At 48.2% G+C, this 113,521-nt stretch overlaps 7 protein-coding genes across 15 annotated transcripts; all 7 read left to right on the top strand.

The window, feature by feature from the left end:
* The first annotated feature begins 70 nt into the window (after positions 1-70).
* LOC124478676 (guanine nucleotide exchange factor DBS-like) lies at positions 71-9,633 on the top strand. Of its 4 annotated transcripts, XM_047037030.1 has the most exons (12): positions 71-321; positions 839-1,062; positions 1,633-1,725; positions 2,933-3,011; positions 3,107-3,161; positions 3,292-3,389; positions 6,179-6,265; positions 6,863-6,964; positions 7,346-7,455; positions 7,738-7,853; positions 8,378-8,451; positions 9,398-9,633. In XM_047037030.1, the coding sequence occupies exons 2-12, from the start codon at positions 949-951 to the stop codon at positions 9,487-9,489; spliced, it is 1,020 nt and encodes a 339-aa protein (XP_046892986.1). In that variant the 5' UTR covers positions 71-321; positions 839-948; the 3' UTR covers positions 9,490-9,633. The 4 variants fall into 4 exon arrangements, with proteins under 4 accessions (XP_046892986.1, XP_046892987.1, XP_046892988.1 ...); XM_047037031.1 differs by lacking the exon at positions 6,863-6,964 and having other exon boundaries at positions 78-321; XM_047037032.1 differs by lacking the exon at positions 8,378-8,451 and having other exon boundaries at positions 82-321; positions 9,398-9,485.
* A 2,370-nt stretch (positions 9,634-12,003) lies between these two features.
* Positions 12,004-24,366, top strand: ect2 (epithelial cell transforming 2). 4 transcript variants are annotated; one of them, XM_047037141.1, is made up of 26 exons: positions 12,004-12,365; positions 12,744-12,897; positions 13,081-13,160; positions 13,724-13,822; positions 14,940-15,122; positions 15,254-15,343; positions 15,594-15,701; positions 15,807-15,880; positions 16,069-16,199; positions 16,306-16,421; positions 16,565-16,627; positions 16,860-17,082; positions 18,061-18,185; positions 18,258-18,377; positions 18,562-18,630; positions 19,020-19,130; positions 19,268-19,364; positions 19,499-19,580; positions 19,817-19,895; positions 20,125-20,244; positions 20,447-20,585; positions 20,766-20,920; positions 21,496-21,603; positions 21,698-21,838; positions 22,209-22,600; positions 23,226-23,312. In XM_047037141.1, exons 2-25 carry the CDS (start codon positions 12,777-12,779, stop codon positions 22,548-22,550), a joined length of 2,976 nt encoding a protein of 991 aa, XP_046893097.1. In that variant the 5' UTR covers positions 12,004-12,365; positions 12,744-12,776; the 3' UTR covers positions 22,551-22,600; positions 23,226-23,312. The 4 variants fall into 4 exon arrangements, with proteins under 4 accessions (XP_046893097.1, XP_046893099.1, XP_046893098.1 ...); XM_047037143.1 differs by lacking the exon at positions 22,209-22,600 and having other exon boundaries at positions 23,226-24,366; XM_047037142.1 differs by lacking the exon at positions 13,724-13,822.
* Positions 24,367-28,776: 4,410 nt separating this feature from the next.
* slc5a5 (solute carrier family 5 member 5) lies at positions 28,777-38,185 on the top strand. Its single transcript, XM_047037226.1, has 16 exons — positions 28,777-28,877; positions 29,330-29,763; positions 29,935-30,000; positions 30,135-30,186; positions 30,278-30,345; positions 32,610-32,764; positions 33,496-33,636; positions 34,257-34,386; positions 34,559-34,647; positions 34,754-34,866; positions 35,134-35,204; positions 35,422-35,508; positions 35,815-36,026; positions 36,279-36,376; positions 36,598-36,683; positions 36,949-38,185. Exons 2-16 carry the CDS (start codon positions 29,389-29,391, stop codon positions 37,054-37,056), a joined length of 1,851 nt encoding a protein of 616 aa, XP_046893182.1. The 5' UTR covers positions 28,777-28,877; positions 29,330-29,388; the 3' UTR covers positions 37,057-38,185.
* A 619-nt stretch (positions 38,186-38,804) lies between these two features.
* ccdc124 (coiled-coil domain containing 124) lies at positions 38,805-42,148 on the top strand. Its single transcript, XM_047037154.1, has 5 exons — positions 38,805-38,905; positions 39,255-39,432; positions 39,601-39,796; positions 40,050-40,155; positions 40,564-42,148. The coding sequence occupies exons 2-5, from the start codon at positions 39,274-39,276 to the stop codon at positions 40,763-40,765; spliced, it is 663 nt and encodes a 220-aa protein (XP_046893110.1). The 5' UTR covers positions 38,805-38,905; positions 39,255-39,273; the 3' UTR covers positions 40,766-42,148.
* Positions 42,149-42,234: 86 nt separating this feature from the next.
* LOC124478740 (small conductance calcium-activated potassium channel protein 3-like) lies at positions 42,235-49,666 on the top strand. Its single transcript, XM_047037151.1, has 10 exons — positions 42,235-43,404; positions 44,104-45,448; positions 45,642-46,046; positions 46,171-46,266; positions 47,163-47,581; positions 47,809-47,950; positions 48,379-48,489; positions 48,580-48,707; positions 48,815-48,884; positions 49,032-49,666. Exons 2-10 carry the CDS (start codon positions 44,234-44,236, stop codon positions 49,329-49,331), a joined length of 2,886 nt encoding a protein of 961 aa, XP_046893107.1. The 5' UTR covers positions 42,235-43,404; positions 44,104-44,233; the 3' UTR covers positions 49,332-49,666.
* A 771-nt stretch (positions 49,667-50,437) lies between these two features.
* Positions 50,438-60,117, top strand: uhrf1 (ubiquitin-like with PHD and ring finger domains 1). 2 transcript variants are annotated; one of them, XM_047037152.1, is made up of 17 exons: positions 50,438-50,617; positions 51,565-51,727; positions 52,480-52,743; positions 52,932-53,086; positions 53,878-54,093; positions 54,373-54,488; positions 54,680-54,866; positions 55,116-55,239; positions 55,330-55,437; positions 55,775-55,879; positions 55,990-56,096; positions 56,218-56,380; positions 56,796-56,933; positions 57,160-57,286; positions 57,475-57,626; positions 57,769-57,867; positions 58,033-60,116. In XM_047037152.1, the coding sequence occupies exons 2-17, from the start codon at positions 51,575-51,577 to the stop codon at positions 58,177-58,179; spliced, it is 2,361 nt and encodes a 786-aa protein (XP_046893108.1). In that variant the 5' UTR covers positions 50,438-50,617; positions 51,565-51,574; the 3' UTR covers positions 58,180-60,116. The 2 variants fall into 2 exon arrangements, with proteins under 2 accessions (XP_046893108.1, XP_046893109.1); XM_047037153.1 differs by lacking the exon at positions 50,438-50,617 and having other exon boundaries at positions 51,566-51,727; positions 58,033-60,117.
* A 386-nt stretch (positions 60,118-60,503) lies between these two features.
* kdm4b (lysine (K)-specific demethylase 4B) lies at positions 60,504-99,140 on the top strand. 2 transcript variants are annotated; one of them, XM_047037149.1, is made up of 22 exons: positions 60,504-60,637; positions 61,840-62,249; positions 62,501-62,676; positions 63,176-63,290; positions 64,965-65,158; positions 73,285-73,334; positions 75,916-76,019; positions 78,246-78,383; positions 83,792-83,988; positions 86,307-86,539; positions 87,067-87,230; positions 87,769-87,886; positions 88,536-88,696; positions 88,933-89,131; positions 91,427-91,503; positions 91,616-91,671; positions 92,075-92,183; positions 94,430-94,618; positions 94,966-95,127; positions 95,475-95,594; positions 96,976-97,068; positions 97,363-99,140. In XM_047037149.1, exons 2-22 carry the CDS (start codon positions 61,854-61,856, stop codon positions 97,825-97,827), a joined length of 3,516 nt encoding a protein of 1,171 aa, XP_046893105.1. In that variant the 5' UTR covers positions 60,504-60,637; positions 61,840-61,853; the 3' UTR covers positions 97,828-99,140. The 2 variants fall into 2 exon arrangements, with proteins under 2 accessions (XP_046893105.1, XP_046893106.1); XM_047037150.1 differs by lacking the exon at positions 60,504-60,637 and adding an exon at positions 60,654-61,291.
* Positions 99,141-113,521: the final 14,381 nt, after the last annotated feature.

Raw genomic sequence — 113,521 nt, 5'->3', positions numbered from 1 at the left:
TAAAATGCCTCTTACATCTCCGGAATATGCCATGACCCCACCTCCATCCAAAAAGGATAACAATTAAAAAAATAATATATAGATACTGTATATATGTATAAATACACAATAGTTACACTCAATACAAAATACATCCATCTGGAACTGCTGGGAAATGTAGTCTCTTAACATGAGCAACTGCCTCCATCCTTACAGGAGATGTTGAAGTGCAGCAAGAGCGGCGAGGGAACGGCGGAGTTGGATGAGGCCTTGTCCACCATGTTGGACATCATCAAGTCGGTCAACGACTCCATGCACCAGATCGCCATCACAGGCTTTGAGGTCAGTCCATGGGTCAGGGGTCAGGGGTTAGAGGTCGGGGGAGAATCGCTTGGCTCGTGATCTGACTGTCGACATCTGCAGGGGAGATCTGAGAAGAGTGCTGGAAGAGAGAGGAGAGAGAGGAGAGAGAGGAGATAGAGGAGAGAGAGGAGAGAGAGGAGAGAGAGGAGAGAGAGGAGAGCGAAAAAAGGAGGGGGTGGGGGGGACTGGAGAGAGAGAAAGAAAGAAAGAAAGAAAGAGAGAGACTGACAGAGGTAGAGAGAAAGTGGAATTGCGTGGGTTGATCTGCAAGGGATAGAAACAATGACATGTTGCCAGACAGGAAAGCTGTATGCGTGAGTCAGACGACCAAATGCAAACCAGGGGGAGCAGGGGGGAGGAAGAGACACAGACGTGTGTGTCTCTTCGTCCCACACACACACACACACACGCGCGGACGCCTCGTTGACGGACGCACATTTTGCCTACATTTCCACACCTCATTTCCTAACCCCCCCCCCCCCCCCCCCCCTCTCAGGGGAACCTGAGCGAGCTGGGCAAGCTGCTGATGCAGGGCTCGTTCAACGTGTGGACGGACCACAAGCGGGGGGCCACAGCAAGGTGAAGGACCTGGCGCGCTTCAAGCCCATGCAGAGGCACCTGTTCCTGTACAACAAGATGCTGCTGTTCTGCAAGAGGAGGGAGGAGACCGCCGACAGCCACGACAAGACCCCCTCCTACGGCTTCAAGCACTCCCTCAAGGTGCGTGTGTGGGGCGGGGCGGGGGGGCGGGGGGCGGGGGGGATGGACCCTTGGAATTCCCACCTCATCTGTCCCCCTAGCTGGCAGGAAGGAAAAGGTTTATGATGATAGGGCACACTTTCCTCACGGGGGGATATGGGGGTGGGGGAGGGGGATGTTTGTTTTCCAGAGGAACCGGTGATGAATTTTTTCCTTCCGCGACCGGGCCACTGCACATTCATAACGCAAGACCAAAGACAGGGGGGACAAAGAGAGAGGGTCAACCTTTTGCATCCGAAGAGTCGAAAGAGAGCGCGGAGGGGGGGGGGGGGGGGGGGGGTAAGGTAATGACTCATTTTGACAGAGACAGACAATTGGAGCGCCAAAAACACACGTGGCACAATGGCCTTGACATCACGGTTTAACCTGAACCTTGAAGATAAGGTTTTTCCGCTTCCCACGGACACAGCCCAGAGAGCCTTCTTCGGAGCTGGCTAGCCGTCTACGAGGGGAAACCCCCCTCCTGTAGGTAGAGATGGTCCCTCAGACCGGGAGAGGGACACCGGCTCCATTGTCCTCTTATGTCCCCAGATGAGCGCCGTGGGAATCACCGAGAACGTCAAAGGAGACATCAAGAAGTTTGAGGTGTGGTACAACGGCCGAGAGGAGGTCTACATCATCCAGGTACGCGTCGCTGCGTCGGTTCAGTTCCCTTCCATTCGATACCATCCAATCCTGTTCGGACACAACTACTGCTCACCAGAAATGAGAGGCTAGTGGTATCGGATTCAAACGAAGGGGTCGTTATCCGTCAGGCGTCCACAGAGCTCATTAATGACCCATTCAGGTGTGTTGGAAGGGGACAGGGAGACACACGTTGTTAACATTCGGGGCTTAGCCCAAACCCAACATCACATCTGAAGTATGTTGAATTTTACCTCAGCTTACCGAAACATAGATAAAAAAATTATTTGCATTCATTTGAGTGCAAAATACAGTTTTTGGAGCTTTTTGTAATGGCAACATTACGTTAGACTTATTGCTAGCGTGACTGTAGGTGCCAAATCCGATTATATCATAAATCAACAGGCAATTTCATACGTTTCTTTACAAGCTAGAATCGTATCTTTACTCTTCTTTTGGAAAAATCGAAAAGTACCCAGTAGTTTTTGCCTACGTTCTGCCATTTCTCCTCCAGTGTCTTTCCTCTGTCACTGACTCGTTTCACTCATCGCGGACCACCAGACCCCCACCACCTCAGACAGAGTTAGTGAGAGCCAGAGATAGTTCACTGACATGCAAGAGACACTACATTTACTTGGACAGACTGTTACAGCATGTTACGAAAACTCACACATCACACACGTGACACACGGCCCTGGAAGAGGGAAACATCTCAAACATGCAGGGCAGGGGGGTCCTTAAGGACCAGGATTGAAAAGGGCAGATGCCTATTCTTCATTTCCCACACTGTGTGTGTATGTGTCAGAACTAAACATGGAGAAGCAGCATTCAGTTTTGCTGCTTCACATATCCGGAACAAGGTCCCTGAAAGCCGCAGGTCTGCTGAGACCCTCAGCTCCTTTAAATCCAGATTGAAGACTTTACCGTTTGCTGTTGCTTTTAATTGTACCAGATTCAAGGATATACATTTCAGCATCTCACTCCTGCATTTTTATTTTTTTTAACTGCACTGCAACTTTTATTTTATTTCTTGCTTTTGATTATTTTCAATGTTTTATTGAATGTTCTTAATTGTTTTAAGATCGTGTTTTCTTTGGCATTCTGTTTTGATGCTTTTAATGGTTTTATGTGAAGCACTTTGAATAGCCTTGTTGTTGAAATGTGCTACACAAATAAACGTGCCTTGCCTATGTGTGTGTCCATCCAGGCTCCCTCTATGGATGTGAAGAACATGTGGGTGTCTGAGATCCGGAAAGTTCTAACAGGCCAGCTAGAGGCATGCAGAGGTATAGTACAATCCTACTCTATTCACACACACACACACACACACACACATACACACTAATCCGTTTTCAAACAGCTCTCTGTCATCTTTCCCCAGAAGCGAGCCAGCTTCACCAAAAGATTTCAGAGAACATCTACCACGCCCCCATGAGGTAAAGCCAGGAGCTGCAACTTTTCCACTTTCTAGTCAATACATACGTCTCATCGATTCTGTGAATGCACCGCCGTTTCATTGGCTGAGACCAAAGACCTGAGACTAAAGATGAACTCCCCCCCAATCAGGAACATGCGTAAAATGGCCCTGAGGCAATCCGATTCGTCCAGCCCCGAAACGGGCTTCAGGAAGAGCAACCCCAGCCCCAACATGAGACAGAAACGAGGTGAGAGTTCATGACCTTGCCAGAGGTCAGGCCCTTGACCTGGCGGAACATGGGTCCCAGATAAACCAAACTTGTGTCTGTTCGCTGAGGGACTTAAAGCTGGTGGCATCGTAGCTGATCAGTTCTGTGTAGGGATGCACTGAATCCAGGATTCGGTTTCGGATTCGGCCGAATATTGGGCTTTTTGATGGGGTTCGGTTTCGGCCGAACCGTATAATTTTTTTCCACCGAACCCAAACCCTACGCTTGCACTACGCGCGCTACGCTAGTCGACATAATGACGCGGCCGTTGATTACAGGAAGGTGTTTACGTAGGTGGACCGTTCAATGCAGTAGGCTGAGAGAAAGTGAAAATGCAACTCGTGAGCAGAAAAAGTGTTGTTTGGCAGTACTTTCAGTCGAAAGAAGGCGATTCAAGTCGAGCTACATGTTCAATTTACAACGCCGATTTGTCTCGTGGTGGCAAGGACCCTAAACAATACACAACAGCATATCCACTGTTAAAACATTTGAGTATGAAACATCCGAAAGAAATTCAAGAAATCTAAAAGGCCAATATTTTGGATATTGGTTGGATCTTGAGATAGGCATATGGTAGTTGTCAAAATAGTTGTTCCTTGTTCCCTCCGGCATAGTGTTGCTATGGCCTCTTCTTTTTTTTACAGTAAAAAAAATAACAATACACTGCTGTGGACGTTGTTTACCTCATTAATGTGTTTACTGTGTTAATGGACTGAGAGTGGGAGTAGGATTCGGTATTCGGTTTCGGATTTGGCCGAATCTTAACCAGTGGATTTGGTGCATCCCTAGTGCTGTGTGGTGACAGCAGTATGGCACGGCGGCCATGACACCACAGTCTGGCTGGACTGGTCAGGAGTGGGTTTCATCTGAGACAGGATTCATGACAGGGTTGGTCTGTCCCTGAGATGGAGTGTGTGTGTGTGTGTGTGTGTGCCATGTTGTCGGAGGAGTCCACATTTGTATTGGAGTGTGTGTGTGTGTGTGCCACAAAAAGGTGAAAGGTCAGATTTCACAAAGCAGAAAGCGATGTGTGTCCGAGACACCAGACCTCCAAAATACCCCCCCCTCCCCCCACCTTGGCTGCATTCATCATCCGCAAGACTCCTCGACCACCTCCTCTTCTTCGTCTACATTCCTCACCTCTCCTCATCCTCCTGATCTTTGCCTTGCTCCCCTCCTCCCCCTCCTCCTCCCTCTTCTCCTCCCTCTACTCCTCTTATTTTGCTCACTTCCCCCCCCCCCCTGTCCTCCTGCTCTTCCCACACCTCCTCCTCCTTTACTGACCTGCTCTCCCTCCTTGTCCTCCATCTCCTCCTCCTCCCTTGCCTCCTCCCTTTTCACTGGCCTCGTCCCTCTCGGGCGTCCTCCTCCTTTACTGACCTGCTCTCCCTCCCTCTCCCTCCCAGCCGACGCCTCAGCCCCTCAGTCCACCGCTAACGCTAGGAAACGCTTCACCTTGCAAGGCCTCTCCAACCGGAGGTCCCTCCCCTCAGGTAACGTCACGACGGCGCCGCGGCCCTCATCCCCACCGGCACGGATGTCATCCCTCTCCCATGGCGACGTCATCCTCGCCCCGTGTCGTCCCAGTCAGCCAAAGCTGCGGATGTTCCTCACTCCGCCCCTGCCCCTGTCATCCTACACCCCCATCATCCCTACAACCTGTCATCCACCCCCCGTGATCCTGCTCCCTCCATCATCCACCCCCCTGTCATCCTGCCCCTTCCCCTACTTCCCGTCGGTGGCCATTCGTCCGTCCCACGCTGCCGGCTGACAAACCAGCCCCACCATGTCCCTCCCCCCAGCCACCCCACCGTCCGCCTGCCTGCCTGTCTGTCTCTCTTTCTCTCGCTCTCTCTGACCCCTGACCCCCTCCCTGCTCCCTATGCTTCTCACCTCAGAGCCTGTGATTAAAGAGACGGAAGTGCCTCGCCGCTTCTCTCTAGCCTCCTCTATCACCTCCTCTTCTGCAGCCAGACGCACCAAAGGTACCCGAGTCACCCACTCGCTTCTGCTCTACGCCTCTGCGCATTTCCTACGCTCTCTCTCTCTCTCTCTCTCTCTCTCTCTTTCTCTCTCTCTCTCTCTCTCTGTCCCCCTCTTCCTGTCTAATCTCTCTCTTATTCTCTCCATCTGACTCTTACTCTGTCTCTCTTTCTTCCTCTCTCTGGATATCTCTGGCCCTTATTCCTCCGCTTGTCTCTCCCCGAGACACACTTACGCACGCACGCACACACTCTCTCACGTACCCAAAAAGCAAATACATCCACTCTCGCTTTATCTACTGTTAGCTATTCATCCCTCCACGTCAACACAACCACCATAAGTGGTCAATGCCAAGCAAAAAGAGAGAGGGATGCCGTGGTAGAGAGAGACTGAGAGACAGGGAGAGCGAGTTAAAGAGAGCCCGAGAGAGCCCGAGAGTGAAGTCTTCAGTAGGTGACTGATCTCTTCCTGTTCTGACAGGAAATACCTGGGTCCATAAGACCCACCCTGAAATCTCCACCCACCCTTCATTCAAACATTCTTGACGTGGCAGAGAACCATCGGAGGCCGTCCAAAAAACCACCGAAAACGGAAAAGCGACAACTTCGCCCCGTGTGCGGGGCGGAGTGCCTCGTCACCACCCCCCGCAAGCACATCACCCAAACCGCCTCCACCTTCTTCTGACTCCCACACCTCCACAGCCAAGGTTCTGTGGTCCTCTCCTAACCCTTCCCCCTCCTTCTGTTCCTCCCCTGCTCTCCTCCCGCTGAACCCCCTCGCGGCAGGTCCGCTCACGGCAGGTCCGCTCACGGCTAGTGTCAAAACCAAGAGGCACGAGATCAAGAGCGATCCCACGCCGTTTGGTTACGAAGGTACGACCCGAATCCTCTCCTCCAGCCCCCACGGATGGCTCTTAGCATGCGAGGCCTGAACGGGGCGGGGCTACTGTGATGTGTTTTTCCGGGAGGTATTTCGAGTCTTGCTGCGTGGGTGGGTGGGTGGGTGGGTGGGTGGGAATGTGATTTTTTTGTTGCGTGTGTAATTGGATGACTATACATGTGGCATGCATGTGCGCTTGCTCGCGTGTCTTCGTGGATCGACTCGTTTGTTCAGAGAGTGCGCACGTTCGTCTCGTGTGTGTGTCGCTTGTTTTGACTGGCCGTCACGCATGCTAGGTGTGTGTAAATAGAAAATCCGTCCGAGCATGGGGATTTCCGGGGACTTGCTTTGTCTGGTGCGCACATGAATTTGTCTTTGTTGAATGGTATTGATTGTCTGATGCCATGGTCACTGTGGATTAAGTTGTTTTTGATGATGATGATGATGATGAAGGCTCGTCTGTCTAGATGACCAGCATGACATGGAGGTGTTGTGTTGCTGTCGTGTTGTGAGAGTACGTTGTGTCTTGTCCGGTTTTGGGGGTCTCTGAGGAACAACAGAGTGATTGTAAAGAGCTGGTTTTCTCCCAGATACGCTGCGCGGTGCGCTCCCGGTGGCCGGGAAGGGTAAAGGCAGCACAGTCGCTGCCCCTACGGTACCCAGGTCCACGTCCCAGCCAGTTAACCAGAAAGGTGTGAAGGGTGTCTGTTTATTTTGTTTGTTTCGTTTCCGTGAAAACCTTTTTTCTTTTAAAGCTTGATTGCGTGGGTCATTGATTTGGTGGTTATTTTACTTCAGTGTTTTGAGTTTGGGGTATTTGTCATGTTTGATATCTGTTGGGATATCAGTGATTTGTGGGTTTTGTGTTATTTACTGTAGGTACTTGCTTTTTGTGCTGCAAAAGTATTCAACAAAATGTTGAGAATTTCCCTTGAATTGAAAAAGGTCATCCCTGTTCTTGAGGTCATTATTTCTCTCTTCTGCCACAAAATCTTTTTGTCGACCTGAAGGAGGCATCGTACAGGATGTGAGCGTGTGGAACTGAAAGCTGACACCCTGGCTTGTGGTTACAGGTTGGACACAGCGTCGGCTGCCGTCCATGGACACGGAAGACTTTGAGACCATCCCATCGAGCGCAGAAGAACTCTCCAACTCCTCCGACGGAGAGGAGGACAATAAGAATGTATGTCGGCTGATCAAATTCCTTTCTTTTCCATCACGCCGCCAACGTTGTTGTTAGTCCATCACAAAGGGGAAGGAATACTCCCAGATGAATCATGTACAGCTGCAGTCAGCAAGCCTGTCCAGTACTGCCCTGTTTTACACTCAAAGATGAATTACATTCATCATCTTTTTTCTTTTGTTTCTTTGTCTCTCTCCCTCCCTCTCTCTCTCCCTCTCTCTCTCTCTCTCTATCTCTCTGTGCATCTGTCTATGCCTCTCTCTTTCCCTCCTTTTGCTACAGGGCGACAGTAATCGTTTTCGAGTCCAGCTGACGTACGAGTCCAGGACGACCCAAGACCTGTCTCTGGAGTCTGGAGACCTGGTTCAGTTCCTGGAGGAGGCGGAGAACGGCCACTGGTGAGACAGGAAGTAGACCTTCCTCACGGCTGGGCACAATGGTCGTGAGGGATCCATGAGGGTACCATGTCACGCAAGCAGGTCCCACTCAGATACGGCACCCGACAGAGACGAGCTGCTCGTGAAGAATGCTTCAAATAATGATCCCCTCATTCATTCCTCCTCAGAAACCATCTTGTATCATCTGGCTCTAACCTCTCACAAAAACTCCTTTCTCTTAAGAGGACCCTTTTGCAGTACTGCTCCAGAACTTCAGTTTGTGTGTGTTTCTGAGTGTGTGTGTGTGTGTGCGGGGGGGGGATCTTCATGTGTGTTTGTGTGCATGTGTCTGTACGCGTGTATGTATCTATCCACCCGTCTGAGAAGTTGCCCTCACCACCTACAAAGGGGTCTCTAGTATGTCCCTAGTCAAAGCAACGTAAAACACATTCGCATTCAGATACAAGAGCCTTTTAAGACAATCACACACACACACACACGCACACAGTCGCTCCCCTAAAGTCCGTTCTTCTCTCATGTTCTAGGCTAGTCAAGAACCTTATAACAGAGAAGACAGGGCTGGTTCCACCCAGCATTCTGCAGGCAGCAGCAGATGGAGGTCATTTGTTCTGTCCCACTGGTATTCTCCCAGACTAACCCCCTCCCACTACAGAACCCCCACCCACCAGACCAGGCCGAAAAGCACTCTCTCACACCCTGGCCTCACCGCAGCTTCACCTGGGCCCAGCGGGCTGGGTGGGGTGCTTGGGGAGGGTGATGGAATGAAGGGAGGGATGGGTGGTTGGAGGGAGGGAGGGAGGAAGGGTGGGGTGGTGGATGGGTTTAGGGTTAGGGTGTCAGGGGAGTAAGGAGCGGAGCATGAGGTCATCCAGCGCATGCTTGCCGTTTCCTCGCCTCCCTCTCCTCCCTCCCTCACTCGTCTTTCTGGAGCCTGAGGAGAGCTGGCTGGTCCGTTCTCCTGGAACTCTGTCCTCCTCCAAACAAGTGGTCGGATCTTGTTCCGTTGGTTTGCGTTTTCTCTCTGTCTCTCTCTCTTTCCCACTCTTTCTGTCTGCATATCTCTCTTTCTCTTCCTCTCTCTCTCTTCTTCACTACTTCCACTTTGAATAAGAATCCCATCTTGCCTTCGTGGAGGACAGAGTTTCATGCTTGAGCCGTTTGGCAGATTCCTCTCAGAAGCTTACCTCACGTGCCCCAACATAAAAAAAAACGTGTTTTTAAGTTCTCCCTTTTCGTCATTCACGGTTTGCAGTCCTCACAAGGTCAAACGGAGGCACTCCGCTCCGATATTGATCTCGATCAATATTTGGTTTCACCTTTGTAAACACTCCTATAAAAAATGCATCGTGTGGTTTCCGGTGTTTTTCTATGGCTGCCTAGACAAGCCTCCCTCCCTCTCTAAACACACTGACCCGTTTGATCCCTGTTCTGCCTGTCCCCTTCCCGCCTGTTGCTTGGCATTACAGTGCTGCTCAATACAAAGCTGTTGAGTAGGCTGTGTATCCTTGTCTAATTGTCTTCTCCCTCCTCTCTTCCTCTCTCAGATATCTTCAGTGACCTGTGCACGGCGGCGCTTTCTGACTCAGATGATAATGACGCCAGCACGTGGGGAGACGTGTCCCAGGACAGCAGATAGACATGGCCGTCAGTTGTAGCTTTTCGACCAACTCTCTGGAACATGCCGGAACAACCCTGATAAGGAATGGCATCCGAATGCTTCCGAGCCAGTGTTGCACAATAAACTACATGTCTCAGAGGTGGGGGGGGGGGGGGGGGGGGGGGGGGAAACTACAAAACAGTCCTAGAAAACTCCCACAAAAAAACTACCGCCATGTGTCGGTAGTGACCTGTTGGGCAGAGATGACTACGAAAATGCAATTTCTGAGTTGGGGGGGGGGGAGAAAAGTGTGCTCAGAGAACTACAAATCCCACGTCTTAGTAGTGAAGTAGTTGGTGCCCTCTGTTGCTGCTATGCTACCCTGAAACAAAGAGAAAACACCATGCGGTTCCCGTTACCCTGCTTCAGCTGCTGTTGTCAGGTTGAAACTGACATAACTGCAACCATTCCCTGCCAAAATCAACGTTGTTTTCATCCTGAAGTGTTCTGTTCCTCCCGGCCTCTTGGATGTTGACCTGCTGCCTCTCTCTCCTCTGCCTTCAGAGAGACCATGCAGTGCCTTCGCCTCACATTGTTATTCACATCAACTGCTTCATCTGGGCGTGGGAGCATGGAGAGAAGGGGCGGGGGTGGGCGGGGGTGGGCGGGGGGGGGGGCTACGTTCATGCAACGTTAAATAGCAATGTTAAAGAAACCCGTCCGGGAAACAAACCTAATTGAAATGAGTGAGTTAAGCACACTTTCTGTCTCTTGCTATGTATTTCTATCCAACAATGTGCGAATGTTAGACATGCCCGACATACACACCCACACACCCACACAGACACACACACAGACACACACACCTTCACTCCGAAGAGGTGGCGAAGGACATGGCAGGATGAGAAAGAACCGCCGTGGAAACCGGATCTTCCAACGTGAACTTTTTCATCTCATCCAGAGAACTGTGCTGTATCCATGACACTGACACTTGAATGGAGACAAGCCTGATTGTATGGAAACACCCGTTAAGTTTTTACAAACTCTTTGTCCTGCTGACCGCATCCCTTCAGGTGTTTTATAAAGAACTAAGGGATTCCCGTCGTCGTTGATAGGAATCAAACTTATTCTACGGGCAACAATATTTTAACGAAGATCTTGTGCTCCTTAGATGTATTTGCATTTTTGTCTAATGTAAAATATTGCGTTGTTCAATATCGTTGCATCTGTTTCTAACTACCATGGACAGGCATATCCCTTTTTCAAGTCAGTGTAAAAGGAACTTTCTTCTCTTTGTACTGTGCCTGTGTCTTCAGTGCACTACGATTATTTTGACTCTTTACCCTGGTTGGTTATACTTAATAAGTGGTGGGTTTACATGCAATATCTCCTTATGGTTCCTGAATTATAAGCCTTGAACATATACTGTATGTTTTATTCATCCACTACCTTATATCTTATCAAAGATATTTAATTGAAAAAATATATATATATTCACATATATTTCACTTGTACTGTAAATCCTTCTGTCATTTCCATTGTTACTTTCCCAATATGTAAATGCAATGTTATTATATTTGACTCTATACTGTAAATAAGAGTTAACCATGCCTGTCAGTCTATCACTTTTCTAAATGAATATCAGTGTTTTCAGTCCTCTGATTGACATGTACAGTATGAATAAGATATGGTATGAGAACATACCTATGTTTGTGAATAGGGATACAGGCCTTGCACAATACAGGCCTTGAATTGATAGTGCAAATATGCTTATTTATTAACATTAAAGTTGCAAAGAAAGAGGTTCACTTCACAATCTTGTTGCATCTCATGCAGTCTCTCCAGAAAAAACTATCACCAAACCGTGTAAATGAAGAAATACAAACCTGTAAATGCTCAGAATCATGCTACTGAAGTCATGTATGTATATTATTATTATAATACTTTATGTACATTTTTACATTTAGATATTATCAAATACATGCATCTTGAAAATCCTGGAGTAAGTCTGATCGTGTCTTTTGTTAGTCACTATATTTATTTCAGGTGTGGCAGTATGAACTCATTCGTCAGATTTTTTCTGGAAAGCTCATTCTCTTTGGGGAAAGAATTTGCCCAATCATTTCTCCATGCATTTTTTAACTAAACAAAACATAGAAAATGCATATAAAATTAAAATAAAAAACACAACAAAAGACGACATGAAATCAGAGTAGTCTGATTTTTGTCAAAGCCTCCTTTGTCTAAAACTCACAACAAGGATTCACTAAGAATTTGGCAAAGAGACTTGCATCCACCCTTCGTTATCAGAGGCAGAAATTGCCACCGATCTTTGATCGGTTTGCTTCAATCAATGTCTCGCCTCCGAAATTCTGGGAAATGAAACTTAACTGATTCTGGATCGGTAGACTATGGCAACTCCTTCAAAGAGCATTGTGGTTTGAATCAATGAGCCAATCAGCGTACTCAAAGCTCAACTTCCGGGGGATTCCCCCTGCTTGCGGCCAATGAGCGCTCGGCTGCGTTGTTTGCACCGCTTTTTGAATTCAGATTGAGTCGAAGGTTGTCTACGGGAGTACAGATCGCTGCAATGGATCCAACAGCTGTCAAACGATTAAATTAACTAGATTAGAGACATCCAACCATATGTTGCGAATATTTAAGTATTTATTAAACCTTGATAGTAGAAGTAGGTTGGAACAGTTTGATTGTTGGCTATAGTGGAAAAATCTGGATTTTGTTAAACTGATCGATCAAAACTGCGGATCGCGTTTGAGTTGCAAGTTGACTAGCTGGCCATCTTGAGTTTGCTGAACTGGTCGACCAGCTAGTTTACCTGCGAGGTGATAGCTTGTTAGCCTGCTATTCAGCCTCCAACTGCTAGCTTGAGTTCTTCATTCAAACGTTTGGCATTGGTAAGTTCTACGACATTTGACCTTATACGTTAGTGTAGTTGTTTTCAACGTAAAGCTATCTTATGTTAGCCAGAACTTGCTAACAACATGGACTGTTAGCCACCACTACCCACCTTGCCAGCAAAGCTATAGTACAGTCAGTGGTTGGTAGAGGTTGGTTAGTTGTACGTTTGTCACTTTTTAGGTCGTTTGATTATGGACATATCACACTCAAAAAGGCCTAACTGATCTTGCTGCCTTATATCCAAAACACCAATCCAAATCAATACCTTCTTTCTCTGAATTGGTTTACATTCCTCTGAAGGTCAGTTGACTCCTCTGACCATTTTTGAAAAACATTTGCATGTCAGATTCCATTTGTGTAACCTTTCTGGACAGGACTGTGCAGCCGGTGTGGCCTGTCAGGGCATCATGGCTGACAGCAGTATCATTACCTTGGGCACTGCTCGCAGTTTGCTGGTGGACGTGTCTGTCTGCGACTCCAGGATGGTCGACCACACGTTCCTGGACGTGGCTTGTGATGACATGGAAGGTTGGTTTGGAGTCTGGACGAGTGCACAGGGACACACACAGAGACACATTCATGTCCAAACACACACACGCGCACTGTCTCTTACGTGAACGCTTTGTTTGATCCATTTTTGTCTAGCTGCTGAGAATCTCTTTGTCACTCCAAGTCTGTGCTTCTCTCTCTCCTGTGTGACCTCTCCCATAGACATGCTGCCGCGAGTGGAGACCCGTGTGGTGCTGGTGGGAGATGCAGGCCAAAATGAAGCGCTTGTCAAAGCACTCCAGGTACTGCAGTCTGTACAAAGACCGTGTTGGCTGTTTGACTCCTAGTGGGGGCAGTCGATGACTTTACATTTCTGTCTGTTGAGATCTCCTGCTGACCAGTAGGTCAACAAGAATGGCAGTTGGTCAGTAATGGCAATTGACGCCCGGTGTCCTCATTGAGTCATGGATGGTTGACTGTGAGTTGGCACCGTGTGTGTCTAGACCAAGTCACGATTTCACAGTCAGCTTGACTTGTGGGCGCGCAGATGCGCCCGTTGACGGGCGTCTGCCTTCATCCCTCTCTATATCCTGCTTTACCTCTTTGTTTCATTCTCTCTCTCTCTCTCTCTCTCTCTCTCTCTCTCTCTCTCTCTCTCTCTCTCTCTCTGTCTCTCTTTCTTTCTGTTTCACTTTCTCTCTCTCTCTCTCTCTCTCTCTCTCTCTCTCTCACACTCGCTCCGTCTCTCACTCTCTCTGTCTCTCTATCTAGCTGTGTAAATCCTGTGTTTCCACAGTCAGAGCAGTTCTGTCTGTGCCACAGCTAGCCGCCAGGCTAACGTTCACCCAACGGCTTCATCCCACAGGCCATCTCAGTGATGGAGGTTCCTGTGGTTAAGCTAAAGGGCGGAGAACCAGGCCTCAATGCCGGAGAGAAGCTCATGATTAAGTCTATAATCAATATGGTACAGTATATATGTGCACATTCGCCTGTCTGCGTCCGGAGATCGGGGAGTGTCGCATGCATGGCTTCTATCGTTCCACACGGGCGTTGTTTACGCTGCATGGCCAATCATAAGAGGGGATGCACTGGATTTGGTGGGTGATTTTTTTTCAAATTGCAGTTCATCTCTGGTTAATTCATTGTCTTGGTTTCTCCGTATTAACACTTGGGTGGGTTTCCCAGACAGATTTGTAGACGTCGAGCTTTGATTTTGATATATTTTTCCCTCCTGAAGTGTGCGTTTCTTAGTGACATTCAGCCTTAAGTATGCGTGAGTGGAACATTGTTTACTTTTAATTGAAATGAATTGGTTTGGCGAGAATGGTAGACTAAACTTAAAAGAGGGAAAGAATGGAGCGAGTTGTTCATTTCTGTCAAACATGTAGCGAGTAGACCAGAGACGACCGGATGCATTGATTTTTAGGTCTGGGAAACTACCTTTTGGGTGTCTTTAACTCCAAATGTCACATCTAACAATATGGCATACGTATCTAATCATACTCTCACGTTGTGGGTGTGTTTCCAGTAGGGCTTGGCCTTTGTCACGTGGTTGGGTCAGGGAGGTGTCGCCTGTTTCGATTCACAGGTGGCGCCTGCGGTGTGACCCGTCAAACTGTTACGCTGGAGTGTCTTCCTCATTTAATTTCCTTCTAAAGAGTCTGTTCAAATACCATCTCAACCAAACTAAACCTCTCCCAGAACTCTGTGTATTTTGTCTTGAGGTATTGAGCAATTGCATCATGGTTTTGTGTGCGTGTGTGTGTGTGTTGGCCTTTGAATGCCCAAGATGTTTTTCTCCTGACTCAAATACCTGCGTGTCATTCCGATCCTTCCTGTGTGCGTACCATGATGCACCTGCCAGTTCTTACCTCCGACGGCAACATTCTCGTTGTTTGACGAATGCTAGTGTACTCTACCTTTAACCCATGCTCCTAAAATATCTCGCGTCAACGCACAGACTGTTATATTCAGTCTCGAGCGCCAGGGGAAATAGCTAGCAGCTAGCTATGCGAGTGAGAGAGCGTGTGCGTGTCAGTGTCTCTCGCTCACGGCGGCCCCTCGCGCCCTCTCTGTCTCAGGACATCAACAAAACCTGCTTAAAGACGGACAACATCCGGGAGTTCGGGGACGGCGAGAATGCCGAGTTTGAGACGGTGTTTGTGCTCAAGGACTTCGACACGCCCGACTACAACTACCTGTACACGAACGACAACCGCATCGTGGGCCCCCCTGTGGTGCTGTACTGTGCCGGGAGGGAGGAGGTGAGGAGGGGACAGGATTCAAGGGGGGGAGAAGCTCATTTAGCTATTAGTCTGGCTTATCAAACCTGGACTGAGACACCTTTTTTGGTGTTTTTGTGCGTGTCTAACTGTGTGTGTGGGTTTTTCTACAGCCTCTCCCGTTCTCCTCACGGCCTCTCTACTCCACCACCATGCTGAACCTCTCCCTGTGTTTCACTGGCTTCAGGAACAAGGAGGAAGTGGTGCGTGCAGCTCACACACACACACGCTGAACCTCGCCATCACACACCCTACTCATGACTTCCCCCCACTTGTCACTAAGTGATGAGTAATGATCAGAGATTGGAATCATACCTCTAATCTTTGATTTTGACTTAAGTTAGAGAACATATCGTTATATTGGGACGTTCCCGTAATCATGGATAAGTGCTTCTCTATGCTGGTTTTGATAGATGGTGTGTGTGTGTGTGTTTGTGTCTCTGTCCCATGCAGAAAAACCTGGTGAACCTGGTGCACCACATGGGCGGTACAATCCGGAAGGACTTCAGCACCAAGGTGTCCCACCTCATCGCCTACTCCACGCACGGAGAGAAGTACAAGGTCCGCCCCCTCCCCCTACTGCTCCTCCGTCTGTCTCTGACAGGCTGCCCTTCTGTCCAGGAGAGACGCCTAACCTCCCCCCTCTCCCTCCGTCTCCCCTCTCAGCTGGCCGTGTGCATGGGGACCCCCATCCTCACCCCCGCCTGGATCCACAAGGCCTGGGAGCGCAGGGATGAGGTGTAAGTCACCTCGCCTCCCAGCCACAAACACTGGTTCAAGCCCCTCTGGCTGGCTGTTATTGTACAGAGATAGGGAATAGCATAGACGACTGTAATGCTCTGTGTAAAACCTCCCTGCTGAGAGTCGTACACGAGCGAGGAAAGGGCTCCCCGCGGGTGACTGACTACAGCGTCTCCGTTCCTTCCAGAACCTTCCATGCCGGCGACGAGGAGTTCCGCACCGAGTTCAAGGTCCCGCCCTTCCAGGACTGCGTGCTGAGTTTCCTGGGCTTCTCCGAGGAGGACAAAACCAACATGGAGGAGAGGACCCTCAAACACGGTGGGGGGTCCTGAACACGCCTACGCACACCGACAACCAAGGCTCCCTATTGGTGTTCCTGCATGGGTCGAGGGGCTGACTTTCTTTGTACCTTTGGTCCTGTCAGGTGGTCTCCATCTGGAGGTGGGAGATGAGAAGTGCACCCACATGGTGGTCGAGGAGAACTCCGTGAAGGAGCTGCCCTTCGCACCAGCCAAGAAGCTTTACGTGGTCAAACAGGAGGTGAACCTCTCCCTGTGTCTCTCTCTCTCTCTGTCTCTCTCTCTCTCTACCCTAGACACGCAGTTTGCCTGTCAGCTCCAATGTCAAAGCCCGCACTGGTTCACGTCACTCGTATGAATACCGTGTGTTTCTGTGCGTTCTAGTGGTTCTGGGGCAGCATCCAGATGGATGCCAGGGCAGGAGAGTCCATGTACTCCTATGAGAGGGTGAGTGTGCCGCAGACATGTTCCCCCAGAGGCAAACGGTACCCCTTCCACGACAGCACAACACCTCCCCCGCTCTAGTCCGAGAAATGATGACATTTATAAACCTGCCTTTCGGTCCTGTAACCCCACACACACACACACACTCCTCTATTCCATCCCTCTTTTCTCCCCCCACAACCCTTCCTCCCCCTCCAAAACTCCTGTTTCTTCTAACCCCCCCCCCCCCCCCCAGTCGGACAGCCCGGCGATGAAAAAGGCTGTGTCGCTCCTCTCCCTCAACACGCCCAACAGCAACCGCAAGCGGCGGCGCCTCAGGGACACCCTGGCCCAGCTCACCAAGGAGACGGACATCTCGCCCTTCCCCCCGCGCAAGCGCCCCTCGGCCGAGCACTCCATGTCCATGGGCTCCCTGCTGGACTTCTCCAACACCCCGGACACGTGCAAGGCCCTGGCAGGTCAGAAACGCAACCCCCCCCCCCCCCCCTCTCTCCTCACCCGTGGCAACGCCCGCGCGGTTCCGACGGAACCGGGCTGAATTGCTTTCGCGTGTTTTGTTTTTTTGGGGGGGGTTGGGTGCGGTGTCGATCGATGGAACTTTCCAGAAGGGAGGTGAGACGCGTTCGCTCTCCAGGCCATGGGGGGAAGTGGCTTGGCCTTTGACCTTAAAAAGTGTGTGGGGGGGGGGGGGGGTTTGAGGAGGGGTGAGAGACCTGACCCCTGGTTGTGTGTTTCAGAAGCCAGTGTAGGAAGCGGCAGGCGTAGGAGAGGTGGAGCAATGGAGGACAGGAGGAGCAGGAGAACGAGTGCGAGGGAGAGGAGGAGGAGTAGTAGGACAGACAGGCAGGGCGACTGCTCCTTCCCCCGCACTAGCACCCCCCAGCCAGCCACGGCCCTCCCCAGCCCCCAACAGCACACCCCGTTCAGGGAGTCCTCCCTCAGAGAACCCTCCGGCCCCGGTCTCCAGACCTCCAGCCCCTGTCCCGACCGGCCTCACCCAGAGACCTTGTCCCCCAGTCCCCTCCTCCAGTCGCTCGCAGAGAGCACCCCTATTTTCAGTCTCCAGCAGTACCACCCTCCATGTCCAAGCCCCTGCCAGGCCCAGACTAGACAGGCTGACCCCAGAGAGGGCCCTTTCCGCTCCAAGCAGCTCCCTCCCCAGCCAGCAGACACAGAAGCCACCTCCAGGACGGTGGACTCCATTTCCCAGGAGGCAGTGCGTCTCAGGGAAAGTCTAAACAAATCAGGTCCACCAGATTAGATTTACTAACATCAGTTTTGTCACAGTTTCCCAGACAATAGGTCAGTGCTTGAATCGCATTCTGTGGGAGACAACCCCACATATATACCCACACGTCGATCACATTTGACACTGTTAACGTAAACCAAACTGAGGTGGAATGGGTTTCTCTCCATCTCCCGGGTGTTTATTCTAGAGAGTTCCAGGCCGTCAAAGAGCTCCGCCCCGGCTTCGGGCAAGCAGTCAGCCAGGTGGCACGTCTCCAAGGAGCTGTACCAGACCGAGAGCAACTACGTGGGCATCCTCTCCACCGTGCTGCAGGTGTGTGTGTGTGTGTGTGTCAGCGTGTGTGTGTGTGTGTGCCAGCCTCTGACTATCCCTCTCTCTGTGCAGCTGTTTAAGATCCCCCTGGACAAGGAGGGCCAGGTGGGCGGGCCCATCCTGGCCCCAGAGGAAATGAAGACCATATTTGGCAGCATCCCCGAAATCTACGACGTCCACACCAGGATCAAGGTGGGCGGGCCTTTCTCCTTGACCACCAATACCCGACCGATACCACCAATACGCAGAAGAATACCTTCTTCTGTGTTTCTGGTCATGGACGTTGGGTTAAAAGTCCTGAACATCCATTGGACTAAAGGTGTGAGAAGACCTCTCTACCATATCTTGAAGGTGTGTGTGTGTGTGTGTGTCGTAGGCTGACCTGGAGGAGCTGGTGATGGACTGGTCTGAGGACAAGAGCGTGGGAGACATCATCCTCAAATATGTGAGTAGCCCCCTCTGAGGTCAACGCTGGATGGTAGAGAAAGAGAGAGACAGAAAGAGAGAGAGAACTGAGAGAGACACGAGAGGTTCACCTCCTGTTTGACAAAGTAGAGCTTGGCTGGATACGAGTGTGATAGCTTTCGATGTTTCTCCTTCATGCCGGGGTGGAGGCGGGGAGATTGTTGTACCGGCATTAAGCCGACAATGGAGGTCGTCACAGACACGATTTTAGATGCTACCTGAAATCACTCACGAGGTGCCATAATGCCGGCTTGGTTGGGTTCCGTGTAAACAAGCAGAGCCGGAATAACCAGGGGGTCTTGTGTAAAGACGACCGTGGGGGGTTGCCTGTGAGAAAGGGGCTGGTTTTAACTGTGCTCCGTCTCCCAGTCTAAAGACCTGGTCAAGGCCTACCCGCCGTTCGTCAACTTCTTTGAGATGAGCAAGGAGACCATCGTCCGCTGTGAGAAACAGAAGCCGCGCTTCCACGCCTTCCTCAAGGTAGGCTCTGCTAACCCTGCACGTGTGTGTGTGTGTGTCTGCCACTGTTGTTGGCCCACACTCAGTCAGTTTTAAGCATGTGTGGGTTTTTTATTTTTTTTGTCTTCTTGTTTCTCACCGTGTGTGTGATCAACCAGATCAACCAGTCCAAGCCAGAGTGTGGTCGTCAGACCCTTGTGGAGCTGCTCATCCGTCCTGTGCAGAGACTACCCAGTGTGGCGCTGCTGCTCAACGGTAACACACACACACACACTGTACAGAGACTGGCCACCGCTAACACGACCTTATTGGTTCAATTCTTCATACAAGGCTGGTACTTCTTCCCCCTCCCTCGCTCCTCACCCATGCCCCCCCTCTCCTCCCCGCAGACATAAAGAAGCACACGTCCGAGGACAACCCTGACAAGGTCACCCTGGAGAGAGCCATCGAGTCCCTCAGGGAGGTGATGACGTGAGTCCTCCGCCGGCCCCTCCCTCTCACCCTGCCTCCCTCTCCCCGGACCTTCCCCTGACTCACCCAGGCCCTGGGGGTTTAGAACCACACACCCAGGCCCTGGAGGTTTAGAACCACACACTTAGGACCGGGGTTTTTACAACCTGGTGTTTACTAGCGGACCAGTCCTCTCCCTCAAATCTCCTCATTTGTTTTGAAGACCTATGAATGTCTCTCTCCCTCCCTCCCTCCAGCCACATCAACGAGGACAAGAGGAAGACGGAGGGGCAGAAACAGATCTTTGATGTCGTTTACGAGGTGGACGGCTGCCCGGTAAGTGTGTGTGTGTGTGTGTGTGTGTGTGTGTGTGTGTGTGTGTGTGTGGGTCTCGTTCGTAAAACCCGATTTACATGGAATAGGCCTCAGGTGTGGAATGCCAGTTCTGGAGGTTTCATTCATGCTATGTGCCACTCCCTGTCTTTCCTCTCTGTCTCTCCCCTTGTCTGTCTCCCCCCTTTCTCTCTCTCGCCCTTCCCCCCCCCCCCCCCACCTCCCTCTCCAGGCCAACCTGCTGTCCTCCCATCGTAGTCTGGTCCACCGCGTGGAGACCATCGCCCTGGGAGACAAGCCGTGCGACCGCGGTGAAAACGTCACCCTCTTCCTCTTCAACGACTGCCTGGAGGTAACCTTCCTCCTGTCTACTGGAAAAACCTAGCGCTTCCTGTTTCGCTTAGCTGTCCCTCATTTATATTTTTAGTGGTATAAAAAATATGATACATTGTATATATGCATTTATTATTTATTTATGCAAACACACACACACCCAAAAATGTTAGCCTCGTGTCCTGTGGAAGATAAATGTGTGTGTGTGCGTGCGCCTCTAGATTGCCAGGAAGCGTCACAAGGTGATCAGTACGTTCCGGAGCCCCCTGGGACAGACCAGACCCCCGGCCCACCTCAAACACATCACCCTCATGCCCCTGTCCCAGATCAGGAGGGTGCTGGACCTGCAGGACACTGAGGGTGAGTCACACACACACACACACTCCTCCCTACACAGTACCCGCACGGCCTTCACGCTTCACACATTCCCAGGCCGTACCCAAACACACACGTGTGCATATGAACGCACACACATGTAGCCTGGCCACGTGTGCCCCTACTTGTACTTACTGACGTATAGACAACTCACCCTTCCCCCAGATTGCCAGAATGCCTTTGCCCTGGTGGTGCACCCGCCCACCGAGCAGGAGAACCTGCTGTTCAGCTTCCAGCTGAGCGGGGAGGACACCGCCAAGACGGCCTGGCTCAGGATGCTCTGCAGACACATCGCCAACACCATCTGCAAGGCCGACGCGGTGAGGACCCTGTCTCTCTCTGTGTCTCTCTCTGTGTCTCTCTCTGTGTCTCTCTCTGTGTCTCTCTCTGTGTCTCTTTCTCGCTCTGTGTCTCTGTCTCTCTCTCTTTGTGTCTCTCTTTCTCTCTCTGTCTCTCTCTCTGTGTCTCTCTCTCTGTCTCTCTCTCTGTGTCTCTCTCTCTCTCTTTGTGTCTCTCTTTCTCTCTCTGTGTCTCTCTCTCTCTGTGTCTCTCTCTCTCTCTCTGTGTCTCTCTCTCTGTGTGTCTCTCTCTTTCGCTCTGCTTTCCAGGCATCCCCCTCTGTTCTGGGGTCCCCCTGTAATCCATCCCCCCCCCCCTAGCCTTCGTGCATCCGGCCCTCCATCCTAGCCTCGAAGCCCTCCGCCTATCCCCTCCGTTCTTCACCCGGACCGGCTTCCCTTCCAGCCTTTCCTCTGGTCCATCGCTCATTCTGATACACCCAGAGTCCATCCCTCGCTCCCAGCCTCTCTCTGCCTCTCCTCCGGGCTCTCTCAGGGGGGGGGGGGGGGAGGCCACTGGCTGGTCGGGTGTTCACGGGGGCTCCTTCTGTCCACAGGAGGACCTGATCCAGAACACGGAGCCTGACTCGGTGCAGGTCAGCACCAAGGACATGGACAGCACCCTGAGCAAGGCCTCGCGGGCCATCAAGAAGACCTCCAAGAAGGTGAGCGGCCCAAGCTGCCCTGACGCCGGGGAAGTCCGTCTGTCTGTGTGTGTGTGTGTGTGTGGGTCGGTCTTCATCCTCCTTCTCCGCCCAGGTGACCAGGGCCTTCTCCTTCACCAAGACCCCCAAGCGTGTGATCCAGCGGGCCTTCATGGCCAGCAGCACCCCAGACGACAGGAGCCCCCGGCTGGCCTCCCACAACATGGGCCGCATGGGCAGCAGCTCCACCCTGGCGGTAATCTCCTCCTCCTTCTTCCCTCCCTCCATCCGGCCATCTCTGTCACTCCCCAACTTGCTTTTGTCTGTTTGTGGATGGCTCACTTTCTGTCGCTCCTGTGATTTGTATTTATTCAAATGATTGCTGATGTCGGATCATTATTTCAAGCAATTTCTGCACAACGTAGAGGTTAAATGGCCGAATTCTCTCTACTCTCTGTGTTTTTGCTCTCTTGTCTCTCTCGCTCTCTCTCTCTGTCTACCGCTGTCTCTCGCTCCTCTTCCTCTCTGTCTCCTCTCTCCCTCCACTCTCTGTGTCCTGTAGATGTTAGTTCCTAACCCCCTGTGTCCGCCCTCCCTCCCCCCCCCCCCCCCCCCCCCCACCTCAGATGGCTCGCTCCTCCTCCACCTTCAACCTCAGCGACAGCGGCGCCTCCCTGAACGCCGGCGCCTCCGTGCAGCGCTCCAACTCCCTTGACCAACCCCCCCGGCCGCGCGCCTCCGTCCGCATACGCACCATGCCCTGCGGCCCGGCCCCCGCTAGCCCCGCGGCCCCAGGCCCCGTCACCGGGCTCCACCCTCAGTCCGCCCCGCCCCCGCCCTCCCCCAAACCCGTCTCCGGCCACCCCAGAGTCAGTTTCCACCCCGGGGACAAGTATAGGGACGCGCTGGTCCCCTGCGATGGCCGCAAGGGAGGCCCGGGGAGCCCTCGCAAGGAGACCCTCCTCTAGCGCCCTCTTCCCCCCCTCTCCAACGGGTCCTCCAGCGCCACCTCCTGGAAGTGAGCATGACCTACAGGGAGGTGTTCAGGGGCCACATCACAAATCTTACCCTCCCTCTTACGCCCTTATGGAGATCTAAGGTGGATGGGTTAGGGCAAAGCAATGGGGTTTTCCCCCCACATTGCTCCCATCTGTTAGATGACGACATCTCCATATGGGCATGGTCACAGAATGGACGTAAGGGGCGCGTTTGGGACGGAGGCTTAATCTGTAGGTTTCTGCTAACTTCACCTGGGGGTGTAACTCACCTGGGATGATGTTTTGGTGGTGGGGGGGGGTCACTTGTCAGTAGTCATGGTGGAGGGTCTATGTCTGTCACTAACTTGCAGCACTCACCTGCTCTCCACATTTGGGAAGGTGGAAACACGTGTGTGTGTGTGTGTGTGTGCCAGCCACTGCTCACAAGGTGTTTTGGTAGGGGGAGGGGAGATGATTGGACTTGACGATCATCCTTTTGGAATCCCCCTCCTCCTCCGCCTTCGAATTCCCACTCCTCACACCTGTGTGACCCGTCATTCCCATTGCACTCAAACGTTTTTTTTGTTGTTGTTTTTTTTGACATTCGAAACTTGATTTTAATTCCCACCCTTCTTTCCATTGTTTTCCCTGTCCCTCTCTCCTCAGGCAGCCCATTCTCCCTCCATGGTCAACCTGTCCTCCATGTTCGAGAGGAAGTACCACACGTTCAGCCGATCGACCACCCACCTCATCTGAGTTCTCCCTCACCCGCCCTCTCCTCCTCCCTCACCCCCCCCCCCCCTCCCCTCCGGGGCGACAGACGGATACGGAAGCGCAGGCGCGATGGACACACTACTGTAACTTGGGTTCCGTTTGGGCCGTTCCCTCGGGTTAATATGCTATGGTACTGCACTGTGTTAGGGTCTAAAGTGTTTGAGTGATACAGGCTGTGTGGTCGTTCTGGCTGGTCAAAATGAAGGACGCTCTCGTATGAACAATGCTACGAAATGACCCGCCGTGCTTTGTTGGCACTTTTTACTTTTGGCTTATCGAATTAACAGTCACTTATATATTTTATTTTTTTGAGATTTAGTTTCACAGACGTATTCTATGTAGATTTTGACGTAGTGGGTTTGCAGCCGTCACCTAAACGATTAACCAATGAAAGTATTTTTCTTTGTTTTATAGGAACAAGCCTGTTGGTTTCAGTTGTTAATAGCGTCCAGCTTTTATAAAGCTCTCGAATAGTTTTTAGTTTTCATGCAAAGGATCAGGATTAGGGGGGAATTCAAGCAAACTGAAAAATGTCGATGTGCATTTGTTTCTTGTTTTTAAGAAGCCGATGGTTTTACTCCGTCAAGGTTTTCTGTTTGAGAAGGGAAAGGGTGTCATCAAGTAGTCTATATATTTATTCTTCAGAATCATTTTATAAATCTATACAAAAAAGGTATGTTTCTCTTATCCTCCCCTCCTATTCTTTTTGTCTTCTTACTATTTGTGTTGATTTTGTGTTTGTCTCCTTTTGGTTTGTTATACCTTTTTTTCAATGTTCTTATTTGTTTATTTGTTTTTGTATGTATCAAATGCTTTTTCACATGACTGATTTAGTATATTTCTACTGTTTTATTCGGTTATGATACGCCGTTATCCATTCTTGTCACCAGCTGAATAAAAAAAAAAAAAGACATTCATATTTTCACCCCATTTATTTGTCTTGAAAAGTGACTGTTATTATGTCAAGTCACTGACTGGTTGAAAGTGATTGTATCCATTTGTTAAATTTTAATAAAATTCCCGCTTTATATTACTTTGGTTTTAGGTTTTATTACAGGGTTGGTTCTACTTTTTCAGGGTATCTAACTAGATTCTTAATCTAAAATGAAATTCTTGATCTGATCTTCACTGTAGCATAGAGACCTTTTGTGATCCACTCAATCAGCACTGACAATATCAGGACGACTGATTGCATTATATGACGCCTCCTACAATGCCACTATCTTTCTGGCTGATCCCAGACCTGGTGTCTCCTTCTCCCAGGTGGAGAAGAAGAGCCAGCCAAATGGCCCGCCTTTCTCAACCTCTCCCTACTCCCAGAAAGCTCTGAATCATAAAGGATTTATCCAAAACAGACATTTAATGGATTTACAATCATCTCTCAAAGACAATACTGTTTGTGGACACTAAAAGGATTATTGGAATTTGTGTGACAATGAATACTTTCCCTTTAATGCTGTGTTGATGTAATTTGATGTTTTAATCTAACTTCCTTTCCTGTTATGATAAATCAGTCACTCTTGATATTTTAATCTATGAACCAAACCATTTATTAATGTTGTATTCTTATATTTTGAAGTATAAGCAAGGACATTTGAAATAGCTGAACTCAATTGACCAACCACTTCCCACCTACACGCCAATCTCAGGATGAAGCCCAGGTGGGAGTAACTGACCAATCAAGAAGTTCACCCTCAAAAGATATCCCCCTTTCGCACAGGCCAACCTTGCTTTAGTATTTACCGGAATTGTTCGCGACACCTCTGACCTATCCTTCTCAATCAGCAACTCAATGGACCACCAGGAACTTTGAGGAAAGGTTCCTTTGCTCTAACCGTTTGAGGACGGCAAACGTAACTTTGACTCTTCTTCTTCAAACTGACGCTCTGAAGTAACAGCGATATTGCTAATGTCTTACTTGTGACATTGGTATGTTGTGATTTTATTTGTCTGTTTGATTTAGTTACAATTGATTTAATCTAACCTTCGTTAGGATTAGTTACAACAGACTGTCCACCATTGTTCTCCAGAAGCTTATATCTCTCTCTCCCTTCCCCACGCGCTCTCAACCTACCATCTTCTATTTGCCATCATTATAGTTTAGGACCTACTGTACTGTTCAACTCAAAGACTAACCCATAACGTCTCTGGTATTTGCTCATTATAATAAAATTTTCACTTATACATTAAGAATTGCTAATCTTAACCGTGCAAACCCTGTTACATCACTATGATTAGATTTAGTTTATTTCAGCAGTGTTCAGTGCAGTTGACCGGACTAGCAACTGCAGGTAGCTCTCATTTAACTACGTTCTAATTAAGTTAATTCATCAACATTTATTTATTATTGTTGATTTTCAAATGGCTGGACTATTTGTTATTAAATTCCAAGAGCCAATTTTAGAAATGTTAGCAATGAGGGCTTTATTCAAGTCTTATACCCAGGCTAAGATAATTCAACTTCAGCCAAGTTCTTGGAGAAAATGTCATTGATAGTTATGAATTATAAAACCCCAATGTCAAAGTCAACTGAATGACATAGTTTTGGGACAACAGTGTGATACAATCTAGAGTCTAGACCAGGGGTGTCAAACTCATTTCGCATCGTGGGCCACATACGGCCTAGGGAGATGTCAAGTGGGCCGGACCATTAAAATTATACCATACTCTGCTATAAATAACCAAAATATCATGTCTTTCTTCTGTGTTATCTAGTTTAATTGATATAAAGACCATATCGTATAAACTCCGTCCAACCGCTTTAACAAGTAATGATCTCTTCGGTGGTGTAGTTGGTTAAAGCGTTGTACGGCTACATATTGTTAATGCGAATCTGGGATCCCAAGTTCGCGCCCCAGTCCAGTGAATCTCGTACGATATTCTTTAACTTTTACTGTGAGAAAATGACATAATTCTAAAGGCCTACGGATGTATCACAACATTTTAATGTGTGAGCACTAATATCAGATCAAAATGAACACATGTAGCCTTAATTAAATATTGAATAACGTAGGGTAGTCTACCGTCGGAGACAACCACTACGCCTCATTCAGCCAGTTTAAACGGCTGCTAGATGACGCTGTTCATTTTCAAAGCGCCGATAGTTCGGCTCTTTGGGCCGGCACAATCCGGAAGAAACCACCAAAGCTTCACAAGGCATCGTTCGCCCATCCCTAGTAGAGACCAAGGTATTAATTGATACCGTCTGCTGTTTTCAGTCTGTCTCAGTGATGCGGCTTGTCTTCTACTCTGATGGAAAGAGTGCGCCCCTTAGCGGATAATCCATGAATTACAGCGAATTAAAAATATTAATTCCATGTCTTTTATGCATTTTTTCCACTTTCAAATTATCCTGCGGGCCTGATCGAACCTCCTTGGGGGCCGGTTCCGGCCCGCGGGCCGTATGTTTGACACCCCTGGTCTAGACCCATCTCCCCCTCTCCAGTCAAGCAGGGGTGCACATCCGCCTCAAGGTGGCGCCACATCGCTAGTTAACAGTATCATGATACCTGTCCAAAGTGATGAGGAAACTCAGAAAACAGAAAAATGACTTGAAGGAAAACAAGCTTTGAAAATGATTGGGGTCCGTTTGATAGATTTAAGATACACAGGGGACAGCAGAATAACACAATAAGAACGAATGCTTCCGACTCCTAACAATCTGAAATGAAACTAGACAATAAAAGGGTTAGAAAATGTTGCATATTGAACTTGTTAGTGCCACCAGACATTAAATTGTCTAGGTTCTCTCGAGTGCAGACGGAAAACATCAGACAGATGACTAAATAAGTGAACAGACCAGGTAAAACTGCTGGGGTGCCAAGATGAGTCAATAACAACTTTAATCCACAGGTCAGGCCACATGCAGTCATAGCTTATTACTGGCAGGGCAATGTATGATATTATCTACATCCCTACAATATACAGCTCTAACTGATGCCATGGTCAGGCAGTTGTGGAACTAAGTTCCCGGTTGACCAAGAGTAAACTCTGGCAGCAAAAACAGGTCAAGGGCCACTTTACAGAACCACAACAGCACAGGGTTAGTGAGGTGGTTTGCAGACTGGGGCGAGATAAGATTTCCCTTTATTGTACTTAAGGGGAGAAGATGAACAGTGCTTGGAAAATGTATCTTGTTTCCTTTAACGAGTGAAAGACTCCTTTTGCCAAGCTTCTTCCTGGACCAAGGTCAAGTATTATTCGTTGGAAGCTTGTAGTGCATGTGCCATAAATCTATTGATAGCTTGATGCGATGCTGCACCTTTGGAATGAGTTTGATAGCAACCTCCCTGCTTGAGAAGGACACCAGCCAGGAGCAGCTGTCTCTGTTGTTAGAACCCCCCGGAAGGTTCTCTCCTGCTGAGAGACCTGGGAGATGAAATGACTCAAAGGAAGAATGCTCAATACAAACAATTAAATAACAAAAGTCTTTGGCACCAATGTCACAACTCGTGGCAATGAACAAAATAAGAACATACTGTCTGGTGAGATGCTGACGCAAAAATATTGAGAGAGCCTCCAAATGTCTTATAAAAATGAATCTTTGAAGATTATAGCCTGCAGCTATTACAGCCCCTATTCACGTTTACTGTTCTGCTGAAACACAATAAAACACTCAAATAACTTAAAATAGAAAATGCCCATCTTTTGCTTGTAAGGGCCTTTGAATGGACTTTGCTTCAATCTATATAGCTGTTAGGTTAAGAGAATGGGTTGAAAAAAGGATCTAATTTCAGCTTGTGTGCCCAGTACAAGCTTTTACTTCATATCAAAGCACCACCATGTAATACAACGTCCTTGAAACTGAAATGACAGGACAGATATGACAAACAGTAATATTAAGTTGTACCAAGCTGCCGAGACAAACACGCAGATATGAAACCCTCTTAAAATGATTCAAATATATCACGTCACATGCATAGCTATGTGTGTTTCTGGGGCCTTGTTGCTAGCAGTTAGCTATTAGCCATGGAGAGACCAGAGTGTGAGCCAGTGGAGGGGATGGTAAACGATGCTATCTCCTCCGTCATACAATGCTCATGTTCTCTGCTCTTCTCTGGGGCAGCTGCAGGTGGCTCAGGTTGGACACGCTTCAAAGAGACACTCGGTGAGGGGGCACTAGTGTTGGAACTACACCTGCTAAAGCCGACTCAGTAATGTCTGGTATTACTTTACAACGTACTGATAAATACATGATTGATTGGTGCAGGTCTAATAGCATAAGTATATAGCCACATAATATGCAAATACTGTGCTACTTTGATATGGCCAGTTTCCCTGAAATCAGAAGTGCAAAAACAAAGAACAATTGTTACAGGAATTCAAATTTATAAATCCCCTGATTACAGTTCCTCTGGCCTTCCCCCCTCTCATGCTCCTCCCCTCTCATCTCCTCGCCTCAGGATAAGAGAAGCACCTCTGTTGAACAGTGGCAGGTGCTGCTGTGCTTTTCTCTCATCTACCAATCACCATTGTTTCATATAACTACTGGACAGTGCTCTGAATTCTCAACATTCAAGAAGATTGATATCTCCAAGGTGTGAGGTGAGCAAAGTATTTCTACTTTGATTAGGTGTTTAGTAATTATTTAATCTTTCCTTTTGATGGGAATATTGTGATACAGTGTTTCATTTACAACCGTATATTTTTATAACTTTATATTTCAGATTTTATTTACACACTGACAAGATTAGGTTTAGGGTTTTTTTAAAAAGATTTTATACCCTTTCAAAGTTACGTCGTCAAAGGACAATCTGTCTATTAGCGTTCTGTAGGCCTACATCTCAATGTATACCTGCTATGTAATATTGTAGAATATTCTACGTATTTATTTATCTATCGATCTAGCCTATTTAATCTATATACCTCAACAAATCTGATAATATCCTTAACTTAGTTTAAAGTAGCCTATCTAATTTTGTAGTACCTCTAAAATTCTGATAATATCCTTAATTTAGTTGAAAGTATCTAATTTTGTCGCATAACTGTTTCTGAAGACTACTTGGAAGTTACAAGAAACACCCGAAGTCGAGACAGCTTCTATTTCATTCAAGCCATGGAACAAGATGCACCTGCCACTGGCCCATCAGCTAACCGGGGCTTCAGTATTGCCGACTACGCCGTCTTCGCTGCAATGTTGACACTTTCAATGGGTATCGGCTTGTCCCAGATGTTAAAAAAGAGCAAACGAAGCCAAGCCAACGTGGATGACTTCTTTACCGGGGGTCGTAACATGCCAGCGGTGCCCGTGGGGTTGTCTCTGTGTGCCAGCTTCATGTCTGCAGTACAAGTTCTGGGTGTGCCGGCGGAAGCCTCACTTTATGGTTATAAATTCCTCTACATGTGTCTGGGTCAGTCTCTCAACTCGTGCTTGACGGCGTACTTCTTCCTGCCTGTGTTTTACAGACTAGGCATCACTAGCACCAACCAGGTATCCATTTATTTGAATAATAATTACAATAATTTAATGATAATATTAATAATAACTGTCACGCAACACAATCCGCAGCTTTGAAAACGACATAATTAATGTGGTTTGATTCAGTTTTGTGCAACCAAAACATACATTGCTTTTCGTCTTTATGCCTCTTCTTTTTTTCAGTACCTGAAGATGAGATTTGGGAGAGGAATGCAGCTACTGGGCAGCCTTCAGTTCATAGTGGCAACAGTAAGAAAAAAGCTCTAACACTATGACAATAAAATGTTTTTATCGGGAAATAGTCAAAAATATCAGCGGTATTGCTGATATCGATCAAAAACTATTGTAAAAACTAAAATGCCCTCCGTAATCCTTTCTTTCAGCTCTTGTATACAGGGATAGTAATCTATGCCCCTGCCTTGATACTTAACCAAGGTAAGATCTCAGGATTTAGCAAGGAAAAACATTAGTCATCTAATTGAATCATCCGAATGTGGTATTAGAACTGGTTCTTACTGTATTTCAGCTACAGGGCTTAATATGTGGGTCTCACTCTTTTCCACTGGCCTCATCTGTACCTTCTATACTACACTGGTAAGATTGAATCTTCTCCAGATTTGATATTAGTAGGCAGTATACTGTGTTTTCTGAGATATCTTCAGATAAAGTAAGACAATGCAGTCTCCTCTGTTTTATGATGTGTACACTAAAAGCCGGACAGGGGCATTGTTAGACATAAAACTACTGGGGCACGGGTCCCTATTCATATACAGTGCCCTCCAAAAGTATTGGAACAGTGAGGCGAATTCCTTTATTTTTGCTGTAGACTGAAAACATTTGGGCTTGACATCAAATAATGAACGTGAGACCAGAGATCAACGTTTCAGCTTTTATTTCCAGGTATTTACATCAGGATCTGATGCACAACTAAGAAAATATCACATTTTGTTTGAATCCACCCATTTGTCATGTGATCAAAAGTATTGGAACAGATATACTTAAAACATATTTAAGTGAACAAGACTTAATATTTAGTTGCAAATCCTTTGCTTTCAATAACTGCAGCAAGTCTGTGACCCATTGACGTCACCAAACTTTTGCATTCTTCCTTTTTGATGCTTTCCCAGGCTTTCACTGCAGCCTCTTTCAGTTGTTGTTTGTTTTGTGGGGTTCCTCCCTTCAGTCTCCTCTTAAGCAGGTAAAATGCATGCTCTATAGGGTTTAAGTCTGGAGATTGACTTGGCCAGTCTAATACCTTCCATTTCTTGCCCCTGATGAACTCCTTTGTTGTTTTGGCAGTGTGTTTTGGGTCGTTATCTTGCTGCATGATGAAGGCTCTGCCAATCAGTTTGGTTGCATCTTTCCTTAAATTGGCAGACAAAATGTTTCTGTAGACTTCCGAGTTCATTTTGCTGCTGCCATCATGTGTTACATCCTCAATGAAGATTAATGAGCCCGTCCCAGAAGAAGCCATGCAAGCCCAAGCCATGACATTACCTCCACCGTGTTTCACAGATGAGCTTGTGTGTTTGGGATCATGAGCAGTTCCTTTCCTTCTCCAAACTTTAGCCTTTCCATCACTTTGGTAAAAGTTAATCTTTGTCTCATCAGTCCATAAAACTTTGTCCCAGAATTTTTGAGGTTCATCTCTGTACTTTTTGGCAAATTCCAGCCTGGCCTTCCTATTCTTCTTGCTAATGAGTGGTTTGCATCTTCTGGTGTAGCCCTTGTACTTTTGTTCATGAAGTCTTCTGCGAACAGTAGATAGTGATACCTTCACTCCTGCCATCTGGAGGTTGTTGCTGATCTCACTAACAGTTGTTTTAGGGTCTTTCTTTACAGCTCTCACAATGTTTCTGTCATCAACTGCTGATGTTTTCCTTGGTCTACCTGTTCGACGTCTGTTACTTAGTACACCAGTAGTTTTCTTCTTCTTCAGGACATTCCAAATGGTTGTACTGGCTATGGCCAATGTTTCTGCAATGGCTCTGATTGATTTTCCATCTTCTCTAAGACTCACAATTGCTTGTTTTTCACCCAAAGACAGCGCTCTGGTTTTCATGTTGTTTTCACCTCTGAATACAGTCTGCATAGACAAAACCTATCTTACCCAATCTGAACCTGAGTGTAGACATTCAGTGGTATTTATTGATTGAATAATGTATGTAATAGGACACACCTGGGCAACAAAACACACCTGTCAGTCACATGTTCCAATACTTTTGCTCACGTCACAAATGGGTGGGTTCGAACAAAAAGGTGATATTTTCTAATTTGTGCATCAGATCCTGATGTAAATACCTGGAAATAAAAGCTGAAACGTTGATCTCTGGTTTCACATTCATCGTTTGATGTCAAGCCCAAATGTTTTCAGTCTACAGCAAAAATAAAGGAATTGGCCTCACTGTTCCAATACTTTTGGAGGGCACTGTACCTTTTTTATCTTCCAAGCGTGCTGCGCACAATGCACTACCCGGCTATAGAAACTCCTCTTGCTTAACCCACTATACAACAGTTCAGTGACGCAAGTTTGACATCAGCTTTGGCAGGGACACAATAGTTAATGCGAGTGCACTCAATTAATGTACTGACAAGTAAAGTAGATTGTTAAAATTCAAACTTAAGATTTTACTGGGGCACAGCAGATTCATACTGGGGAACGTGCCCCCACAAAAAGGGTCTAACGACGCCCCTGGCCTAAGAGTAGTCCAGTCTGTCGTCACTTTGCAGCTGTTTTGTGGTTTGTCCAGTCATGCTAGATAAATCTAAAATACTGAAAGTGAAAGTCTGTGACACAATTTCAAACACAATCTGAGCCAGGCCTTCTGAACCGGTCCTCATGCCCTTTCTTATCCTAGGGAGGCATGAAGGCGGTCATATGGACTGATGTGTTCCAGATCTTTGTCATGCTGTCTGGCTTCATGGCCATCTTCATCCAAGGAACTATTCTTGTTGGCGGGCCTGCGCGGGTTCTGGAGATTGTCAACAATGGATCCCGCTTAAACTTTGATGAGTACGCCTTTTTATCAAATGATTTACCTTCCAAGAAGTCTAACCCTAATGTGACTCTAATGGGCGCCCAATAAACGACCTTGATAATTTGGTTAGGATCATTTCCTTTTTGACTTCTGTTGTTTGAATGTTATTGGTCTTAATGTTCCACACCGCTGGGGTCCTTTGCTCTGATGTTAAGTTTATGCCTATCTGTTGCTGGTTCAATCGGGAAACACAAGTAGTATTTAACAGGATTATATTGAGAGTGCCGACACATCATCTTCAGTGGTAAAAACTAAAATGATTATGAGCATTTGTAACGCGCTTCGCATGTCCGTGCATGACATGGATTTATAAATGTTTCAACTTTCATGTTCCTTTTCACCTAAACAGTACTGTTATCCAGTGTGGTATAATGTAGGTTACAACTGCTGACTAACATTCCTGAAATGGTTAACCTACTGTACATGTTACCCAATTCCGTAATCAGACATACAGTGCAGTAAACTAACACCATATCCTTTATAGTCACTCACACACGTCTCATAAGAACCCTCATAAAACATGGACGTTATCATGCAAGCCTGATCCCTCATAAAACATTCACTGTAAATGTATTGGAATCAGGAAACAGGAAGACAACATCTTTGTTGTCACTTCCCTATCGGTTCCATAAGGCTTTTTAATCTCTGGACCTTGTTTGATAATCCAATTCCCAGGTGTAATTACAATTCTATTTTGGTTTCTCAGTTTTGATGTGGACCCCAGGAAGAGGTATACCTTCTGGAGCTTCTCAGTGGGTGGTACTCTGCTCTGGTTGTCCATGTATGGGGTGAACCAGGCCCAGGTCCAGCGCTACATCTCCTGCAAAACAGAAAGACAGGCCCAGTGGTGAGTCCTGACCTCTGAACCCCCTGAACTCAACAAAGCCAGGGGGCCTGAGTTTAAGTAAGCCAGGCTTACTTTCCCTGACATAAGCTTATTCGGTAAACTCCTTTGATGGAACGGGCCTCTGGTTTGGTCCGTCATTACACATTATTTTTTTTTTTATTATTTTGGCTCTCAGGACAAGAACAGGGTCCAACACTTTAGTCGACTGAAAAACTATTTAAAGCCTTTGAAAAGCGGATCAAGTGAAGGCTTCTGCTATAACCCATTCATTAATCAAAGCTTCTCCCAAGAACCAAAATCTTTTTCCTGTTGTTTTTTATTGGGACAACACAAGAAACATTGTTTCTAAATAAGTAGGTCTTCAGATTCAGTATACAGTGTTCCAGATGTATTGGATTTCTCAGCATTGTACACTCAAGAAAGATCTTTGTCTGGTTGTCATAAGTTACAGTCATAGAAGTAAATGGAACAAATCAAATTTACTGTTGAACTTGTTCCAAGATCTGTCATTTTTTGGGTTGCTTTTAACAGCCAAGACGGATCATTGAATAGTTTTCAAAAGTAAAATTCACTGTGAAAACGATTATTTGCTCCTGAACTAATACTACATTTGTCATCAGGGCCTTATTTGTTAATCAGGTGGGGCTTTGTCTCATCGTGGGAAGTGCAGCTACCTGCGGCATCGTCATGTATGCGCTGTATGTAAACTGCGATCCTTTAAAATCCGGGAAGATTTCAGCCCCCGACCAGGTAATCAGGTCTCCGAGACCCATGCTGACACCCCTAACACACGGAAAGGTGTCACTAAGGATTTCTGGCACCCACATTCAAAGCCAATCATTTAAAAGTACGATGTTCTGAACTAACTCTAGTGAGGCTCCATTGACAGGTCATTTGAATTCTCCCTTTCTCTCTTTTGAAGTATATGCCCTACATGGTCCTGGATATTTTTCAAAACTACCCAGGTTTCCCAGGTCTTTTTCTCGCATGTGCATACAGCGGGACTTTGAGGTACTTCTTTGCTCCCCTCCTAGGCACAACAAATCGTTCGTTTCTGTCAAATCAAACATGTCTGTTCAGGACATTGACGAGAGCAGACACATGCATTCTGTTACAGTACTGCCTCCACTAGCATCAACGCTATGGCGGCGGTTACCATGGAGGATCTGCTGAAGAAACGTCTGGTCAAGCTCTCCCAGAAGAAGCTCATACTGATCTCCAAAGGCTTGTGTGAGTGACCTGTCTGAGATCGTCGTCCTTGTCAAATAAGATCTTATCTCATTTATAGTCATCCCTTTATTTTGAGGTGCCTTTCAAGCACTCAGGGAAACCTAGATCTACTAATTATACGAAAGAATCATCGACTTCAAACGATGTTATTCGATGTTGTTGTGAAGTGAAAAGGACTTCGATGTCCTCTCCAGCTCAGTGTGCTTGTGATTCTCTGTTGGTGGTCTGTGAACAGGAAATGTGATTTGTTGAATTCCTGATTTCCAGCGTTCCTGTATGGAGCGGGGTGCATCACTGTGGCTGCCCTTGCCTCGCTGCTGGACTGGGGAGTTCTTCAGGTTTTTGTCCCCCCCCCTCCCAAATCAATGATTTCTCCATTCCTGTTACAAATGTTGTCAGTTATTGTTTTCTGCTGCATGATTAGATTGAGTTCATCACGCACATACCAAAAAATCTACACAAAAAAACAACAGTAGTTGGCATTAAAGCCTATTGAGAGTTATTATTAAATAGGTCGGAAAAGTCACTCTCAACTCCACTCCTCCTCATTCCCAGGGCTCCTTCACTGTGATGGGGTTAGTCAGTGGTCCACTCCTGGGTGCTTTCATTCTGGGGATGTTTGTACCAGCAACCAACAGGCCGGTGAGTCTGAAGAACAGCTGGCCACTCATGTCGCGCACTGAAAACTCCTGACGCCAGATTCAAGACCTTGTGTGAACTGTGGTGGTCAGCTTCTAGGACTAGGAAAAGTCTTTAGTCTTTCCGTGCCATACACATTTACTTTGGGGTTGATAGATAAAACTTTCTAGAGGAATGTACGCTTGTTTCATTCCCTCTGTTGTTTCCCCCTCAGACATTGTGCAGTGTGTCATCCTAAACACCTTATAAAGAATGAGATACTCATATTTCTGTGACTGATAATACTATGTTCTACTTGTACCTTGACAGGGGGTGTTTTCTGGAGTGTTTGTAGGATTCTGCCTCTCTCTATGGCTGGCCATAGGCTCCACCATCTACCCTCCCAGTCCAGTCTCTATGGGGCAGTTGCCCACCAGTATAGAGTACTGTTTACCCAGCAACAACACACTGTTACAAACACTGAACGCGACCTTGGACATGGGGACCTCTTTCTCCAAGCCTATTCTCCCTGTTCGAATTGGGTGAGGAAACTAAGTAGTACTAAAAACACAGAATGTCCACATTTCCCTTTTTGTATCTTTTGAAATATGTCAAATGTAGACGTATTTGAGTGTTTTAGCCTATAAACTGGCCAACATTAACTAAAGTATAAAGTACATAAACAATCCGAGAATCTTATCGAGCCTGCGTGTCTTTTTCAATTGGAAGCAAAGTCTGGAGCAGCAAGACGTCACTAAAATGTTAACGATTTTGGTCTTTTTGTTTCTAATTAGGGGCATACAGGACTTTTATTCCATGTCTTATCTTTACTTTGGTGCTGTGGGTACCAGTTCCACAGTGCTGGTTGGGATCCTGATAAGCTATATCACAGGCAAGACCATTTGTAAACATAATACACTGTAGAAATGATCTGGTTGTACAGTTAGATATATTTATATTCCATTTATGTTATTGTTAGGCCAGACCAATTTTTATATATAAAACACTGAAGGAATTATCTGGTTGTACAACTAGATATTTCTAGTCCATTTATGTTATTTTTTCAATGGTGTCTGCGTCTGAGCTCAAACGGTCTTATGTTTATAAAAACAGGAGCAACAAAGAGAAACACAATTGGTCCAGGGTTACTGTGGTGGGACCTTCATAAAAAGACTATGGACAACCGTTCTCATTACACAGTAAGTACAACCTGGAAGTGGGAAAACATGTACATGCATGTCAAATGGATCAATGTGCAAGACAGTTTGATATGAACCATCTGAAGATTGCAAAGTACTTTTTCTGTGTTTTTCAGTAGATCAGATCTTTATTGTCATTGATAAATGACATAGCGATATCAGTATTCCATAATGTAGAGCATGTTACTGTGAGAGGGAGATTCTTTTCTTTCTTGATTGGACACGTTTACCAAATGCAACTGCCATTTTCCTCCCGTCTTCCCAGGCGGAGCTAGGGACAAATCATTCACAGACCGTGGCACTGACCAGATTCCACAAAAGGGACGAACACTCGAGGAATCACCCCCACTCTATACTCCCCGGAAAATCATAGCACTCTGTGAGGGATCGTTTTTTAACTTGATTTATGAATGAAATGTCGAGGGAGATTCTTGTGCTTTTCTTTTGTTGTCCTCACCTGAACATGGGAAAGGGCCAGTAGAGTAGTTCACCTCCCGAGTCCTGGATCGTTCAAAATCGCTCATTTGTAAAGGAATTCTTTGTTGAATCGTCACGCTCCTTGCTGCACACCTGTGACTCTCAACTGGGAAGATGATACTCATTTAACCAGTGAACTACTGGACCAAGTTTGGTATATGTAATTTCTCTGCCAAACTAAGGTTTCAGTTTATAAACAGGTTTACTTAAGCAGAACTGCATTGGGATATAAATCTAACATTGAATATGAATGTTTTATTTTGCAGTGGAGACTATTTGTTCAGCTAGATAGAAATGTTTTGTTTTTTACTCTGTAAATAAAAGTACTGCTCAGATTCCTGCACATTCCATAGTGAACATCGGATAATATGTAACCCCATTAATAAAGAATGTATAAAAACACGATTGTTGTCATGAGATTCATGCACTTTGCAGTTTCATTAGACATGCTTTATGTACGCTGACCTAACTCTATGACGCTGACTCAGACCAACAATAACACCTGCTCTGGTATGAATAGACATTTTATTCTCATGCAATGAGAATGACCGAATTATGGAAGGTAACAATTGGAGACAATATGCATGCTCGCTTGGTCATATCCATTTTATTCAAATGGCTTATGTTTTTATTGTTCGACATCACCAAATGTTGTGTTGCCACAGTGCATTACTCCCATGAATGATGAAAACGTGCGCGAATAGGCCTTAACTCAATACAGAAGTTTTTTTCGATGTCAACATATGATGTCTCAACATAGTCCTGCAATTTCAAACCATGTCCCCGTCGGCCTGAGCGAGATGCACTTCCCTATATCATTTTCAGGGCTTTCTCAATGTCATTCTTGTCAACAGCATTCTGTCTTGACTTGAGCCACTCTGGGCTTGTTGCTTGTTTAAGCAATGAGGAAGCGATCGGCTTTTGTTGAGGGGCTACTGCCATCACCATTCATCCACGGCCCTGTTGGAATCCTCGTCTGCGACCGCGCAGTCCAGGCGTTGAATTCCAGGAAGAGATAGGTCTCTCTGGTTCAGTTTTTCGAGGAACGAGGAGAGAAGTCGCTTATTTAAATGGTCAGTGAGTGTCCTCTCTTCAACTTGGTCCTTGTTAACGTCTAGCTGTGCGTATACCTGCGAACTCGCGTCGCCTGTTTCTAGTGGCGCGCCCGTTTCGTCGTAGGACAAACCATTCAAATGTCCGTCGCTCTCTTTAGACTCTTCTTGGCCTCTGCTGCGACCACCACAATCACCAGCAGCTTCAGACTCCATTTCCACCGACGTTAAAGTAGTCTGCAGCGCCACATTTTCTAGTTCTTTAATTCGTTTGCTTGTTCGGGCATTTACTGCATCGACACGTGCATGAATAGGTTCATTTCCAGTTAACTCTGAGCCGTTGTTGAGATCCTCTCCTGCTTGCTCCATAATGGTCACGTCATGCGCAGTCAGTGCGACGTAAAGCACCCTCTTGTGGTTAATGTGGCGCATTGCTCTCAGACTAAAAACGTTTTATTTTATTTTAGATTATTTTAAATAAATAAATACAGTAAAGTGTTTTGCATGTGCATTTCTAGGTCAAACTAATTTCTTTAAGCCAGTTTAATAAAAATGTGGTGCGGAATCAGATTTTCTAGAGGAAAACGTCATTTATATGCTGCTGTTTCCTCCTGTATGTCATTTTTATGCGTCACTTACGGAAGGGGGGTGGTGGATGCCCATTCGAATCAACAATACTCTGTTGTCGTTCAGGTACTGCTTAATTTCCTAACGCATGGTGCTACAAAACATATTGCTTTGAATGGTTTTTGACATATTTTATTAACAGTGATCCTCCTTAATCTTCGGACACTTGCCTATCGCCTTCTCAGGCATCGACGTTAGCCAGCACAGCTAGCAGCCAGCTATTTAGCTAGCTTTCCAGCTATTCATTTTTGACACAGTTGTGTTAGCCACCTTTACAAGCTAACTGTCAACCTGACTTGCTAGACATGTCTAGTGCTCTCCACGAACTGATTGCCCAGATGGCTTGTCCATTTTCGCAGCTAGATAGCTTTCAACAAATAATGTCCCTGTACGTTTAACTCTTTGTCCCCAATAGCTGAAGAGTAGCCTTTGGAATGCCGAAAAAGTTCCAGGGCGAGAACTCCAAGGCGGCCACTGCCAAGGCCCGCAAGGCAGAGGCTAAAGCGGTGGTAGACGCCCGCAAAAAACAGGAGCTGGAGGACGCCCTTTGGCAGGAGAACGATAAACATGTGCTAAAGAAAGAGCAGAGAAAGGTGAGCCACATCACGCAGCGCGTCTGCAAAGATTCATGATGTGAAGCTAGTTGACAGAAGTCACGCATCTGACGACGGCTCGGGCACTTCTCCACCTGCATTGAAATAAAAAAAATGGGTGTCATCCAGTTCATATCCGACGACACAGTTCTGTGTACCTCTACCCAGGATGACAAGGAAAAAAAACGCCTGGAGGCTTTGGAAAGAAAGAAGGAGAATCAGCGACTCCTTGACGAGGAGAGCGCGAGGATCCGGGGAAGAGCCACCGCCAAGGAGCTCGTGACCGGCAAAGTCACCAGGGCACAGATTGAGGAGACGCTTCGCATCGAACAGCAACAGCTGGAAGAAGAGCCCACGCAGAAAGGTGACAGTTCCCACCCCCAGTCTCTCTCTCCAGTCAATAATGTAGGCCACAATGTAGGCTTGTCTCTCTGTCCCGTTTCTCACTGTTCTTTCCCATCTCTCGGACTGCCTTTCTTTCTCTCTTGCTCTCTTCCCGTCTGCCTGTCTCTCTCTCTCTCTCTCTCTCTCCACCTCTCTCTCTCCACCTCTCCCTCTCTTTTTCAAATCCTTGCCTTCGTCCCTCCCTTTTCCGGGCCCTCTATTCCCGTCGACAGAGAAGAGCCACCTGGAGACTCCCCTGGAGGAGAACGTGAACAGGATCGTCCTGGAGGAAGGGGAAGTGGAGGCCAGAACCATAGAGGATGCCATCTCCGTGCTCAGGTGAGCCCCAGCGCCATTAAACGGAACATACGACGACTACTACTAGTCATGATGATGATGATACACTTGATTTGTCTTGGAGTCAGATGGCTGAGCGGTTAGGGAATCAGGCTAGTAATCTGAAGGTTGCCTCGATTCCCGTCCATGCCAAGTGACGTTGTGTCCTTGGGAAAGGCACTTCACCCGTACTTGCCTCCGGGGGAATGCCCCTGTACTTACTGTAAGTCACTCTGGATAAGAGCGTCTGCTAAATGACTAGATGTAAATGTCTTTCTGGCACTCAAAGCACTACAGAATATTATAATGCTCTTTTCCATGCTGGCATAGGAATCAAGTTGTGAGCACTGCGTGTACGTTCTGCCATACGGTGCAGTCGGGTCTTATTATGGTCTGTGGCTTTCCTCCCAGCACGAGCGAGGAGGTGGACCGTCACCCCGAGCGCAGGGTGAAGGCGGCGTACGCCGCGTACGAGGAGGCCAACATGCCCCGCCTGAAGATGGAGAACCCCAACATGAGGCTGTCCCAGCTCAAACAGCAGCTGAAGAAGGAGTGGATGAAGTCCCCGGAGAACCCCCTCAACCAGCATTTCAACACCTACAACAGCAAGTGACCAGGCTCTGGGAAAAGAACTGTACCCGGCACACTGGGGGAGGGGGGATATCGTTTTTTTTGGGAGATGCAACTCGTTTCTCGTTTGGTTTTTCCCGCTATCATGAAATATGTCGCTGGCTGTCGTCCGTGCCCCCGGCGCGCTCCTCTGCCCACGCTCCCCTGAGAAGACGGGAGGGGGGGGGGGGGGGGGGGGGGGGGAAGCCTCCTCCAATCAAGGACTCGTGTCTGAAACGATACACTTCCCTTTCATTTGAAGTTCGCTGGTTGCGAGCCACTGATTTTCACGTTAGTGTGCCCAATGGCGAGGCCTGCATACAGGGTGAAGTTGTTTTTATTTCTGGCGTAAAAACAAAATGGGAGGCTGAGGGGTGGCAGACGTGAAAAACAAATTAAAGTAACTTATTTACAGTTGAATTACCCATTTGGTTCGATTTCTTTTGGATTAGTTTGGCCGTATTTGCGCTTGACAGCATTGCATGACGGCAGCCCTGCAAGAAGTTGGGAAGTGAAATCCGATTTCCTTGACCTTTATGGCTCTCCATTCATTATTTTGCAGTGGCTCTTCGGCTAAGGTTTCCGATACATACTCGAGATGCTTTTTGCTACAGTTACTAACAAGGGTCTCATTAAGTAGTGTGATACATATAATACTATAATTATAAAGTAATATCCAGGAGTGCTTTACCAGAGTACAGTTAGAATATCACCACTAGTGTAGATGAGGTGTGATAATCTTTTCTGCACAAAGATGGGAGTTTTTTGCGAACGCCGACATATCAGCTGAAATGACCCCCATTTCATTGGTTGCATAGCAGTCTTGATTGGGATATTTAATTGAATCCAAAACCCTGTACTGTAGGCTTGCTGCATTTCAGGAGTTGCTTTTGAAGACCGGCTGGCACTTCAGTACCCAAACAGTTTTCAGGGAACATAACATATATCTAACGAGGTGTGATGTCACACAAAACGGTGCTGTCACTTGACCACGAGTAGACCTGGAGCCACGTGCATGCCTTGAGTGACTGATTCAAAAGCGTGTCTGCAGCTGAGGATGCTATATCAACAAGTGAATTTATTTGACGCTAGTTCGACTGCATTCTTCTCGACCATTCAGTCCCCGAAAATTATCTAAATGACTGATAGTTGAGTGAGTTGAGTGAGGAGTCAGACGCATGATCAGATAAATGGATCGGCTAAATGGAAACAGTGATTCTATTTTCTTTGCTCAATTGTAGGTGCCAGTACTTTGCAGGTCAATGAAATTGTGCCACTTAAAATGATGAAATAATACAAATCATATAAACAATTTATAACCAGTGTGGCTTTTCCGTTTCTGTGAAAGAACTAACACAAACGCAAATAAATTGCATCTTCCAAAGTGTACTCTCGTTAATGCCTCTTATCTGTTGGCCTATTACTCGGGGCTCAAAGGGAAATAAGAGTACTTCCACTTTACCCCGAAAGGCATTGGTACATTTATTTGATGGAGCATGGCAACTATTGATCGGACTGGTGACCTGCGCTCTGCCATTCTTCTTTACAAAGGTTTGTTACAGCGCAGCAACATTCAGATGCTGAAATGCTGACCCAGCACCCAGCTGTCTTTGTGGTTGTGTCTGTTGCCAGGAAAGAGAAGAGCAACTACAGTTAACGCAGCATGGATAACAAGGTTATGGGGAAAGGATCCACAGCCTTAATCTACCATTTGGGCCCCTCATTGGGTTCTCGTGCGTTTGAATTTCTTACGCCTTCAGACGTATATGACTTCAAAAATGATAACTGTGTGTTATTTCGTCTTTTGCTCTGAAGCTGAGGTCCCTTGTAACAAAGTGAATCAGCGAAATAAGCATAGAAAAGGGTTGCTCTGAAAAATGAGTAATATTCAGGGGGCGTCAGATAGTGTCCATTCGATATGGTAAGAAACATGACCCTTTTACCACAAGAAAAAAATCGGCAGAAAATCAACCGAGTACGTTTTCTGAATATCGAGTCGACACTGGAAGGCGGCCAGTTGTCCAGTATATCAGAAAGGGATGTGATATATTTATCACCGTGTCCTTGCTGGACTCATTCGTTCCCATCCGGAAAGAAAAGACACTTTGTGCCATCTGTCCTTCTGCTGCCGAGAAGATAAGAGGCCCTGTGAAGGCCTTTGAACTGCGTAGCATCAATGACAAGTTTCTCTGACCCCTAATTACGATGCTGAATTAAAAACAGCCCTTCCCCTCTCACACACACACCTCTCACAGCTTGCGACAATTCCCGTCTATTTATGGACGCTCTTTGAGGCCCACGTATCAGTGAAATGTCCTGTTTTTTTTTGCTTTAGATCCCATGTCACATGTTTGTCTGTGTCCTGCAAGGACCTGTTGTTTTTTTTTCCCTGGGTCCATTTGCATCTGGGGCTCTCAACAAGCCCAGCAGCTGCCCTTTCTTCACTTTGAATCCTAATGATTACTTTCAAAGGAAAGCGCCCCTACACTACCCCCGTCAAGTGTGGGGACCAGGAGGAGTCTGTCTCCTGTTGGAGGATGCTCATCTTCACTGTGCCTTCCAACTGGCCAAGACCACCTTTAATTAGCAACCTGCGTCTTCGAAGATTGGAGCGAGAGACGGGAGTGAGAGAAGAGGATGAAGGTAAGATGCGCGGCACAAGTTACTAACACTTGCAATTCCGAATGAGTGGAAATATCGCTTGTCGTTGACGTGAATTCGGGAATAAATGCGTGGATTTGAATGGCTTTTTTTTTTTAAGACAAAATAGTGTCTATTGTTTTCCATCAGTTTTGCAACTGTTTTGACCCAGGGTTACATGCAATTTTCGTTTAAAACAATGTACATAAAAAAAAGCTCAGTTCTGCCTTGATCACTTGAATAATTTGTGACGCACTTAATATTAATTTGTGTATATATTCCCACGTTGCTCAAAGTAGTCATTTAAGTGGGCGTAATGTATAGTAGCAAATCCATTCAGATTTATTTGGATTAGTATCCATGGGTTTAATTAATACAAAAATCCATAGTCTCAGCGCTAACATGCTGATTTCCCTTTGGCAAGGTAACATCAGGGGGCTCATCTGATTCTGACAACAGCTTTTGAGTCACACAGGGTTCTGTGAGACACAATCAATCACTAAATAGAAACATCTCAAATATTACATTATTACCATTTCCACCAATTAACATTTGTAATAAGTGTAAATACTTTGTACATGTCCAGGGAACAGTCTCTAATCAAATATTGAATCTATAGAGTCTGGAAAATAGGTTGTTTTGAAAGACAATATCTATAATCATGCGATTTATGATCCATTGTTTTTTTCTGCTGTTTTGCAGATTATTTTCTGGTGAATGCCCTATAACCAGTTTTTTTGTATACGACTGGCAATTACTCGTCAACTTAATCATTGAAAATCTAGCATCGCTAATTTTCTCCTGAGGCCCATCTGCTACACACGTTGACATAATGAGGCTGGTTCTGGTCAAACCCACCAATGCAACACACCGTCTTGACTCAACTGGAGATAGTCGTCATGACCGTGACGCTGAAAACTGCAACTCAGACGGGGCATCTCCTACCGTACCATCCGAGGTCATGAGGTATCAGTACTCTGGAACAGCCCTCCATCCCCGGGCCTCCACGCGAGAACATGGCGGCAACTTCGCCCCGACCGTGTCCTCGCACGCAACCACAAACGGAGTTCCCCTTTTGCCCATTTCTTCTCCACATCCGTCTCCACTCAAAACACGGAGCACCACGCTTTCGCAGTTGAGCAATCAAGACCTGCTTTGTTTCTGCAGTCAGATAGGAAGCCCCCCTGATCTTCACCTGGGCTCTGTTCAGTCTGCCGAGTGGCATGGGACAGACACGGGACATCACAGCCAGGAATGCCACTGCGACGGTCCTCTCGACATGCTCCAGGATTCGGAGGCAGCCAGTTTTCAGCCTCGGTCAAAGCAGGGCTTCCTCAAGGACTGCCTCACCGGGTTTTCCAAGAGTGGAAATCTCAGCACTATGAAGCAACTGAGGTCCTTGGTGCCTTCGACAATAAATATTTTCCCTCAAGTCCGAAATCAAGAGGATGACATGAGAGAGATGGTTCATTCCTTCACGGATAGTTTCATGTCCCACTGTGAAGGAGAGGGAGAATTCAAAGAGCATCACCAGCGAAAACAAACCAACCATTTTCAACTCAAAGATCATCCTCTACCTCCCGTTTCGACCGCAGAAACCCCAGACCATCTTCTCAACATCCCTTTGCATTCAGTCGACTCCAGTGAAGCAAGACGGCACCTGACTTTCTCCCAGCGGCAAGGGCAGCAGCACCCGTCATTAACACCTCAGAAGATGTCAAGTCGAAGTCCACAGAACTGCTGTGTCGGCGACCTGGTCGACCTTTGCGGGGACCAGCCGCAATCACTTCAGCAGTATCTACGGCAAGACTCGGATCCCCAACGTGGTTTTCAACGAAACCCCTGGACTTCGGATGACAAAATACAACCCGTCTGCCCCAAGCATCACCAGTTCCCGGCCTATCCTCCATTCACCAGCACCGCTCGCGTAAGGAGGTCGTCTGAGGCAGCCAGCAAACGAGGAAGTATTTATTCTTCAACAAGTAGCTATCGCTGGCAGGAGAATCATTACTGTAACGAGAAGAGGAACAAGCAACCGGATAATCAGGTATGAAATCTAATAAATGCTAATGTAACTTTGTTATGCGCAGTGAGTCGCTTGGACAGCATTATTGACGGCCTGCTTTGTGTCCTCAATTGATGACTCTGTCGTTGGAGGCCCTTTGAAGAAGTTCAAAGCAGAAATTTACGTTGTCTCTCTGTTCCTTCTTAACGAGTAAACGCTCACTGTTACCATGCAGGGCCGAGACGGGTCTAAGTCGTCCCTCTCCAATTGTTCTCCACCTCCCTTAAACACCTTCCCGACCGGTGGCACCTTCAATGGAGACGCCGGGAGACCTCTGGAGAGCCACGGCACTTCCGAGACTCATTTGGCCAACCCGGCCTTTGAGAGAACGCCTGTCCAGAGTTCCTTTTTAGAGGAGGTCTTCTCGAAGGACTCCAGTAAGGCCTGCAGCAACAGTCTCACCAGGGATGGAGGTGAGGCGCCACAGAGGAAGACGAAGGACATCGGCTACCGGCTGGGCCAACGCAGGGCGCTCTTCGGGAAGCGCAAGCAGCTGAGCGACTACGCGTTGATCTGCGGGATGTTTGGGATCGTTGTCATGGTGACCGAGACGGAACTGTCCTCTGTCGTTTACACCAAGGTAACAGGGAAACCATGTTCATTCTCGCTATCAGCTGTAGAAGAAGGCTGTTTTTTTTGTTGTCGTTTTTTCGGTTGAGGTTCCCTGTGTTGTTTATCGTGTTCTTTGCTTGTGCTCTCTGCAGGCATCGACGTACTCCTTTGCGTTGAAGTGCCTCATCAGTCTCTCCACTGCTATATTGATAGGCCTCATTCTGATGTACCATGCCCGGGAAATACAGGTCAGTATAGAGGGCCATCCATCCTTCGGGCATTTTAGTGGAACAGCAGAGCACTTCCGTAAATGCATAAAGAGAATAGGCTCTCTTAATACTATGTCACGGCAATTTCATGTCTCCTACCACCTTGTTAATGTTGGTTTGAATATCCCCGCTCTCCACCTTGCTAAGGAAGAATTCGAATGGCACTGTGTAAATCTGAATCGTCAAGAGATATGGTTTCAAATACAATTTATTTAGATTATACAATTACATATGATTTAAACAAAGTACTTTGTGATCAGTCTCAACGAAGGGTGTGCTAGCCACAAATCGTTCGCAAGAGTGATCCCGAACATCCAAAGATCACAACCTCATATACACTTCAGATCAAATGGCATTCTAAAAGGTCAATCAATCAATGAAGCAAACTCTGTGATTGGCCAACTCAACTTGGTGACAGTTTGAAACAATACATCTCCCTAGCAATTGTTTCACTGTTCTTTGATGGGGCATATCTCCCCAAACCAATAGATAATAAAGCAGCAGGAGTTGACCAGCCAAATGGTCAACTGTCCTTTGTGTGACCATCTTCAAACAAGAATTTAATTAACATCACCTATGAAGCAGGAAGGGTCAGAGCAGCTTGATCCATTTATCTACCTTCCCCCAGGTCACAAGAACAATACAGCTGAACCCTCATTGTCCTTAGACCAACTGTCTCTTCCCCCAGGTGTAAAAACTCTTTCAGGTCACCCAGACTTCATGTCTCCAAATGGCATCACTACCAAATGGAGTTAAATCAACAGTCATTGTACAAAGCTTCTTAAATCTATCTTAAAACTTCTCTTAAAAGCACATTTATTGTACATATGACTAAAATTTCCTCTACAACCTCTCTTCTCCCTCCTCATGAACAGCTCTTCATGGTGGACAACGGAGCGGATGATTGGAGGATAGCCATGACCTACGAGCGGATTTTCCTGCTCATTCTGGAGCTCCTGGTCTGTGCCGTCCACCCCATCCCCGGCCAGTACGCGTTCGCCTGGACCACGCGGCTGCCCTTCACCAACCCGCCCTCGGCGGCCAAGGCCGACATCGACATCCTCCTCTCCATCCCCATGTTCCTGCGCCTCTATCTGATTGGCAGAGTCATGCTGCTGCACAGCAAGCTGTTCAGCGACGCTTCCTCGCGGAGCATCGGAGCCCTGAACAAGATTAGCTTCGACACGCGCTTCGTCATGAAGACTCTGATGACCATCTGCCCCGGCACTGTGCTTCTAGTGTTCAGCGTGTCTTGCTGGATCATCGCCGCGTGGACCGTCCGCGTGTGCGAGAGGTACGTTGCAGGGCCCAACGTGCACCCTAACGCGTCGCTACTCCGTTTCCTCCCCTCTCATGAGGGTTATCCTAACCGAGTCCTTTACAACTTCAAAACATGCTCGTCACTGATCAAATTCCTCGAAAAGTAACATGTTTCAACTTTGATCTCTCGAGATGTATTTGGTCCCTAGTGATCACCAGTGATGACCTATGACCCTTGGTGCATTTTCTGTACATCCTTAGGTATCATGACGCTCAGGGGGTGACCAGTAACTTCCTGGGAGCCATGTGGCTCATCTCCATAACCTTCCTCTCCATTGGCTACGGAGATATGGTCCCTCACACGTACTGTGGGAAAGGAGTCTGTCTACTGACAGGTATCATGGTGAGAGTTTTACAAATATATATTTTTTCATCATAGTCGTCGTCATCTGCCGCTTATCCGGGGGTCGGGTCGCGGGGGCAGCAACCTAAGCAGGGAGGCCCAGACTTCCCTCTCCCCGGCCACTTCCACCAGCTCTTCCTGGGGGACCCCGAGGCGTTCCCAGGCCAGCCGAGAGACGTAGTCCCTCCAGCGTGTCCTGGGTCTTCCCCGGGGCCTCTTCCCCGTTTTTAATCATTGTAAGGAGATAAATACGAGATAGGGACAGTATTGAAACTTGTTCGATGTCTCGCGTTCTGTTCTTCTTTGTTCGAGTTGAATCAGAGCCACGTTTGTTGCATTTCTTGTCAGCATCATTGAGTATGTTTGAACCCGTTCCAGGGTTTTGGTCATGGTGAACTAGGAATGTTCATTACTTAGACTGTCTGTAGGGAGCCGGCTGCACTGCATTGGTGGTCGCTGTGGTTGCGAGAAAGTCCGAGTTAACCCGGGCCGAGAAGCACGTTCACAATTTCATGATGGACACGCAGCTGTATAAACGGGTGAGTGGAAAATCTATCAAACGGTGTGGGCTTTTTTTTTTTTTACTGTAACACACTTCTTCCGCTTGTTACCATGGCAAATGTCCACAGGTGAAAAACACAGCAGCTAATGTCCTCAGAGAGACATGGCTCATCTACAAACACACCAAGCTGGTCCCCAAGATCGACCATGCAAAGGTTCGCAAACACCAACGCAAGTTTCTGCAAGCTATTCACCAGTGAGTATTCATCCACAACCCACAAGCGCCCGTAGAACGTAATCCATATCGTGTACAGCACTATACACACGCGCGCCAATGTCTCAAATGACTTCACTTCCTCCAAGGCTACGCAGAATCAAAATGGAGCAGAGGAAACTCATGGACCAGGCCAACACGCTCGTTGATTTGGCGAAGGTAGAAACTTGAACCCCTCATCATTCACTTCCTCTCCCTTGTCATCCTAACCCCTGTCATCAGAATCCTCCTCGTCATCATTCTCACATATTGTACACCCATGGTATCACTGATCACGGCTGGTTTTTCCTCCATGTTGCTCCGCAGACTCAGAGCATGATGTATGACTTGGTCTCAGATCTGCAGCGGCGCAGCGAGGAGATGGACAGGCGGATGGAAACCCTGGAGGGTAAACTAGACGCAATCCTCCTCAGCCTGCAAGCCCTACCGAGCATGCTCTCTCAGGCCATGACTCAGCAGCAAGCGGACTTCCTGGATGGCCTGCTCCAGCGGGTGCGGGCAGCATCGTTAGTCTCCGCTCCTCTTCCCGAGCAGCCGCGTCCATCCTCCGTGACGTCGGAAATCTTATTGCACAGTGGATCGCCTGCTGACATTCCTGAAATCTGAATGGATCCATTCAATGTTTATTTGTGTCATTTTCAGACAGTTTCTACTTTATTTAAAGTATCTGTAAGATCTTTTGGGACTTTAATTTCCCACAGGAAGAGCATAATAATTGTCCACCAGATGGCGCTATTAACTTTTGTTTGACGCTACATTGACAATTAAATGGACAACATTAGAGGATTAAAACAACTTTAACTGATCTCAAAGTGTATTGGTCTATTTAAAGGTTTTTTGTTTGAATTCCTTGTTACTTATATAAGGAATCCGGGACAATGTAGTTGCATTTAATCCATGTTTCTTACTCCGTTATTTTTATTATTAAACTGTATTTTTTGAACCCCCATCTCCTATCGGTTAGACATTTGCTATATGTTATCTTCTTCGGGCACTTTGAGGCAACATAAACTACTGTAAGTCAGAAAGGTGGGACTGTGGAGGCAGGAAACCAAGTCGTTGAAAAACAATGGAGTCTGGGTAAAAAGCTACCCCTCCTCAATGTGTGAGAGGACCTGAGTTTGTGATGGGGGTTTAGAAACAAACATGTTAATCATGGGTCCAAACATGACAATAAAAACACCACAGTAGCCTACCAAAACAAGGTAAGCCTTTCGACTTTGAATGGACTCTTAACATCCGCAGCTCAGACAAGGAACAAGAAGACCTATTTTCCTTGAAGCCCTGAATAAAACGCTGTACTTTGTTCACACTTGGCAGGGAGTTCTCCCGCCAAAGAGAACAAGGAGTTTCACTTAATGGCACAACAACAACACGCGTCATCAGCATATGGTCTGTCACATACTATTCCCAGTCTCACATTTTCGGTACACGCTAGGGTTTATATCTTCAAGACCTTATAAAAAAGTGAATAGTTAAAGGGAGGTGCATCAACGACTATTTATGTGCGCTGCTTAGTCCAACAAACGGGTCAATATGCGGAACGGCATCTTACAAAGTAGTAGTAACAGATATTTACATAATCTCGCGCCAAATTCTCGGAAGTGAACCAGTGCGACGAGACCACCGTTTTCGCGCGCTGAGCCTAAGCTCCGGTCACACTGGGGATTGACGGAGTTTGCAGCCTATTAGGCGCATAAACCGAAATGGCCTTATCCAATGGTGAAACAAAGAGCAGGCGGGGAAACAAACTATTGAAGATTCTTATTGATTCAGTCTTCAACTGCATTCAGAAGGGTAGTGCGTGGAACTTTGACCAAGAAGTTGTTTAGGGAATACGATTGACGGGTTTTTAACATATTTTTTCCTGATTGCATTTGGACTATAAATAGGTAACGTAATGACTAAACTTGTTCAACTTATGAAACTAGATAGCTAGCTTTAAAGCTACTTGTAGCTTGATCAAACTTGTTAAAAAGAGTTCCTCAACGTGGCTAGCTTGAACTGGTAAGATTAAAAAAGATTCGAGTCCTCGTCCACAACTGACTTAACCGTTCCTGAAAAATCGTGAAGACTTTAAATGTGTAGCAAGCGTTAACGTTGTCTGCTCTTCAGCCACTGATGGACACATCGCTAGCTAGCTACATTTGCTACAAGTTAGCGCCCTTAACGTGGTGCGCTGTCACAGTCAACGTCGATGAATGAGGAAAGGATTATGAAGCTGCAGCATTTTCGTGGTAGCCATATGGCTAGCTTGCTGGCGTGTTTATATTGTGTAGTTGAATAGTCTGAACCTCTACATTTGATGCACGTTTGATGGTAGTCTAGTTGATCTCTTCATGGTCACGGCCACGCTCGCCTTGCACCATCGGGCCAGCTGACCCGAGGAGACCTCGCCTACAACAGTGGCCCAGCTGTGCTCAAATCAACAGTGGATTTAAGGCACTTAAAAGACGAATAACGTTACTGGTGTTTACACTGTTTGTGCTGCCCTAAAATACACAGGTCACTCGTCCGAACTCAGCACCTATTGTGTTCTCACAGCGTGGTTGACAAAACTGCCGTGAATGGAAGCCACATTGTTTAATAGCGCTCCCTCGCGCTCGGATGGGGTCTCTGTAGTGACTTTTAAAGGGGTGGGAGTGGCTTGTGCAGTTTCCCGCACTGTATTGAAATCAGCATATTGTAAAAGTAGATCAATGCACATTGACCACTGCCTGCATTGCTTAGATGCTAGGGATCAGAGGTGGATTAAATAAATAAATAACAAATCTACTGAAGTTAAATATTAACCACCAGCTGCTGTATATTTACCCATAATGCCCTCCCTTTCTCACAGGGCAGCTGCAATGTGGATTCAAGTGCGCACCATGGATGGGAAGGAGACCCATCGGATCGACTCCCTTTCCAAACTCACCAAGGTGGATGATTTGCGAGTGAAGATTCTGGAACTCTTCAAGGTTGAACCAGATAGACAGAGGCTGTTCTACAGGGGCAAACAGGTGAGACTGAAACGGGGTCCATTTCAAAGTTGTCAAGATGACAGTATCCGCATTAGGCATTGGAAAAGTTCCTGTTTTGGTTTACTATACGTGGGACTTTAGGAGGAAGATGAACACATCTCGTGTCGGTTTGTGCATACAGGTTAGGACTTTATTATACAGCTATTGATATACAGCTATTATGGGTGAAATGGTCCACTAGGGATTGTCTGGAGCTCAACCAAAGAATTCCAATGTGCCTGTACATGCTACAAATGGCAAATAAACGTGAACTTTACCTTATTCTGGAAGGCCATGCAATAAAGATTAAACTGGATTAACTTTTCCCAATTGAAAAGACTGACGAGGGATTTTGAGGCTGTTTCCATGACAAATGTTTGTTTTGGTATGATCTCATCATACTACTGTACTTTCTTTGTTACTTAAAAATAATAATAATGTGGTGTCTAATAACTTGGTGGTGCTCGTCTTGGCCAAGACGCTCTTGAAAAAGAGATTCACAATCCCTTTTTGAACCCTTAATGGCTAAAATACTGCTAAAGGCATGAATCTAAATAAGTAAACCACACATGCATACAAACAAAAATAGACAGTCTAAGCAAAAACTTCTGAACCTCTTTCAAAAACCGGCCACAGAAGCTAAAAAGGAGATGCAAACCCACATGTGTGACTGTTACATTCCGCACTGAGGGTGTTCAGGTGTCTGACGTTCAACTTCAGCCAATCCCTAACGTGTGCCCCCCCGCTCACAGATGGAGGACGGCCACACCATTTTCGACTACAACGTGGGCCTGAACGACATCGTGCAGCTGCTGGTCCGCCAGGCCCGACCTGCCGCAGGCCTCAAGAGCAAAGACAAAGAGGCCGAGCTCTCCGACTCCGACTCTGGCTGCGGCTCGGCGCAGAGCGAGTCCGACAAGAGCTCGACGCACGGCGAGGCGGAGGCGCCGGCGGCGGGCACCTCGGGCCAGACCGACGCCCCCGACCTCGTCGATCCCGGGTTCGGCTTCTACAAGGTGGGTGGAGACTTTTCTGGAAGGGTTACGAAACGTGTTTGCCCTAGGAGTCGTCATTCATCCCGTGTTATATTTATGTCTCCGCCACATATCACTCGTGTTACACACGCACCCAGTTGTGGGGATTCTCCAATAACGGTGACCAAAAGCAGCAGTTTTCCCAAACGTTTCTCTTCTCGTCTCTGTAGATAAATGAGTTTGTCGATGCCAGAGATCTAAACATGGGCGCCTGGTTCGAGGCCCAGATTGTGAACGTCACAAACACTCCAAAGACCCCCGAGGAGGAGGGAGCAGACGCTAAACTCGCAGAGGAGGAAATCCGCTACCATGTCAAATACGAAGAGTAAGTAAAAAAAAATATATATATATATACATTTTTTTTAAATATATTTTTATATATATATCTATATATATATATTACACACACACACTTTGTCATATCATTTTCACTAACTGAGTTTGTCTGTTGTGCTTGGCGAGGACATTTTAAACGGGTCAGTGTGCAACTAGGCTACTGCTTGGGGAAATTCTGTCTGTCTTGCCTGTGAGGGGAAACGTAGTTTTGCGAAGCTTGATTTAAGATGTCCAAACCACTTCCAGCTTGCTCGAGCCTAAAATTCCCCACTTCCACCCCCACACTTAATCTATCTCTGCAGTGCAGTAGGTAGTGTTTTATAAGGCGAAGAGGCACTGGTATTGTTTGTTATGCGAAGTCCCCTTGGTTACAATACCACTCCCTCGTTTTGGGGGCTTTGAGAATGGTTAGCTAAGCCCCATATTTTATTATTGCAGTTAAACAATGTCAACAGAATAGGGTAGTATAAGCAGTATTTTGGTTTCAGTTTGGCGAGAAAGAATGGTTGCTCAAAGTCTGTTATTACTGCGCGTAATCCTCATCCAAAGGCACACTTGCATTGGCTTGCTTGCAAGTGTGTAAGAAACTGAGGAACATTAAACTGAACTATGAATTTTGACGCCGCCTGCGCTAGCGACGGCTCTTCTCAGTGTTCAGACAGCCCCTCGTGTCGCGTTCACTGTCGACGTATCAGTGCTCTCCAAGATGGCCGTATGTAGGAAGCACCTGTAGTTGTGGATGAGTTGCATACTGAGTGTGTGTGCGTGTGTGGTCTCCAGTTACCCCGAGAACCCGGTGGTGCAGCTGCTGGCGAAGGATGTGCGGCCCCGCGCCCGCACCGTGTACCAGTGGCACCAGCTGGAGCCGGGCATGGTGGTCATGGTGAACTACAACCCGGACGAGCCCAAAGAGCGCGGCTACTGGTACGACGCCACGATCCAGAAGAAGAAGGAGACGCGCACCGTCCACGAGATCCACGCCAAGATACTGCTCGGGTGAGCTCACCCCGCTCATGCCTTGTGTTTTGTACACGCCTCGGGGGTTTCTGTTAATACTTACAGCTATGCCCATGAGAAACCTCTCTTGGTATAACACGTATAGGAACGTGACAAACGCCGTTTCTGCCGTGTTGTTTTTTGGTCTAGTGTTAAATGTGCACTTGGTCGAGTCATTCGACACGCTCGATAAGGGACAGACTTGGTAAATGTGGAGTGTCTAGTGATGTGTGGGTGGGTCGTGGACGTGTTTGCTGAGAATCCAGTGTTTTATTTCAGCGATGCGGGTGATTCCCTGAATGACTGTCGGATCATGTTCCTCACGGAGATCTACAAGATTGAAGAGCCCGGTGTTCTGGATGGTTCTGCAGCCGGGTCCGACAGCCCCATGAAAAGTAGGTTTTGGCAGAAGTCATTTGGATGTTCATTTTCGGGGTATATCAAGACCGGAAATAGATTTTGTATGTTTTTGGGGTTAAGACGCCTTTGGAAGAAATACTTTTCATAATAAAATTGTGAATATCGATGTAGTTTAACCAAAGAAGTGGTCTTTGTGAGCTAAATCGCGCCTCTCCACACGCCGCAGGATCCAACGGGCCCGAGTGCAAGCACTGCAAGGACAACCCCGCCAAGAACTGCCGCTGGTGCAACTGCCACGTGTGCGGCGTGAAGCAGGACCCCGACAAGCAGCTGCTGTGCGACGAGTGCGACATGGCCTTCCACATCTACTGCCTCAACCCCCCCCTCAGCACCATCCCCGAGGACGAGGACTGGTCAGTGGCAGGGAGGGACAGATGGGGGTCGCTCTTTTTGAGGAGGGGGGGGTTGGGGGTGGTGGCCGTTGGTGGAGATTAATCCTATTTGAATTCATTAGTCTGGGGCCTCCCACAGTCTGTCCGGTGTCCCTTGTTGAGTGTTGGTATGGTATTGAGAGACCATTATGTTTTCATGAAACGTTTGGGTTTTGAATTGCATCAATTCCGCGTCACAGACGCTCACCGCGTCTATTGGAAATGTTCCAGGTACTGTCCCGAGTGCCGCACCGACTCCAGCGAGGTAGTCCTGGCCGGGGAGAAGCTGAAGGAGAGCAAGAAGAAGTCCAGGATGGCCTCCGCCAGCTCCTCCAGTCAGAGGGACTGGGGAAAGGTAACGCACCCTTTCGCAAGACGTATTTATTTGTATCATTTTCAGTTGATGAGGCACTTAGTTTCTCTGCTTTCTTGAACCCCACCACAGGGTATGGCTTGTGTGGGCCGCACCAAGCAGTGCACCATCGTTCCCTCGAACCACCACGGCCCCATCCCCGGAGTCCCTGTGGGAACCCTCTGGAAGTTCAGAGTGCAGGTAAACAACACCCTGTCAACCAACTGACAACCCCATCAACATTACATTTAGCAGACGCTCTTATCCAGAGCGACTTACAGTAAGTACATTCCCCCGAGGCAAGTACGGTGAAGTGCCTTGCACAACGTCATTTGGCACGGACGGGAATCGATCCGCCAACCTTCTGATTACTAGCCCGGTTCCCTAACTGCTCAGCCACCTGACTCCCTGACATGTTTCACAGTCTTGTTTTTAGAGGGTTTATTCAGTGTCCCAAGTAACGCGCCACCCTGGCTGTGTTGAGCGGCGATATTTGGTACAAAGCCAGTCCTTCCTGACCTCGTTCCTGTGTGTGCAGGTCAGCGAGTCCGGAGTCCACAGACCCCACGTCGCCGGGATTCACGGGAGGAGCAACGACGGGGCCTACTCCCTGGTGCTGGCAGGGGGATACGAGGACGATGTGGTAAGCTGGACACCAAGTCTTCAGCCAGGCCACGCTCAAAGTTAACAAGCCCTCCCTAGCTCTCCCTTGATTGGAGGATGACACTGATGCTGCTCGTCTATTGGTTGCAGGACGATGGAAACGAGTTCACCTACACTGGCTCCGGGGGGCGGGACCTCTCGGGGAACAAGAGGACCGCCGAGCAGTCGTGCGATCAGAAGCTCACCAACATGAACAGGTATTTGCGCCAACCGCTCTTCCAAAAATGGCCACCCCGACTCCAACACTAGCATCGCGCCATTGCTAACCCAATCCAGCCCGCTTCGCGAGGGACTTAACCCCACTGTGGTGTACCCCAGGGCCCTCGCGCTCAACTGCAACGCGGCGGTGAACGAGAAGGACGGCGCCGAGGCCCGGGACTGGAAGGCTGGCAAGCCCGTCAGGGTGGTGCGCAGCTCCAAGGGACGCAAGCACAGCAAGTTCAGCCCCGAAGACGGCAACAGATACGACGGCATCTACAAGGTAGGGAAACGGGGGAGCGCCCGGAGACTCGCAGGGCCGATGAATGGGTGGATCTTTTTTTTTATAGCCATCTGTACTTTTCGAGCTTTTATATTGGTTCTCTCTTGTAGCAGTGTGGGTTTGGACTGGATAGCCTTTACTCGCACTGCTTGATAAGATTCCAGAACGTACACACGCCACAATCTCCACGTTGTCTGAGTAGATCCGCGAGGTAACTCTAACCTCAGATGAGCGGTTAGGGAATCTGGCTATTAATGAGAAGGTTGCCGGTTCGATTCCCATGCAAAATGACGTTGTCCTTGGGCAAGGCACTTATCCCTACTTGCCTCTGGGGGAATGTCCCTGGACTTGCTGTAAGACGCTCTGGATACGAGCGTCTGCTAAATGACGAGATGGTAACCGTGTGTCGTGACAGGTGGTGAAGTACTGGCCGGAGAAGGGCAAGTCTGGCTTCCTGGTCTGGAGGTACATGCTGAAGCGCAACGACGACGAGCCGGCGCCGTGGACCCGGGACGGGAAGGAGCGCGTCAAGAAGCTGGGCCTCACCATGCAGGTAGACTCCCCCCCCCCCCCCCCCCCCCCCCCCCCCCCCCCCCCCCCCCCCGAAGGCCACGACATCAGCCCTCCGTCGGGGAGTTCTTCATTGTCTTTTTGAAACCTTTTTTACTTTAAGACCTATCCCGGGTGAAAACATTCATCTGTGTTGGAAGTGTTCAACTGAAATCTCGCGACGGGCGGCATCTGTGTTTTTCTGACGGTTGGTTTGGGTTTCCTTCCAGTACCCCGAGGGTTACCTGGAGGCAGTGGCCGCCAAGGAGAAAGAGAAGGAGAAGGAGAACAAGCAGGAAGAAGAGCTGACCGAGACGCCCACTAAGGGAAAGAGGAAGAGGAAGTCTCAAAGCTCTGGTGAGTTAACAGCCCTCTCTCCCCCCCTATCACGGTCCAATCCAAGTGCTTCAACGTACGCGTAGTGGTGGCGCGCTCCGCTTCAGCCGAGCGGAGAAAAACGCCAGGCTAGCTCGCGAGCCGAACGATGCATGTACGCTAGTCAGTCGTCGTCATGGTCACGCGTGCCGTTTTGTCTGTGTTCCTAGCCGAGGAGAAGGCGTCTCCAGCCAAGGGCACCCCCAAAAAGATGAAGGTGGAGTCCTACAAACTGACCCGCGAGCAGAAGGCCCTCGTCAAGGACGACGAGGCCAACAAGAGGATCTGGGGCGAAGCCATGGAGTCCCTGGTTCTCGGACCGGTAAGACGACCACAGGCGCCCCTCCCAATTCGACGCCCTCAACCCCGCATTAGGATATCTTTCTGTGGATATCCGACTGACTGCTGAAATGCACTGGTGGGATCTCGCGTACGAGTGCCTAATTGTCATCTTGCTCCTGCAGAGGTTTTTGAACAAAGTCGAGGAGGTCTTCTTGTGCATATGCTGCCAGGAAGTGGTCTACCAGCCAGTCACAACAGAGTGCCAACACAATGTCTGCAGGGTAAGTTGAGCACCCTTGAGCTAAAAATGTATTTGAACATGATTTCATGGTAAACCATGAAATGCAAATGTCCTACAACTTCTCCATTTGGTGTGTCGCCTTCTAAAAATAAACTCAAGCGTGGCCAGATATGCACTGACGGCTGACCCGTATCTTCTCACCCAGGAATGCCTCCAACGGTCTTTTAAGGCGGAAGTGTACACCTGCCCTGCCTGCAGACACGATCTCGGCAAAAACTACTCCATGAATGTCAACAAACCCCTCCAAGCCATCCTCCAGCAGCTGTTCCCCGGCTACAGCAGTGGACGGTGATCACCTGTGACAGTCTGTTCAACCCACCAGGGGAACAGCATGAACTTATGAGGGCAACTTAGCATGTCAGTACAGTACAAAAGAATCGCTTTCTTAATATATTTTACAAATATGAAAGAGAAAAAGAAAAACGTTCTGCCTCTTTGCCCATCCCCCTCCCCAAAAGTCCTTGAACTGGTAATGTTATAGAAACTGCCTTGATCAGATGTATTTGTAACCCGCAGCGTTGTCCGAGTGCATTTTGACCCGAAACGCCAAAACCCAATTAATGCCTACTTCCTTTTTGAGCAAATGCCTTATAACCATAGAATGCAGGGTCTTCTAAGAGCTGATGGAAGCCAAACGTCAGTTGACATCAGCCGCATCCGTTTTTGAAAGAGAAAAGGCTAGGACACTCCCAAATGGAACATGTATTCAAGCTCACCAAATCCGTTGACGTCTCATTTGGTGGAACTGTTCTCGTGTCAATGGCACAGTCCCATATCCTTAAAAAAAAAAGTCCGTTACCTGCCTTTTGTTATGTGTTGACTGGGAAACGAAGCCACCTTGTATTTTTAGGAAATCAAGGTGGAGGAGTATTACACATGGGAGCAAAGTGTAGGAAGAATTGCGTGGATGAACTTGGTATTGTCTCCAACCAAGAAGCATTTGAGTTTGAAGTTCTCTAAAGTGCTCAGTTGCGATGTGTGTCTTCTTTTACAAGGGTTTCAGTGCGAGTTTGAATTAACATTCCAATAACACTTTCACTCATGCTGCCTTTTTCAAGTGATTTGCTTTATCACATCACTTGTAATACATGAGAACGTTTTCCTAACATGATTAAAACAATGTAAACATTTGACAGAAGAAAAGTCTCCTGCCCCTGAACTAATCTAGAAAATGGGTGATTTGATATTTTGTTCCATGTCTTGTAGAATTATTAATTATCCCTTTTAAATATAACATGTATTCACGTTTACTCTTTGTTGTATAAGCATAGGGATTCCATCTTATGAGTTTGAAACGAGTCCAAAGAAGCCAATCACTTAACCAGTAGGGAATTGTAGAGTTCCTGTTTTGGGTTTCCACTAAACTCTTTGAGATAAGCAATTCTGTGGAAACCCTAAATATTTAGCTCTGTAGGTCTTGTCCCTTGGCAGTGGACAGGAAATATTTAAGAATCAAAATTTGTACTTTGTTGGGTAATTTCTTTTTTTTTTTTTCTTTTTTTTTATACTTCCGTTTTAATCCTTTTATTGGTGTGTATCAGCGTTCGATTCCATCTCCTGCGTCTCCTTGGCTTGCTCATTTTTGTGTTTTATGGTTATTTTGTGAAGGAATTACGAGCAAAAGATATTCAAGGAAGCTGTTAGACCGGTGATTAGTTGATGTGAGGCCAGAAGAAAAATGTCCAGGTTAGGGAGAAGCACAGGAACAGAACACCTTCCTTGCTAAATGAATGCCAGTGGCTGCAGATATTAGTAATACCTCAAATATTTACAAGATTTGCATAGACTGGAAATGTATATTTTCTGAAATTGTATATTTTTTAGTACATTTTAGCTGTTTGATATGTAGTTTTAGATGTATTACTACTTGCTTGCACATGTTTGGTGCAACATTTCCAATAAATTTTCAGCCTTTTATAAAATAAAAAGTGCAACATTTTAAGCTTGTTCTGGATCCCTTTTAGTATTTTAACACCTTGTTCTTAAAAGCACCACACTAAAATGCTGTTGCATATATTTCCGTGGAAGAGAAGTGAAAAGTGTTTCCCTTTTTTGCCACCTTAGTGGATGTGTAAAACTTGCCATGTAGTCATTTGGGTTGTTTGAAGCAAGGCGGTTTGGTGTTTTATGATGTGCCTATTATGCATACTTATGCCAAAGTAGTGCAAACTATATTCAAGGCTTATCTTACAGGCATACTATGTAAAGTGCATTCGGGGTCTGAGCAATTAGGAAGTTGAGACCTGCCTGGGCGTCTCGTAGGAATAATGCTTCCTAAGCCAAATAAAAGGTACATTGCTTGATGTACAATGCTATTAGTAAACGTGCAATAAACCCATATTCACAAATGCATGCACAGAATTGTGAGATCAGCATCTTTGCCTTTTTACTGACTGTTAAACTTAATTGTCAAGGAGATTTGTTAAACGTATCGAAACCATTTCTATGTACCCTAACCAGTATGTTAGGGTTCCTACGTGTGTTATGTGCGTTAACGTGATAGGCTAAGATATTAGTCCATTATTACCGAAACCAACAACATCTCGAGAACGCAGAAATGGGTGGTTACTACTACGTGGTCAAGCCAATCACACGCCCCATTACCGTGTAGTAGGCGTGAGGCTGACGTCTGCTTTCAACCTAGCTTTCAAGCTAGCGTAGCTAGTGAAGATAATCGATAGATTGGATTTCATATAACGAGACAAATAGAAAGGGGAACATTAAGAAAGAGACATAGTTTACTGCAGGAGGTAATGATTAATTATTTGTTAATTCTGGATGCATCATTGCACCGACCTAACACGTGCTATTTCGGTGGGGATTTAAAGAGTTGTGATGGCTGTCGTCGGGGGTGTTTTGTTGACTTTTATGCATGGAATGGAGGAAGCTAGCTAGCTAGGGTAGGGGGGTGATTACTGATTGCGGTTCAACTGTGATGTTTTTATAAACTATACTCTTGCTATATCCTTGCTTTTAGTCGTTATGCCAAATAGTCGATGTGTTTTTGCCTCACTATCTAACGCCGCTATCGGTATACTCACTGGCCTTGTATCATTTAGCTTGCAGGCTATTTTATCACAGTCAGTCAGCAGTAGAATTACACGGGTTTACTGTCACTTTCACATTGCAGCAGTGCCTGCCAGCTAGCTAGCCATGTTGGCGTGTAAAATTAAAGTTAACCTATTGACTGTCATTTTAACGTGCACATTGTAGTATTCTTTGTTTGTGAACATTGTGTTACCTGCACGTAACTACCAGTTTGTTACACAGTTACATTAGGTCTTGAAGGTAGCGTAGCTTGCTAGCTAGCGCCCCCATTTTTGTTTTTGAAAGACAGCTGTAGTAGTAAGATTGCTTCCTTTGCTTATACTTGGCGAGGCCCTCCCACAGAACGTGTCTGAGATGTAAGCTAGTTTCTGGATAAGAATGCTTTTATTTATTCATACACCGTTGCCTTATAAATGTTGAAACTAATATAAATCAGTATCTTTGAGAAACGTTGTTGGGTAGGCCTTACGGACGAATGAATTATTTGGAGGCTACTCAGGAGTTGGAAATCCTGTATTTTGATGACAAAGGGAAGTTCAACTGAATTAAATGTCGACTATGAATAATTATATGTTTACTATCGCGCATACAACAGGTTTACAATTACCCGTTTATTTTAATCAGCCATCCATCTTTATCACTGTTTTTGTTGATATATATTGACTAATTTAGACAAACCGATGATTAGTCTTTGGCAAACTTGTCTGAGTAATTAAGTTAGCAGTATGCAGTTAGTTGGTGATATACAAGTCGTTTGTGACACATTTAGGCCATAGCCAATGGCTGAACCACATCAAATAATTGGCATTTGCAGGGTTCAAACAGAGTATAGTTTGGCACATGCTACGACTGTGTCTGGTGTCTGTTTGTTGATTACTTCCTCTCTTCTACACTCTCAAACTAGTTTTACCTGTCATCATGTCGCTGGACACTCCAGTGACAACCGAAACAACCATGGAAACGGCCACAGATACGCACGAGTTGACAACCATAACCACGGAAACACAGATGGAGACGTCTCAAACTCCAGCTGCTGGCCCCGAATCACCCAGGGCCCCTGCAGCACCTACCCTCTCTCCAGAAGCACCCATCGCCCCAGACCCAGACCCTGCTCTAGACCAACCCCCGGTTTTAGACCCAGCCCCAGAGGCGGCCCCTAACCCGGCTCCAGAGCCAGAGCCGGCCCCAGCGGTGGTCCAGAACCCCAGTTGTAAAATCATGACTTTCAGGCCCACCATGGAGGAGTTCCAGGACTTTGCCAAGTACGTCGCCTACATCGAGACTCAAGGAGCACATCGGGCCGGTCTGGCAAAGGTACACTCAGTTGTGAGATCAGCTCAGGTTTAGGTGGTTGGCTGTTCTGTACGAACTAACGATGGACCCAAACACACAGCTTGAATAAGTTTGCCCGGTCTCCAGTTCATTCGTTCTTCCTCTCCTCACCCCCTCCCTCCTCCCTTCCCTCCTCTTTTTACAATTTGCCGTTTCATGTCGATTCCCCTCTCCCCCCTTTTCCGTCCGCGCATTTAACCCCACTCCGTCCCCGCCCCCGCCTCCACCCGCAGGTGATTCCTCCTAAAGAGTGGAAGCCGCGGCGGTCCTACGACACCATCGAGGACATGGTGATCCCTGCTCCCATCACCCAGGTGGTGACGGGCCAGTCGGGCCTCTTCACCCAGTACAACATCCAGAAGAAGTCCATGACGGTGGGGGAGTACCGCAAACTGGCCAACAGCAAAAAGTAAGAACGTCTCCCGGTAACGGGTGATAGCCGGGAGAACACAGAAAAATAGCCACCAGATTACAAGTGTAAAATACAAATGGAGCTTGTGTGGAATATCAAATGAGTAGTTTGGCCTCGGGGCACGAATGTGTTGAATCACGGTTCGAAGCTTGCAAAAGGATCTCACGGCTTGTCTGCTGTATCTCTAAGAGTGTGATTTTAAATAGGATCTCTTCCTCATACTCACCAGTGGATTTAGTTCGGTTTAGTTAATTACTTGTTTTTTTCAATTGTTTTTGATTTCAATTCCTCTTACTACTTCACCAACATGTCCCCTTGTGTCTGCATGTTGTGTACAGGATTTGTATATGATTTGCCTGGACGTAGCTGGATTTGTTTATCACAAATACAACACAACTCGTCCAACTCAATTGTGAAAATATAAGGTTAACAGTGTCACAGCGCTGACAGGAATGTGTGTGTGATCAGTTGTAAATATGAAATGATCCTCTCCCAGGTACTGTACTCCCCGGCACAAGGACTTTGATGACCTGGAGAGAAAGTACTGGAAGAACCTGACTTTCGTGTCGCCCATCTACGGCGCCGACATCAGTGGGTCGCTCTACGACGCGGTAAGTCAACCAGTGACAGGGACATATTTGTGTTAAATGTAACCTTGAGATAAGCAGAAAAGGCTCATTGAGACTGAACATTGTTTTTTCTCAAGAGCTTCCTGGCTAAGAAAGTCCGCACTAAGTCCTTACGGTATCACAACAGAATACACATGGTAAACCACTAAGTCATCGAGTCAAATAAAAACAAAAAAATCCATAAATGTATTTATGGATTTAATTCCTTCTTCCCACCCTCCCTATACTGATCTCTGACATGAATAAAACACCTGTTTTCACCCACCCAGTCATATTACCGTATTTTTCGGACTATAAGTCGCTCCGGAGTATAAGTCGCATCATAAAAAAAATACTTCATGAAGAGGAAAAAAACATATAAGTCGCATTTATTTAGAAATGTATTTCACCAAATCCAAGACTATCACAATAGCACACAAAACAGGCTCCGGTATGTTAACACAACACTTTAACAGCTATTCAGCTACACAATAGCATAAAAAAACATACCTGGGAGGCTGAATAGGTCAGTATAAATTAAAGATGCTGTAAAGTGGAATTGAAAATGTGTTTTAAGTTCATAACACCACAGAAGAATGTGTTGTTAACTACACATCCAAATTAGAATGAAAAAAAACAAAACACTGACAAGTATGTTAAGTTAGGCTTTGAAATTGTGAGAAAATCAAGTCTTCTCTGCTTGAGACTGGGGGGCGTGTCGCCTGAAGGAGCTGAAGCTCCGCCCCCTAGATTTGATTGAATTTAGCAACATCAACAACACTAGCTAAAGCAATTGCAGATATAAGAACAGACCTACCTGCAGTCTCTTGACTGTTTTATGTGTTAATTACTTTATATCTTTGCATCGTACCAGCTGAGTAACAGAATGCAACCGTCTTTATTCTGACGTAGATAGGTGGGTTTTGGCTCCGCCTATACAAAACCTAAGCTGAAAACGGAAGAGAAATTGTTCAACGGTCCAACTTCAAATTTCAGTGCGACAAAGTTTTAGCGCTTCGCACATGCTTTCAGGAACTCATTTCACACGTATATAATGTACTGAGAAGCAAATCATGGAATTTGCTTTACAGCCTCTTAAACATGTAAAAATTATATATATATTTTTTTTTAATATATAAGTCGCACCTGACTATAAAGTCGTTGGACCAGCCGAACAATGAAAAAAAGTGCTATTCCGGAAAATGGTCTGGAAAATATGGTAGACACCTGTCTTTGGTAGCCTGTCTGTATTGACACAGTAAGTTCTTAGGAACGTTGTTCATAGGCGCCTTTAGCTACTTTGACTGTGTAATAAGATTGTTCTGAGGTCCAAGCTACATGTTGATAAAATGAAAATGCAAAGCACATGTGAAGTTCTGTATTGGTGTCCCAGCTCTCCCATGTCCTCCAGATGTGTTGTGGAACTGTGGCACCATCTGGTGGAAAAAAGGCTGTCGGTGCACTTCCCTGCACTGGGAATTGTAGTTCTCATAGCCTCTATAACTACAGCAACTCCCACCAAAAATTTAGAAAATAAACATTTTGTCGGATGTCAAACATCCGGGTTTTTGTCTTGAGTCAGGATGCCAGAAAAGTGTATAGACCAAATGAAACGCGCCGAGCCCCGACTAATAGCACGTTTTGGTGTTGCCCTCGTCCGTTGGGCCCCCCCCCCAGGAAATCACAGAGTGGAACATCGGCCACCTCAACACGCTGCTGGACATGGTGGAGCAGGAGTGTGGCATCGTGATCGAGGGCGTCAACACGCCCTACCTGTACTTTGGCATGTGGAAGACCACCTTCGCCTGGCACACGGAGGACATGGACCTCTACAGCATCAACTACCTGCACTTCGGACAACCCAAGTCCTGGTCAGTTCTCTCTCTCTCTCTCTCTCTGTCTCTCTGTCTCTCTGTCTCTCTGTCTCTCTCTCTCTGTGTCTCTGTTACTTGAACCCTGCCTCCCCTCTGTCCCTTTATTGTTTTGGTATTCCAGGAATGGAACTGCTTGGTTGTGTGTGTATTTTGAAAAACAGATGCGCCACCGTAGGCCACTAAATACATCCAAGTGCCATACTGTCTCAGTATGACTAAACCACAGGCCGGCTGTGGCTGTTTGATGAAGGACGTTGTCGTGTGTGACGAACGCTGGGCTCGGTGTGTGTGTGTGAGATGGAGAGAAACAGACCCTTTCCAAGCAGTTCCAAGTGTGTGGCGTCGAGGTTGACCCCCCTCGTCTTATCTCATCTCGTCACTAGGTTGCAGTAGCACACTTTGAATACTGCTTTATCCTGTCTCCCTCCTTCTCTCTCTCTCTCTCCCTCCCGCCCTCCATTTTCTCTGTTTCTCATTCGGTCATTTTCCCTCCTACTCTCATCCCCACTCCCCGACCATCTCTACCTAATACCCCTGTAACCCCCCCCCCACTCCCCCCCTCCTCCCTATTGAAACACTAACTCCCAGAGGTCTCGTCTGCCATCCAATTATATTTCCTCATGTTTATGGGCCCCCTCAGCACCGGACGCACAGGATAGCCTCCATTCCACCCCCCCCCCCCCCCCCCCCCCGACTCATCACCGGCACTTTAGAATGCCATTTGGGCGGGGGGGGGGGGGGGGGGGGGGGGGGGGGGGGGGGGGGGGGGAGGGGGTGCTCCAGACAGCAGGGGGGCTTATCGCATCGCCCCTCACGCTCGGAGTGGAGGATATCGACGGGCCGCTAATGGACAGAAGGTGCGTCACCGTCGCGGCGACCTCACAGGCGACCTTGGCAAGGGGGTCAGCCGGCGCCACGGCGGCCATCTTGGAGCCCCGTCTGCAGCACGAGCGCGTCTTCCTTTCCCTCTCCTCCTCCTCTCTGTGGGTCTCTCTCGTTGACTAATACGGGTCCCACTGGTATTATCTGGATCAATATCTCTCCCCTTATTCCCTCCACCTGTTTAACCCTTCGGTTACCGGCCTCGCTTTCATCTTGGAATTGGATTTGCAGGAGAGGGAGCGGTTCATGGCTCGCATACTCTGCGATGAGGTGTTTGCTTTAAGATTTGTTAAAGTGCGTTTCTGCTTTCGGGCGTATGGCATGTTTTTAAAGGACTAGAATGGTTGCAGGGGTCTCATTATTGCACAGGTGGGAGTTCCTGTTTGCCTGCTCTCTCTCCCCTGTCCTTTAGTCTCCCTATCGCTCTCTCATTTTCTCTCTTTACGCTCTCTCTCTCTCTTTCTTTATCTCTCCCCCTCTGTTCGTCTCGACCCCCCCAGAGCGGTCTCTAGGTTCTCGTCGTGAGGGGAGAAGGGCTGCCTCTTTTCGTTTTCTCCCTTTCAGCTCACCCCCCCCCCCCCCCCCCCTCCCTCTTGCGTTTGAAGCCGACTTCTCTGCAGGAGGCGGGCAAGGCCCGTCGGTAGCTTGGGGGCACGACGCCGTTGATATCACCGTCACCTGTGTGTGTGTGTGCATGCGCACACGCGCTCCCCCCCCCCCCCCGACTGTGTCTCAGCCCTTTGCTCGTCACACCCGTTTTTTCTCGCCTTCCATTTTGCCTCGGTATGCCTCTCCTCTCCCCCCCTCCTCTCCTCCGCTCACTCCCGTCAAGTCCTCCCTCTCTTCATCTGTTCGGTCCGGGCGCGCGAGCGGACGTGCGAGCACAGCGGCCTCCGTGCGAGCGCGTGCGTGTGGCGGTTGCGACAAGGGCTCCACGCCACTTCTTACTGCCCCGTCCTCCAGAGAGAGGACCAATTGGTATACTTCCCTGGAAACCGTCATCACGGATGAGAAATGTGTATAGTCTAAAGCAAATCATTATACTAAGTGAAAAATATGAAGGATTTTGTGTCGTGTATGTGATTGGAGGCCGGGCCGGCCCATAGAAATGGCTGGGCCCCTGAAAAGGTCCAATGAATGGGCCCCCCCCAATAGGTCTTTACTTATTAACGCATGCGCGTGTGTGCTCTCTCTCTCCTACATAAAACATATGTAAACTCAGAGAGACTTACTCAGTGATGGGAGCTACATTACAGCAAAACAAATACATCTTTATACATAAAACTTCAACATAAAGTATAATAAATATAACTAAGAGGCCTTAACAACTTGTGTGGCGCCGGGCCAGACACACACACACACACATCAATTTGACACACTATCTGCTACACTCAGCACATTTTTTAGTATAAAATGCAATTTACCTGCCTTCATTTTTGCCTATTTTACAGCCATCTTCCTTGTCTTTCTGGATGCAAAGTCTTTTATAATGTATTTGAAATCAAATGGGCGGTCCTTGAGGGTTTAGGTTGGTTGAGGGGTAGTTTTATGGGCGTATGTGAAGCCATCTGCGACATGCTTGCCTGTAAAAAGGGCTATACAAATACATTTGATTTGAATTTGTTTAGCCATTTCACACTCAATGGAAAGTATTGTGATTTTTTTATGATTTTGAGTTTACTGAAGGACCCTTCTCCTCCTGCCAAGTTATAGGTAAAGTGCAGAATGTCCTTATAGCAATGCAGAACATGCGCTTTCTCAGTGTCAGTTTTGCTCTAACTAGCTTCCTCTTGGCTAGCATCGTGGCTACTGCTCGTCGTCTCTGCAGCCTGGCTGGGAGCTTCTTTTGGAGTTGACTGGAAAAAAAAATCGAATTTTTATTTAGGGGTCGAATGCCCTTGCTAGCTCTCATTTTTTCTCTTTTCTTTTCTGATATCCCGATTTTTGAACAGGTCCTGTCATAACAACAAAATGTAGCCTACTCTGGCATTAGTATTAGCAGAGAATGTCTAATGTAGGGAGAACTGCTATTCTCGGGAAACTTCCGGGTTCTGAACTGGTTGCAGTTCCACTCAAGTTCCATATGAGGGCGCTAACGGTCGAGTGCAGAATGAATGGAGGTCTATGGAGCTATACCCCTCAAAATCCACCTTTCTCAGGATATCATTTTTTTGTATAGTAATTTGAATTCTAAATTTGAAAGGGGAGGCAAAAAGAATACACACCGCTGGTTGTTAGATTTTCTTAAAGTAGCCTTTCTGTTCTAAAAAGCCTTTGAAAATGTCATTGACGTCATACACATCGTACGACCAGAGCTATTGCTTGACGGCAAGCTCTGGTTACTTCCTTTTCTCTCGATGCATCGATAACACAGCAGACAGGTTTGGCTCTCCCTGTCAATACACATGCTAGACAGAGTTTTGGCTTGCTAATGTTGTTGCTAACATTGACATCATAAAGAGTAGACGCCGCATCGGCCGCTACTGCCTCCTGGTGCTGACGAGCCGTAGGGCCGCCATCTTGGAAAGGTCCACCGCTCCACTCAGTGTAATCTGTTTGGCTGGGGCAATGAGCTGTCAGCGCATTTAATTAATCATACCGAACTGAATACCGAACTGATTTTCACGCGGTTTGCTTTGCTGCAAAGGTCATACATGTAGCTAGGATACAGGACATGGTTATTCTTTTCACAAAATAAAACCAATAGTATGGTCATGTTAAATCTTACTTCTGAAAAATAGTCCCCCGAGCCCTGTTTGCGATTGTCCACTGATTTGAGCAGGAATATGCTGCACAGTGCTGGGATCTTGTTTCTTCTGATGCTAAGCAACTGGGAATTTTCCCTTTCTAAGATGGCGGACGCATTTCTCGCGCCCAGCAGCCAATGTGGCGTCTACTCTTTATAATGTCTATGGTTGCTAATGCTCTGACATTCTGGTTCTGCTTCGGATGCCATCAAGCGGGATCTCTGGTCGTAGTCTACACTAACCAACCAGCATTCGTTAGCAGAATGCTAGCGTGTTATGGGCAACAATGACGTACCCTGTAAGATATCGAAAGGACATAAGCACTCGTTCATTCAACTTTTGACCTGTAATCCATGTTGAACATGCAAAAACTACAATCAAATCTAAGATTTCTCAACGACAATCAGGCGAAAGAGACAAATTTAGCCGTTTAGCTCCATAGATTCCCATTCATTTTGCACTCGACCGCGATCACTCCCAGTGGAACTCTGGTGGAACTGCAACAAAATTCGGTACAATGGGGCTTAATAGGGAGTGGGCAGGCTCTCCTTAAACAGGCTCTGGTATTAGCTTAACCTTAGATCAATAAATGACATCGCTAAACAAAAAACGACTCATACCATTTTTAGGAGAGGGGGGGTTTCATTATGAAACAGGCTACATTTTACTAAAGCAACAATACAATGTTTATGTTTGCTTTTTTAAGTAATGGTGAGTATTTCAGTTCAAAATAAATTGGTTATAATTTCCTTAAAATATTTAAGACGAACATGATTATTGCTGGCATTGCGGCTGGGTCCCAGAAATCTTTCCCCCCTTATGGGCGGCCCTGATTGGAGGGCTTTAAACTGCAGTGTGACATTGCTCTTGGATACCACCGTTCTCCAGACTACGAGTGAAAGGAAAATAAAACAACAATTCCATCCATTATTCCGTTTTCCTGCACTACTACCTGCACTCAGGGGATGAGTGGATTAAAAGTGGGTAAGTATTACCTACGCCGTTTATTTGTAATCCTGAGGATTATGTAAACAACCGTAAATTGCCTAAATGAAAGACATTGCCAAGCACTCTTAGTTCAAGGCTGAGGTACCAGAGCTGGGTCAGTTCAAATGAAAGATCTATTCAGATACTTTTCAAGTGCTGTCTTGAATCCGCTCAAAGTGCTGTTTAGAAGAGGGTTAAGTTTAGTCGGCAATGAAATGTAAAAAGAAGCAACAAAAAGAATGTTGAGGCATTTAGCTTGGACCCCAGTGTGCGTCACTGTTGTAGCGACGCACCTTAATCTGCGACTTAATCTCTCTCTGTCTCTCTCTCTCTGTCTCTCTCTCTATATAAACACCCTCTCTCAAGACAACTCACCCCCCCTCCCCTCCACTTACATCTGCCCCTGTGAGGGGAAAGCAATCCCTCCTTGTCACTCGTTCAAACCGAATTTACTCACACGGATGCGCCCCTCAACTCTGTTTAACGTGTGTGTGCGTGCGCGCCCCCCCCCCCTCCCATATCTCTCCCCTCCTCAGAAATTGAATCATTTTCACTTTTTCCGTGGGTAATTACAGTATGTTAAACTGTGTGCGGGAGCTGTTTGCCTAACCCCCTCTGTGCAGCCACTGTGAAATTAACTTCATTCCCCTCCAACTCTGCTCCCATCAATGTCATAATCCCCCCAGCCCCCCCCTCACTCCAAACCCACCACTCCTCAGATCCACTGTCGAGATGCTAAGAGATAGTTGTGTAGGCTCGGAGGAGAACAGGGCTGTGGGTGGGTGTGGGTGGGCGAAAGGAGCCAATGCGTGATCTGTAACCGAGTGAACGCGGGCCACGACAAGTCCGCCGACGGGAGCCTCGCACTCGACGCGCATCCAAGTGCTGTCGAGAGCGCACGAGTGGCGACTGCCGAGCGGCGTGTGCGGGGGTGGGGGGGGGGACCCGAGACGCGGAGGAGACCCTTGAGGAGGCCTCTGTCTCGCTTCCAGGCCCCCGGGGGGGGCCGTCTGCATCGGCGCACGGGCGAAGCTGCTCCGCTCACTTTCTCGCGCGGCCAAACGTATGTGGAGTCACCTGAGCGTCAGGCCTATACGATATGTCGGGCACCTGGAAGCAATAGGCGTGGCGGAAACGCCCGAACTCGACCCCTTTTCAGCGGGGTTGTCCATGGTCGACGTACTTTTGGCCACGGAATTCAAGTTGCTCGTCCCCTTCGGCGTAGGCCTTCAGACAGGGATGGGTCTGTTTGCTTGGCGCAAAACCCTCTCCAGAAATGAGATATGGTCCCCTCAGACACACACACACACACACAGACTCATCAGCATTAAGGGATAGGCTTTCTTGCATTTGAAGCAGGCCGAGAAGAGAGACATCAAATTAGTATCGATCGACTGTGGCACTTCAGGCAAGAGATCTGATTTGCTGCTCCCGCTGTCCGCTGGGTTGTAAAGGGGGAGGGGGGGGGGGGGGGTGTAGACTCTTCTATATCAGCCTCTTACAGACACCTCCGCTCGTGTTATTGACGGTGTCTGAACAGTAGCCCATGTAGACCGGCGTTTTTGAAAGCCTTCTTAAGGTATTCCAGCGCCTCAGGTGAAAATCGCTAGCCCCCCCCCCCCCCCCCCCCCCATGGCGTTCCAACCCAAGTGTATTATTTAGGTAAGAAATCGTCCTTTTGGCGTGTTTATCCTTGATACTCTGTGCCACGTAGCGCCAGTTCGCAAATAGCTTGCGCCAGCGACTGAACCAGTTTACACAGGAAATACCGGGTTACGAAAGCAGCGCGTTTTGATTTTCGTTTCGGTTTTGATGAAGCCTTTCAGATACGCCTTGTGAAGGTCTGTATGTATGCGCGTCTAAAACAAATATGGCCATATGTTTCCGAACCACAATGCAACATGAGTGATCCCTAACCACTGGCGAGGCCTTGTTACACGATCAGACACTGGGAAGCCAAACCAAGTAGAGCAGCAGTTCTCCATCCCGGTCCTCATGCCTCCCTGCCCTTGCATGTTCTAGACGTTTCCCTGCTCCAACACACCCGATTGAAAGGAACAGGTCGCCAATCGGGCTTCTGGCGGGCGCCATGGCGACGGGGGCACACGCCAGGACCAGGCTGGAGAAGCCGCCTCCCGCCCCGCCCTCTTTATGTGTTTACTGCTCTGGGCTGACTGGCAGACGTGCTGCTACCATGACGACATGACAAGATGGCGCCGAACGAACCGCCAAAACGGACGCACCCACTGGTTGATCAGTTGGAGGACTAGTGGGGGGGGGGGGGGGGGACGTGCACCAGAGACACTCGGTGTCAATGATCTGTGCGAATAACGGTGCTAATCCACTGTGGGTGCCCCTCAACAACACACACTCCAACTTAATCCAACTGGGAAGCATCATACTGCACCTTAAGGAACCTGCGTACCACACCCATCCACCAACACACACATATATATATATATATATCTATATATCTATATATATCTATCTATATCTATCTATATCTATCTATATAGATATATATCTATATATATATATATAGATATATATATAGATATATATAGTGAGAGAGAATATGTATATACTCTGTATATACTCTATATCTCTCTCACTCACACTCACTCTCTCTCCCTCCCTCAACCATGCAGTACCACTTGTTGCCAAAAGGTGACAGTATAACCCCAGCACATAACGCACGCAGTCGGATGAAATGACAGAATTCTCCAGACCCTCTCCCCCCCCCCCCCCCCCCCCCCCCCCCATCCCTATTCCAAGCACAGCCAGAGGCTTCTCAGTGGGAAGAAGGAGGGAGGGGCAAACGATTCCTTACAATGTGCATCGTCTGCAGGTCCCGGCGGGGTTAAGCTCGACCTAAACCGGAGGAAATGATTCGGCAATAACCACGGCCGTTAACAAGCCGACCAATGAAAACGTCCGTCTGTGTCCGGACAGCAAGGCATGGCCAGTCCTCTCTGTATGACATCATCTGAAACCAGGCGAGGAAGCGGTGGAGCTAGCATGACCGTACAAAGCCTTTTGACTAGACGATGAGAAAGTCGTTTGTTGAATATCTTCTGGTGTTTACACATGCCGTGTGTGTGTGTGTGTCAGGGTCCACTCTGATGGTGTACGTGCCATCCGTGACTGATGGAGAAGTGTGTGTGTGTGTGTGTGTGTGTGTGTAGTTCAATTAAATCCTGAGGTGTGTGTCAGGCGGTGTTGGTCTCAGTGAAATTTTGCAAACTCCCGTCTTGGGAGATTGGAGTGTAATTGTGCATGTAAAATGGAGGTGAGCCACAGGGGGTCTGGTGACGTGTGTGTGTGTGTGATGACACGGTTCATTTCTCATCCTTTTGCATAATTCATTCGAAGAGAACCGTTCAAACAAACAGGAATAGTATGTTTCTTCTCTCTGCCCCTTCAATGGGGGTTTTGACATTTTCTCTCTACCATCCTAGTGTCTTTTTTCCATGGCTAATTGTCCTTCTCTCTGTCTTGTCTGTCCAGGTATGCCATCCCACCGGAGCATGGAAAGAGGCTGGAGAGACTGGCACAAGGTGAGACTCAGACTACACACATACCCACACACTCACTATATGGATGATCAGAATAGATGGAGATCTCTGTGTTTGTGTGTGTGTGTGTGAGCCTTTACTACACACACGCACACACCGGCCGTCTAGTCTCAAGTTCAGCCTAAACAAACTGTCACCCAGACGCCTCTCTAGTGTCTCTGTGAACTGGGAGCAGCTGGGAGCAGACAGTCTGGCCCCGCTCGGCGGCGTCATTCTGCCTCCCTCTCCTCAGCCTCGTCACCTCTCGCGCTCGCTCTCGTTCTCTCGCTCGTTCTCTCGCTCGTTCTCGCTCGTTCTCTCTCTCTTTCTCTCTCTCACCGTTTCTTTTTTCACCCTCGCTTTCCATTTTTTCCACCCTCCTGCTGGGTTCCCTCTCTGGCTCTCTCTCTCTCTCTCCCTTTTTTTCTTTTTGTTGGTTTTGATTTTCTGTCCCCTGCTCCCCGCTTCTCTCTCCGTTGCTTCCCCCGATCGATGGGGGCCGTCTGGAAAGCTGCGAGCCGTTCTCGGCCTCAACACGGCCCACCTGCAGGCGGCTCGGGGTCCTTCTGACGCACGCGTGCACCTCAGCTTTCGTTCACTCGCCCCGCGTCGAGCCGTTACGCCGTCGACGGGTTAGAACGTCCACGTCCGACCTTCTCCTCACGCCCCTCGCTGTACCTCGCCCCCAATGACGCATTGCTCTCTCATCGGTTGTCCCGATTGGCCGCCAGGAGTCACCTGGTTAGGTTTCAGGCTCGTTGGCTACAGATGTATTTTTTTTTTTTTCTTTGTCACAGCTTGTGATTTCTTTTAAAGAGAATGGCAAATAAGCGCAACACGCAACAACAGCGTATCTGGTGTTTGGAACGTCTACACGTTGAAAGGCGTCAGGCATGGAGAACTTCATTTTGGAAACTCAAAAGGACAAAATGAACCTTTAAGTTAATATTACCCCAGGGAGTGTTCAGTGCTGCCTGCTGCATGTTAATGGGGATTAATACCTGGGCTCTGTTGGCCCATTATTCACTTTTATCAGCTACAGCCTCGTCCAGGAGAGAAAAGGGGGCTCTTTGCACGGAGAACAGCTCTGGAAACAATGGGGAGAAACCCAACGAATAAAACAGCCCTGGACTTATACTGTCGCTTGCATTAAACATTTAACTGGGATGACGTCTTTTCTTCTTGTCCTCTTTGAACGTCTGGCGTTTTTTGTTTTTGTACGTGTGTGCGTTCCATCTCCTTTGAAAGGACTGATAAACCAGACCGGGTGTTCCGGAGCAAGCGCGTCTTTCGTTTGGATGGTTCCCCAGCCTCTGGGCCTCGTTTGTTTCTGAGGAGATAATTGTCATCCGAGAAAAGTAAAGAGGGGAACCAGGAAGTGCTGCTCCGACTTATCTTATTGATACAGGGCGTACTTTCATCTCCATACAAGCCCTGTCACATCCCTAATGGATATGGAACGACACATAGCTAGCATGCTGGGCTAACCCCATTGCAGTTTAATGTCCATGGTGTCTCACCATATCCTAGCCCGAACGACCCATTCTGGCTCCATTCTACCATACATTTCATGGGTAGAATGGAGCCATCTTCTGCCAGTATTTCTTCTGGTAAGACGATGAAGCCTATGAGGATAGCTGATTATTATCCATGTTATATTATCCAATGGTAGTTTAGTTATTTTGGCTAGTTTTTATATACACATCTTTTATCACCTTGCTTCTCTTGACCTCTTGCAAGGTATTATTTTCTAGCAAGTCAGCACTTTTCCTCGTCATTTAACCGGATACGTCCGCCATTGTGGCTGCTTTCAAAGAGGAAGGAGATGGGGGAAAAGACGCGATTCTCCCACCTGCTTCTCCACGGTTGCCTCAGTCGCCCCCCTCCCGCGCCATCCAAAGTTTCCACCTTCTCCAACACCCTCCCCAGCAGGTCAATAGGGGGGGGCAGGTGTTGCGGCAGGCCCGTCGGGTCCGCGGCGCGATTACGATCATTAAAGGCTCTCTGGGTAGGGGCCGCCGGCGTGCGAGCGAGCGTCGGTGAACCGCGAGCGTCCTCACCGAGGGGTAGCGCGCTTAACGGATGACCTCCAGCCAAGCAATTATATCTCACATTTGTGACGGGGAGAGCTCGGGGTCTTCGGCTCGCTCGCTCCTCTGCCTCCACTTTTCATTTGGCCGTTTTAATGTGAAGAAAGCCGAGCCGGAGCGAAAATGTTCCACTCTTAAGACCGTATTTCAAGCGAGGCCATATGAAAGTTTGTATTTTAAGCTTCAGACACGATTGCTGTAGATATATCCCTCTGACTGGCAGTTATATTATATGACAACTTTATAGAACTCTTATCTAACCATACAAAAATACCATCTCGAGATGGAAAAAAATAGTTTGGGATCATTTCAGCAGCAAAAACTCCCTCCCGCACTTTGAATTTTTCAAAAGAAAACCGACCATTTCAAAGAGTTCAACTGCTTGATTATATGTTACAGAATGTACAAATGCTGTCCTCAGAATGTGCCGTCTAATCGTTTGTTTTGGTCGTCTGCTCCTCCCTCCATCCCCTGTGCCCCTTTTCTACCCACAGGGTTCTTCCCAGGCAGCTCGCAAGGATGTGACGCTTTCCTCCGCCACAAGATGACCCTCATCTCTCCCTCCATTCTGAAGAAGTACAGCATTCCCTTCGACAGGGTGGGTACCGGGACAGGACTGTGGTGGTCTGGGGCCGAGAAGGCTAGGGGGCTGAGGCTACAGGAGGCTGAAAGGCCATTGGAGGCTGGGGCTGAGGCTGGTCAGCTTTGCCTCCTGAATGTCACATGACATTAGAGAACCCGAATGACGTTTCAACGTTTTGGCCAATTATTCCAAATCTCACCTGCGATGTTGTCATTCCCACAAAAACAGTGGGCACACACTTGCACACCCACTCACGCTGTATGGAGAAACACATCTGGGTTTAGGATCTCGATACATCCTTTTCTTCACGCCAACTTCCAACGTCACATGAAATAATGAAAAAGGCTTTAGCCATGACTAAGCCCTGAACATCCGTTCCGTTGAAATTTCAATATAATTCCTTTTTTTCCCCGTGCATTTCTGGAATTGAACATTTAATCACCGTGCCAATTATTTTCTCATGAATAGTGAAACGTGACGAAAATCCGGCACACCACCATGCAAAGTTCTCCTTTGGCTCCCCTCTCCTTGCCGTCTTGGTCTCCCTGCTCTCTCGTCTCCTGGTAAACGCGGGTATCACAGGGACTGTCACCCGACGCTCTCCCCAGGCACAGGCCTCGATACGGGGGAGTAAAAATAACCTCTCCCCCTGTGCTCTGCTCCCAGCATCAGGGACTCGAACGGCACCACTACTGGCTTTTAACAAGTTTGCCTTTCTGCCTGTCTGCAAGGAGTCCCGGCTGTCTATATACAGTCAGCTCCAGAATGATTGGGACCCCTGTTGAAGATGACTAAAGACGGGTTCTAAAGTATTCCCCTTTTGGCACTTTGGATGTTACAGGAGATGACTCAGTGCTGTTGTTGACAAAAGCAGGTTGGACATAGCATTTATTGCAGGGGTGCCAATAATGGTTTTGTTAAAAATAATGAGTTCATATCGTTTTTCAAATTATGTTTCTCATAACAAAATGACTCAAAATAAAGATTGGATTGTTCACATATTTATTTATATTTTTTAATAACGCTTTTTTACTCATCTTTACCGGGGGTGCCAATAATTCGATAGTTTACTTTTTACGTATGTAAGGGAAATATCTTGGCTGGCTCTGATATTTACTTTCTCAGAGTTCATTTCAGGTAAAAGGCTTGAGTTCATGAATGCAGTGTTCTGATGCAGCACTCTCACAGAAGGAGAGGGCGACCAAGAGAGATAAGGAGGGAGTTTGATCAAATGACCTCAGATTCCATCTGTGAGAACCTTGAGCTTTAGAACCCTGTTCTTGTAAGCCTGAAAATGAACATAATTTGTCGTCGAGATCATCTCTTGACTTCAACGGCGACAAACATTCCGAGGCACTTTCAGAAACCGTGGACTGTTCAAGCGATAACCGTCGTTCGGGGACGTGATCATTTGTCCGGCTTAATTTCGGCGCGTCCCCCTGCGCCCATAGCAACCCTCCCCCCTCCCCCGAACCACTCCGAATGGAACGGAGGGAAAAAGAGAAATCTTAATTTGTGCTTGCCAGCTAACTTGCAGCGCCCTGATCACTGGCTCCAGTCTAATTGCACTCATTCCTCCTGGAATGACTTTGAAAGAGCCCCCCCACCAACAGACCTCTTGGGGGGAGGGGGGGAGTGGGGACAAAATGAATGCGTGGAGCCAGGGAGGGGAATATGGAGTGAGTGAGGGGGGTGGGGGAGTTGTGTGAAGAGGCTTGTCGTACCCATTCCATCAAGGCTTAATGATTGTGGATATTAAGCTCGGCTCTCGGTGTTTGCTCCCTGTGGTTGGGTTCGCTCTGGCTGCCGGCGCTACGTTTTGGCCAAGTGATTCGCTCCACAGCGGCCATCATTTCCCCAGGTTTCATTTACATGAGAATCTTGGCAGTTTTTTTTTTTTTTTTTTCTCTCTCTCCCATCAAAAGTCGCATCGTAAAACTCGAACGCAAACTTACTTTCTCCCCTCTCTCTTGCTCCCCCTTTCTTTATTTCTCTCTCTCCCCCCTCCCTTTCTCTCTTTCCTTCTCTCTCCCCATCTCTCCTGTCTCTTCCCTCTTGCTTCCCTTTCTCTCTTTTCCTTCTCTCTCTCTCTCTCTCTCTCTCTCTCTCTCTCTCTCTCTCTCTCTCTCTCTCTCTCTCTCTCTGTCTCTCTGTCTCTCTGTCTCTCTGACTCTCTGACTCTCTGTCTCTCTGTCTCTCTGTCTCTCTGTGTCTCTGTCTCTGTCTCTTCTCTCTCTCCAGATCACTCAGGAAGAGGGGGAGTTCATGATCACCTTCCCCTACGGCTACCACGCTGGCTTCAACCACGGCTTCAACTGCGCAGAGTCCACCAACTTTGCCACGCTGCGCTGGGTGGACTACGGCAAGCTAGCCTCGCAGGTGAGACACACGCGCACACAGTCGGTATGACTTTCCAGTCGATTTCACCACAGACCCTGAACGAAGCATCGGGCGTTCGACAGCCGCACGGCCGCACGCGCATTCCACATCGGATCTTTGCTCTCCCACGGCCTGGCTCACTCGACGGGAGGACGCCACACGGGGCGTTTGACGGAGTAGCATTACGCTAACTTTGCAGGCCAGAGGCCCTGTTAAACGGTCGGGACGCTCTCGTGTCGTGGGGCAACACGGCCCCCCCCCCCGTCTCCCGGGCCGCGCCGTTGCGCCCTCGCAGGGACGCTTGTTTCGAGCGTCGCGCTCGCCGATTCCACAAAGCTCCTGACCACAAAATCGTGTGCGATTGGGCGGCGGCTGGTCTCCCCGCCACAACCGTCATCTGTAAGTCTCTGGGCTTTCCGTCGTCCACTTAGTTTTCCTGTTGGAGTTCTCCAATCCTCTCCCAGAGGGTGAGCTCTCTCCAACACACACACAGATCTGCTCACTTTCTGCCTCTCTGGTTGGCTGCCTGTCAGATTTATGAGGTGCCAACGTGCCGCAATAGTGCTCTTTTGCTCTCTCTGTTCTTGCTCTCTCTTTTTTGCTCTCTCTCTCTCTGTCTCTCTGTCTTTCGTTTCCATGTTTGCACTTCTAAGCTAACCTCGCCCGCCCCCGCCCGCCCCCGGTCACAGTCCAGTGGTGGGGGACTTGTCCCTCTGTTCTCCGTCTCAGCCTGATAGAGATGAATCGCCCTCGCGCTGCCATCCCCCTTTCGGTCCGAGAAAGTGACAGGTGCCCCCCCCTCTTACACACACACACACATGCCCACACACACACATGCCCAAAGTGCCAGATAATAGACTGATAAAGACGCAAATAACTGCTTAGACACTGAGAGAAGCCACACGCTCGCTCTCTTTCTCTCTCTCTCTCTCTCTCTCTGACGCACTCTCGATTTCTCTTTCCCTTTCACTCAGCACTCATGCGCCAGCTTTCAAGCCGTGTTCGTCCAGACCGTCTGTACTCAACGCCCCCCCCCCCCCCCCCTGACTGTGTGTCAGACCCGACACAATCCCTAGCCCCACCACCACAAACGCACGCGCGCGCACACACACACCCCTAGTCTAGCGCGGTATCGTTATCGGTGCGTGCGTTTGGCGGTGTGTGATGAAAGTCGGCGACGGCCTCAGGGGTCAGACTGACATAGGCGCGCTGTTGTTTGATCCAGATGATGTATTCCTCCTGTTCTGTTGGCTCTACACAGTGGGCGCTGTTCATACTTCTCCATCTCCTCCCTGCTGTCTTTTGTTCGTGTGTGTGTGTGTGGTGCAGGACACACCCGCTCTCTCTCCACCCAGACATACTCTATCCTGAAAGTAAATGAAAGATGACTCACTGTTCTGCCAGTTTTCTTGAGGGTTTGTTTAAAAATGCAGCAATTTTTTATTTATTTTTTACTTAGTGTTCCTCTGAAACTGTACAGTGTAAACTGTAAACCATCTGGCCAGCACTGGTTCAACCCCAACATAGGACGCAAAGTCTCAAAGTTGAGGAGATGGTCACCTTAACCATGTCAATGAAGGTGAAACGAGTCCCTCCCAGTTCAGTCACGAATAACAGGACATTTCGGGCCCATCGCACATCTACAGTGAGAAATAACCACTGGGACGAACCATGGTGTTAAGGAGTCTTCTCATAAACAACCAAAATGGGCCTCCATCTATGTTTGACGTGTGTTAGGCCAAGTGTTGCGGGGCGATCCATTGTCTCTGGTTCTGGCTCCACTGCTGCTCCCTCAGAGCCTGGTGTCTGTCCGCCGGCCCGTGTTGACAGGCCGAACCGACGCCGTGCGTCCCGGTCTGGCGGCGAGGACGCGCACCGCACCACAGACTCATTAGTGTCTGTGTTTCTCTTCCTTTTCACAGCTTTTTTTTTTTTTTTTTTCTTTCCGAGCTCTCTTTCTCATTCTCTCTCAAACGCCTTTTCTTTGTCTTTTTTTTCTTATTTTTCTCATCTCTCCCTCTCTCTCATTCTGAGCTCTTGCCCTCTCGCCACACTCTTTCCCTCTCCGCTCTCTCCCTACCGTTCACTCGTTCCCTCTCTCTCTCTCTCTTTCTCTCTCTCTCTCTCTCTCTCTCTCTCTCTCTCTCTCTCTCTCTCTCTCTCTCTTCCTCCCCCCTTCTGTGCAGCTGTTGTCATTAAAGGAGGCTCGAGCAGGGACCAAAGTCATTATTTGAGTTTGCAGGCGTCCGTGTGCGTTTTAATGGACGAGCTCATTAGCGAGGGTCTCTAGAACCCCGTGCTGGAGGGGAGAACACGCTCCGCAACTAGACATGTGTACGATCTCACACACGTCGTAAGGCGGCCACACACACACACACACACTCTCACACCGGGGACACGTAGACACGCGTGCAAGAATCGGCGTTTTCACGCGTGCAGGTGCGCTCGCACACCTAACGAGTGTTCACACATCAGCGAGACGGTAGCCTGCCAACGCGCCGCGACACTCTCCGTTCCAGCTCTTCTCTTCCTCCGGCAATTAGATCTCCTCAGAAAAGTGGGAACCGCCGTCGAACGTGCCTCGGGTCAAAGTTCTCTGGAAATTAGATGTTCTCAGGTGCGACAGGTAATTGGGACGTGCCGTTTTCGTCCGCTCTGTCACCGGGGGAACGAACACTGTTGTGACATCCAAACCGTAGAACATAAGTTTGAACATGAAGTACTCATCCGCTGTAGGGTCATTTAGGCGTTTGTGAAACGTTTGAACATGTGCAGGATATGTCAGCAATGTGCAGTTTAGGCAGAGACGATGTGACTGCATTCTCGTTGGGTTAGCGGCTGAGCTTAGCGGCGGTAAGGGTATGGAAATGGGTGTTTTTTTTTTTTCACCCTTTTTTTCAATGATTCTGCCCACCTCTGAGGCGACATCACTAAGCACCAGGTGAAAATTGTTTTCTTAAAGGGACAGTTCAAGCCTGTGTTACACATTCGTCTTTACTTTTAACTTGTAATGCTGTTTATCCATCTAGATTGTTTTGCCGTGAGGGGGCGGGTTTTGGAGATATCGGCCTTAGAGAGATCTGTTTTCTCTCTAATATACTGGAGCTAGATGGCACAGGGCTTATGGTGCTCTAAACTAGCCTGAAAATACATTTGGGAAAAACTCAACACGAATGTCTCCTACTAGAAATCAGGACCTAGTTTACTCAAGACAATCCACAGACCTTGTCGTGAGCAGGTTTATGGAGGAACCATTTCCTTTTTCGACCCAACTTCCCCACACAAAACGGCCCTCACCAAGGTCTCACCATGTCTTTGTGCGATGCCATTCCGCAGGAGATTATCTTATCAAAGTTGCAGCACTGAAAGACGCTAAGAGGGTATTATTTATCAGAGTTAAAAGGGGCGAGTCTCCCTCCCCCCTCCTCCCTCCCCCAAGCCTGTTATCTGGATCTGTTTAGACAGCTACGCCCCGTGATCTTCATTAGGACATGAAGCTGTCTGCAAGCATTGTACAGAGTTGTTTCAGGAGAGGTTCGGTGTGCGACTCCCAACGCATCCTCATCTGAATATAGTCGTCGCCCCCCCCCCCCCCCCCCCCCCCCCCGTATATTTCTGAATAGATCTGCCCTGTGCCCCCCCCCCCCCCACCCCAACAGTACAACAGGGTTGGTTTCAAAGAGCCTCATTCATCTGGGATTCATTAGTGTCTGTGGCGTTTGCACACCTACAGTATATATCATATATCTCCTGTACCGGCTGAAGTTTTTATGAAAGCTCCAATCAGCCTGGCAGCCCTGAGCCACCGTGCCATCTCCCCCCCCCACACCCCGGGTTCTTGTTTTCGTCCCTCAAGTGCACCACGGATGAGATGTAGTGTGGATATTGTTTTTGCGGGGGCTGCAGCCTTGTTGTCCTGGTTATTATTCCCATACCCACTCCTCTCCACCTCCCCTTCTATCTCTCTCTCTCTCTCTCTCGCTCTCGCTCTCGCTCTCGCTCTCGCTCTCGCTCTCGCTCTCGCTCTCGCTCTCGCTCTCGCTCTCGCTCTCGCTCTCGCTCTCGCTCTCGCTCTCGCTCGCTCGCTCTCGCTCTCGCTCGCTCGCTCTCGCTCTCGCTCTCGCTCTCTCTCGCTCTCTCTCTCTCTCGCTCTCTCTCGCTCTCTCTCGCTCTCTCTCGCTCTCTCTCGCTCTCGCTCTCTCTCGCTCTCTCTCGCTCTCTCTCGCTCTCTCTCGCTCTCGCTCTCTCTCGCTCTCTCGCTCTCGCTCTCGCTCTCTCTCGCTCTCTCGCTCTCGCTCTCGCTCTCTCTCGCTCTCTCTCGCTCTCTCTCGCTCTCTCTCGCTCTCTCTCGCTCTCGCTCTCGCTCTCGCTCTCTCTCTCGCTCTCTCTCGCTCTCTCTCGCTCTCTCTCGCTCTCTCTCGCTCTCTCTCGCTCTCTCTCGCTCTCTCTCGCTCTCTCTCGCTCTCTCTCGCTCTCTCTCTCTCTCTCTGTGTCTCTCGCTCTCTCTCTCTCTCTCTCTGTGTCTCTCTCTCTACTTCTCTCTCTCTCTCGCTACGTCTCCTCCTCCTCCTCTCTGTCTCAGTTAGTGTGTTGAAGAATGTTCCCGGTAATTGAACATAAGGCTCTCAGCGCACGTCAGGAAATAAAGCTAAAATGTAATACACCAGCCGGGGCACAGAAGAAAATTAGTTTTTATTTTCATCTCTCACCCCTCGCCCCCTCTCTCTCTCTCCGCCCTCCCTCCTCCCTCCGTCGTTTCTCTCTCTTACTCGCACGCACCTATCTGTGCTGTCTTCATGTCATCGCTACGCTCTCCTCTCCCCCACTTGCCTCCCAGCTTCTCTTGTTTTTCTTTTTTCCTTTAACGCCTTTTCGTTCCTGTCTCTCTCTCTCTCTCTCTCTCTCTCTCTGTCTCTCTCTCCCCCCCGTCTCTCTCTCTCTCTCGCCCCCCGTCTCTGTCATGCATGCTGGGTGGATTTTTGGCAGGATTGTCAGACCAACACCAGCCCCCCCCCCCGTCCTATCCCTGCACTCTTTTACTTTTCCACAATCGTCATCATCTAATCACATTTATATGTATAGCCTTTTTTACGAGCGATCATCACGTATCTCTCCTGTTCTCCAAAAATAACCGATTTTGATTGGGCAAGAGCTCTCCTGCTGAACCACTGTTGTACTTCTCATCATGAACAGAGAAGAGAGTGGGGGTGGACGGATGTTTCCAGCGTTGTGTGTCTGGCGGTCAGAAGGCCTACGTGGTCTTGGACTGCCAGATAGCGTGGCGCCCCCACCATGGGTCTCGCGCTCTCCTCTACCCTCTCTCTCTCCCCCTCCCCCCCAAACATGTACAAAATAGGTCTGGCTCTCTCCTTCACCCCCTCTCTCTCTTTACCCCCCCCCACCCCCAGTGTACGTGTCGTAAGGACATGGTGAAGATCTCCATGGACGTGTTTGTGCGGAGCCTGCAGCCGGAGCGCTACGAGCTGTGGAAGAGCGGCAAGGACGGCACCCAGCTGGACCACCAGAGGCCCACCACCCTGGACAGCCCCCAGCTGCAGCTCTGGAGGGAGAACCGGGTCACCCGCAAGGAGATGCTTCTGCGCAGGTGTGTGTGTGTTTGTCGTGTGTGTGCATGGGGTGTTTTGATTTGTGCGTTTTTGTGAATTCAACGTACGTGTGTGTATTTCTGTTGTTTGCCTGGGGTGTGTGTGAGTTTTATTTGTCTGGAGTGTGGGGCTGAAACGATTCGTCGACATTATCGACAACGTCAACACATTTTAAAAAAATTACATAAAATTTTTTTCGAAACTTTTTTTTTGGTCGACAAGTTGTTTGATCTTATAGAACCAGTGGCGGATCTAAGGGGTGGCAATAAAAAATGCTGGTGCCCCAATCTTTTTTTGTTTTAATGCATTTAGCAGACGCTTTTATCCAAAGCGACTTCCAAGAGAGAGCTTTACAAAAGTGCATAGGTCACTGATCATAACAATGAGATTACCCAAACATTGCGGGTAGCAAAAACATGAAGCATACATTGTGAAAAACCAAATAAGTCCCAAAGGGAAGAACCCTATAAGAGCATGTAGTGAAACAAGTTACAATTAAACAACATGAACCTCAATCTTCCCATAGAAAAATATTATTTGTACATTACAGAACATTTCAATAAATAACAGTAATAGTAGTTTTTAATGAATTATTAGTTTGAACTACAATGTTATAGCCTGATCATTTACCATAGGGAGTACTGTACCCCCCTACTTTGGGTTTTGATTCGCCTCCAGAAGGCCACCCAACAACTTCCTTCTGCCATCCCATTGCCACCCCGAATGAAAATCTCTAGATCCGCCCCTGCATAAGACCTATTTTAAGTCCCTGCAATAACGTGATTTGACCAGTGTGGGCTGTAGCGCTAGACTGAAATGCAGCCCTCCCGTATGCAATCCAATAGAAGAAAATGGCGCTAAAATGTTAGCGTGCAAATGGAGCAAAACAAGTCTCGTGTGGGAAAGTTTCACTTAAGTTCAAACTAAAAAACCTGTAATTGTAATGCGTGCAAGGCGGAACTTGCTTTCCATGGGAGCACAACGTGCATGGTGGAACCTTTTAAAAAGGAAACATCCCGGCACTCCAGCTGGAACTAAGCAAGATGGCCAGGTAGCGACACCAGTTGATAAACACATTACGCAGTATTTCAGGCGTACAAAACACCGTAGAACCCTGTTGTCTTACAAATGAAGCTCTTAATGCTGCTGCCTAATTTAAGAGATTTGTTTACATTCATACCTTTTGTTGTCTAATGCAACTGACAAGTTTTGTTTTTTTATTTAGATTTAGAGCAACAAAATGATTGAAACAATGCTTTAAGGTCACACGACATGAACATTTCATTTTAATTTTTCAGTTATTTAACATTACTATGAGTTCCCCCTAGCCTGTATTCTTCTCCGCCTTTGAGAAAATGAAAGCTCAAACGCTCCGATTTGAAAATGTTCCTCATATGTCATCATAAGAGGAAAGGTTACCTCCCCTTTCTCTGCTTTGCCCGCTCAGAGAATTTGCCCCACCAATGAGAAAATGAGCTACGACTGTGCTAGCGTGATATAGTTTTTTCCTCGAGATACATCATGGCTTGCAAACGACCGAAGCATGGCAGTTGCTCCTCCTCATAGCATTTAAATCTATAGACACAGAAATGGCACATCCTAAGGAAAGCTCATTCTGGGACTGCTCGTAGTGGCTGTTATTCTGTACCAAGGCTGAATTTCTGGGAAAGAGACTTCAGATACAGTATTAGGGGACCACTAAGGATATAAAAGCATGCCAGTGGACCTTTTAAAGAGAGACCTTTTTCAAAAGCTGAAGTGATTTCCTGGTTTTATGTATTAGTTAGAATAAGTATAACTCAATATTTTAACAAATTGCTAAAGCTGAATAATCTTTCAAAGCCTACTGATTAATCAGTAAAAAAATAGATGATTATTTGACTATTCGTTCTAATAATCGTTAGATTAGTTGAATGTCAAAATAATAGTTTGTTGCAGCCCTACTGCACTGTTTGTGTGTGTTTGCTGGGCGCTTCCAAAATCGAGGCCGCCTCACCCGTAACCTCGGATTACATCCATGCCAATCATCTGCCTGGCTCCACATCACCGAGGCGACAAGGCGTTTCCTGTTCTAACAATGTACACTTTGAGGTCATGCACCTGTCTGCCTAAACCCCGAACAGTGACCCGGAGAGTTCCGTCTCTCCTGGACACATTATGTCATGCACCGCGGTTGACGTTGCCTGGCCGATAACGGATTAAATTTTTTACGATTACGAGCTCACTTTTGACAATTGCCATTCTGTTTCTGTCTCCCACTGGGGTTTCGTCGTGATTTTGACGTGTGTGCATCCCTCCTCCCCCCTCGCTCCCCCAGGGCCCAGCAGAGGAGGAAGCAGCTCCGGCGGCTGCGGCCGGAGGAGGTGAAGGCCCTGGAGGAGGCGGGCGTGGAGCTGGACCTGGCCGACTACCAGCGGCAGGTGGAGGAGCGCGAGGAGCAGCGGCGGCAGCAGCGGCAGGAGCGGCTGGACCGCGAGGCCCTGCTCACCCTGGAGGCCATGGAGAGGGAGGAGCAGGAGGCCGCCGCCGCCGCCGCACGGGCCCAGCAGGGTGAGGAGGCGCCCGGGGGGGGGAGGAGGAGGAGGAGGAGAAAATGTCCCTGGAGAGGAGGAGTATAGTTCCCTTCCCTGGAGAGGAGGAGGTGGAGGGGTTGAGCAGTGCAGGTAGCATTGCGGAGGAGGAGGGAGGGGTGGAGGAGAAGGGGAGGAGTGGTGGGCATCGTAAAGGTGGAGGGCAGGTGATGAAGGGGAGCTAGCACAGTGTCTAGCCGAAGGGTTGAACCTAAGTTAGTTGTGGGAAAAGAACAGCCCGAAAAATCCGAGGGTGATATCTTGAGCGAGGTTATCCCAGGACTTAACGTTACACCCAGGTATCAATCTTGCCCTATCAAACGATCCCATCCGGAACATTCTTCCTCTTGTCCTTTTGTTAGTGAAGTGGCCTGTTTTCCCCCGCCTGGAGGGGCCCGAGTAGCAATAACATCATGAATGATAACATGTACACGGCTTTTTGGGGTTTCTCATCCTCAACGAAAAGAGAGATAACGTCTTCCGTTTCCCCCTCCCCGCCAACCGTAGAGCGGACACCGTCGACTGACCCCGAGCTCTGGACGGAGAACGGCAAGAAGAAGAAAAAGAAGAAGAAGGCGGCTCTGAACCACCCCATGGTGGACTTCCAGGCCGCCTTTGAGCAGTTTGCCGCCAGCTCGGGTCCGGCCAAGCCGGACGCCAAGGGAAGTCAGGTAGGCTGGGGTGGATGTTGGACTCACCCATGGTGCTCCGTCAGTATGTTGATCCCAGTGGATATGTCGCCCCATATGTCCGATGTGAAGTTTGGAGATGTCTTTGACAATTTTTCTTCTTGCTAGCGTCAACGAGTTTGACTGAACAGGAAAACTGTTGAGAGCTTCGACGACTCGCTAACAGATTCTGAATTATTGTCTCGTTAGCCGGAACACTGACTGTGTGTTTCAAAAAATGATTACAGTATCAATTTCCTTGTGTATTTCTAAGTAGTCTTATCGACTTAAATACACTTGCGTTACTTTGGTCAGGACAAGATTTTAAACGAGATAAACAAAAAGAGATTTAGAGACATTTTAAACGAGCCAAGCATTGCATTGATAAAAGCACAAGAACAGTAGATTCCCCCTATCAGACTGTACAGTTCAGAGGCGGTTCTAGACCCAGTAGAAGGGACACAGTATCTCGAATCCCCCGTTGCCTCTCTCCCGAGTGTCTGGTCGCGCTCACCCGAGGTCCCCTCGCTGTCCTCCCCAGTCGTACTCCAAGATGAAGACCACGGTGGAGGTGAAGAAGAGCAGGAGGCACCCCCTGATGAAGCCGCCCCTGCGCTCGCCGCCCTCCATCGTCAAGCAGGACCCCTCTAGCAGCGAAGGTAGGCGGGGGGGGGGGGGGGGGGGGGGTCAGTCGTCTCTGCCGTTGCCCTTTGTCCAAGTCCAACTTTTAAGATTCCTCCCCCGGTATCTTTAGTCCATAGACGATGAACTGACAAAGTTAGCGAAGCGCTAACGGATTAGCTTAGCTTTTATCGCGTGCGGTACTGTAGAAATTGCTCCGAGCGCCATTAAAGAAGGGTGCGAAAAGCAGTTTTCCTTTCTGTGTGTGCTCGTGTGTATGTAGAGACGTTAACATTTGGTTCGAACTGTGGTCTTCGCAGCGGACAGAGCGACGCATGTCCTTGACAGAAAGCAGACCCCCTAGGGGGGATGATGTATTCTTGACTTTAAGCCCCCCTCCCCTCCCCACCTTTTCGCCCTCCTCCCCCACCCAGCCGTGTTCCCTCTCTCCTTTATTTCCTGACTGACACGTATCGATCCAGGGATCACGACTCCCAATTACCTGTTCTCAAAGTCACTTTGAGACGGCACCCTGGGAACACAGCCAGCGTTTGTCCTTCAGGTTGAGGGAGGGGGGGGGGGGAGAGTGGGGGGGGGGTAGGGAAAGAGTGTGTGGAGGGGGGGGGGGGTGTCGACGCTCGCCGTGATACAGAAGCTGATACCGTACCCCTTGTGTCTCTCCCCCAGAGGTGTTCTCCCCCTGGCCACTGGACGGCGACGTGAAGAAGGCTGGACACCTGTGGCAGAACCGGCAGCCCAACTTCCAGGCGGAGAAGGCCTTCAACGGCGCCGTGGCCACCCTGGAGCCCCACTGTGCCATCTGCACCCTGTTCTGCCCCTACACACAGGTCAGGGGCGGCCGACGCCACGCTGTAGTCAGCCTCCAGCGTGTTCACGCATTCCCTGAGGGAAAACGACTCGTGGTGATTAGCGATGATTCGCTTGACGCTAGCGAGCAAATAGCTTCGAAATGGACCCAATCAAGAAATATACTGATACAAGTTAGACAGTAGAACCAGACGGCACACAGCAAATATCCGGGCCCTCCAGCCCTGTGTTGACACCATTGCCTTGCTCCCCTCAGTTCCAGAAGGAGCCCCCCCAGGGGAGCGAGCCCCCCTACCAGACGCTCCGCGGCAGCCGCACGCGCCCCCTGGTCCCCGAGATGTGCTTCAGCGCCGGGCCCGACAACACGGAGCCCCTGCCTTCCCCCTCGCCGGTCGGCGAGGACGGAACCAGCCCCCTCCTGACCTGCGGCTGCTGCGACCTGCAGGTCCACGCCAGTGAGTACCCCCTGCAGACCCAGGGGCCCCACGGGGGGGGGGGGGACCTGCCGGAAACGGTCAGAGAGCAAGACGGGAGAATGGATGGGGGAGGGGGTGACATATTCACGTGCCATGCCAGACAGGGCTATCAGCAGGTCCTGTATCCACCAGCCAAAGATGTCCACGTTAGTCCCTTTTACCAGCAAGCTGACTTCCTGACTGACTCCCACCTTGTTTACCAAATATCCCCCCTGCCCCCCCCCCCCCCCCCCCCCCCATTAGTAGCAATTCACCAAGGTAACGACCTGTGAATTCCCACTGTTGCGGATCCTCGCTCCACATTCATCGCAATTCCCGCAACACCTACCCCCTCCCCGCGCTTCTCCCACAAGGAACCGTATGCCAATCAAATCGTTCTAGCTAATTTGCTGCTGCTCAACCCGAACTCCCTTTGAGGAGGATTGCGACCCCCCCCCCCCTCTCCAATACTGTCCCTCTGCAGAAACGAGAGGGGGAGGGGTCACGTGGTCTCTTCAGACACTCTTAAGTCTAAGCCGCGTAGCCAATTAGCTGTTAGCTTTTGCACCCAGGGGAAGAAGGATTGGAACGCACGCGACTCCGCGCTTGCTCCAGCGCCGGGGGTGTGTGTGTTCAGGTGAACTCGGCACACTAGAAGAGGCAAATGGAATATTCATGGGGACTCTGGCAACAATCGTTTGGAAGGAAGACAAGGAAATGTTGTATTCTTATCAGTAGCTGTCTCTTATTGCGCTGGGCCGATTTAAAGGAATTCATATTTTTTATTCAAGTCATTTTTTTCTCATATTTTCTTTCATATGAAATGTATTCAATGGCCTCCCTTCCAATTCCCAACACCACATTATATCAGTTCAAGAAGTCATTATCTTGTAAGGCCTTGTAATTGCATGCACGCGTTAAACTAACACATTGAAATAGAATACATACCTCCCACCAAACCCTTTCACACACACACACACACGACCGAACAAGGTCATACAAGGACATGCACCACACACACACACACACGGCTTGGATCTTCCCCCTAAGGCCTACTGAGTAGATAGACAGGAGGCCACACCAGCCTGCGGAATGTTCCGGACCGTGTACAGGCCCCCGGGAGCCCTCCTGCTGGACGGGGTTCAGTCAAGGCCTGGGCCCACTCCACAGACAGCCAGGCTCTCTGTTGGAGGCAGGCTCGAAAACTTTCCTCACTACTTACCCACTCGTTATTTTTTCTCGGGGAGATGGGTGTTGTTGTTGTTGTTTGCGGCTTTTTATTTGTATTTTTTTGGGGAAAGAAGGGACCAGGGAGTCTGTCAGCAGAGTCGCTTGCAAAGAGAAACAGCTTGTTAACAGTGTATGGGTGTGTGTGTCTGTCTGAGGACGCGTGCGAGTGTGTATCCCGGTTTGTTGTATTCCCCCTCCCCCCACCCCCACCCGTTCTCAAGCTGCGTCGGATGACGTCCAAACCCCTATTTTGAGCAGCAGCAACTACAGTTTGATGGTTTGAAATCACAATACGAACATTGTTAGTGGCGCTCATGCTAATGAACGAGTTCAAGTGAAAAGCATGAGACAGCTCCGGGCTACGCTCGGAAGAAAACCACCATGTCAACGAGGAGGTAGAGAAGGGCGCGTGTGTGCGCGCACACACGCTCTCGTACCCGACGATCGAAAGATGCCTGGTAGCAGTCCAGGCATGGGGGTTGAAGTGTATAGAGAGACAGACGAGCGCGCGCACACGCACACATGGGAGGCACACACTCTCACACAAACACACACACGCTTGTGAGACTCACACACACACACACCCTACAGCCTCTTGGGTTCTTATTAGCACTCAAGCCAAGTGTGGGAACCCAAGACGGCCGGTTCATTATCCTTCCAGGATGGCGTTGGTCCGACTGGGAGAGAGAGGGAAGGTTGTTGTGAAGAGAGCACGAAGCAGAAAGTCATCCCGTCAAAAGCGAAGCGTTCCCTGCGCCTGTGTACGCCATGTCGAGCTTTATTTGGCCCAATACAGCTCTTAGCGTGGCAAACTTCTTTCCCTATAACATTCGTGTCGGGATTAAAGTAGTCTTATCGGAATGTTTTCGAAGTGTTTTAATCCGTATTCCACGACACTGGTGTAATGGAGCCGACTGCACAAGAGGCTTGGAAGTCGGATTGTTAAATCATTTCAAAATATTTGGACAATAACTTCTATGCCCCTCTTTCTCCCCCTCTCTCTCTCTCTCTCTCTCTCTCTCTCATTTGCTCTCTTGCTCACCCTCCCTCCCTCTCCTTCACCAGGCTGTTATGGTGTCAAGTCAGAGTCGGTAGACCAGAGCTGGAAGTGCTCCAGGTGTTTAGCAGGTGCTCGGACCGCGGTGAGTAATTGACACGCTCAACTCCCTCAAACTCCACCTCAAGAAGGGGGGGTGAACCAAAACCGCAGTAAGACCCCTAACCCATGGTTGTGTGTGTGTGTGTTTATCATAGGAATGCTGTCTTTGCAGTCTAAGGGGAGGAGCTCTGAAGATGACGACAGACAACAGGTCAGTGTCCGAAAAACACGATTGCTTTCCTCCGGACAACGTTTTCAATATTTTTCCCTGGTTCCTCAAAGGCTGAGATCTCCAAAACCGCTTCCTCCCCTATTTGTGTCCCTTTAAATCAGTTTGTTTTCGTAGAAAAAGACAAGACCGCTCACTATGATTGAAAACAAGTTTAAGTTTTTGGCCGTATCGTTTTTCGTCACAGAGAGAACCAGCTAGCTGTCGCTAACTCGTTTAACAGTTCTGATTGCGTTGAGAACGCACACCCGCTCCGCTGTAGCTCTGTCCATCGCACGGTTCCAGGACCATAGCTCTATCCATCGCACGGTTCCAGGGCCGTAGCTCTGTGGTGCGTATGAGCAGGCGTGCTGTGACGGGTCTCCCATCGTCGTTGCGTCCACAGGTGGGTGCACGTGATCTGTGCCATCGCAGTGGCCGAGGCCCGCTTCCTGGACCCCATCGCCAAGGAGCCGGTGGACGTCAGTTCCATCCCAGACACCAGGAAGAGCCTGGTGAGTCCCTCCCTCCTGTCTGTCTCTCTCTCTGTCTCTGTCTGTCTCTCGCTCTCTCCCGCCCTCTCTTTCGCAGTCTTTCACCCACCCCCCCACCCCCTCTCTTGCTCTCTCCCTCTGTCTTCTTCGCTCTCTCTCTCTCCGTCTCTGTCCGTCTCCTCTCTCGCCCATATCAACTCTTTCGCCTCCTCCTCCCCTCCTTTCTCTCTCTCTTGTACTGTACATGTCGCATCAACCCACCCCCTTCTCTCCATCTCTCATTCTGTCTGTCACTCTCCCTCCCTCCCTCCCTCCGCTCCCCCCGGATGGATGGATGGTGTATTTGCGCCACGAGGAGGGAGAGGGGGTAGTAACGGATGGTCCGAACGGAACGGCAGAATAATCAGGTGTCATTTCTCACCGCGCTAAATGAACCACATTGATCCTTCAGGGCAGGGAGGCAATTCCCCCCCCCCCCCCCCCCCCCCCCCCTTCACTGCAGTGCCTTTCGAAACACCCCCATACCTCCTTGCTCTCTCTCATCCCTCCCTCTGTCGCCCGGATCCGAGGCCCGCCTCCAGTCAGCCCCGCCAGCATGTTGTCACAGATCTACAAATACCTTTAACTCTCTGACTAGTATGTCATTTGATGCCGCTAGCCGTCAAAGCTGGTTTCCCTCTGTCTCTCGCTCACTCTCTCTCTCTCTGCCTCTCTCTCTCGCTCTGCCTCTGTAGCCCGCTCCGACAAGGAGGAACAGGCAAAAGAGCTCGCTAACGATCTGGCTGATCAAACGTTCGGCAAACAGGTGTCGGCGAAAGGAACTCGTAAGACGACTGACTCTAGCGCTCTGTTTTTTTTATATATATTTTTTGGTCTCGAGTAGATAGACAGGAGTTCAGGCGAATTGCCACCACTGCCAAGCTGAAATGGTACTTTCCCATTTTCATAGTTTTACCCAACACGTCAGGTTACTTCCGACGTTCGCTAGTGCATCGACATAAAGTAGACCTGCAAAGATGGACTAGCAAGGAGTCGGTCATCGCCTTTCTGCTCATTGGGCAGATTTGACCCGCCTTCATCGTAAACCCCCAAACCCCTCACCCCCTATTTCCCGATGACCAATCGGAGAAAGAAGGGGCCGGCCTACGTGACCAAACAAACCCAGGAACAAGATATTGCCAATGTCCATAAATCTCGGCCCCCGTCGCCGCCACTGTGTCCGGTGGACCCCCACATGGGGGGAGGAGGAAGGAGGGGAGGGGGGGAGGAAGGATGATGGGGAGGGGGGGGAGATGGAGGGGAGGGGGGGGAAGGAGGGGGGGGGGGAGGGGTAAGCTCCGCCCGGAGGAGCGGTCAATCAGAGCGCAGACAGGCGGGAGAAATATCTCCCTGCCAACGGCCCTATTGAGAGCTGTTGTACATGTTCGCCGCTCGGCCCGCCCAGAGATCCGAAATGAAGTATTGACATTTTAATAAAGAATTTCTTGCCATCGATCTCCACCGGGCCGCGACGGAAGCACAGAGTGAGATCTGTCGAGGGGAGGGGAGAGAGAGAGTGAGGGAAAAGAGGCGATGTGTGTGTGTGTGTGTGTGTGGAGGGGGAAGAATGTGATGGAAGGAAGTGTGGGGGGGGGGGGTATGAAGCAATGGACAGTGTTTGGGTTGGAGAGGAGGCACGAAACCAGAGCGAGGTGAGCGAGGGAAGCTCAGAGAGCAGTGTGGACAGCGTGAGAACAAAAAGGACGTTTAGGGGCGGGGGAGAGAAATGGTGTTCTTTTGAAAAACCGAATGAACCATAGAGCAGCTTGTTTAAAAAAGAAATACAAAAAGTACAAAAGATATTTTTCTGAAACTGGATAGAAACTTTCGGAACGCCTACCGAGAAAGACACTTGTCCGTGTGATTGTAGCGTCGTCCCCTCCCCCCCACACAATAACATGAATCATTAAAGCGGCAAAGTTGAACGCAAGTCAAACCTCTTCTGCTTCCTCCTTAAACCTTTCTCTGAACTTCTCTGTAAGGTTCTCGCTGGCTTCTAATAACTACAAGACATCCTCACCTGAAGAACAAAGAAATTGACTAAAAGATGGCCCCTTTTCTAACAAGTTATTTTGAAGCCCACCCCCCGCCAAAAAAAACAAAACAACTTCGAATGTCCTTAGAAACTCCTGAGAAAATGCATGAAGTGGCGCGCTCGTTTCGGCTGTCGTGGCCGCACGCAGGGCCAGCTTGGACACTCACCCCCCCCATCTCCCGTCCTTCCCCAGAGATGCGTGTACTGCCACAAGTTCAGCAAGCAGCAGCCCCGCGGCGCCTGCATCCAGTGCTCCTACGAGAACTGCTCCACCTCCTTCCACGTCACCTGCGCCCACATCGCCGGCGTGCTCATGAGGCCGGCCGATTGGCCCTACGTGGTGTCCGTCACCTGCCACAAGCACAGGATGACCCATCCGAGGGTAAGGCTTCGCAGAGACGAGCTGGGTGGGGGGGGGGGGAGGGGCCACGGGGCCACAGCACAAAAGTGCCTCGACACATTTACAGCTACGTTCAGGAGCGCGCACTGTACCGAGTCATCCCTAGAGTGGATTCTGTGTGTGGTCTGTGAAGTTGACCTTAATCCATCAGTGGTCAGATCTAACAGTTAGACATTTTGAGACGTCCGCACAGGGCTCAGAGTAGTGGTCTATGTAAGGCCTTTTCTTACACCCATGTATATATTTGTCGCATATGTCATTGGGTGTGTGTGTGTGTATGATATAAACAACATATCATTTATATCTATCATTTATATTATATATTCAAGATGCAGCAGAAGGAACTGGGGATCGGTGACAAAGTGGTGGGTCGCTACAAGGACCGCTGCTACTACCCCTGCACCATCATCGGCACGGCAACGACCACCTGCTACGAGATCAACTTCGACGATGGCTCGTACTGCGACAACTTCTTCCCCGAGAACGTAGTGGTCAGTCCTCTCTCCTGTTCACCCCCCCCCCCCCCCCCTGGCCGGACAGCTGCTCGATTGGCCCGGCTTCGTCGTTTAACTCCTTTCCTGGAGTTCGGTGACTGCTTGTTGCCGCTCAGATCTCGTAATTATATCGCAGTGGAGATGCTCCGGCTAAATGACCCTCTTGTTGTTGTCCCTCCTGCATTTCCTCCTCCTCCTCGACCCATCTCTCCCCTGCTTCCCTGCGGCCCCTCTTCCCTCTCCTCCTCGACCCGTCTCTCCCCTGCTTCCCTGCGGCCCCTCTTCCCTCTCCTCCTCGACCCGTCTCTCCCCTGCTTCTCCCTGCCCCCCTGCCTGGCCCCCAGAGTCACGACTGTCTCCAGAACGGCCCCCCAGAGGAGGGGGAGGTCACCGTGGTCCACACCGCCGACGGCCAGGTGCTCAACGCCTCCTTCGTCAGGGAGCACGTCCACAAACACTACCAGGTAAGGGGAGAGCTGGCACACACACACCGGTTCAACTCGCCATCCCTTAACGCACGCAACCAAACACTCTCTCCATTCTCCAACTGTACTTTTTTTTTTTATGTGATCATCTTTATCGCGACAACGGTCCGTGTGCGGGTTTTCGTCAGAAAAGGACAAATTCTGGAGTTAAAAATATTCAGATGTTCGATATTGTTTCACAATGACATCAGTATGTCCGTACAGCCCACAAAGGTCGGAACGCACGCGCACCAACAACGTTTCAGTGCCGCAACCCGACTTCAAACGCCCCGCGCGATATTTAGCTACATGCAAAAAGCGACGGGGCACCCTCGTCGATGACGGCGTGGCGTCTTCACGCGGAGGAAACGGAAACACGTTTGTAGAGGATAGAGAGTTAGCCCCCTGGCACCACCCATCTCTATGGCGGTGGGATTTCTGGTCCGTCGGGGGCACAGTGCTTATGAGGTGTGAAGCTCTGAGGCAAGCTGGGTGTTCCTCAGAACTGGCACACAATTCCCATACAGAGACCAGGTGTTTTGTGTTATGACTCTCGCTCTCTCTTAGTGTGTCTCTGTATGTCTCTCTCTCTCTCTTTCTTTCTAACACACACACACACACACACACACACAGTCTGTAAATCTCAAAACACATCGGTAGTCATCTCACACGCTCAGCCAGTACAAACACACTTTCTTCACACAACAGATCGTTCCAAACGGTGCCCGTTTGGCTGTTGGTGTTTATTAAAAGTCGCAGCGTGCTTTGGTGATTGTTTGCTTTGAATGGTGTGCGTTTGTGTCTGCTTGCATTCTTCTGGGTTACACCCATTTTGTTCTCCCCCTATTGTGCGTCGCTCTTTCCAGACACCCCTTTTTTCGAATATAATAGCAACACTTGAATGGGAAAAAAACAACAACAAAAGAAACAACTTTATATCTCGACAGTGTTAACATTTTTACCCACCACCCCACTTTCCCCCTCATCCCTCCCTCCACCTCCCTGTCTTATCGTCTGGGAGCTGTCGGTTTGTGCCGGCGCTGGAGCCATTAGCGTCGTGGAACTGTGCTTTAGTAAAAGCAAAACAAGCCTCCAGCTGCTCTTTGTGTTCGGGGTCATGAGCTTGACCTTGTCGACATTTTATTTTTTTAAACCATCACCCACCACCACCGCAATATTTATTTTCCCCTCTATGCTAATGAGGCTAGTGTCCTATTTTCTCACTGCCACCTTGCTGCACCCACTAATCACTGATGTAGATTGGTTTGCGTACTGAAATACACACATACTCAACCTTAACTTTCCCCTGAGGTTTATTTTCCATTTTTATCGCTGTCCAATTTTTCCTGGTTTAACAAGATCTCATCTCCTGCTCCTCCAGGTCGAGTTCCAGGACCACGCCCAGATGTTAATGAAGCACAGCGAGATTCACTCTCTGGACCAGGAACTGCCCAAGAGGGTCCGGGCGCGTCTGGTAGGACACCCCCGGCACCACACACCCAGGGAGGGATAAGGAGCGAGGGAGGGAGAGATGGGGAAGGTTGGAGACATGGTTGCAAAGGGAAAAGGGGAAGGGAAGACTTTTGAGGAAAGTTCAACAAAGGAGACGGGTGTAGATTTACAGGAGAGCACTTGTCCTTCCCCTCCGAACGTCATAAATGGGTCGTGTAGGCAAGTAACGTGGAAGAGCATCCTGGGATTGTGTCGTGAGGGACGAGAGGGGATTACGACGGGTCTTCACCCCCTGTTTTTCTTTCCTTTGCTCCAGGCCATGCCAGTCAACGAATCCGAAGACGAAGCGCAAGCTGCCAAGAAGCTTTGCCTGCCCTCTGAACCCCCCTCAGCGCCACCTCAGACCCCCATGGACACGACGGAGCACCTGCCCCGCCCCCCAGCCCCAGGCCTCCCATTGGCCCAGCCCGCACCAGCACACCACAGTATTAACTCCCCCATCCCAGCCTCTCAGCTGACGACCTATTCCGCCCTCCGGGGCGGCGACTCCTCCACCGTACCCGAGTCCGCCCCTGCGCCCAGCTGTGACCCCTCGCTCCTTGACGCCACCGTGACCCAGGACCCCGTCCTGGTGGCCTTCACCCAGGCCCTGCCGTTAGCCAGCGGCTACACGCCAAGCAGCGGCTACGTGTCGTACATGGAGACGCTGCTCGACACCCACTTCCCCTCTCAGGATCTACCTTTAGCCAGTCCGGATGAGGGCCAAGGCCCAGTGTATTAAGAGAGACCAGATGTCGAGCAAGGGCTATGCCAACATTGGCTCTAGCATCTGAGGCTACGCAAGCTAACAGCGGATATGCTAACGGCTGCCGTGCTAACGCCAGTTGATACAGTGCATCCTTTACACAGTCTGGTGCTTAGTGCTTAGAGGAGTTAAAAGGAAGGTTAGTGGAGGGGAAAAGAACACTCTTGTTGTCGTTGCATGTCCTCTTTTTTTTGTTCTTTTTCCGTCTTTGTTGCTTGGCCTGCTCTGAAACAGCAGCAGCACCTAGCGAGGAGAGAAGACTGTTCTCCACTCTCTGTGGGGCTCCTCCACTGTGCCAGACTGTGTAAACTTTAGAGACTTGAACAACCATCAACACCATACCTCTCTGCATCATTAATAATGAAACACTTTGCATAGGTTTTATAGGAAGTAGTCTTATTATAACCCCATGGCCACAGGGCATGTGAAGTCCTAGTTCCTAAGCCTGTTCAGTTATTCAATACATTTACCAGCAACAAATCTATTTTTGAAGCAAGGCAAACATGGGTCGCCAACTGATGGAAAAAGAAAATGTAATTGTTGGCATATATTTGTGTCTAGTTTCAATGTATGGTATTTCATTTTGGAGGAGATGAGTACTGATAATGGTGTATGGGTATTTAAATGTCTAATGTCACATATTGATATAATATTTGTACAAAGGAAAAGCATATGTTGAATGCCTGTTAATCTTGTCTGCAGAAACATTGGATTTTGTGAAGATGTCTTGCAGTACTTCTGGAATGTGACCTTGTATCAATGACGTACACCAAATTGGTCATTTTCAGCTCTTTTTTTTTTCCAAAACCAGACTTTTCTGGGTTCTTTTGTAGCATTCTTCGTATAAAAAATAATACATTTTGATGTTATATACTATTCAATTTGCTGTTTTTATCACTGTATACTTTCTAAACTTATTTTGTTAATATATGAAACGACTTCACTGACTAAGAAATAAGTTTCATTATAAAATTGACAATTATTTTTGCAAGTTTTAGAGATTGAATTTCTACTCTGGTAAGCATACAAAATCAACTTAAAATGTTTTCAAAATGGTGTTTTGCGATCTTACAAAGTGCTACAGGGATTTAGGACTACTGAGAAAGAATAGAACTCATTGTGCTGCATTGTACATAATTACATTTCATCTGTATGCAAATCAAATGTCGGTCATACTAGCCATGTCTATTTTTTTGTCATCACGACAATACGTCGACAAGTCCATGTTCCAATGTTCAAACCCACCACGAAAGGGTCTATTTCATAGAAATAAATACTGGGTTGCAAGGGGTGGCCAGCTTCCAGCATTTGCTGCCATATTTTCATCTTTTCTGTCTCACGTCCTTCCGTCATCGCTCTATCCTCACCCAGGCTGCCTTGCTCCCCCCCAACAGTCTGCCAGGACGTGACTTTGCTCTAATGGAGCGATTGCGCACAGCGGAGGTATAACTACCACTATTACCACTCCCCCTCGTCGTGGCCTCGTCGATGTGGTCCCCGCCATGACACCCAAACAGGAGCCTTTGTCCATGTAGCCGGAGAGAAGGGGCGACAACCGGCCGCTGTCGGCCCTCTCAAACGCCACGCTGTTGCGAGCCGCACTTGAAAGGAGAGAAGAGAGGGCGGATTGTGGCTCATGTCAAGGGGGGCTCTGGGTTCATCATTTTTTCATAGTCTCTCAACAACCTTTAGTCCCTCACTTAGGCTTCATTTGTACTTCAGAGATGCATAAATCTGGTGTGCTTCTTGACTGACATAGAGACTGAGCTGGAAGAATCTTCTGGAGTCTGATGGAGCCTTCTTTAGGGACTCTTCTTGTTTGAAGATCAATGGAAAACAAAGCGTGAAAACAAATGCGTAACAAGAATATTTCCCCCCAAACTATGTGCTTAATAATTGGAAATATTTCCACCCCAGGGATAGGGAGCAGGCGTTTTTGTTTTTCCGAGAGGAGGACCAAGTCAACATAAGAAATGTTGCAGTTGTTTGGGCTGCGGTGTCTGATAGCTACTCGAAGGCATCACTGCTTCGTCAGCCATGCTGGAGAGTGAATCGCGAGTGCTCCCTCCACCCACCCTCCAAAGTCAACACTCCCGTGGGTGATGTCGCTCGTCTTAGTGCGTCATTGGCTGGGATGTGAGAGACTAGATGGAGAGCACTGCAAGAAATAGTTTGTGTTTCTATTACTTGCAAGTCACATGGTGTAGCTGTGTGTGCGTGTGTGGGGAGAGGCTGGTGAGTCTGCCACATGAGGTATCTCCGTATGTAAATACCTCCACCCCCCACAACCCTGTATGGACATATGCAAAAAGGTGTATTTTTAGCAACGGGTTGTTTGATCTTGCGAGGGCCCTCTCTGAACTGTGCTCCAAGTATCTCATCACAATTGGATTCAGCTGTGCTGATGGGAGTCACCGCTGGCTCCAAATGAAAGCAGGTCGGTCCCCCCCCATCCTTCAGCCAGCTATGATTACGCATCCCCCCTGTGAAGGTAGGCTGTGGGTAATAAGTGGTGATAGGGGAAGAAAGGGGACTGGTGTGTGTGTGTGGGGGGGTTTTCATGGCCTAGTATTCGGTGACATTTCGCCAGAGCGTAGCAGCACTTAAGCTACAAGGCTTGTTTTCATCCCTCATACTCGGCCTCGTGTAGCCTTGCACACGCGGCGTTGTTTTGAAGTCTGCAGATGAAACGCTGCTGAAAATGTACTGGGGGCCAAGGTCTCACCAGCAGAGCCATCCTTTCCTCTGAATTGGGGGAGCCAGGAGGAGGTGGGGGTGGGGGTAGGAGGGGGGTCTAGTTGTTTGAAGTGAACGAGGCTCTCTAATTAAAGCTGGCACAGTGGGTAGACAGGACCAAAGTTGGGGCGGGCAATGCGGGGTGGAGGGCGACGAGAGCAAGACTTCTGTGTGTGTGCAGACGCATCTTCCGGGAATGGTGGGTCTCGGTGTCATGTCATGAACACACGCACACAAGCTGGCACTGCGGGTGGCTAGGCTGCAACGCCCTCCCCAGAGCTGCCATTAACATTCTAAAGTGGCTCTTTCACTGTCGCAACGATGCTGGCAACTCGCCAGCTCTGCAATTACTCTAATAGGAACGAAGTTTTTATTTCTTTATTAGTTTGAACCCTTCCAGGGGTAAAACAAAAGCAACCAGTAAGTGGGACTGGAAAGGACAAATCAGCAATGTTATTACGGCCCCCAACCTGTACTCGGACCGAGAAAAATATATATGACGGGGCAAACAGACGTGCCATTTTACTTTTGGTGAGCCGCGAGTTGTAAACTCTCTTCTATCAATCTGTTGGAGATGAGAGAACTTGTGTCATTTACATTCAATAGAGATATGCTGTGCTTTAATGGGACACACTTAGCGTTTAGAATTAGGAATGAAATGGCTTAGTCATAGGAGAGGGAGAGCCGCAGAGGACTGAGGGCACCAAGTTGAGATGAAAAACATTGTTGGTAAGTGCGGACCTAATTAATGAAGTGCGTCCTTATCCAGTCACCGAAGACAAACAAATGACTGCTCCCTCAAAGCCCTTAATCGGCCCATTAGTCTTACAGCGACTGCAGATTTTCTCTGCATATACCACATGCCTCCTATTTCTTTTTGCTCCCTTTCTAAGATGGCCTGCATTTATGGGGGACATGCTAGGCTACTACCTTGTGTTACAACCCAACACTCCCTCCTTGTTTTGGCTCTCACACATGGTTGTTCTGTCTTTTTTCTCACCCTTCCCTGTTACAATTATGTTTTTAGGAGTGTTAGTTTATTTGGAAAGTCTTGAAACAAAAATGCAATGCCACACAACAATTGGTGCGTTTTAACATAGAACTTTCTTCCCGAGGAACTTGTCTCATTAAACACACCTGCTTTTCCTTCATTTTGATTTCTTGCCTGGCTGATGGCTCGTTTCTATTAGTTAACTACGTGGGTATTCTTTACAGTGCTTGACGTAGCAAAAAGCTGTTGCTACGCAGTGCAAGCCATTGAAACTAATGGGTTGTGTCTGAAAGGGCCAAAATAGGTTGACTGAATCTAATTCCAGGAATATGTGTGTCTGGCTATTTGTCTCTGTGCGTATGTGGCACAATTATCTGAAGAACTGGACACTGAATGAAGTTGAAATGGGGCAGGAGTATGGCTCAGGCAGGCCCCAAGGACGTGCAGTGTTGACTGTTTGCGACCAAAAAGCCCTATACATATTCGACATATGGCCTAATTGCTACATAAATGGCTTTGCCGCCTGTAGCGTCCACTACACTTGTGTTCCTTGAAAACTCGGACCGGAGGTTGGGGAACACGAACAAGACGAACAGTCTGAAATGTGTAGGCCTACCACAGGCACTGCACTGGTTATAATCAGCCGAGAGTCTGGTAAAAGGAGAATTTGATGTGAGTGTTGTATCGATACAGAGACATCATGTAGATAGCATTAACTTAATGTAACTGTCATTGTCGTGTTAGACTGCATGCTTCTTCTGGCGACATTTGACCCGATCTTATTTCTCCTCCGGTTCCTTCTCCCTCGCTGGCATCTTGTTCTGCGCTGTACTCCCTCAGCTAATTCAGCAACTTAAAATCTCATTTCAGACACAATTAGCCTTTAGCCTGTGGAAAATTCCGCCCCTGTGGTGTGTGTTTTCCCCCCTTTCTTTCGTGTAAATTCTTCGTTTGTCCTGCCGATAAAGATCCTTGTCGGACCAGGGAAATGAATTCTCTGATCGCTTTGCAGAGAAAACACATTATAGCCGTTCAAACCCTCCATTAGGAGAGGGTATAGCTTCTGGTAAAACCTCCGGTTCATGCGGGCTTGGGTTATCCATGTCGACGAACCCTTTCATCCCCCCTGTAGTAGTTTTAATTAGGTTTCAAAAGATTAAGAATTTCGAAAGGTACCGAACACATTTCTATAAATAGCTCAATGGTTGTTGAAACAACTTCAGGGAAAAAAACATTAAGCTCTGTAGGCTACACAGATGATGCATCAATAAACCAATTGCTTACTGGTCATTTGGTGAGAAAAGTTGAATCCATTGTTAACGTCTGTCACAAATGTGTCTAGCTCTGTTATCTCCTTCAATAGCAATACCCCAACATAGGCCTTTACATAGCTACCGCTCAAACCAAACCGTTAACCAAACATCTGTCACACAAAACATGGTGAGGGAGCCGTGTCTGCCACATAAAACCTACCACAGACCTTCTCTAACCTGCCGGTTTAGGCAGAATCACCTTCCAGTCCCTTAAAGCAGCCTTTCTCCACCTGGCTCCACGATACCACTGCTCTTCATGCTTTAGATCAGTGTTTCTCAAACCTGGTCCTCAGGGACCCCCTGTCCTGCATGTCAGATGTTTCCCTGCTCCGACACACCTCGTTCAAATGAACGAGTCATCGATCGGCATCGTCCATGAAGTCTGATAACGACCCGTTCATTGGAATTGGGTGTGTCGGAAAGACGGAGGCATCAAAAACATGCGGGGCCGTGTGCGCTGAAGACCAGGGTTGAGAGAAGGCTGCGTTCATCAACACTCGACTCCCTCAGTTGCCATTTGAGTGTGAAGTGGTGCATTGTTGGTGACACAGGACCTTTCCCGTCATTAGTTCCTGTTGAGGCCCCCTGGTGTCTACGCTCCACTCTTTGCTAACGAATGCAGAGTGGAGGTGAGGAGGCGCGTGATAGCCTACGCCGGAGATGAGCGGAAACTAAGAGCTGGAGGTGGGACTTGAAGACACCACCATAGAAGAAGAATCGGAAGAAGGGAAACGGAAGGCGGCAAGGAGAGAAAGCTGCACCAGGTAGGTCCTTCATTAATCGCCGAGGGGAAACCGGGGATCCAGGTGTTTGATGCATGGACTCTTCTCCACTACCTGTGGTTCTGGAACTCAACTGAGTTGCATAGGCAGATCTAGAGATTTTCATTCGGGGTGGCAATGGGGGGGCTGAAGTAAGTTGTTGGGTGGCCTCCTGTAGGCGAATCAAAACCCAAAGTAGGGGTGTACAGTGATTAGGCTACAACATTGTATTTTAAATTAAACAGTAACATTAATATTATTTATAAAAATGTTCTGTAATGTACAAAAAATAAAATCCATGGGAAGATTGGGGTTGCAGTATTTTTTCTTGGGGTGGCAGCTGCCACCCCTTAGATCCGCCACTGTCCTTCTGCCACTATGCACTCCTCAGTCTATTAATAGGTCTGCAGTGTAGTTATATCAAATGTTGAGTGAAGGAACTTCACCCCAGTAAGAAATGCAACTTGTAGACGACAAAATTGCCTAGGCTTGACAACTGACATTCAAGGTGACATTCTTTAGTAACTAAATGGGGAACACTCCCTGGGTGGTTTCTGGGGGGAGGGGGGGGGGGGGGGGGCAGGGGACCCCCATGTCACCCCACTAAATGAGTGAATAATCTTTCAGATCTTTTGCCTGTGAATGCCTGGAATGCAGTGAAGAACACTATATGACAACAATAATGTTTGACCTAACTGGCCCCTGTAACAGTACAACTGACCCCAGCTTGGCCTCCCCATTTGAAATGGTCCAGGACGTCCCCGGGAACGCTCACACATGTAAAATCCTGACATGAACATGATGTCACGTCTGCACTGCCGACATGATATCAGTCATACCAGTAACATCCTTTTCTTGAGCAGAAGCCTGCATTTTGTGTGTGTTTTTCTCTCGGCGGGAGTGGTAATTAAAAATAAGGCGAAAGGAGGGAAAGGAAAAAACTTTCTCCACGTTAATTAACCACCACAGAAGACTCGCGCGCCTCCGCCAACAGCATGGCAGGAACTGATTTGAATAAAATTGAATTTAATCAGTGTGCAGAGAAAAGGAGAGAGACGAGCGCGAGAGACTAGGGGAAATATTTGCAGCCGCCTCGGTCAATATTACACGAAAGGAGAATTAAACACGCAAACATGTTTCCTCTGCATGACAGGATAGGACAGGTATTCACTTGATGAACTGGCGGATGAGTAGCTTTTGAAAGAAAAATAATCACCTCAGATTGCTTCTCGCTCATTCCCCCCCCCCCCCCCCCCCCCCCCCCCCCACCCACCAGACGTGTCGTGTGTCCATACCTCGTTCCCTCTCCCTCTCTCTCCCATCCATTATACAGGAGCCCTTCACTCTTGTTCCCTCACTCTTCTAACTCCTCTTTCCATTGTGGTACTAAATGGTTGCTTTCAACTTGAAATCGCAAATCTAAGCATACACTTTTGATGGAAGGGTGTCTCTAGGGCTTGAAGTCCACCATTGCTTGAGGCACCCGATATGACAGTCATTGAACTGTCTTTCCTGCCAAATGCATGCAGTAGGAGGAGGAGGCGGGGCGCACCTACAGAGGATCTGATTGGCCTGTCCTTCCACAGATTGCACCCCAGGAGAATAGGGGCCTACATGTCGCAGCCCGGCTTATTTCCTGTCAGTACTCCTTCCTGTCTGTCTCGCTCTCTCCCTCCCCCTCTTTATCACACCCAACATTTCCACCTCCTCCGCGTCGACCGGCGCCCCCTTTGGCAGGACGTGTTGTTTTTGTCGCTAATTGAAAGCCACCGAACGCTTCCTCCCAGACAATACACTTTATCAACCTTCCATTTCCAAAGGGGACTTAATCTCATTTAAACTGTGCCTTGTTTTTCGGGGACCTGCTTAATTCATTACTGGGGCTTTCGTTGGGGGAGAAGGCAGCACACAGTCCAACCTGCTCTCTTCTTCCTGAACTACCACACAGCTTAATAAATGGGACCGGGCATTCACATAATTAAAACCAAGATGGTCGGACATAACTCTTAATTAAGCGTTAATGCGATTAAAACGAGATAGCGGGATGGGGTTCCTTATTTTAAGGGAAAGAGGGCCCTTTGTAATGAGGTGATTAATGTTCACGGAGGAGGGGGGGGATGTAATTGGCTGGCTGGCTGTCCTTCCCAGCTATGTGGTAGCCTAGCGCCGAGTGTTCGTCCGGGAGATGGGTGTTTGGAATGGGCTGGGTACATGGGGGAGCCTTCTTGATCAGTCTTGATCACCAGTGTTTTTCGAATCGTCAGTACAGTGTATAGCCTAGTGGGGCCATTACATCAATCATCTGCCTTTTTGGTGTGTTATTTTCAGTTCTCTGCAGTAGAATCCCTTTTTTTCATCTGTTGTTTTTCAAAGGATAATGTGAACACATTCTGCTTTTCTTCTGATACCTTGCCTCGATTCGAGCAAGTTGGACATTGATGGGGATTCGATGAACAGGCACGCACACAGAGCATTGCCAGTCTTGGACCCACTGGGCACAGCAGTAGATTTAACACTAGACCAATCTCTGGCAAAAAGTTGTCCTCAATTTGCAGTCGGGGATGGTAGGGTCCAGTTGGAGATTTTCTTTCCCCCCGTCTCGATAAAGCTTAAGCTCTTGTGATGGTTCAAACTGGATGGCTCTCCATCAGTGCTCCCTGACTAAGCTGGCACGGTGAGACTGGCACCACGGAACCAGCCAGAACCGCCTGGCATAATCTCTTCAGAGGGCAGAGGGAGGCAGGCACAGGAGAAGGAAGTGCCGTTCAGAACGCGGACTGATTTGCGTCACACGAGCCTCTGGGGGCTGCCAGTGCTATCCATGTGGTGAAGGGCCTTTCTTCCTTATTCTCTCTCTGTCTCTCTCTCTCTCTCTCTTGCTCTCTCTCTCTTTCTCTCTCTCTCTGTCTCTCTCTCTCTCTCTCTCTCTCTGTGTCTCTGTCTCTGACACACAGAGCTTTGCGGGTGCCTGGAGCCTCGGACTATGTGTGTGTGTGTGTTGGGCCTGCCAGTCAGGGCCCAGGGTCAAGCATCCCAAGGACGTGTGTGGTAGCTGGGCTGGCGGCAATGTCCCCAGCAGGCATATGTTGCCGGTGGCGCCCTCCCCGAGTCTGAAAGTGAAAGAGTCGCTGGCGCTGCTGCATTTTAATCCCCTAAATGGAAAGTCTGTAAATGCTATTATCTTCCATCTGCTGCCCCCCAGATTCAGAGAGAGAGTGGCGTGCTGTCCTCCTTATTCTCTCTCTCTCTCTCTCTCTCTCTCTCTCTCTCTCTCTCTCTCTCTCTCTCTCTCTCTCTCTCTCTCTCTCTCTCTTTCTGTCTCACACTCTCACTAGCTTTCTCTTTTCTTATACACACACATCTTTAACTCGAGCTCTTTCCAAAACAAACACACACACTCACTCTTACATACTCATCTTTGTGTAGCTATACCCAACTGGAGTGTGAAGGATGAGTGGAGGTTATTTGGTGTTGTCCTGACTTGAGGTGAATCGGATCTCCACTCACACAGTAGGTGTCCTCAGTAGAAGACAATGCAAAGGTTAGGATGTTAGGAATTTGTCAGGTCACAATTCAATTTCAATTCATTTGCCAGTCCTTTTCCAAACCACGCGCACACATACAGATGTGGACAGTGTCTCTGTGGGAAAGGCAGTGGCTCGTCAGCCATCTTCTGTACGGATTGTGTCTGGATCTCGTTCCAGGAGGTGGAATTAAACCTGACTAAGGCCTAATCCCTGCGTAATTCCTCCTGTCCTTAACTAGGGGCCAGGACTGGAATCTGCAAAGACTGGACCTGGAAACAGAGAGGGAGGGAGAGAACTGGACTCGAGGAGAGATAGGGCGACTGAGGATGGAAGAAGGAGAGGGACAGAGAGAGAGGGGGTGGTGGGGGTGGAGAGAAAGGATGGGAAAAATTACAATATACTATAGCGGTCACAAAACCTCGTTTCACAGGTTGTGCTCCATTTGGACTGGATCAGCGTCGTCCTATCATATCCCCTCTTAAAATCCTCATCAAATGATGTCATGCTATAAGCCCTGTTGAATCACTCCCTGCTGGACTAAAGCCAATCAGCTTAGCCCTACTGTAAATATGCAAATAGTATTTGATGATTAATTGACCCTTGTTGGGAGAGCCTGGTAACCATAGGAGAGAGGCTTTGCGCAAACAAAACCCAAAACGTCCCTCCTGCGGCTTGAATGTCAACATGGAAAGATTGGAAATGGGTCATTCTTTTAAAGTGTGCAATAAATTGCTTAGCTGAGCTTAGCTGATTGATTAGCTGTGAGACTGGTGAAAATACCAGTGCAAATTCACCCGAACAGGTTTTTTGTTTTTGTGCCAAACACGCACTATTGTAATTGAGGTTCCCTCAGCCTGAGGGGAAGTGTTACTTTCCCACCCTCTCATTTGTTCTCATAATGGCGTTGATTTCCATTTAGTCAATAAAATGTTGCTAAATCATGTCTTTCCTCACTTCAGAACGAATGAGAAAGTCTGGGCGAGAGAGATCGAGTGAGAGAGCAAAAGAGAGTGTTTGTGTGTGTGGTAGTGGGGAGGGGTGTGGGGGAGAAGGGCCAAGATGGGAAACAGAGGGATAGAAAAAGGAATGGAGAGTGATTATTCAATATTAAGCATTAGCACCATCGAGATGGTTCACTGTAAGTGTTGATAATGTTAGCTGCTAATGCAGGGTAATTTGCTGTCACTCCCATGGCTGGCCGAGCCTGTTACATTTGGAAACGTAGCACGGGAAATAGAAATCCATTATGTCTTTCTACAAACTTGGAAAGTGCCTCGAGTTCATCTGTCGGCGTGCGCTGTTTTTTTTTGGGGGGGGGGGGGTCCACAGAATATTTTTCACCTACATTGTCATGCTTCCTGCTCCTTTAGACTCCTTCATTTCATTTTTCACTCAATCAATCACTCACGCTCTCTCTCTTTCATTCCCTCTGTCTTCCCTTTCCTCTCGGTGTCCTGTTTTGGCAGCCCTTTTTGAACCTGCTGTCTTGCTTCTTGGGTGGCCAAATCTGCCCTACAAAAATAACTCGGAAAATTGCAGGTTATCGGCTCTCCGCGGGCTAGACCACCTGTTTCAGACCCCCCAAATATCCCTGTGCACACACACAGACATACACACACCCTTGGTCGGGGATGGTTAGTGACGGGGGTTATGTTCGTTAAACATTCTGTCGGATAATTAAAACCAGATGAGTTGCCCATTCCGGCTGGCCGGAGTCCCCCTTTCCACCCATCCACCTTCTCCCCCCCCCCCCCCCTCTCTATTTCTGTATTCACTCACCCAGAAGAGCAGGAGAGAGGGGGCCCTCTCACAGAGCAGTTTGATGGGGGCTGTTTCTCCGCGTCAGGGACCCGGTTATCCGCGCCATTTAATCCTGGAACTTGTTGTCGCTAATGAGACCACCGCTGAAGTTTTGGCAGAAGTCACCGCCGCCAAGGCAACGGGAACACGTGCGGGAGCAGCACGGGGCGTTCTCGACAGGACGAGAGAGGTGCCCGCGAGCGTGACACGGGAAGGTGACCGGTGTCTTGCCCTTATGTCGATCACCCTGGCATCTGTGTTCTCTTGTCACGGAAAGGGATTCTCTTTTTGATTTGATCTTTTCCATTCCCAGGACCTCCATAGTGCAACTGCGGTGTAATAGGCGAATCCTTTCGCAAAGAGCAAGCGAGCTAAGATGTTTCTCAACAGAAACCGTTCAGGGGAAATGGAGGGCTTTATCAACAACCTGGCAGCTGTCTCATTGGCTGTGTCCTTCATCAACCACAGTGCTTCTAGAAGTAAACCAATTTATATTTAGTGGAGTAAACCAATGTCAGTTAATTGTATCATCTTGAGCATTTGAGGGAAGTGGGTTTTTGTTACCTTATGTCCTACTCTAGTCTTCTTCTCCGGCTAAAGGAGTTGGCACGAAGAGGAGAAAATGTTGTCCTTGTTGAGGAGGCGAGGAGTGAAATCATCCTCAGAAACGTAGCCGTTGTCGTGAAAAATATTCTGTTTTCAACCAACATCCAAAGTTTAAAAACCGCACTGGAACTCAGCAAAGTTTAATGCAAAGTGTTTATTAGAATTCAGAGTGACAGAGATTCCAACAAACGTGTGCCAGATCCCGGATCAGACTGGAATTTGGAATTCTCCGGACATTTCTCTTATATATTTTCCCAATTATTTTATGATGTTCTACCATTGGTACAATACTTGTTGGTCACAGAATGCATTCTTACTCAGCTGGTCCCTCGTCATAGGGGACTCAGATTACAGGTGCTTTTTTGCATAGAAAACTCAATTTTTAGGCCACTAGGTTTCGAGGCATAGGGCCATAAATATGCCTCATGATAGCTGGGCCTTGTAGTTTTCTATGAAAGAAGCATATACACATTGTATTCTCTTGCACTCAGCCCATAATTATCCAGATTTGCACTTTGGGCTTAATATCTTCTACATATTAGTGGCAATACTAATCAGTCAACAGCTTTGCATCTGGTTTTCAGTAATATAGCATATAAAAGTCAAAAAGGTGATTAAGAGGTTCATTTTCAACCCATAATCATTACCCATCTTCATAATTACAACAGTGTGATGTTTTTTCCATGACTCCGCCGCCATCTGATTGGTTCACGTCCAGCCTGTTTATGATTCCGAGTCACCACGCTCTTTTCTCGCAATCCAGTTCAACGGAATTCCAACGCTCCACTGTGTACACGGCGCGTCACATCCAGTCTCTGCCGGGACTGGCTGGGACGCACTCGGCTGGTGGTGCATTGTGGGAAGGAAGCCCTGCTTTACCACCAGTGTGATTCATGGTCCACAGGCTCTGTCCTCACAGTGCGCTGATTGATCGGGTGCAGAAACGATGGCTCATCCACTCATTTCTACCCAGCCCCCCCTCCGCTCCCACTGTTCCCCAGTGATATACAGGCTGGTCCCAATTGTTTGGCTCCAGACGCCAACTGCGGCACCTTTCATGTTTTCTACATCCGGGAGTCAGATGGCTGAGCGGTTAGGGAATTGGGATAGTAATCAAAAGGTTGTCGGTTCGATTCCCAGCCGTGCAAAATGACGTTGTGTCCTTGGGCAAGGCACTTCACCCTACTTGCCTCCCGGGGAATGTCCCTGTACTTACTGTAAGTCGCTCTGGATAAGAGCGTCTGCTAAATGACTAAATGTAAATGTACATCCTTTAGGTATTCCTCGAGATCATCGCAAGATCCAGCCTCTAGATCCAAACCAAGACACCCATTACCAAGCAACTGACCCCCAGACTACCCCAAACCCAGCCCTGTAACTGGGCGTAACTCTCTGGTTCTGTTTTAGTGTCAAACTCCACTCTTTATCCTCATTGAGGCGCACAAAGCTCAGCCTCGCCATTTAACTACTGCTGCTCTCCGTGATTGTCATTGTGGATAAATATGTTACTGTTTTGATATGAGACGAATGGTAGACTGGCTGATATCGCACTGGAGGTTTTCACTGAGTCATAACGGTCCTCTCAGCACGGTTCTGTTCAGCGTTGACGTTATTACTTTGATTTGCGGGTCGAGCTTCTATCTTTTGTGCACCAAAATTACCTAAGTGCTGCTTCTTACGACAACCATTTCAAGGTTGTTGTTAGTTTTTCCAAGTAAAAATGTTTACCTGCATCTCAGAATATTTGAAATACTTTTTTTGCGTGTCGTCTGAATGAAACAGAAAGGTAAGTAAGTAGGTAAGACTTTATTTATATGGTGCTATTTACACAAGAATTGCAGCTCAAAGTGCTTTACATAAAAGGTGGGGGGGTGGGGGTGGGTTGCTATGACAAGGAAGAGAGGCGTTTACCTCAATCTGATGCTGAATGGAACACAGACTATCAATGGTGGACTATTTTTGCTTGCTGTATTTCCCTGTCTAGTGTTTTGTTGCCATTTCTAAATATCTACCTTAATAACCTTTGGGCCTCCCTTTGACTGAATTTCCTCACGTCTTCAGTTGGGAAATGAGTAGTGAATGGGCACTCGAGCGACTGGAATGATGTGAAAATGTCCAGATTAACGGGGACACTCTCCATTAGTGTTCCCTTTGCGAGGGGAGATGTTACCTTAAGTATCCTGACTGGGAGTCATTCTGTTCTTTTGGAAAAGGAAACGGCTCTCAACACACACAAATTACGCGGGCCATAAAAGTCACTCTTTCTGCATCTGCGGCGAAAGGGAGGAGGGGAAGCAAGGGATGTCGAGAGGGAAGCAGAGAAGAGGGGGCATAAACTTCTCAGCGTACTGATTCGACTTTCTCTCTTCTTATTTTGCTCATTTCCTTTCCATTCCTCTCCGCCACCGTTGGGGGAAGTGGCTCGTCAGCAGAAAGCCAGCCGGGATTGCTTTGTGGCGCTGGAAAGCCAGAGAGAGAGAGGAAGAAAGAAAAAGAGGGAGGGAGAGAGCACGAAGGGGAAAAATCTGGCAAAAGTGTCTCGTCAGATATAAGTTTCTGTTTCTTCATTCAGCAGCCGACAGGTACAAGACAGGAAGGGAATGAAAAGCATAAGCGTGTGAACTGGCTGTAACCAACCTGCACACACACACACACACTCACACACCCCCTTGTACTGGAGTCTATCGATTTCCCCCCCTAGTCATTTCAAAAGGATTTTGGAACAGGTAATTTTTTTTGCTAACTCACTCACAGTAGAACCGGAAGGGAGGGGAGGAAAAATGCAATTAAAGCTTCTTTGGGTGGAAAGCTGCACCCATGCCTTATTCATCGATCAGCGCTGGGCTATTAGGATGCCGTCCATGTTTTATTGACAAGCAGAGCTATGCTTTAAGGCGATCCAAAGGATTCATTACTGGATGGTTTTCCTGCAGGAACATGGAACAAAGTGTAGACACACCAGTATAGTGTCTGACCTGACGTCGTCCTTCTAGCAAATGAGCCTACCTTCCCACGATGGCATTTACAGGAACTATATATTTACATGCTGGACTGTCGTGATGTAAAACATCCATTGAACATGACCATTACTACACTGCTATGTCCTTTCTTCTAAGGATACATTTAAACAAATATACTTTCAACGCATTCAAAGAGAATGATTTGGTTCAAGTTGGAATGAGCTATATCAAGATGTGTTGGGTGCTTGAGTGTCGCTAGACCCAGGTGAAAAAAGAATTTTTTTCCCGGCTGGTGGGACTAGGTTTGTACCCAAGGCTGGCGGTATCACCTCCAGCTATTTGACACTTGCAAACACCTCTGTGGGACCGTTATACTGTGTGACCACACGTTCACTTGTGTGTCCCTGCTCCTCTAGAGTCTGCAGACCCACCAAACTGACGACATGTCATTCCCCAAGTGGGTAAAAGGCTTTCGACTCGGAAAGAAATAGGCCTTGTCATCTTAGTCTTGTTCCCAAATTAAGATAAAAGAAATCCAACCCGAGCTGGCCGTTTCTATAAAGCTATTTTTCCTCCGCGCGTGTGGGTGGTTCCAGGCTCTGCTATTGATTTTTTCCATCCCCTTCCTTTTCACCTCTGTATTCCAGTGAGCCAGCATCGGCGGTGCTGCTCTCTGTGTGATCATAGCTGATTTGTTTTATGTTCTTTCTCCTTGGGAAGGTAATGGTTTGCAAAGCCAAATGACACGGCTGCATCTCTCTTCTGAACGATCAGGTCCTTTTTAAATGCATATATATCATTTGGGGACTTTTTTTAAACTTCATGGCGAGGATGTGAAAACGTACAAATCGATTGGGACAACTTTGGGAGGCCTTTGCAAGACATGCAATTGTTTTTATTTGTGGCATTAGCTCTTGCGTTGCCGGCTTCTGCACCACACACACGTTTGTAATGCTAATCTTGTTGGGATTTTTCA

This window comes from Hypomesus transpacificus, chromosome 16 (genome assembly GCF_021917145.1).
Source record: "Hypomesus transpacificus isolate Combined female chromosome 16, fHypTra1, whole genome shotgun sequence".
Classification (NCBI taxonomy): domain Eukaryota; kingdom Metazoa; phylum Chordata; class Actinopteri; order Osmeriformes; family Osmeridae; genus Hypomesus; species Hypomesus transpacificus.
Note: the sequence above shows the minus strand (reverse complement) of the source record. Positions and strands in the feature narration are given on the sequence as shown.

What these genes read in the sequence shown, in the direction of transcription:
- ccdc124 (XM_047037154.1), top strand. Translation starts at nt 39,274, where the DNA reads ATGCCGAAAAAGTTCCAGGGCGAGAACTCCAAGGCGGCCACTGCCAAG. An exon ending in AGAAGAGCCCACGCAGAAAG is followed by an intron (nt 39,797 to 40,049) that starts GTGACAGTTCCC and finishes TCCCGTCGACAG; the next exon opens with AGAAGAGCCACCTGGAGACT. An exon ending in GATGCCATCTCCGTGCTCAG is followed by an intron (nt 40,156 to 40,563) that starts GTGAGCCCCAGC and finishes CTTTCCTCCCAG; the next exon opens with CACGAGCGAGGAGGTGGACC.
- uhrf1 (XM_047037153.1), top strand. Translation starts at nt 51,575, where the DNA reads ATGTGGATTCAAGTGCGCACCATGGATGGGAAGGAGACCCATCGGATC. An exon ending in AAGCTCACCAACATGAACAG is followed by an intron (nt 56,097 to 56,217) that starts GTATTTGCGCCA and finishes GGTGTACCCCAG; the next exon opens with GGCCCTCGCGCTCAACTGCA. An exon ending in GATACGACGGCATCTACAAG is followed by an intron (nt 56,381 to 56,795) that starts GTAGGGAAACGG and finishes GTGTCGTGACAG; the next exon opens with GTGGTGAAGTACTGGCCGGA.
- LOC124478676 (XM_047037030.1), top strand. Translation starts at nt 949, where the DNA reads ATGCAGAGGCACCTGTTCCTGTACAACAAGATGCTGCTGTTCTGCAAG. An exon ending in CACGCCGTTTGGTTACGAAG is followed by an intron (nt 6,266 to 6,862) that starts GTACGACCCGAA and finishes GTTTTCTCCCAG; the next exon opens with ATACGCTGCGCGGTGCGCTC. An exon ending in GCAGGCAGCAGCAGATGGAG is followed by an intron (nt 8,452 to 9,397) that starts GTCATTTGTTCT and finishes TTCCTCTCTCAG; the next exon opens with ATATCTTCAGTGACCTGTGC.
- kdm4b (XM_047037149.1), top strand. Translation starts at nt 61,854, where the DNA reads ATGTCGCTGGACACTCCAGTGACAACCGAAACAACCATGGAAACGGCC. An exon ending in GTGGGTCGCTCTACGACGCG is followed by an intron (nt 63,291 to 64,964) that starts GTAAGTCAACCA and finishes CCCCCCCCCCAG; the next exon opens with GAAATCACAGAGTGGAACAT. An exon ending in ACGGCAAGCTAGCCTCGCAG is followed by an intron (nt 78,384 to 83,791) that starts GTGAGACACACG and finishes CCCCACCCCCAG; the next exon opens with TGTACGTGTCGTAAGGACAT.
- LOC124478740 (XM_047037151.1), top strand. Translation starts at nt 44,234, where the DNA reads ATGAGGCTGGTTCTGGTCAAACCCACCAATGCAACACACCGTCTTGAC. An exon ending in ACCATGCCCGGGAAATACAG is followed by an intron (nt 46,267 to 47,162) that starts GTCAGTATAGAG and finishes CCTCATGAACAG; the next exon opens with CTCTTCATGGTGGACAACGG. An exon ending in ACACGCAGCTGTATAAACGG is followed by an intron (nt 48,490 to 48,579) that starts GTGAGTGGAAAA and finishes AAATGTCCACAG; the next exon opens with GTGAAAAACACAGCAGCTAA.
- slc5a5 (XM_047037226.1), top strand. Translation starts at nt 29,389, where the DNA reads ATGGAACAAGATGCACCTGCCACTGGCCCATCAGCTAACCGGGGCTTC. An exon ending in TACCAGCAACCAACAGGCCG is followed by an intron (nt 35,509 to 35,814) that starts GTGAGTCTGAAG and finishes GTACCTTGACAG; the next exon opens with GGGGTGTTTTCTGGAGTGTT. An exon ending in ATTCTCCCTGTTCGAATTGG is followed by an intron (nt 36,027 to 36,278) that starts GTGAGGAAACTA and finishes GTTTCTAATTAG; the next exon opens with GGGCATACAGGACTTTTATT.
- ect2 (XM_047037141.1), top strand. Translation starts at nt 12,777, where the DNA reads ATGGCTGACAGCAGTATCATTACCTTGGGCACTGCTCGCAGTTTGCTG. An exon ending in CCATGTACTCCTATGAGAGG is followed by an intron (nt 16,628 to 16,859) that starts GTGAGTGTGCCG and finishes CCCCCCCCCCAG; the next exon opens with TCGGACAGCCCGGCGATGAA. An exon ending in TGTGGCGCTGCTGCTCAACG is followed by an intron (nt 19,365 to 19,498) that starts GTAACACACACA and finishes TCCTCCCCGCAG; the next exon opens with ACATAAAGAAGCACACGTCC.